This window comes from Fringilla coelebs, assembly GCF_963513975.1.
Source record: "Fringilla coelebs genome assembly, chromosome: 6".
Lineage (NCBI taxonomy): Eukaryota > Metazoa > Chordata > Aves > Passeriformes > Fringillidae > Fringilla > Fringilla coelebs.
The window spans coordinates 34,523,135-34,645,494 of record NC_140034.1 but is presented as its reverse complement, the minus strand read 5'-3'; the positions used below and the strand labels follow the sequence as shown (position 1 = coordinate 34,645,494).

General features: G+C 41.2%; 2 protein-coding genes across 2 annotated transcripts; both read left to right on the top strand.

Moving 5' to 3' along the window:
• Positions 1-17,574: 17,574 nt before the first annotated feature.
• On the top strand, positions 17,575-67,716 carry LOC311155123 (deubiquitinase DESI2-like; the record flags this gene model as incomplete). The annotated part of the gene is made up of 5 exons (XM_084208042.1): positions 17,575-17,613; positions 48,710-48,782; positions 50,123-50,216; positions 51,183-51,324; positions 67,474-67,716. The coding sequence occupies 5 exons, from the start codon at positions 17,575-17,577 to the stop codon at positions 67,714-67,716; spliced, it is 591 nt and encodes a 196-aa protein (XP_084064168.1).
• Positions 67,717-72,413: 4,697 nt separating this feature from the next.
• COX16 (cytochrome c oxidase assembly factor COX16) lies at positions 72,414-117,417 on the top strand. The gene is made up of 4 exons (XM_084208044.1): positions 72,414-72,515; positions 84,852-84,929; positions 102,326-102,388; positions 116,927-117,417. The coding sequence occupies exons 1-4, from the start codon at positions 72,456-72,458 to the stop codon at positions 117,041-117,043; spliced, it is 318 nt and encodes a 105-aa protein (XP_084064170.1). The 5' UTR covers positions 72,414-72,455; the 3' UTR covers positions 117,044-117,417.
• The last annotated feature ends 4,943 nt before the right edge of the window (positions 117,418-122,360 follow it).

Below are 122,360 nucleotides of genomic sequence, written 5' to 3'. Positions count from 1 at the left end.
TGGGGGAACCCTGGCCAGCCCCGAGACAGTGAACAGCGGGGGGCGGGCACTCTCCCGTGCCCCGGGGGTACGGAAGGCAGCCAGGCTGATCTGCTGCTGCAGAGGAGATGCTGGAACAACGGCGAAGATGAAGGGGCCGGCTCTTAGCAGAAGTTAATCCAAGGTTTATTTCAGGAGCTATGGGGAGCCCCTACCCCTCAGGGGGCCTGCTGCTGAGAGCCCCAGGAGAGGTGCCAAGGTTACATTTAAATGGAGGTGGAAACCAAAAGTAGATAACAGTTTACTAACCAATAAGTGAACTTAAGGTATGGGTACTGGGGAATGGACATTTAGGATAGTGTATGGGGTAACACTCGGGTGGTTGACCCCCAGCCTCTGGCTAATCACTCGACGTCCTGGACTGAAAGTTCTAGATGGAGGGGATGGGATGCCAAGTGACTGACAGAGAGCCAGGGTGGGGATTTGGGGATGATCTCAGCAAAGGAAAGGTGTTGTGCAGGTAGAGGGAGGGGATACAATCTGGGGTAAACCATTTGGGGTAAAAAAGGGGGATACAAAGGCAAAACCATTATAAAACATAAAAACATACTACAACAGAGTAGAGCTACACAAATTCGATGATCTGAGTTCCTCTTCAGACTACTATTGTCTATTTGGAGATAGAACCACTACTAGTGCAGGTTTTTCACAGCACCACCATTGTGAAAGCCATTTTATCCTGTCATTTTTAATGAAAGTTAAACCAGGAGTGATAGTATTTGAAGGCTGTCACTTCTGGCTGACAACTACTTCACCTCCATTTTCATGCACTCAGCTTTGTGTCTAAGCATCCCCTGCAAAGGTACGTCTTAAATATCCGAACTTCTGCATGCCTGTATTATGTATGAACTACCTACAAAATCCATTTGTTTGAGAGCTATTCAGAAGTCAACATTTAGACATGTAAGGTATGAGAATGTGTCTCTGGTGACAGACTTTGGATTTCATCCAGGCTGCAGCTATAAACACAACTGCTGTAAGCAGCAGTGGGTATGGCCAGCTCAGCATGTGTCAAGCTGTATGGTGGCAATTATCAATAGAACAGCTTTTCTAGAGTCACTACTACTTTTAGTGCTGGGGCATCCCAGAATACTGCAGCCGCTGCCTCTTTCACTGAGATGCTAAAAGCCTTACTTTGGCCCCTGCTAGCTTCTACTCCCAGCCATTTAGAAGCAGAGCAGAAGGAATTGGAGCCATTACAGCACGTTGGGGTTGGGAGGGTGGAGGAATCAGGGTCTGGGCTGCCTGAAACCTTGTGGCAGTGAAAAAGTACTGAATAAATTTTCTGTGGTGCTCAGGGCAAACTGTGCCCCAGCTTTTCAGGAATGAAAAGGAGTTATAGTCTTTACAAACTCCCCTAAAAAGTGTAGTAGTGCTGCTTACATAGAGCCCATGAGTCAAAGCCTCCTGGGAAGCATGTTTGCAGTGTGGGGATCAGTAGAGGCAGTGACAGGGATCTCCTCTATGGAGCAGCATGTGTGCTGTGATGCAGCCCTGGCTATGTGACACAGGGGCTGCTGGCCAGGGCCTACTCTGTCCTGCCCCCCTGGAATCATGGTCACATCCAGACTCTGCTACTGTCTATAAAAACAACATGGTGAGTTCAGATAGAATAAGTGGGCATCAACCAGTGGCATATATTGAAAACTGTAAGGAGGCCCAGCAGCAGGGAGAGTAGGGATATTCTTTCTTTTTGTTGTGGGAGGAATCACCAGCAATTTCTTTTTAAAAGCATTATAGGAACATTTAGGCTTTAGTGAACAGAGCCTTGGCACCACAAGTTCTCATCACTGTGAGAAGCCCTCAGCACTTTGCAGAATTGGGCTTCACCTCATTACCCAGGTTTGACTGCCACATGATCTTTCCTTTTCCTACACCTTGCCGTGCTCTCCAGGCATGGTTAGGACCCTTCCTCTTTCCCCCATGCCACAATTCCCAAACCTGTGAAATTGCTCTTGTTTCCTAGCACTGAAATATGTTCTACTCCCTATGTATTTTGGGTCTGATTTTGCTTCTGAGTGCAGTGAGGCTTCTGTCCATAGTTTCAATATATTGGGAGAAGGATGTTGCTTTTAAAAAGCAAAGCAACCAACATGAATTCTGAGCAGGAAATCCCTTTCAAAGTGTAATACATTTTAAGGTAAAGGGCTTTAAAAACAAAGAAAAATCCTAAAAAAGGAATCCTTTAACTACACAAAGCAAAATTAATTTGGCATGTTGAATAACATGTTAATAAGCATCTTTAAGATAGATTATGGTTTTGATGTGATTTATTTTCCAGTCCTGTGGAGACAGCTGATGAATTATATATATATGGTTCTGGCACTTATGAATTGTAAGTCTCCTCACGACTGAAGGCAAATGTCAAAGGCACCATGTGTTAGAAAAAGACATTTTGTTTGGCAGGTATGGCTTATTCAGGAAGCAGGCTTCTGTTTTATACATACTCTGCATTGCTCAGTTGGGTGTATCCATTTTTTGAGCACCCATCCTGTAGCTGTCTCGTGTGGCTGAATGCCTCCTCCTCATTGAGGTAAACAGCATTGTCTTTGATAGTGGAGAAGGAAGAAGGTATGATCAGTGAATCCTTTTTCTTTGGCACTCTTCTAGTAGGTGGTAAGCAGAATGTGTCTGTCACCTCTGAAATTTGGAGGTGCAACATGAGCTGGGTTAGAACTGAGTTGCTGTAAGGAAAAATGTTTGTGGCCATGTTGTCTCCTCTTGCTGACTTTGTCTTCCTGCCTGAGTGGGAGCAGGTTTCTCCTGCCAGTGCTCAGAGCTCTGGCCTGGCCTTTTTCCAGCAAATATTCAGGCTGAGCAAAGCTGAGCTGAGCTAAGCTTATTTCTCCTGATCTTCCAGGGCTTCTCTGAGAGAGGCAAAAGCTTTCCTAGAAGACCTGGCTCTGAAACAGTTCCCTGTCGAGTTTTCGTCTGATCTCTTTTAACCTCACTTCTGTCAGTGCAGAGAGCTTATTCTGGGGGTAAATCTAACAACCTTGGTGCTTACTTTTGAGAGCAGAGTGAAGTGTCTCTCCCCCCACCCCCACTTCTGAGCAGCAACAGCTGCGGTCTGCAGACTTTGCTCAAAAATGGGTGCTGTGCTTGCCAGGCAGTGTCTGTGTATGTGAGCTGAAGAAAAGGGAAATGGGAAGATGATTGAAAACAGCATCATGTTTGCAGCACTGATAATGGAGCACCTTCCAGAAAACGTCTTGTATCCACCAGGAACCCAAACCAGAATGTTTCCTGCTGAGTCTGTGCATGTTCTCTCTTCACCTGAGAAACTAGTGTAACTCAGGGAGATGGGGAGACTCCAGGTAAAAGGACCAGCGTAACTTTAAGACCTGTGTATTTTAGTGTTTTACTGACTCTGCAGGAAGAAACAAAGTATGGTTTGGGCCAGCATGCTGGAAGAATGAAGGTGGTGTGAATGAAAGCAAAGATATTCATTCCCTTATAGATTGACCTGAGCAAGTCAAACAGTGGATAGGGTATGACCCTTTTTGAGTAAATCTAAAGATGAGATTACCAAAGAATTTTGACTCTGTAACTGTTCCAGCAGAACACACATCAAGGAAAAGTAGAGCTGCAAGGTGTGGCAAGCACCTGTACAAATATTGTCCCTAACAGTCCTGAGTGGTTGGAGATGCCATTGTGCACATGTGAAACGTACCTCTGATAGCTGCATTCCCATAGCTCTGTGTTGTCTCTTTTCCCTCAATTCTCATTTCTTGCCTACCTGCTCTACTTACACTCATTGACTGCCATTTCTGTGCTCTTATGGTCCTTAGCCAGTCTCTGTAAACTCGGGGACTCTACTGGATGGTGGCTTTGAAATATTTCTACTTTCTGGTTTTAACTATTTCCTACTTGCTTCTTTCTGGATGCTGCCTCCCTCACAGATTCTAGAGCTGTGATGAGGCAATGCAGGGCAGTTTACAGGGAGCTCTTCAGATTACATTCTGTTGTGATTCTTCTGTTCCTACAGAAATGATTGATTCCCTCTTGCATTGTAGTCCCAGGAAGGCAGGCTCATGTTTCACCAGAAATGAGTGGTGGAGTAAAGTAAGTACAAGGGAGATGGGTATGTAGCCCTGATGAAAATGCTGTTGGAATGGAAAGTAAGGTTACTTCTCTGCTGTTACACACCCTGTGGATATCTGAAAGACCTCACATGTGAGAGTTTCTGCTAGCAGTGGGTTTTGTAGATGGATAGTTCAGGTGTTCTGAGTTGATACAGGAGTATCTTGGCAGTAACTTACTGCACTGGAGCAAAAGATATTGGATATTGTTTACTGTCCCTCAGCTTCTGGGGTCAGGATGCATTTCTGGGTCGGATAAGTTTAACTGAGTGGCAGGGACAGGAGATGCCACTAAGTAGATTTTAAGAAAGTTCATTCAAACCAACAATTTTTAGAATCTAGCATCTGAATTTCTCTTCTCATACCAGGTACAAGGGATATGATTAACACAGAGATTTCAGAAGCAATGCACTTCAGTATAATGGAAAACACTGACCTGTATCTGATTCCATTTGAGATCTTGGTAACATTTCAAATGTGGCCAAGCTGAATTCCATCTGTGTAGCAAGATTTCAAGAGTCCCTCTGGAGTATGCCCCGAATATAAAACACAGCCAACACCCCTGCATTTTAGCATGATGTGTCTCTGAGTGGGTGATGTGGGTGTGTGTGACTTGGTAGCTAAAGGGGAGTTGCGCTGCTTGAATTTCTGAGGATTAATTCGTTGAGGCCTTAATGCTTGGTGAGGTTGGGATGCTTTTAAGCTGGGAAGGAGAAAGGTTGATCTCCTGCTGGAATTCCATTTTTCAAGGAGTTCCTTTCTTTATATTGACAAGAGTTGTTCTACTGCTATGTGTTTTTCATCCAAAAGGCTAGTTGTTTGGGATCCTTTGCTTGTTTGTTCTCCTTTTCCTGGAGGCATTCTTTTCCCATGCAGTCTCAGTAGGATTTACCAAAAGAAGCAAATTCCCCTCTCCCCGAGGAAGAGACTCGGGGCAGTGAGCAAAGGAATTCTAGCAAAGTGTTATGCAGAAAATAACAGTGCACTGAACTCCAGTCAAAAGTTTGTTATATGTATGTGATTCTATATGTAGATGTGGATATACACCTATTTGTATATATATTTCATGAAAGATAAGCACCTTTGTGGAAAAATGTCCTTGCCAATATTTTTAGTTTCATTAGACTTTCCTTTTCTGCTCTAATAATCCATGTTCCTTTGGGTATAATCAAAATCTGTACCTGTAACTTTACCCTTCAGTTAGTTTCAGTCTCTAAGTTGTATTAAACCCTTTCATTGTCTGACTGCCCTCTCCCTCATTCTCTGGTGTGTAGCCTATAATCTCTGAATCCTTGTGTACTGAAATTGGTACAGTCTCTGCCATCCCAGAGGTGTCTCCAGAGCATTTCAGATGGTAATTTCAGGGCAGGATGGGGGAGGCCTGATGAATCTTAATTACGTTTCTCCTTCATTACCCTATATCCACTCATTTCAGCATATCTTCACATTGTGTCTTTTGAAATTGTTTTCATTTTCTTTTGTTGAGGCCATTCCCTTGGCTTAGTCACTCCATAGTTCTTGCTATGTCAGAAGCATGCCCTTGTGTTATAGCAGAGCTTAGCATAACTTAGTTCTCCCAGTGCCAAAGCAGCAGAACTGTCTTGTCTTTTTCATTCAGATAGTAAAGTTTCCCTTTGGTATAAATAGATTAATTGCAGTCTTTGTTGGTTCCCACTTAGAACTGTGTCCTGGGCATGAGCAGGCTGGTGTGTCTGCCAGCCAGGGTGCTCTGATGGTAGTGCCAGTGTGGTGTAGTTCTTATTTGCTCCCTTGGCACATCTAAGCCGAAACAGGGTTTGTGCTGGGCTTCTGCTTCCTGCCAGCCATTTTCATCTTTCTTACTTAATGGTGAGCAGAAAATGTATAGGACACACCATTTGGGTCTGTTTCACAAAGAACACAGGTGGTGCTGCTGCAGTGCTATGACTGAGCCTTGTAGCTGTTGAAGAGTCCAGAAGCAGTTGCTTCTGCCATTTCCATGGCTGCTTTGACATATTTCATTTCTAGATCAACAAGGACTGGCCATTAAACTCAATTGATTTACAACCTAGTTGATTTATTTTCCCACCAATTTTTTTATCACTTCTAAAAAGAGAAAAATTCTGCCAGCAGCCCAGTTAGTTCCCTACCCTTCATCAAATAATAGATAGTGAGGACTAAGCAGAGTTCATAGTGCAAATCAAAACACAGACTGGGAATAGATAGGAAGTTGAGCCTGCTGTGAATGGGTTCAAGAAGGTTCAGTCTTCAGCTGCTGCCTCTGCCTTTTTCCCTCTCCTTCCCCTTTTCCCATCAGCTTCTCTGTACATCGTCTCCCTCTTCTGGCTGCTTCAGGTTTACAGAAGAAGAGGGGCTGCCCTCTGGCCTTGCAGAGGGGATGTTGAAATCATTGCATCAGCATGAGCTCTTTGGCCAGCATTTCCTCTTGGACTCAAAGATGTCTTCTGTGGTAAGAGGAAACTGGGAGGCAGTTAGATAAGACTAGAAAACAGAAGTTATTTTCTTATCCTGTGGGTGAGAAGGGACGGTGGTGCTGGTTTAGGGGTAGGGGTGATATGTAGAGGCTATTTCTTCTTGCATACTTTTTAATCCTTCTGCCATTCCCCACCTCTGGTGGGTGACATTAGGAGTTAAAAAGGAAGAGAGGTTCTGGTCTGGGAATTCACAGCCCTCTGACAAGAGAAAGGGAGAGGGCTGCGGAGGAGGTTAGTACCCTTCTGCTCCAGTAAGACTCATGTCCAGAAGGACATGAGTGCAGTCTGGATATAACTGGTATCTTTGGAACTTTAGCTTAAGGACAACCATTTTGTCTCTAAGTGCAGTGATGCTAAGTTTTTGCTAAATATTCAAGTATCACTGCAACAACAGTGCATATGAAATCAAGGTAGCAGGTGTGATGTGCTTTGAGGATCACAGCATTATCCTGTTGGAGCAGATGAAAGAGCAGGTGGCATAATTGAAATTCCCATGTTCTTTAGACAAGGTCTACTGGAGACTGAAAGATACAATCCTCATGTGATTTTAAGGCATGTTATAACATTTGATTTAACATGTGACAACCAAAATAGTAGTCATAAAGCAGGAAAGAAAAATTACACTATAGAAGTAGGTGAAGAATCTGAGTAGCTGGAAGATTTTTTTTTTTTCTGTCTCAAGCCCTTATTGGCCTCCAGTGCTGTGACTTGTCTGTGTTAGAATACTGCTAAGACTGTTTTGGGCTTTTGAGTAAGGAGTCATTTTCCAAGTAATAATCATGTAGGAGCTTCTTCTGGAAACACCTGTCATTTAAACGAAGATCTTCACCCTAATTTAGAGTTGCAGATTCTTCCTTGCTGTTATTTGTTGCTATAGAAGGTGAATGTGATTACTGATATGCTAAGATGCCAGTAAGCAAGGCAGACACTTTTTGTTTTTCCAGATGCAGAAAAATAAATGAAATATCTTTGTGGAAAAAATAATGAGTCAGGGGGTGGAATCAACAGGCAGTAGATTCTAGGAAGGGGCTTGAACAAGGCTGAAGTGTTTGGTCTGGGGAAGTCTGAAAATGCAGAGAACTGAAGATGCACATGTGTGTATATGGAGCAGGTGAGACAGAGAGAAGGTGTTGGAAGTAATGCTGACAGAGCAAAGCACAGGGAGGAACAAGCCTGCTATGGGGTTTTTGCTTTGTTGGTGGAAATAGACTCTTGTGTATATTTTTTGAGCCAGAAGGATGATATGTGCATAACACCTTTACTGATAAAATAACTTTCTCTTAATAGGAACATAGATAGTCCTCTGATACTGGCATACTGCATAGGCAACATAGGAAGAAAAATCCTCCATTATTTTATTTTAAACTTTATTTAATTTTTTATTAAGGTATCTTTTAACCAGAAAGAAGCAAGTATCACTCTCTTTGTTAGGTTATGGCTGTTGGTGGGAGCATGTGTTCTTTAGTGTTCATGATCCTTATATGAGGAACTCACAGAACAGGCAAACTCTGATATATGTCTGAAGCAATGTTGACTAAAGTAATATTTTTATGTCCTTATTCCATTACATCAAGCAAAGTTATGAGACTGAGCAGTGGGTTCTCTCCCACTGGCTGTTCATTCCAGCACTGACCTTAAGAAATCATGTGCTTAGGCCCATTGCCTTTGATTTCTTCCGTGATTGAGGATTGAAGGAATCCATGTTAGCTATGGGGCTTGTTGAGAAGATCACCAAACTCAATTAATTCCAATAATAATAAGCTAGTCCATTAGTCTGCAGTGCCACCTAGCCTCCTCATCCTCTGGGGAGCAGGTAGTACAGCAGGAATATTTAGGAAGATAAAAAACTACTTGGAAAACATTCATGTAATGATCTTCCCCCACATCATTTAAAGATAACTTCTCATGAGAAGATTTTATTCAGCAGTCTGAAAATTGTTGCCCTGATATTAGCCAGTGGCAGAAAAATTAGGGAGAACTAGAGATTATTTTTCTTCAAAATGTTAGTTCCTTGTTCAATGCAAGTATTACTCATAATTTGTAAGGAAGCAGAAAGCTGGTGCATGACTATTAAATTTTTGAACAGCCTGATTCATCTCAAAATGATTCAGAGACTATTGATAGTAGTCCTGTCAGGAGTTGCCATCTCTGTGGTGAAGCTGGAGTGGTTAGTGATATACCACTAGTGCTTTGTGGCATTTCAGAGCATTCATGAGTTAGAAATATGAAAGGTAATGAAGGCAGCAAATGTAGTTTTGCTGGAATGGTGATATTCTCATCTCTGCCACCTGCAGAAATTATGTAGATTTGGCATCTGTCCTTGGGTGGGTCACAGGGCAGATTGCTGGGAGCAAAATGGCCCTGGGAAAGGGGAACCAAGACTCTGATGCCTACCCTGTCCATGCATGCCTTCAGGAGCCAGGACTGCTTTTTTCCCATTCCTCCTTCCCTGATTATTTACTGGGTGAAAGGAAGTTGGTGTGCTTGGGTTTGGAGAGCGGCTACTGCAGCATAGCCATTTGGCTGTGTTTCATGGAAAGCCATGGCCCTGGAACTGCAGGAACAGACTGAGACATTAGCAAGGATGCAGGGTAGCAGCAGCATCCCAAAATCTGTCAGAATTAGTTAGATTAGTGAGGGGTAAGAAACACGTCCTTGAATCCATGAACTCCACCAACTTTGCAAGAGGCCTTTGTGCTTCTCCCAGCCTCTCTGCCCTGGCTCTAGTTGAACCTTCTTCATCACTGTTGCAAGACAGAATTGTTTCTCCTCACCTTTTGAGTGGCTGGGTTCACATTTTTTTGCTGTTCAGATGATAATCTGATTTGTGTTACAGGATTGCTGATAAATGTAAGATGGGGAAGATCTAATAAAATAATCCATTTCTGACCAATACATACCCATGACATCTGTGATAGCTTCTGTCCTCCTAAATAACAAATGTATTTAATCTGAAGCTTTGGATTTCAGCGGCTCTGTAGAAACAAACACAGCTTTTGCTTTGGCACAGTTAAACAGAATCTCCCTTCATTTACACTTGTGGGAGATTAGCAGATAGGTCCTTTGTGAAAATCTGCAAATGGTGACTGAGCATGGGGCCACTCTCACGATGCCAACAAGAATAGGCAGAAAATGGAAAACATGCACTGCCACAGGCTGCCTTTGTGCAGTGGGCTCATTTGCCATTGCCAAGATGATGGACTAAGCTCAATGGGTGTTAGTGGGATGGGACACCATTACTGGTTGTCTTTGGTATGAATTTCAGCTTACATTATAACAGTGCTCAAAACCACTGGTACCTAGAATGTGTACCACAGTAGGCTTATATGATAATTTGAGGGTGGGAGTAATGAGAGGAAAAATATCTACTGAGTTTCATCTCCAAATCCTGCTAGATTTTCTTCTTTATCAGCACACTTTCCTTCACTGTTTTATGATGATTTTGTATATGAGTTTTGTTTGAGAAGGCACTGCAGTGGCTTGACCAAGTCATTTGAGAAGTGCACATGTCTAATGGTTAGGCACAGCCTATTTCCTCACATGGATTTCATGAAGGGGCCTGTTAGAGTGCTCTGGGTACATGTGGCAGAATTTATTGGGTTAAACAAAACCCATCCCTAAGCCTTGTAAAGCTGTAAAAAGCTATCCAAATTCAGAGATCAAATGAATCAACTTAAAGGTCGAACTCTAAAGCCATACCTTCTTGCTTTTCTGAGGGAATGAGCTGCCCAGTCTCTGTATCTATCAAACAAGAGATGAAGTACTCCTTGGGAGTTAGAGAGCTACCATTTTTTCCTTAGGCATAGATTGACTGCTCACTCTTTAAAAATAACAGAGGTTTTAAAGTGAGGGGTTAAAACTGGTAAAAAAGATCAACCAGCTAAAGCTGGTCATGGTAGTATGGTGGTAATAGTAGTATTGAAACTATCAAAAGGCTCTTGTGGGTGCACCTGCTGTTGGCTGTGGTGTTTGTTTTATTCTACAAGCTAAAAGGTTCCTTGTATTGTTGGAATGCTATAAGAGCCCCAGAGAATCACAGCATTCTATTGTATGTGCTGGCTAATCATCCAACATGAGAGGCAAGGAAAATAAGGAAAGGGAATTACATTGTAGTATTCTGAAAAAAACCCAGCAACCAACTACAGTGATTTTAAAGGGAATTCATGCAATCAAAGAAGACAGTGGAGCACCTGTAATTACTAACCACTATTAACAAGCTGTAAAGACTAGCTCTTGCAAGTTGCATTTTACCCTACTTTGAACATACAATTTAGAAAAGTAATAGGAAAGTTAAAAATTAAGACCAATTTTGAAACATCTTTCAGTACTTTTTATTTCTTTACTTCCTTTATAAAAGTTCAGGTTCTATGAAAGGACTGCAAAGAGAATTTTAGATGTAAAAAAAGGAATACCTAAATTCTGTGAATAATATTGTGATGAGTATATGTATCTCTGAATATCCTGTACCACTAGGTTTGATCACTTTTCTACAGAATATGATAGCTTGACTGAGAAAGAGACCCTGGACACTAATCCATAGACATCTTGAGAGTGCTGGAACAGTGTCATTTTGTAGCTGGGGAATATGTCTGGGAACAAATGCTGGAGCTTCTGTCTCCTTTTCTGTTAGTTTTCTTCACCCAGTGTTAAATGCATAAAACGCTTTGGGAACGGAGCCCAGGCCTCTTGAATCCTTTGTTGTGTGCTGAGCAAGAAGGATGTGAGGTGTTGTGAGAATGTAAGGCTAGGCTTCCAGTTCCTCCTAATCTAACTAACAGGTGATTATACAAAAGGCATTCAGTGCCCCCAACAGGGTGTTTTTGAAGGAGTGTGGCCTTTTTTTCAAGGTTCTGTGTTCAACACAGTAGGATGCGTTGGAGCACATCAGGCAGATTGAGTGATCTTGGGGTATTACATGCCACCATGCTGATTCCTGGGCCTCTGTCAGACTCAGCGGGAGTGAAGAAGCACAGTGCCTCAGCTGGGGTAGCTCTGGGCAGGCTCAGCAGCAGTACAAATATTGTCCTGGTCCAAGAGGGAGGCTGCTTAGACACATTCAGGGTTAAGCAGACTGTGGGGTTTTGGGTTGCATCTTATGACATACATTCCTATCTTCTTTACAAGTGTGGCATTGCACCTCCCTTCAGTTCTCTTTGGTCCTGACTACACAGCAGATTATGCTGTTTGGCTGAAGTCTGATCACTTTGCTTCTGCATGCCTCTGTGCCATGGGGTTAATGATGTATCTTTTCTCTTGCCATTTGCCTGTCACATCCCTTTAATTACCACTTTTCATTGAGTAGGTGCACTCTTCTCCTCTGTATTCATCTAGTATCCAGTGCATGGGTCCCTGTCCCCTGCCACAGCTTCCAAACCTTATTATAACATAATGCAAATAAATAATATGAAGATGTTGCTGTGGAAAAACCTTCTGAAACTAAGCCTGCTTTGCTTCCCAGAAATACAGCACAAATTACAGTGTACTGTCCCTTTAACTGCATCTGTTGGCTGCTTCTGACCCGTGATAGTTTGTACTGTGATTTTTTAATAGCAGTAATAAGAACAACTACTTCCCTAATCCTTAGCGTAGGAATGTTTGGAATTTTCATCCCGGTGTCCAGGTTGAAAGTCTCTGTGTACATTGTTTGGCTCTCACTTGACAGTGTTGCTTTATGTAAACAGAGGAGATAGTCCTGTGCCCCGCTGGGGCCTCTCCATGGCACAGGAGCACCATTTTTGCCCAGCCTGGGGCCATTAGTCCCTGCCCGTGTGACATAGATGGGATCCTGGTCTCCAGCTCTGCTGTGCTGGACCCAAGCCATGAGCTGATGTCCTGGCTTGACCTTAGACATGCCTTATTCTTATAAACTTGCCTGATGATCTGGACTTGTGGCTGAATGTGGTGACTGTCTGCAGGCCTGCCCTGCACACCTTGCTCATGGCCTGTAGGACGGAGACCTGGAGAGAGTAGAGACCCTGCTGTGTCAGTCATTTTAGGAGCTGTCAGCCTTCATTGCTCCCTAACAAGAAACTTTTTATATTAAAAAGTTGTGAATGAGAAGGGAAATGAAATGTAAAATCAGGATTGACTCAATGAGGAATTAAATGCAAATATTAACTTTTTCTCCCTTCTACTAATGTACACCTAGCTTTGAGCTACAAATCCCCACAGTCTTGGATGAAATCTTTTGAAGTATTGAAGTAATCCAATTTGAGTGTTGTTCCTTTCCTTTGTGGTGCAATAAGAAGTTATATATTTCTCATGCTACCTTACAGAAGGAAAAAGCACATTGCTGGCATCCTGTGCTGATTTTCTCTCCCCATTTTTTCTGATAGCCCATACTCCAGTCTGACCAGAATCAGTCAGATCCTTGGTATATGCAAGTGCCTCGGTTAGGAGTGAAATTAAACTCCTTAATCAAAATACCTCTTCTCATACACCCAGAATAAGGTTACAAAGCTCCAGCACCTGTCCTGGTGATGATTTATTGCTGTAGATGGAAGCTAGGAATTGCAGCTCCCTTTTCATTCTTGCGTACCTTCCACCATTCTCAAGCATCTGAGAAAATACTGTCTCTAGTTTTGCAACGGCCTCTTAATATTTTCTTTAAGGAGGATAGGCTTGCTAATGTACTCAGAATGGGATAATAATGACAACTTGACATGCGTAGAAGCACTTTATACAATTCAAAATTACAAGTTGTCAAAAAATATAATGGACAGCTGGGGTGGTGTACCTGATGTCAAGAGAAGACCATTAAGTATCTTGAAGTTTAAACTGGGCAGCCCTGCTGTGAAACATACTTGAAAGCCCCATTGTCTGCTGGGTTGCTTTTGAGCCTTTGAAAGTGCGTTAAGGAAAAGTGTTAATTTAAACTAGAATTCCTGAATAGCAACACAAGCAGACAAACTTGCAGATAGACCATCGCCTCTAATGCAGCCATTATTTCTCTGTTGCACTGCTGTTCTTTTGTTCTTGCCCCCAGCGGAATGTCTCAGCTCTGTTTACAGTGCCCAGCAATGCCACTTTTGTGACTGTGACCTGGAGGAGGTGGCTGAAGTTCTCAGCTACTGACTGCCTTGCTTAATGTACCAGGTAATTCCTTAAGGTTGTACCTGGTTCTTGTTTTTTTAGTCCATGCTGGGTAGCATCAGTAATTTCCTTTTAACCCTTTTCACCTCTTTCTTAATCAAAGAATACACATAAGACCCCATTGTCTTCTCTAGACATTGGTCCTTGAGGATGCACTCGTACCATAATAGTAAGTAGGGATGATCTCAGATAAACTCAGATATGTGAGTCCCTTTATAAGGAGCGCTAAGAATGTGGAGAATCTGAGAAAGTTTGGGCTTGCAACAGGCTGCTTAAATGTGAATGAAGGTGCAGTCTAGCTTTAGGTGTATGTATGGAAAAAATGTGTCTGCTTTGTCCTAAACCCAGCATAAGTGCTTAAAAGAAGAATTGAAAACACAACCCAAAGCTCTAATTCCAGCTACTCTAACAAGTAGTAAGAAGAATCAACCTTTCCTCTGTATTTGCAATTCATTTATATTGTAATGTTTTTACAAGACATCATATGGGCTTTGGTGCCTATAGGCAGCAAGGCTATCTGTGGGATTGTACTCATGCTCCTTAAATAGAGCAGTTCACTTTCTCAACTGGCATCAGCCTGAGCTGTTGATGAAATATTTCAACACAGCACAAAGCAAACCAAGCCTTGTGAAGAGTTTATGTGACTGTAAAACAACTCATATTAATGAGATTTTTGAATTCTGACTGTTTGCTTCTATCTGGAGCTGGAATAAGTTGTCTAGAGTAGAATGGAATAAAAAAGGAATTTTCAAAGGATCACTGAAACACTGATGAGGCTAAGTCACAATGTGGAACAACTTCTTTCTGTAAAGGGGCAGAAAAGGGGGCCTGAAGCAATGACATTTGTAATGTAGTTCTCACTGTTGTTTCAAGTTAGAGGGAGAGCATCCATATCTTAATGTGCAAGTGGCATTTACTGTCTGTCCTACAGCAGAAGTTCTTTAAATAACAAACGCACATTTAGACTGGCTTTGATCTTTTGAAGCAATATGATTAGTTTAAAGACATGTTTTGGTTTTAATTCCCCCCTTCTTCTATCTCTAAAGTTTAGAAGTGGAATTCTAGTAATCTTTTTTTTTTTCCCCTATGTGATTAATTTTGAAATATTTACAGGACAAAACATTGACACTTGTGGCTGCCTGTCACCTTTCCCAAATCCTAAGTATTTGTAGATGCCTGTCTCTGGAATGTGTATCTGATTTAAGTCTCTAATTGATTTTAGTGAACTCTGAGCATAGTAGTCATTGGAGTTAATTTAGCAAATAAGCATGTGGGTAAGTGTGGGAAGACCTTTTAGTGCTGCTTTTCTTTTCTAGTTACATCAGTCTAATATCTGCTCTTCCCCCTCCTTTCAAGTCTCCTTAAAACATCACCATCTCTAGAGCAGGACACACATCCAAAAGTGACAGTCTCAGAGTATCTGTGACAGTTTAGCAGGAGCTTCTTGGTTTCAGTAGGCACCTTGTCTCACAAGTTAGGGCATGAACCATGCAGCTTAGCCTTTTGCAGAGGAAGATCTCCATTGCTCCATAGCCTTTAAAATGACAGTGAGGGCTCAGTCTATTCTCTGAGGAGTATCTAGACTCCACCTGCACAAGCTGCTCCTTCAGAAGCAGGCTGCTGAGATGGATGGTTAATGGTACAGTTTGAATTGGTGGGTTGGAGAGCTAGGGATGGGGGGAAGTCAGGGTGCTGATCAAGTCCCTGTACCATGTGTGTGAAGTTTTCCAGCCCACCCGTGGAATGACTAGTCCAGATGAAATTACTGTGCTGGGGTCCCTGCCATGTTGCATATCATGATGCCTAAGCCTGAGCTGTGGCTTTGCACTTTCAAAATGCATACTGGGCAAAGCAGTTATGGATCTCCTTTGGCAACATCTGGAGAAAAAAAAAATTATGTCTGGCTTTGTTGGATTGGCACTTAGCTATGCGGGAAATGGACTCACTTCCTTTTCCTACTGCCTGTCTTCACTAGAAATTCTCCTGCACACTGTTTAATAAGTCTTTTACAAGCTTGTAGCTCTGGGTCTTGTCTTTCTGCTCCTGACAAAGGGAGGTGAACCCTTCTCTGGACGGGATGGTTCCTATGTGGCTGAAGACAGGGCTGAGGCATGCTGGGCTTTGCTGATGTAACAGGCTCCCTGCAATTTTCATTCAGATCTGGTTGGCTGTGAGCTGGCGGAGAGCCTCAGCCTCAGATACGCCTCCACCTCAGATGAGGTCATCCCTGCCTTTTTTTTTTTTTCCCTCCCGCTTCAGAAATCTGTTGTATATGAACGTTTAAGGTCAGAGTGCTAATTTCCACACCACTGCAAATCTCTGGGAGCTGGAATTCCCTTGTCTCTCTCCCAGCTGCACTCTTTCCCAGCATCATCACAGACTCTGCTCTCCCTTTAAAGAGAGAGGAGGAGCAAAAGGAAGATGAATTTACCGCAGTGCATTTTATAATTGATTCTTGCATCCAGGTCAGAGCGGAGTGTTTGCTGGCAAGACATTGCAGAGCTCCACGGTCCTAACACGAGTGTAAAGTAGCTCCAGGAAGAAACTCCAGACCCTGCTGCTGCCAGAAGTGAAACTACTCGCCCTGCCCAGTCGCTTGGTCCCTTCTCCGCCCTCCCACCGTGTGCCATGCAGCGATGCATCCAGCCAGCAGGGGACGGGGTAGGTTCCCTCGGCTGTCAGTCAGTAGGAGCTGCCCGATTCGGGACGAGCTGATCGCGAAATAAGGACTGGCCCTGCGGAGAGCAGAGCACAGAGAGCTGGAGTGTCCAGCCCTGGTCCCGTACCCTGCCTGGAAGCATCGTCTGCTCGGCATCTTCCTCCCTCCAGCCCCAGTCCGGTTAATCCCGCCTCATCTCCCGCGAAGAACTGCCTTCTAACTTCGGTGCCGACGCTAGGTCTGCCTGCACGTCGTGGGCAGGATGGGGGTTGCGGCATCCCCTCTCTGCCCCGGGGGCAGCCAGCCCCCTCCTCCTCTTCCTCCCACCGCCGAGCCCCGCGCTGGAATCCCTTTGGCACAGCCTCTTCACCATGTCCTGCCAGCGGCGGAGAGCCCTCAACCGAGCGCCTGAGCGGGACCGGCCCCAGCACCGCGGACAGATCATCCCGGCTCCGGGCGGACCGGCCCCAGCACCGCGGACAGATCATCCCGGCTCCGGGCGGACCGGCCCCAGCACCGCGGACAGATCATCCCGGCTCCGGGCGGACCGGCCCCAGCACCGCGGACAGATCATCCCGGCTCCGGGCGGACCGGCCCCAGCACCGCGGACAGATCCCGGCTCCGGGCGGACCGGCCCCAGCACCGCGGACAGAGCCCGGGGTGTCTCCGGGCTCCGCCGGCGGGAGGGAGGGAGAAAGCTCGGGGTCCGCTCCAACCCCGCTCCGTGCCTTGGTGCCCCGGGTTCCTGCGTACTGCTGGCAACCCGCCGCGGTGGCGGCACTCAGCTCTGCCGAGAAATCTCCCCGCACGCACTACCACCCACCTTGCTCACGGCGCCAGAAGAGGGCTTGTATTTGGGCTCAGAATCTGTCTTCTGTGGATCGGGATTTAAGAGCTCGGACGATGCCTGGTTACAGTGGTGTATCAGTCTACAGACCCCGAGGTGCACTACAGAGTTAAAAAGAAACCTTAGATCTGTCACGGCGTGGAGGGCTAAAATAAACCCTATACAACCAGCAAACCCAATCCAGGCCTTCCTGCCTCCCTGCAACCAACTTTACACACACACACCCAGCCGTGAGAATTCCCTCCTTTCCTCCTTCCTTCTGCGACTGTAGGATGAGGCATTTTTTTCTATTTGGCTCAGGGTAAAAGCATACCCTGGGGGCATCAACACACATCTGGCAGGGACTGAAAGGTTTTAATCCAGCTTCCACTGCAATCAACGATGGCAAATGAACCGGTGATTCTGAATGTTTATGACATGGTGAGTCTGAAATGCTACTGACTGGGGGGCAGTGGGGCTGGGTGGGAGTTCATGCTTGGAGAGCAGGCACTGTACAAAGAGGAGCCAAGCACAGATCCCCAAGAGACTGATTCCTTCCCCCTCCCTCTCTTCCCTGGCCCAAACTCCTCATCCAAGCCTATCATCCTCTCATGTCAGAGATGATGCTGACCCTGCCTTTTTTTTTTTCTTTTTTGTGTTTAGCATATTTGTCCAGTTTACAGGTATTGTGCCAGATTTTCTACAGTATTTTTCAGGAGCAGCGCTGGGTGTGAGGAGAGGACTTTTTAATTTCCAGTGCCTTAAGGAAGAAAATGTGATCACCTCTATATGTGTTAGAGATAATTTTCCTTTAATTTTAAGTGAACAAGCATTACCAGGCTGTGGAGTTGGGGTCAAGGTTTCATCTAAGGAGGAAAAACAGCTGTAGAGTTGCAAGTAAGAACATAATTTCTGATAATCTGGATCAATTCCTCATATGCATAAGATCGTAGTTCTCTGAAGGTTAGTTGCAGTAACAAGAGTCAGAAATTGTCTGGTGAAGTTTCAGCACAGAAAGGGGCATGCTGCTCAGCAATATTTCCTGAAAGTTCACAGGGTAGCAAGTGGTTTTCCTTGACCTCTTCTTGCAAGGGGGAATATGAGTGGGTGTTTTCTGTGCTAGCAAATCAGAAGGTCCAAATCTTGGCACAAATCCCCAAAGAGAAGGCGGCTTGGCATAGCCTATTTGCTTGCTAGTCTGACAGAAGCTTGGGAGAATCATGTTCACATGAGGATGATTATGTATTTTTATGATTTTATGATTATGATTATGTATTTTACCTTTGTTTTTTGATTACCAGCTAATGATTTTTAAAAAGTAGTTTTCAGGTCTTCCACAAATTTATTAAACTTTCTGGGGAAAATATGGCCTTACGAGTCCCAGGTGCTGACTGAGCTCTAAATATCCAGCTCCAGACCTTTAAGATTACAGCATACATTTGCCAGGCAGTGACAACTTTTACCAGGAAGCCCACAGAACAGTGTGGGTTTTTCTGCTGGGGAAATCCAGAGAACAGACACCAAAGAGATTAGGAGTGGGTTGCTGTAAAAGTCAAATGTCTTTTTATCACAAGAATCAAGGGATCTTTTGTGAACTAAAGCAGGTGGGTTGTTTTCTGAGGGAAGAGTGAGTGGTAAAAGGTTATTTAGGTAGGACTGCATCTGCATTGGTGAGCAGTCCAAAAAGCACAAGTACGGTGGACTGAAACTGCCCCTTCCAGAACTATTATTGGTCAAATTGAGCAAGTTGGTGTAAAATCCTTCCCAAGACTTTAGTCTTGAGTGTTTATTGGTCAGTTGTTTAGCAATCAGAACTGTGAACTCGCTGAAGAAGTTCTTCAACCAACAGGTTTGGTAACCCAAATAGGTGGTACTAGTGCCTGATAACAGGGGACTCACGTTGCAAATGCACATGCAAGAGTTTATCATTAATCCTTTGAGGAAAATAAAGGAGTTGTGTTGTCCTTTTATAATATCCACTGACTTCCTTGCAATTTTTTCAGTTTGTTCTGCAGCAGACTATGGCCTAAGCTTTCCTCTCTCAGCCCCTGTTGATCCATCCCAAACCAGTGAATGTTTCACCATTGAGCTGAAGAGATCTAAATACTGGATGGATATGGTCTTTACCTTTTTATGTTTGATTGATTGACACCAAAGATGAAGCCTTAAGTAACTAAGGCAGAAGGAGCTTGCTGTTCATGGTCACTGTGTTCTGAGATGGACACCCAGACACAGTGAACAGAATTGAGGTCACCAATTTACTTCAGACTGAGTAATTTTTGCTGCTTAGCAAACCATGGAAATCTTCATGTGTAAGTACTAACTCCATGGGTTAACCAGTCTGTACACAGAAACCAATCTATTTTCATACAGCATCTGACTACCACTGAGCCACCTGTAGTTCAAGTCCTACCTTATGACTATTGCAGCTACATGCTTTTTCCATTGCTGCTATGATTTGAACACCATGAAGTCTGGAATGTAGCCATGCAAAATCTGCACTTTGTTACACTGTGGTGGGGAATTGCGGGGGAACTGGGAAATGAGCACATTTGCTTGAATGACTGTTGGAAAACTAGCCTCAGTGGAAAAAACCCAACAACAACAAGACAGCTGGGAACAACAATTAACTGGATTTGAGGTTCTGCTTTCCTGACAAAGAATATGACCCCTGTATGGCAACTGGAAGCACTTACACTGCAGGAAAACTTATCCCTGGGGCAGAAGTTCAATTATGGGCTTTGTGCAGCTATGAATATCCACTCTGTGTAGTCTTGTGTATTCAAAGATTATAGCCATTTATCCTTTAACCCATTGGATATGAAGCAGGCTTCTTTAGGAAAAAAAGTGCTGCTATTTAATGAGGTGTTTTGCACAAATTGCTGAAGCAGGTAGATCTATTTGTAGGCTTATTTTCTTCAGCATGAAGTAATGGAGCAAAAATCACTGGGTATTCCCAGTGTTCTGAATATTGTAATCAAAAGCAACCTTTCTTCACCCTCAGCACACAGGGTGGTTATACCCTATCTCATGCCAAAGAGCTTGTACCTGGACACTTGCAAAACAGACAGGGCAGGTTGACTTTCCTGCCAATTAGGACAATTTAAAGAGTAGATGTGCAGGATACTGAACTCTGATTTAATGTGTAAGTGTGAACACAGAATAACAACATGGATCATGGGTTTGGTCACTGATGAATCTCTTTGCCAGTCTGAATTCAGCTCTTGCATGGCCTTAATCTAAGCCATCTGCTGGTTGGAGACCTGCAAGAAATAACTAGGTCTATAAAATCTGTGACAGAGTTTGCTCAGATTAGTCAGTTACCACTTTGCCTTCAGAGGGACAAATCAAATTTCCTTTCATAACTTGCAGCTCTCTTCCCTCCAGTCTGCCTCAATAAGCTGTTTATCATGGAACAGATCTTACTTAGACCACAGACACAGGGTTGACTTTTTTTAGTCAGAATATTAGCCTGTTCCCTCATCACTTTAAGTTTTTGTGGCTTAAATTGGAATAGTTTATTCAGTTACTGTACATTAATAAATGTTGCCTACTTCAATCAGGCAGAAGAGTAACTGCAATCATTTCCTGGGTTTAAATCTTTAACAAGCTAAACATATTTGACTAAAAATAGTTTACTTGGAAGAGATTCAAGTTTGGGGGCTCTCGTATTTTCAGCTTATTGCATAGCACGTTCATGCTATTATATTAGAGGCGAAGATATTCATATCACTATTGTTTCTCTTTTATTACAGCTGAGGTTGTCCTGAATTTCCCCTGTCTTTGCAGTTGATAACATACAAAACTATTTTGATCTACTGGCATTTTTGCTTACTCCTTCTGCTGGGGAAAACGAGTCCCTGAGAAGTGCTGCAGAGGAGAATGAAGGCCCTGGTCAGCAGGGAGCAGTGTTGTAGGGTGTCTGTTTGAATGAGAGGGGGGCTCTCTTACTCAGACTTGTCCCACAGTTTTTCCATTGATTCCACTGACAATACTTGTCATTCTCTTTGGAGAGGGAAATACCATTCAGGTCACTGTAGATGGACTGAAGAAAGTAAGATGCTTTGTGCCTTTGTCTTCAGTACATAAGGAGTCTTTGAGTCTATAATAGAAACAGTAACAGGATTGCAAGCAAAGGATTTCATGCTGTGAAGTGATTGTTTTGAAGCACTGACTAGATCATGGAGCATATTATCTCTCTGGAGGAGAGAATAAGTCTAGTTACTCAAAAATGTGAACAGTTTTTGCTTACTGTAGGTGAAAGTCTCAGATGCTCTTAGCTCAGTTAGAGTGAAAAATCCTAGTGCAGGTGGTGGCCCCATCTCTGCACTTGTTGTTAGTTGTTTGTGAGCTGCTGTGTGTGGAGAAGCACAGCATCACCTGACTCTATTTGGTATTCCAGGAAGCCACATGGAGAGTAAGGGGAATTTTTTGTCAAGTAAGTTGATAGAGCAATCATTCTGTTCATTACACAAGAAATTTCACAGCTAAGTCAATAGTAGAATCTGTGGTCTTGAAAGATTAAGTATTGGACAGTCACTAGGATTTTTTTTCGCTCCTTCATATATTGACCACACATTTATTTTTTGTATTTAACAAATAGAGAACAAAAAGCAAAATATTGCCTTCGGGAGATTTTAATTAAATTTTGGCAACTCCTAATATGTATAAAAGTATAATTAAAAGCTTTGATTTTTCTTCAGATATTTGCGAGTCATTTTTGGTCAAAATTATTAGTCAAATCTGAATCATTTCAGTTCTCCAAAACACACTGTTCACTCAAAGGTTTGCCATGTTCTTGGAAGGGCATGGCAGGTGTACCCTATTCTTATTTGTTCTGTGACCAGTCACAAAACTTGTAAGAATACCCTCTTCTATGAATAAGAAATGCCTAGGAAAAATCTGGGGTGTTTTCATCTTCTTCACAGGCTTGTTGTGGAGGTAAGCGTAAAGCTAAACACAAAAGCGTAAAGATTTTGTGTTTAGCATTTTACTCTATCACTTCATTATCACTCTTCATTTACTCAGTTTTTTATGAATTCTTCTGTCTTCAAATCACATCAAGCATAGGGTCCTGGATAACAAAGCAGAATGGTGAGCTAACAGGGGCCTGGAAATGGGTTCCCCACAGTGCTACAGCATATCCCACAGGAGTGCAAAATGCTCTTTTCTTCTAGTAGCCAGACATAGTGCTGCTCAAAGGTGGTAGTGTGAGGGATCAGGCAGCCCTCAGGTGCTTGTTTTATGCACCTTCCTGGAACTTCGAGTTGGCCTTCTGTGCTGGTTTTTTGTTTGGTTTGGTTGGGTTTGTTTGGTAGGACTGTGTTTAGATTATTCAACTATGCATATGCTGCATAATAGGTTCAGGGTTCATAATCACTCTTGTCATACTATGATACTTTGTTATAGGCCCAAAAACTCTGGGAAGGCTCTTGGTTAAAGGTCAGAGACCTAAATAGACCACTGCTGAGAATGAGGGAGGAGAGCAGAAAAAGCTGCTCTCTCACTGGATAGCAGCAGAGTCCTAAGCCCAAGATCTAAGAGCTGTGTCCAGACTGCTTCAGTTTTCTTGGATAAAACAACTCCCAGTGCAAATGCTCTTGACTTTGAAAAAAAAAATAATTTTTTTTTTTAAAAAAGGTGTTATGGCAAATTTGATGGCAGTACATTAGGGGTTTCAAATAAATCAGGCTGAGCAGCCTGGCAGTCTGTGCAGATGAGGAAAACTAGGATTTGTTTCTGCTTCTCTTTTCCTCCTAGACTGCATCAATTTAATTTGAGTGACAACAGGCTGACCTCAGGCAGGGTAGTAGAGTGGGATTGCTCCCTTGCCCTGCTTGAATGCAGGAGCAGAGGGACAAGAAAAGCAGCTTGGTGATGCTGAGCACTGGGTTGTAGTCAGTGCTTGCTTCAAGCCTGTGAGAAGATGACAAAATGTTAATAGACATCTCTCCCCTCTTGTGTCTTTGGAGAGAGGAAATCAATTGAAGGAAGAAAAGATTAAAAAAACTATTACACTGAGCTGCAGCTGAGTTCTTTCCTTCAAAAAGAAGGAATCCAAATATGTCATCTGATTTAAATAAATAAAGGAGAAAAAAAGGAAGTGGCATGGCCCAAGTTAATAAGTCCAGCAATGAAGTGTGCCCATTTATGTATAATAAGTGAATTTTTGTTGTCTTAGCAACAGCCTGGAGATGTGCTATCCATCAGGGGAGCAGTGTGTTTGGATGTTGTCAGGGTGACAAGCTGGCTACCTGTCCGTGTTACTGCAGATCTTCTCCAGCACTGCAGCCCTGTCACTGGCTACTGTATGCTTATGCATGAGGTGCCTAAAGAGCTGTCTCTTGACTGCATACAGGGCATTGCTCTCTCCAGCCCCAGCATTTATCCCATCAGCAAACTCACTGAGCCAGTGCTCTGCTGCCCAGTGGACTGACTTGAACTGACTCATCCAGGGCAACATGGGAATTGTCACTTCTGCTAGCCCTGCTTGCCTTAGGAAAACTGCTCCACAACATACTGCCCTTTACATCAGCAAATGTAAGAAACCTAAGGAGAACCTGGGAAAGGGTAAAAACAGTGTCAAATAAGGTGTGAACTCTGTTTCTGGAGCAAATGCCTCATGGATCCAGTCATTAGCCCACAGTTCCCACATCAGTGCTCTTGAGTTGTTTCCTGCAGGTGACAGTCTGACTTGGTGTCTCTAAAGCATTTCAAGGCAGCCTGAACTCTTGTGGGGCCAGGAGACTCCTGTGCAGGATTTCACGTGTAAGCCCAGGGGCTTAAAGTAAGGTCAGCTCTAGGTAGGGAAGATCCAGAGTTAACTTTTGCTGTTACTGTTAAAGCTGTTCTTTAACCCCGTCTACAGGAAAAGTCCCACTCCCCTGGCCTGGCTCTGAGCAGCTCTGAGAGAAATGATTGTTTCCTCTTAATACCATATGGAAGTTGGTTTCCAGTGATTTTTCTCTGGTGCTTTTTGGGCTTTCCCCTTACAGAAAGGCAGATTCCTTTTAGAATGTGACACTCTGTCAGCAAGATTTAGCTTCTGGCTCACTAGGCTGCCAAGGTTCCTAATTTTACTTGGCTATTATTCCTTAAAACAAACAAAGAAGCCCCCAAACCAAACAAACCCTTCCTACTATTGATGAAAGCTGATGTGTTGACAGTACTGGAGACTGTCATTCTCCTAACTAATAATTTTATGCTAGCAGTAGGAAAGGAAACCCTTCTGGCTCTTGTACCTCATCCCTAGTGTATAGGTTGAGCTGCTCTGGTGTCATGGCTCAGCTGGTCATCCAGCTTCCTACTCAGGCAGCCCACAGGGACTAAGTCATACATGCAGTGGGAGCTTCTGCAGGGGAGAGCTGAGCATTAGTGAGCTACTAAGTTGGAACAGCTGTCAGATCCATTTCCAAGTGTGGTGATCAGCAGGTATATGGTTGTGCATTAGTGCAATGAACTGAATTTAAATGGGTGTCTTAGGGTTGAAAGCTATGTTAGTGACCTGAGCTGCCCTTATTCTAAATCTCTGTTTGTTTCAGTCCCTCTTGTTCCTGCCAAGATGACGTAGCTGGAGCTTGGGGGGTGGGGGGGGGGGGGGCAGAGACCAATCAATAGGAAAAAAAAAATCTATATTTGTGCTGGGGAAGAAAAAAAAACCAAAATTCTCAAGTCTAATGACTCTTTCTCTAAAAAGTGAACTCAAACTGTTAGGAAAGAAAAAAAAATTGCTACTGTTCTAGGCAAACAGTGGATATTTTTTGAGTATGAAACATTCAGAGCAGAGAAAGCTCCTCATTCAGAGCTTTATCTGTCAGCATGTGAATCTGTGAGGCTTCTTACCTCAGAGGAAAATATGAGGCTGCATCCTAAGATTGGAAAATTATTTTAATTGGTAACTTAATTTTTAAACAATTAATCTTTAAATGTCTGGAAAAGCAATGATAAGGGAAGAAGAAAATCTGAGAGAAATAAATGATCTCTGATAGGTGGGAATGCTGATCTCCAGAAGCAAGTGTCTGGTGCTAGAAATGCTGAAAGTATTTCAGCCTGTTTAGTGCCTTCATCGTGCATGTCAACATATGAGTTGAATGCCGTGTGATTCCTGATAGATCCACATCTCTGGGAAAGGGAGGACCAGGCACAATGTAAGCTCTGTTGATTGCATGGTTTGCTGAACCGTCAACCTTAGATCTGTTACTTTGCTTTCCATATGGTCATACTTAAACCCATAAGGGACTATCAACCCCTTTGTTGTTCTCTTCAATATCTGCTAGTGAGTGACTTATACTGGATCCTGATGCAAGAAAATAAGCTTCCTAGATGCTGATTGCTGCCTTGAGGTTTGGAGTGTATGAGGAGCCCAATGTAGCCTTCCAGAGTGAATTACAGGCTTTGCCATAGGTTAGCTTTCCCTAGGTACACAATGTTCTCCTAGACATCTGTTCTTGCCTCATCTGTGTGTCTTGCTCTGTTTGGGATTACTTGGAGTGGATGAATTTATAATTGCCCTGTATTTGTCATCTTCCCCAGCTCTGGACTAGCCTGGTGAATATGAGAAGTGACAGAAAGAGAGGAGCAAGAGGTTAACCATGGGATTAATCTGATAAATCATTACCTCTGTCATTAATCTCTACTTTTGGCAGCACCTGGGTCAAGAGCCTCAGCTATCTGCTCTAGTTCCATAAGAAGGGGCCTAGGTTGTGGGTATTTTCAGGCAGGGCTTTGTTTCTTTCTTATCTAGAAAACAAAAGGCTCTACCTAGCGAAGCGTTGCTATAAAAGGATATTTTAGGATATTTGGCTGACCTCTGGATTTCTCTCAGGAAAGGTTGAGGTATTTTCCCTCATTGATCCTCTTTCATAGCTATCAACTTTGAAGAGATGTCTTGACTATTTCAGGGCATTTGAGATGGCATGACACGCCCTGAGGTTTCGTTATGAGTGCTGCTTATGTGCTGGGGCAGTAACAGTACTAGTTCTGCATTTGGCTTCTACCATTAGTGTGCTGATATATTTTGGGTGACAGAGACCAGGTTAAAATCCCTGGGGGTCTCAAATACAACTGCCTCTTCACACAGGTCTGCCAGAGGAGCAGACAACAGGAAACTCTGGATTTGCTTGTTCTGTGTCTCTTGTGTGAAAATATTTCTGTATTGTTTGAAATGCTTACATAGCAAAAGAATGCATATTTTCACTGAATCCTAGCTGTTCTGGGAGGTTGTCCAGGCTGGAGCCAAGCTATTGGGCTACTCACACTTGTTCTATGGCCCACTGAGCATGTATTTTATATGAAAGGAATTTACTCCCTACTTTATAAGGTTCTAAAACTGTTTCACTGCAAAGGAATGAGAAAGCTGGACTCCAGATATGCTATGATAGATCAGCCAGGCTGCTTCTCTCTGAGGCAGGTGGAGAGTCAAATTCCTTCTGCCAGGCTGAGGTTGTTAGAAAGTTGTTTTGTACCCTCCTGGACAAATGTGTGGGCTCCTGGTTACTAGGTACAAGCAGAAAGCACTTGCTCCTCCTGAGAATTAAGAGGTTAACCTTGCTTTTCCCTCATTCTACTGGTTTGTTTTCAATCAGGGCATTTTTAGACAGATGTTGGGCTTTGTTGTGCTGAGAGGATCTTTTCTGCCCTTTCTTCTTTATCTATCTGCCTAGCCTGCAGATTCAGTTACTTGTGGAGCTTTTTTTCTGAGTCTGTCCCAGCACTAAGAATTCAAGGGCTAGTACACCTTTAGAGCAACCCTTTGATGGAGACATTGTGGAAAGGGGGAAGACAGTGCTGAAGGTTTCCAAATCTGTGGAGGCCAAAGCTAAAAACTTATGTCCCAAGCTGAAATCCGCCCACCATCTGTCTCCAGCTCTAACATTCATTGTTCTTGATTGCAGTACCATTTGCTGTACTTTTATTCACTCTAATTTTTATGGCTGCTTGTTATCCAAGACAGCTGGCTATCTTCTCTTTGGCAATTCTTTGGACCCATTTTCTATTGCTGGAGCACTGTGCCTTGTGTGCTGGCTATTGCAAGAATACTGGGGAACAGGGCATTGAGGAATTGTAGTGAATTGAAACAGAATGGATGAATTGCAGTGTAAGCCAAGGAGAAACAGGAGCAAATTAAATGGGTCCAGTTCAAGCTCAGGTGTTCTTGAGACCAGAAGAAAGGAAATACTATAAAGTCTTTTTTTTCTCTTATGTGTCTCATAAACAAGAGCTGTGACTTGTGCAGAGCAAAAGCCTCTGGAAGGTTGAAAAAAAATGCAAACCATATGGATCCGTAAAAATTTCAATTGTTTTTATTGTCTGGGTCAAATTCTGTCTCCTCCCCTGGGCAGAGTGCTGCTGACAGGGAGATGCTCTACATCATGGTAGCCAGAGGCCTTGGCAAACAGGCAGGACACCCCTGGGGGCAAGGGAGGACAGACAGGAGCTCATCCCACCACTGTGTTAATTAGATTGGTTATACATCCCCCTGACTGCTGAGCATGTACTCTTCTGTCCCTTTTATTCAGGCAGAGCTCATAGGAAGGAACATGTCACCAGGGAGCTGAATTTGGAGGTAAAAAAGAATGGGCATGGGGAGGAATAGATTGTTTTGTACACATCTGTTTTTCAGTTTTTAACTGCATGGGATCAACTAAAACTTTTTCAATACTCTTTGAAGCACCCTCTACTCTTGAGAGAAAGGCAAGGAAGCAGGAAGCAAGCTGGAGTAAAGGTGACATTCTACAGCTCACACGTCCATCTGTGGCTTTTCAAATGCTGTTTGTAATATGGCATGTTATTGAAATGCTTCAAGGATTCCCTTTGTAACGTGTAATTACTCTGGGATGCACAGTTCGGTGCCTATTGCAGCTGCTCTTCTGACTAATTTTAATGCGGTTAAAGCCATTTGTGGATCAAAGAAATTTATGCAGATGAAATTCTAAAGCTAGTGTGAAGAACAATTTAATAGTCTCTAACACATCAGGTACTTAAAAATCCTGTACTTGGTACCTCTGAACTTGGATTTTACCTCTCATACCCAGAGGACTTTGAAGCATATTTCTAACTGTCTGTTACCTCTCCTGAGATTTCAGAGGTGTCTCATTAAAGCTGGTGTTCAAGCCTATTAAATACATGAATGCAGCTTCTAATGATGCATCTCATTTAGGTGAGCTGACAGCAGGAACTGGCAGGGATCATTGCTGCCCTGGTCCCCTGGTGTCTGGGAGAGTGAAAGCCGTCTGGAGAAGTGCAGGATAGTACCTTCTTCTGTGTTGGAAGATACTAGCAAAGTATCTTGAAAAGGCTGCTGTCTTCCAGGGGCACACCAACCTTGTCACCCTACCAGCTCCCCTCCCTCCCTCCTGAAAAGTGCAGCCTCAGCTCCAGGATATTGCAGATGGGAAGCATCTGTCCTTGAGCTCTCAGTCTCTCCAGCCAGTTAATTATTAATCATCACGATATCCCTCGTGTCAAGCATCTGAACTGCCCATGAAGCATGGAGAGCTGTTTGATCAGTTGTCAGAAAGTTTTAGTGTTCTGCTACTCATTATTGTGAAGCTGTTGTTCTGTCAAAGAACTTGAGCACCCAGAAGTGATAGTTGTCTCATCTGAGCCCACACCAGATGACCTGGTACTAGGTCATTTGCAGCAAATGTGCGAACTGGGAAAACGCAAGAGCAAGCAAGTTAAGCTTCTTTCATGGGTCTGGCAACAGAACTGGTGCTGTACCATTGCATGGGATGGGAACTGTAAGGCTACTGCAGCTATAGGTATATTGCCCATTATGAACACATACCTACTAGGAACATACCTCAATATTTAGCTCTCTGAAAGATACCTGCTGGTAAATTCTGGGTGGCACAACTAATTTTCTGTGACTGTTGGCTGGCTGTTGTGCCTCTCTGTGGTATACTGCTGCTTGCCATTGCTTAAAATCAGAGAGACACTTGAGGTTGTATGGAGCTCTAGGACTTAGCTGTGCTCTGATTCAGCTTCTGTGCTATTCTAAAAGAGAGACTAAGAAGAGACAGACAAAAGAACAGGTATGAAAGAAGAAAATCACTGAACTCGTCTCAAGGCACTTCTTACTATTGGGAATATTCAGACATGAGAACCTGACACCCAACTCCTTCTAGCTGGGACAATTCTAGTGGAAATGGAATGGCACCAGCTCTTCATTTCTGGTTGAGGCAATATTCCACTTTCCTGCTACCATTTAAAATCCTACTGTGGGAAGCCTCGGATGTTGCAGGTAAGTGAACCCATTAAGACAGGAGGATACACCTAGCTTAAATTGTGCCCTTTAGGATCCCTAGGATATCATTAGCTCCTCAGGTATCTCTGTGTCCTCCTCTGCCCTTCCTTCTATCCCAGGATGCCTTCATGCAGAGTGAAAGAAATTTTAGTGGATCTGATAGCTTTTTTGTCTGAGTAAATTGGTGATAGAGTATCAATAGTCAGCACAGCAAGGGTCAAACTCACTCTTCATTCTTTTCTAAGATACTATGTAGAAGACCGACTCTTATTTACATGTAATAATAGATGGTGATTTTTTTTCCTCCTTTCAATTCCAACATAACATTGTGTTCAATGACACCACAATGTTTTGTGGAAAGTACAAGCGCTTTGAACATGTGGGAATCAAAAAGCTCTAAACAGATTGTTTCATGCTGGCAACAAAGCATGTCCTTGGACTCTGGCCGAGAACAACCAAACCTTCATTTTGAGTAAAGCACTGGATGTTGAGAAAGAGAAATACCCCAACTTTAGTCCTAGTTCCCATCTCAACTGCATTTCTAGCAAGCCACTTCAATCTCTTTGTCTTGAGTCATCTCACCTCTAAGATACCCTATTAATGGGATGCTCAGGTGTTTGAAACTCTGATTGCTTTTTGGCACCTGGGATGTAGCTGCCTGGGTGGGAATGATTCCCATAGGGATGGGAGGCAGCAGCAGGATTTCTGGGTGGTGAGCTGAGGGCAGCAGCCCTGCATCCTGCTGGCTCCCTGACCTGTGTCTGGGTGAGCATATGCCCTCCTGCTCCATCCCTCCTGCCCGCCCTGGCAACCGTTCCTGGCCTTCCTGTCAATCAGGGGTGGTGGTCCCAATCCCTTCTTACCAGAGCCTGCCTGGTGAGGATGGGGGATTTTCTGAAGCACTCACCCACCACAACTGCTGCTGGTCTTGGCCTTTACTGCCCTCTGACCACAGACAGCAGATGAAGTATTTAGAGACAGCTGCTATTCCTGTCATTAGCATCCAGACTTCCTGGGAGAAAACTGCTGAAATCTGTGACAGCTGAAATCTGAGTCAGAGGAAGCTTCTTACTTCAGCATGTACAAAAGCAATGGGAAAGTGGGGGAGGGAAAAACAGAGCTCAATTTGCTATTCATTTAGTTCTGTCAGGAAAGCCCAGGCAAATCAAGATGATGGTGTGCGAATTGCAATCACGCAGGTTGCTGCGTGGTGGATGTTGTTCAAGGGATGGAGGATGCAGAAGAGGTGGGTAAGAAAACAATGCAGCATGAGAGGGCTGTGTGCTGTGCTTTGTGACAGGATACATTAGCTCCTCCTGAGCAGTTCTATGCTCTGGACCTTGCTGATGGTACTTGACAATTTAAAGTAAATGTATGCCCCTGCTGTGTTGCTGTTGCAGTGGGTGGAACAGGATACCCAAGGGATCTGCTTAGGCTTTTCCACTCCAGGGCATGATCCTTTCTTAGTCTTCTCCAGGGTACTTTCCATTATTTCCCTGGAGAAGGAAAAGGCTGTTATTCCCAATCTCCAGCTGAGGCACTAACTTGCAGAGAGGCTGGCTTGTCTGATGATAGGACATGAGGAAGGGAATGAAGTAATGAAGTTGTGTCAGGGGAAGTTCAGACTGGACATTAGGACAAAGTTTTTCACTGAGAGGGTGATTGGCCATTGGAAGAGGCTCCTCAGGGAAGTGGTCACAACACCAGTCTTGCATGGTTCAAGGAGCATCTGGACAACATTTTCAGTCACTGTAGTTCAGTTTTAAATAGTCCTGAGAGAAGCAAGGAGTTGAACTTCATGATCCTTATGGGTTCCCTCCAGTTCGAGATATTCTGTGACTCTGTGATTAGGCAACTTGTTGTGCAGTCCCTTGGATTTTGATGTGAAGTTAGATTGTGAGACTAATCTTATTCTTCTCCAGATGTAGCTGCTGAAAATGGTCTGATTTCTTTTTAAGGACTGTGATAGATATTTCAAAGCAAAGTGTTTTACTGCAGCTTCCCAGTTTACCTGTGCTCTGCTTTGATGGACTTCAGATAGCTTCCTGCACTGAAGGGAACTGTGGGTCAGAAGCACTCTTCAAGCACTCAGTCTTTTCAAAATGAAAGTGTGGGCCTGTTGTTATTGTTATTTCCCATTTAAATCCTGGGAGTTTTCTTTCAATGTTGTGCTGTGATGCTAACAGGATCAGAGATAGTTCTTTCCAAACCGATTAATTTACCGAGCATCTCTGGTAATACAATTCAAGAAGCTCTCTGAAAAGGTGCCACTTGGTAAACAGGGGTAAATGAGCCAGAGCATGAACAATTAGTGCTCCCCTTTCCCCCTGTGGCTCTGTATAAGCTTTGGACTGAGATAGGAGGAGGTAAGGGAGAAACAGTCACTCCCAGTTCTGCCCAATGACTTGACAACAGGATTACATACATGTTAATCCATCAAAATTTGTCCTCGGCTTTAGAAATAAAAACAATTGCTCTAGACCAGCCTGAAGTCTTTATGCTGACCTGTTTACGCAGGGTATAATTCAATTTGACGGCTAATAGATTTGAAAATATTCTTGTTGGGCTTGGTACTGGACAAAATAAAATGCTACCTAGGATTTTGGGGGGATAAGAACACAGGGGTTACAGGAGGTGATATGGTTAAGCACTGCATGCACATATGTGCTCTGGGGACAGCTTGACAGGCTGCAGGCTTTTGGAAAGAACTAGTCTAGTAAAGGAGCAGGGGGGGAGAAAGCATCTGCCAGTAAATAGATGGATAAAGATGTTTCATGCTGCTTTTAAGGAGCACCAATCATCTTTATAACTTTGACAGGTGGCAGTGGGGCAGGAGGGGAGGAAGCGATTCAGAGAATTGTGTGGGTGGTGAAGAAATTAATCCTAATGAATTGGAAGAGCAAATCCACAGTGGGCAGAAAGCTTTGGATTTCTGCCCTGCTGGATATGATTAAATAGAAGAGAATCCCTTTTGCACGCAAGAGCTAATTGGGCAATTACAGTGTAATCTCAAAACTTTGCTTAAATTGTATTCTGACTACCAAAATGTGAGGCAGATTCTCTCCCACAGGTTCACAAGCCTTGCCCAGTCTTTCAGACAGGTGAAAGCCCATCTTTGAAACACTTCCCCTCCTTGTATTTTCAAGATTTCCTTTCCATATTTTTATTGTTATTCACAGAAAAGAGCACACAAACATAAGAATGGCCAGACTGTTTCAGACCAAGGATCCATCTAATGCAATTTCATTATCCTTCCCTCAATGCCTGCTTGTGGCCACAATTGGGAGATGGAGCAGCACAAGCATATATGACACCTCCTTCTAACACATTCACACAATTTTAGCTCTGGGGCTTCTCTGAGCTTGACCTCTGCTTCTTTACCAAGCCTCCACAGCTCTTTCTTCCATTCACTTTTCCTGAGTAAATGTAACCTTTTATATCAACAGCCCTTGCTGGTAGCTTGCAGGTGTATTACTTCGCGGTGAAAAGCTAAGTCCTCTTCTGATTTCCTCCTCCTACTTCCTCTGGGAAATAAAAGTGGGAGGTTCCTGCATGGGAATCTCACCAGTTTTCTTTTGGTTGAAATAAGAAAACTCTGATGGAAAGATTGAATTAATTTTTTCTGGAGCCGTGGGTGTCAGGTTTGAGGTCTCCTTTTACAGCTTTGCTATCACTTGGCCCTAAAGACTCCTCTTCTGACCTTCTGAGGAAGGATTGAAGAAATAAATGTTACTGGAGAGGCCATCCTTCTATTTTTTAGGTCTGTCTAGAAGCTAAAAGTGAAAATGTTTTCATCTACTCCTGAAAGGACAGGGTCCTGTGTCAATTTGAGTGAGGAATGATCAGTAAGAGTGCTGCATGCAGCGCTCTCTGCTGGACACTCAGGTTCTCCCATCCCTAAGCTGTGTGTTCATGACGTCTAAATCTTTATCGTGACTGCACTTGACTGAGATTTGAGTGCCACAATACCAAGCAGTTCCACATGCCGAAGAAACAGAGCATCTGAATGCTTCCAAAATCTTGGCTATTCTTAAGGCTTTAAAACTCAAGACTGATTACTTGAAGCATCTTCCAAAGGCTCACTTGCGACATGAATCACGTTATTCTCCATCCCATCTCTCTGCTGAATCTAGCTGGCATTCTTTCTCTCATGAGTGTTTTTCTTTAGGACTGGCACCAGCGTAGCAATTCAGCACCAGGCTGGTCTTGCTCACATCCATTCTGTAGTGCCATCTGATCAAACAGATGAGGAGCATGTGCCTTGCTAGGACTGAGCTGGAAGGGAAAGCAAAGAAGGTATTTGCAAACATGGGTGCACAAACCCCATGGTATTAGTGTTCAAGTGAGGGAGAAACCACGGCTACACAATTACACAAAGGAGAAATGAAGCTCGTGTCAGAGTAGGTGGTCTTTTTTTACAAAGAGAGAGGAAAAAACATGCATTGCTGGCTATTTTCCTCTGTCCAGCATTGTTCTCATACTTGGTTACCTGGACATTGCTGCTGCAGGGTAGCAAACCAAGCTGAGTGTTTACTCTTGTTGTTTACCACTTACAAACGCACTTTGGAGGATAAAGTAAGTTGAGAGTTAAAAAATTTGCATCTTCTGTAGTTTACATGCTAAAGGGGGCTGTCTTCTGAGTGGACTGATTATTGCCACAGAAAGCAAAGGCATTCCTAGGGATTCAGCAGTGCACTTGTTTCAGTCACCATGTTCTGGAAGAGGAGGATTAGGAGAAAATTGTTCCTATAAGGAATTTTGCCAAGGACCAATCTGCAGTGCTGCACCTTTGGTGCAATACTGGGCTTGTTTCTAGGCTTGATTACTAAAATAGCATATGTGAAATTGTTGGATTTGTGCACAGTCTTGGACGTGTTTGCATATTGCTAGCCAGCCACCTGATGAAAAGCAGAGGGTTAAAACACTGCTGTTCTCTAAGGCTTTGTTGTGCGCATACAGAGTGTATTTACGTTTGCAGATGTGGTGCATGAGCAAATATGTCCTGTTTGCTTGTGAAGTTTTCTCCATGTTCTCCTGTGGAAGGAGGTAATACTCTCCTGCTTACAATATGCTGGTGTTTGCCTGGTCCTGCTGTTGATGATTCATTTGTGATACCAACAATTAGTCTCAGCCATGAACTGGGATTCCATCCTATTTCACAAAGACACTTTGTAAATAGGAGCCAGAGAAAGAGTTCTGGCTCCAAAAAGATTATGAGCTACTTCTCCTCTAGATCTGATAGGAATCATGCAAAGAGAGATTGGTTTATGAACTTCATCTGGTGACACTAGCCCCTCCTGAGATCTCCCAGTCATGCAAGCAGTCTTTTGGTCACGATGCCCAGTTTTATATTATCTTGGGGATTTTATCCCTTTGTGGTCTCTTCCAGTAAGAAGCTAAACAAGATTATTGTGGTGTTCAAGGGAATCCCAGTAAAATTAATGACAAAAATGCTACTGAACTAGTACTTCATAGAGCAAATGGAACTTTCACATAAGATGAAATATATCAGGCTGGGCTTCTGATCTTATTTGTTTGATGAATCTGTTTACCTCTTGCATGCATCCATCTAACTCAGGAGAAGGCAAATATATGGAGTGGGAACTGAATGGTCTCAGACCTATCCATTCATCACCTGCATGACTTTCATTGCTAGAGTATCCAGATCATTTCCCTGCTAGATAGGAATAGAAATCTTTTTTTTTTTCTCTTGGATTAACTGGATAATTAGCTTAATTTATGGCTTTATGACCATTTGTATTCCTTAGCTTGCATGAGTGAGCTTATAGAAAAGCAGCTCAGGGGAAGTCCACATGTGCTGTATAATACCCTTAATCACTTGTGCAAGTTGTGTCTGTATCAAAGGTGAGACCATTTGAATGGGGTTTTGCCCTTGTTCTGCACTATGGATCACTCTGGAAAGAGGGTGATGACTTTTTTAGGTCTCTGGTTCTCTGAGAAGAATTTCTGGGTCAGTATGGAATAAGAATTGTGTATAGTGTCCTATTATGAGCATGTGCTCTTCTTTTAGATAGTAATCAAAATGGGGGTGTGCTTGGAGTGTGCTTCTTCGCCTCCAGATATAAGTTGCAATCTGCTATTGAGAAAGTTGACAATGGTCGACCTCCCAAGGCCAAATAAGACTTTGTTTTTCTACAATAGCTATCTAGGCATCTAGAAGGGTCCAGATATCTTAGAATACTTTCTTCTTAGAAGGGCCAGTTTATTGAGGCAGCTTAATCTGAGGGCAGAGGTCTTATATATTAGAGGATGTTGTGAGCTAGGTGAGGCATCACAGTGCTTGCATCTTTCTCCTACATCAGCCTGGCCACAGTTAGATGTCCACTCTGCATGCGGGAGAAACATTTGGCAGCTCTCCAAGGGATCTGGCAGACAACACCATTTGCACTCCAGGGTACAAATATACAACCCTTTCTCTTTTCTCTGAAGCAAACAGGAGCCAAGATGTAGTTGCAGTATCTAATGGATTTTTATAGAAATAAATACTAATGGGGGTGGTGAGGAGGAGACAGAGGGAGGAATATTCCCAGAGAAACTTGTTACATAAGGCAAATTCTCCTCTTTGGTATTATTGAAGTATTTCCTTATCTTGCCTTTTCTCCTTCAATTCCTGATCTTACTGGGTACATTTCAGATGTGGAGATACTGTAAGATGCAAGTCTGTGAAAGAAGCAGTTGTTTGAATCTCTTGGGTCATTTCAGATCTGTTTCTAGATGTATGCGACATATAGCAGACTAGCACAGAAGATTTGCTTTAATACAAGTGTAAAATCGCTATTGTGCCCAGAAGAAAGGAAATATTTAGGGCAGCCTGAATACTAGTCCAACACATGCTGTGCTGTTTATGAGGTGGGGGTAAGGAGGAGAAAGAAAGGACAACCAATTGTTTTCCAAAGAAGCTTCGCTGTCAGGTTTGTGCCTCTCCCTGTGCAATGGTGTGTGTGACCCTTGGGAGAAGCAAGCACAGAGGCTGTCCCTTTGAAGGGACCAACACCTGCATTTTAACCTGAAGTGGTTTGCACACAAAACAGTATCTTCATAGTGCCAAATGCTGTTGCCTCATTGCCACACAGCGCTGCTAACAGCCATTTCTGTCTTTCAGCAAGGGATGGCTTTTAAATGGATGGCATTTGGAGCTGCACTTCCAGGGCTGCTCATTAAATAAAGACAGAGGGAATTCTTGGGTGGGGGAAAAAAAAACCAACAAAAACCAAATCTCCTGTAGCCCCCACCCAAACCAAAGCAGAGTACATTACATCCAAGTTATTAAGACACTCCCACAGCTTTTTAATTTGTTCCCAGCCACAGTGGCATGCTGCACATATTAATCATTCTGTTGCATCCTCATATGGGGGGAGCAAAAGTATCCCTAAAACACTTTGTCAGCACCCAATAGGTAAATGCCAACAATAAGAAATTTCCTCATTTCCTAAGCTATTTGTGTTTACTATCTTTGGTAATTTTAAATAGTGTTGCAATCACTCAGCATCGAAGCCCTTGGGTCATGGGTTATATATTAGTTCAGACAATTTTCTGTCTGAACTTCCCTGATTGGTGTTTCTGTATCAATTTTGTGCCTTGCAGACAATAATTATTCCAACAACCTATTTTGGCATTGAGCTAGATTATACAGTTACCCCTTCTTGAGACAGTTCCCTTCTCAATTAAATGTTCCTTGCTTTACTGTTTTATTTTTTTTCCTTCTTCAGACCAGCAGAAGTGGGTTTTGAGGGAAGATGTGTTTGAATCTCCATGGCACAGCAGCATTTTATCATTGCAATCAGGTTCCTTGTTTTCTGTTTTATCTCTTAAATTCTTATCTGGAGATATCACTGCAATGCGATTCCTCAGTAGCTGTGCTGGAAGAGCAGAGAGAGAGTATACAATTATGGCAAAAATGCACACGTATCCATTTACCTGTATGAAGTGCAGAGAGATGAGACACTGTATGACATTGGCACTGTATTTGAGGAGTTGTATCCAAGACAGGACAAACACTGTAGGGTAAAAGGACAGGTTGTTAGCTGCAGGAATCTGTATTTCCCGTATTTTTCTAAGCTAAGCTGGTTAGGCACCCTGCCAGCCAGGCAAGGGCCCTGGAACCTCTCCAGGAAAAAGCTCAGTTCACATTGTGAAAGGGTTTCCCCTATCTATGCTGCAGAATAGATTCTCTTCTCAGAAGCTTGGAGACAAATATTGATTTTTTTTTTTCTTTTGCAATAGCAAACTATTGTTAGTGGCATGCAGTCAATTTCTCTCATGGACACTATGAGGTATTTTGAATGTGTGCCACCAAAGCCAGCATGGAGTATGGATTGCTTAGTGCAAGCAGGCCCTACCCTGCTCTTTTCTGATCTGCTCTTGGCTCACAGGACTGGCACAACTGGTTTTGGCCAGTGATTGGGAACGAGACTGAGTGAGAATTTACATGCCTATACAACATATAATTTTTGATTCTACACAATCCTTGCACAAAGAGAAAATCTGGGGAATCTTACATTCTTTTTTTCACTTCCTTCTAAGGATTCAGATTCACCTGTGGGTAGGTTTAACTCCTGGCTGTGAGGTGCTAATGCTGCCATTAGCAATCCCCAGGGTGAGTCCTACTTTGTGGATCTTCATCCTTATTGGAGATTCTCTTTGCCTGAGTGTGGAGCTCACACTGTAGTGGAATGGGAAGGTCTTCCATTTAGATTGCTGATAATGATGGTGTTAAACACCTCAGGGTAAATGGGAATTGGAAGAAGAATTTGGAGGATCACAGTTTTGAATGTGAATGTAGTATCATGCTGATGAAATTTCAGTTTTGACCTGGTCCGGAGTAAATCTGTGGAATGTCCATAACAGAGCAGGGAATCCCTTTCAAATTCTTGTTTGGCATCCTAGCTATGGAAACAGCATGGTGAAGGGTGTTTGAAACTATATTGTAGCTTGAAAGAGGTTAGTGTTTTGCATGTTCTCGTTAGAAACCAAGAAGAGATCACAAGAAATCTGCCTCAGGTGGTCAGGCATGGACTATTGATGTGCCTGGGTTAACCAAAAGGTAAGTATTTGTGTTTGCCCAGGCAGGGACATTCCAAAGGAGGAGAAGTTAGTAAGGAAGAATCAGTGTCATATTAGCATTTTGCTATCATGGAAGAGAAATTCAGGAACCCGAGCAGAGATCCAGAGAAGCCTTTGGAAGAAAAGCCTTAGCTGCTGGTTTATTTGGTGGCATGAGTCTCTCACTCTGTTCTGCTGGGCAGTTTACATGTGCATGCATCACTTTGATGGAGAAGCTATGGCTGGTGATTAGGGTGTTCATCTTGGATTTGAAAGACTGAAGTTCAAATTTCTGCTAATAATCTGTCAGAGCAGATATGAGCTGTGCTTTGCAGGACAGTTTTTCAGGGATATGCTACAGCTGCTTGTCAATCAGCTCTTCTGTGGGGGACCCGGGGTGCAGGGTGCCTGCAGCCCAATACTCTGAACAAAGCAGGTGCTTTGGCCTGGGCAGGACTGATGAGTCAACTGGAGTGCATTTGCAAAGGATGCACTGAATGTCTGTTTGCTCTCTGTAATGCTGGATATCAGGATGGGGTTAGCTTCTTCTTTGGAGACAAACACTGCTACAAGTCCACAGAAGACAGCAAAGGATCCTTACCAACAAGGAAAAGGAGATGTTAATGTTTCTTGGTCTGAGCAAGGCCACAGCATTACTCTACGTCTGAAAAACCATTTAACAGCCCTCTTTGTTATTGCAGTTCTCAGTTACAACCTTTCTGCAAGAGGAAGGACAGAGAGCCCTAAGGCCATACCTACCAGATATGTCAGGGTCAGTCCAGTTCCAGAGCCAAAGCATCTGCACTGTGCTTCAGACAGCTCCTGATGAGCTCCTGTCCAAGCTGTTGGGTATTTATCTCTCTTGCATTTTTTTTCAGCTCATCTGAATCCTCTTTGATGGGAAGCCTACTTATTGACAGTCTGGGCTGAGGGCTCACAATGCAGATAGGTGTGTAGTGTCTGAAATACACTCAGCCAAGAATGTTAGCAGCCTCCTTGACATTAGCAGAGCAAAATAGTTCAGACCATTCAATACTCTGTTGTGCACAGACACACTAAGTCTTTCTCAATATCTGGTTTTGAGTCATACAAATGTTTTCTTGTTCTTTTTTTGCTGCCAGGAATCTTCTAAGCACTTAGTCAAAGTCTCTCTTTTTTTAAAAACTAAGTATGTTGCTCCTACTTGAATCTTTTGTATCATTCTTAAGAAGTATTCTCCCACAATTCATGTCAGCCTTTCAAATGTTTGAAGATTTGTCATTTGCAGTCATTGCTTCGCCAAGCTATTAGTGCTTCTAAATTAATTCTTATATGTCAGTCTTGCCACTTCCCTGATCATTTGGCTGCTGTTCTTTTCCAATACCTCTCAATTTGTCATTGTGAATGCATTTAGGACAAAGGTATTATTACTTCCTTAAGTTTCTAACACATGTGAGTTTCTCAGGCACATTCCATGAGTGAATATATTTCAGTGTAATCCTGCCAATGGATGTGCTTTTTTTCTGGCTTCATATGCTTGAGATGAAGGCTTTCATAAAAGTTGTCCAAGCTAAGGGGATACAGCGTGTAAAGGGGTGTGCAATAGCATGGATAATCCTTCTTCAGGGCTGTTATAAGATTACTGTGAGGGAAAGGCTCTTGGAACTGGCACGTGCTCCAGCAACCCCCCCTCAGTGACTTCTGCTTGATGTCCCCTAGCTCACTGAGCTGACTCCTTGAGGCACAGTCAGTAATGAAGTTTAGGGAAACAGGTGGAGGTTGGAAAAACGGCATCTTGCTTCTTGTATGCTGTAAATAGGCTGCTGCAAATACCATGTTTGGTACACAGACAGCCGAGATGGGCCATTAGTGTGACTGGTGTGACAAGCTCTTGGCCTGGTGGGCTAGCTTTGTGTGAACCTACAAACAGAAGAGACAGGGATGGTCATTCTGCAGGGACAAAAACCAGCTGTTTATTTTAGCCAGCAAATTGCCCTATGTCTCTGTTCATGAGGCAGGTTCTCACTCAAGCACTGAAGCAAGAGCTGGATGAGTGCTGGCTCTCCTCAACAAGAGAACTGTATTTAATGCAGAGCACACCGGGTGAGCTGCCTTCGAATAGCAGCTTCAGATGTGCATGCCTTGAGGCCAAGGATACACAGCAGCCAACTTGTAAACACCTCACAGATGTAGCTGCAGGAAGGAAGCTCTGCTCAGGACAACACCTGCCAGCAGCATAACAGGGTAGAAAGTCTAAACAGTAATGGAGAAAGCAGAAAATTGTAAGAGACTTCAAGTAATACCAGTATACTGAGCTAGAACTGTGCCCACCATTTATAGGATGAGGCTGTAAGTGGAAATGCTGGAGGTATCCCATTGTGACAGCTAAATCTCGCTTGTGACTTTTAATGAAAATATTCTGAATACACGCAAAAGTTAACTTGTGAAATGCTTACTGTTTCATTTCCACAGCATGATTAATATTTTCTTCTGTCCTCATATTCTTCCACTAAAATCGCATTGCGTCACAACATTGAAGCATAAGTAGATTTCCAGTCTCTCAGCAGCAGCAGCATCAGTTTTTAATCCACACACAGCATTTTAGAAGCCTCTGAAATAAGCTCTTTATGCTTCTTGATTGTAAAGGTTTTATTGTTGGCTCATGCATCAGGCAATTCAGATGCATATTATAATAACGTCTGAAAAGCCACAGTAAATGCTGAAGAAATTCTTCCTGAGGAGACAGCCAAGGAATGTATTTAGCCCAACCTGAGAAGAAAAGTTCCTTTGCAGAGCAGAACTTGGCTGAAATAGAAGGCCTGCTGAGACAGAGCTGGCTGCTGCAGTCCCACAGAGGCTTGTCCTCCTATTCCTCTCAAGGCTGCAGATGAGCATCCTGCCTTGGGTCTCCTCCTCTCGTATCTGTGGGTTTGCATGAGGGAATATGTTTAGCAGTATCAGGTTTAAGTATCAGGTTGTTGTTACCCAGGAAATTCCTGTTCTATTAGAGTGTATTAACCTGAAGGGTGGAGAAGTATCTTTAGCAGAAGCTTCTTTCATTCCAAATGCAGCAGAGCAGAGGCAGTTGCATGCTAAAGGATGCCTTGTCTTTTTCTTCTTTCTGTGACTCTGCTCCTCAGATGTCTGTTCTTCAGCCAATCCAAGTATGAAGTCGGGGTCTTGAGTGGGGTCCTTGTGTATCCCTGCCTCATCAGATCTACATCAAGCTCTCTTGTGCACTGAAGCTGCAGAGTTCTCAGTATTTGAGAATGCTCTCCTGGAAGAAAACCTGTAGTTCCTAAGCTTTAATCAGTTCTGCCAGTCGGGTTATTTGCAAGCAGGCCAGTGACTATACCCTGGGAATTGCTTTTTGTGATACTTGAAAGTTATTGCCTACTGCAACTGGAGGCTGTGCCTGTTTGTAAACACAGACCTCACTGCAGCATTTTGTTTGTTTAACACTGTCTGGAATTGTAGCTGAAAGTTAACATACCTGACTAAAGCAGGTGCTTTTGGCTGATTTGATTTGGAATGATCTGATGGGCTTTCACACCCATGTCCATGACGTGCAGATTGATAGCTTTTGCCTACAGTGAAGAGGACCTGACACTGGAGATGATCTTCCAGCTGGAAGAGCCATGTTCTGTGTGTGCTGGAGGGAGGACCCACCCAGGTAGCTTTTCCCAGGTGCGAAGTAGCAAAGACAGGTCTGTGTGATCACTCCTGAATATTCTGTTAAGCTCTATTTAGTTGTTGTTCTTCCCACATGTATTTAAACCCTTTCCCACTTAATCTGTATTCACAGTAGTATTAGGAAAATAGCATTTTAGACTTGATGAATACACCAGCCTTGGACTCCTGGAGAATGGAATGTAAGAGACATGGGTCACACTGAAATGACCTTGAGTCTCACCCAATTGCAAAAGAAAACTTGCTAATAGTAGCCATGCTGTAAAATTTGATGTCATCCCACATGATAGTGAGTTTTTATCACTAGAGCTCCAGGGCAGAAGGGGTGAACAGCAGAAAGACTGGGACATATTGCAGGACTGTGTGTGTGCCTGGGGCTGTGGAAGAGAAGTGAGCACTTCTGCAGTATGACTGAAGAACCCTGGATCTGCAGGAAGCCCCCTGTTCTGTATGTCTGCATGTATGCCTCCTGTCTGTAGTTGAAGTAAAGTTTCTTTCACCCTGCAAACATTACTTGGGGAATAATCTGATCTTTTATGGACCCTTTCCTTCCACCTCTGTGGGCCCAAGATTCTCGATCTTGATTTAGAGAGATGTATTAAGGAAACAAATTCTTCTGAAGCTGCTGGCTGGATGCTGTAAACAGCTGGGATTTTACTGGCTGGTTTCCTGAAATGCTGTTCTCTAGCTTTCCCCTCCAGTTTTCTCTTTTGTGCTCTCAAATTTCTGGATCAATGCATCTCAGGACATAATGCTGAGGTATTACTTTGATGTTCCCTAGCTGGTCTCCTGCATCAATCTGATGTTGCTTTTAAAAGACTGCCTTTTGTGCTGAGATTTAACATTGCAGAGCATTCTCTTGGTGTTTGAGATACAGCTGAGCAGTGTATTTGTTAGTGCAGTCCTTTGCATGTCTTCATGAGGCTGCTTAGGTAACTTGACTGCAGGAGCAAGCACTGCCCTGGGTGTTCTCCATTTGGATTTGCTGAGCCAAGGGTCTCTCCAGCAAGCCAGATCCCCCATCCTATAAGAAGGAGACGTCCCTGTAAAGGGCCAAGTACAGTGTGTGAGTTGGCCCTCAAGAAGGAAAGGATTAAAATCAAGCTTAGGTGGTAGGGCTGACAGTCTTTTATGGGACCTGTGTTGACACGAGTCCCTTAATAAACTCCTTGCTCCCTAGCAATGTCTAAATATGATTTTTAACTGTTTTTTTTTCTTTTCTCCTAGAAGCAAAGCTCTGCCAGTGAACTCACAGGGAAAAGGAAGTAATCCTTCTGAATTATATGCAGATGGTGCTTTGAGAAGAGATAGGGACAAGTTAGTTACTGTTTCATCATCTGCACCCATCCCTGGTAAAGGTGTCTCAGTCACAGTAGTGTGTGCTCCTACCTGGACATCAGAGCACCAGATGAGGTCAGAGGCAAGCTCTCTCTAGCCTGGTATGCTGGCTCAGACATTGCTTGTGTGTGACAGCTGGTGAAGAGTAGAGCTCTCAGCAGGGATCTATGACACCGGGTACTCTGAGTTTGCAGCTATTTATTGAAATCAGATCTAATTAACTACTGGTGGATTTCTTTCCTATATGTTCATACAGATCATAATGAAGGAAGGCTTAGCATCTGTTCAGTAGTGGATGGATGTGGTGGAGTGGAATATCCAGTCAATACTGTGGTGATAAATGGAATACTGTTTAGTGTGTTGACTGCTCAGAGAAAGTATCAAGTGCTCAGAATATCTGTGATACTCATGGAAGAGGTCTTGTCTCCAGCATCTGGGGAGCTGTTTAGGTAAATTGCTGAGCACATTGATGCAGGAAAGATTTTGGTGACAGACCATGGAAAGTAATGAAGTAGGTCTGAAGTAGGGAAGAAAGAGTTTGTGACAGAAACTTCAATGTTATAGTACAGTATTAGTTGATGGTGGAAGTCAGTGGTTACATGGATGGGCCCCTTCTATCTGGACACTCATGTTTCTGGCACGAGTTCCTAGGAACTCCTGCTCTGAAAACCCCCAGGATGGTATAATCTGCCAGTATCACATCATCTTCTTCTCTATTCTAGACCTAAAAGATGCATGTCAATATAATGAAGCTTTTTAGTTTCTTTATTTTCTGGAAAGTTAGGGCATGGTTCACTGTTCTGGTAACACTTTTACTTCTACCTCTGTGAGATGGATAAATGAAGGGAATAACACAAGAACTGACTCAGAGTGTCCCCCAAAATCTAAACTATCTCACTTGTTATTATTGACCTCTGAACCAAACCTACAGAAAATCAGGGAAAACCTGAATAAAACCTAAAATTTTTCAAATTCTACTTCATCAGGGACCTTCATTAAAAGCTATTGACTGATACACTACAAACTAAATGCAGAGGTTCCTCTCTGGGTTTGAATTTTGAGTTTTGGGCTATCTGCTGCTATTATGAAGTGATTATAGCCTGGTTAGCCTTCCTCCCTGCCTCTCTTATCATCTGAGCTGTTCTCTGTTGAAGATGGAAATGAGACAGAATGCTCTAAGTCCCTCTGTGTATGGTTTAGGGCACAATTTCCAGGCAGTGTGCAATGCAAGTATGAATCACAGCTTCCTTTAAGATACTGCTGTACTCAGTTCCCTGGCTCTTCATCTGACTGACCAGGCTGCTGATTTTTTGTTTTTTAATCTAAGAAATAGCCAATTTACTGCAGAGATGAGTATTTGCTGACTGTTGCTGCTGTTATTATGCTCAGAATTGCAAACCCCTTGGAAAACAAGGCCAGCTCGTGCATGTGTGTACTAACCTGGTTTCAAATCTGCTTTGGATTCTCTTTTCCAGCTCAGCAAGTGACTGACATGTTCACTTTAGCATAGCTTCCTCCCAAGACAAGCCGGGGGCTGTGCCAAAGTGCTGTGAGGCATTCACTGTGAGTTCAGTCACACACTGGAGGCAGATTCTACAGCACCCTGGAGACAGGGGTGAGATGAGGACAGTACAGCTGTGATTCTGAGCTGCCTTGCACTTTGGTCGTGCTAGTAGGTCATATCAGTATTGTATCAATTGAACCAAGATGCAAATCTGACCCCGCTTCAATAACACCCTTGTGTGATTGAACTTCTTTGAAAGGAAGTACTGAATGAGGATAGCTTCTGTTCAAATTCAGGTATGGTTGAGGTTGTTGCACTTCAGTCCATAATAGCTCATTTAAAGGAATTAAGACTGAAAAATACACCATTTAAGTACAGAAATGTCCGTGTGATGGTCATAATCTTGCAACACCTGGCATCAGCCAGAGAAACACTTTTGCTCCTCTCTTCTTTATATCTGGAGAAGCTTTCAGAGCTGTCCTGAGGCCTGTCTGCTCCTGGAGTTGGGCAGGATGTGTTGCAGGGGCTGAAATTCTGTACTGTGAAGAAGAGTGCTTGGGACACAGGGCAGGCTTGTGATCTGAGAGTGCTCTGTATGTATGAGGTGGTCAAGATGCAGAATATTACTCTAACAAGTAGTCAAGGAGTGGTTTTTTTGTTTGCTTGCTGTTTGGATTCAACATAACCTTTAATATGGAAGAAGAAAAAGCTATAGCTGCAAGTGGCTTTCGGTGTAACTTCCTTGTTTGAAATACAAAGCCTGACGCAGATGAGGCTCTGCAGATAGCCCTGATTTTGATAACTGGCAAAAGTATTTCTGTTTTTAAAAGTCTCCCTTCTCTTCCTATTAGTTACTTCTAAGCAAAGCAGCTGGTGTGACCTGGGCATGTTTTGGTTCTATTGTTGCCATAAGACAATAGCTCAGCCTGAGGGAAGAAGACAACCTACTTCCCATGTCATGTGGGACTTGTTTCAGTAGGACTTGAGAAACCAGTTTCTCTGAAGCTCACTGAGACTTCCTGGGACTATCTGAGGAGTTAACCCATGAGTGCCCCTTCAGTCAGTTTGCAGACAAGGCCAAGTTGGACAGGAATGTTGATCTGCTTGAGGTAGGAAGGCTCTGCAGAGGGATCTAGACAGGCTGGATCAATGAGCTGTGGCAAATCACATGAAGGGCAGTAAGGTGAAATGCCAGGTCCTGCACTTGAGTCACAACAAACCCAGGCAGTGCTTTAGGCTGGGAGATGAGTGACTGGAAAGCTGCCTGGAAGAAAAGGACCTGAGAAAGCTGGTCTGCAGCAGCTGAACATGAGCCAGCAGTGCCCAGGTGGCCAAGAAGGCCGATGGCTTCCTGGTCTGTATCAGCAATAGGTTGGCCAGCAGGACCAGGGCAGTGATTGTGCCTCTGTACTTGGCACTGGTGAAGCCCTTTGAATCTTGTATCCAGTTTTGGGCCCCTCACTACAAGAAAGGCATTGAGGTATTGGAGCAGGTCCAGAGAAAGGCAACAGAGCTGGTGAAGGATCTGGAGCACAAGTCTGAGGAGCAGCTGAGGGAGCTGAGAGTGTTTAACCTGGAGGAAGTGAGGCTCAAGGGAGACCTGATGGCTCTTTACAACCACGTGGCAGGAGGCTGTAGTGAAGTGAGGGTTGGTCTCTTCTCCCAGGCAACAAGTGACAGGATGGAAATGATCTCAAGTTATGTAAAGGGAGGTTCAGAATAGATATTAGAAAAAATATCCTCACAGAAAGGGTTGTCAAAGGAACAGGCTCTATAAGGAAGTGGTAGAATCACCATCCTTGGGAGTATTGAAAACATGAGGGGATATGGCACTGAGGACATGGTTTAGTGGTGAACATAGTGGTGGTGCTAGGTTGATGGCTGGATTTGATGATCTTAGAGGTATTGTCCAACCTTAAAGATTCCATGATTCTCTGAGGTGTGGGATATTCAGGGACTGAACGGAGGGTTTTGTGTCCAGGGGAGACAGACTTTTGTCCCATGGAGTCATACGTGGCTTCCAACTCTATCTTCTTCCCCAGTCAGAGTAGGGAGGCAACAGAGAACTGTGGAGAAGGGCAGCAGAAGGCAAAGGCACCTAAATACCAAGCATGGTGTTCAACCAAGGGTTCTCTGCTAATGTGCTGTCCCAACTAGTAGAGGCTGAGAGCTACTTGACCATAAAAACAAGAGTTTGCATAATTCAAGTGAAGAAGTAAATGGAGGTTACACAAGGTCTGTAGAGAGCAGTGGGCAGAAGTCTACCTGGGGTTAGGCAGTTTGCTGCCCTCCTGCAACAATACATCATTTGTGATTAAAAAGACTACAGAGAACAAGAAGCATTGCAGCCTTTTCTGGAGGGAAATGGAACTGCTATATTCCCAGAGGCAAGCATTTTTGGGGACATGATTTAAGATATCAAGATTAGCCATACATTAAGTCAGGCTTGGGTCTATGGCTTTTATACCAAAGCTACTGTGTTTTTTTCACAGTAGTAGTGGTTTTGCAGAAAGCATTTTCAGGTGATTTACAGAGCTACTGTAGTCATCATAAATACGTAAGCAAATAGTGCAAGCCCAGTAGTTGGAGTATGCCAGACCTCTGGCTGCCTGACAGCAGAGGGGCTCTTACTCATACCATGGCAGCTCAGTGACACCAGACACAGGGAAGGTGCACACAAGAAGCTGCTACCAGACCCAGAAGAGAATTTTAGTTTAATGAACCTGTCATGTCCTTGTACAGGAACAAGTGAGCAGCACTCATTTTCCTCACAGTGGTAGATTAAAACCAGAATTTAGTTGCTCTGAGTTACTAGAAAATGTATCCTCATTGCACAGCAGCTGTAAGTGAACTGCAAATGTACCAGGCATGGGCAGTTTCCTCAGCGCCTGAAAACATCATTTCTGTAGCAGTGCAGCTCTGCAGCTGACCTAATAAACACTGACGCTGAGCAGGGCTAATTATCTCCAATGCAGCATTGCCCTGGCATGGCTGTACAGCTTCTTGCTCTGGAATTAGCTTAGCTGGGACTTGTTTGGGTGTCTGCACTGTCCTTCACGGTGTGGTGGAAACAGGCCCTGCGCAGCGCTTGGCGGAGGAGCGTCACACGCATGCACTGGACTGCAGCGCTTCTCTGCTCTAAATGTAACAGGGAATGCTGCACTCCAGACAAAGGAGTCACTTAACAGCTCCTCTCAAAAATTTCTCTGACCTTTTGGGGCAACAAACCTCCATCTCTATGATCTCTTTGCCTAAAAACAAACTAATAATGAGTAGGGGTGCTGGGAGGTGATGTTACAAGGTATGCGAAAAATAATTGGGGATTCTCTTACTGAAGATTTTGAAGGTTAAATAAGGCAAGTGAATTGCTAACACTGACTCAGTGTCAGGTATCAGGTGAGAAGATAAATAAGTAATCACACATCCTGTAGCAGCTGGGTTTATGCAGGTTCAGGTCCAGTTGTATCTTAATACAGGTTAGTATCTTAAGTGGAAAGGGTTGGATGAGCAATTTTTGAGAGTTAATCCAGTCCAGCTGAATAAACACAGTGCCCACTTCTGTTGGTCTGTAAGAGTCTCAATTTGTTTGTCTCAAGATAATTTCAAAATCTCTCTTCTCCTTAAGAGGAGCTGGGGAGATGGGGATATACCCTAGATCAAGATCATGTGTTTCTTTTTCACTAATGCTTCCCAATGTGGCTTTTCTCCTACTGTAGTACTGGATAAACGAATACACCTCCACCTTGGGGATTGGTGTCTTCCACTCTGGCATCGAGATCTACGGCAGAGGTATGAAGTATTTCCCTTTTACTGCCTGCAGAACATGGGGACAGCTGTATGGCTAGTCTGACATGGAAAAGCACCCCAAACTTACAGCTTTTGGCAAGGAATGTTTTGAGGGATAAAAGCTGAAAAACTCAGCCAATTCTCTTTTCAGAGTCCATTGTGGAGTCTAGGAGGAACTCATGCATTTCTCTTATGACCCATGTAGTCCTCCTTATTCAGCCTCTAACTGTAGCCTGTATAGCTTGTGCAGGTGTGTAGCAGGATGGCAGATGGGAGAAGCAATGCTGGAAAGCCATTCTGTAGTGAAGGAGGGGGATAGAGAATGGGAGAAATGAGGGAGGGGGAAGAGAGGTGGATCAGGGGTTGTCTTAAGGCCTGGAGATGTGTTTGTGCTAATTCCCTGTCAGGAAAAATCTTTTCTTCAGTTATTCTTTATGAATGTGGTGTGGAATGTGGTCTAGAAATCTTGGAATCTGGGTTTCCAGATACTGGAAACTGTTGATTTGAAACAGTAGAGTTACAAAGAAAGGAAAATGTAATGTAAGACTTTTGAAATTGTCTGGATGGGGTACAAGCTGATTAGAGCCACCCATTTAAAAAGTCAAGGGATCTGGAAAACAGCTGTAGTATGGGGAAGGATGAACTAGAATCGCTAGGACTTTGTTTCCTTTTTCAGCATTAAAGGGGAATGACTTGGCTACTCGCTCATGGTATTTTCATGCAGTGCCTTGCAGTAGCCAGAGCCCCTGTTGGTGCTGTCTTGAGCACACAGGCTTTCACAGGCCCCGTGAGACGGCCTGTGTGGCACCACGAGGATCACAGGCTGTGTTTCACAGGCCCTGCAAGGTGGCCTGTATGACATGGAGGGACTCCCTGGCTTGACCTGTGTGCTGAGGCAGCAGAGTACAATCAGCCTGGTTTTCTGCAAAGACTTCCCACTCACTGCCTGTAAATCCCTCTGGAAGATTTGATTTCTCCCTGCTCTAGAAATGGCTTCTTTCAGCTCTGTAGCACCACTGGAAGCCTCTCATAGTTTAGCCAGATTCCTTCAATGCAGGACTTTCCACTGAGAGAAAGCCACCTGGATGAGGACAGACAGACTCAGAGAGTGTTTTCCTGGTGCTGTGGGAAAGCAGTAGTGCTACATGGAGGGAGGCTGTGAGGGCATCCTCAGTCCAAAAGGTAACCAGGCAGTGAAAACAGCTTTCAGAGTCTGGCTGAAGCAGATTTTGGCAACAGCCCAGCCCCTGGTGCTGATGTTGAGCCATGCAGACAGCTGCTATAGACTTTTTCCCGACATGGCGTTCATTCAATTACTCACAGTCTGTTTCTTTTCTTGTCAGAGTTTGCCTATGGAGGGCATCCCTACCCTTTCAGTGGGATTTTCGAGATCACACCCGGCAGTGCGGTAGAACTTGGCGAGACCTTTAAATTCAAGTAAGGGCCCTTTTCTACATCTTGCCTTCTGCCCCTGGTAGCCATCAGTGTAGGGGGAGCAGGGAAGTCCTGTCCTCTGGATCCTCCTTTCACTCTCCTCATAAGCGCCCTCACTGCCATCCTTTCCATGATCCTGATTCAAAGGCAACCCTGCAGGGATTTTGGAGGTGGATAAAAGAGCACGTACAAGGAAAGCGATGAACTGTGTTTGTCAGGGATTAAAAACACACTTATGAATGAGTGCAGTTCTCTTTTCCCATTTTATTCATCTTCTGTGCTCCCAGTTTTGCCTGTTACACAGAGCAAATGTGCAGGGGGAAAAAAAATAAGACTTCTCCTTTAATGGGTACCCCCTATCTGTGGATACTGCACAGAGTACCTGAGTCATCACGTGTGTTTTTTGCTGCTCTGTTACAAGGGGACAGACTGGCTGTTAGAGGAGCCTGAGAGGATGCTGCATTCTTGTGTTGTTTGAGATGCTCAGACTGTGGGGCAAGGAAATGTCCATGGCAGGGGAGCTTGACCTTGCCACACTGCCAGTTTGTGTTGAGGGCCATTTTAGAGCAAGTGCTACTGAGTGAATATTGGGAGAAGCAATAGGTTTCTGCATAAAGTTTTCAGTCTGCTCCTTCCTGGCCCAGGGGACCTTCTCAATTGTGGAAAAAACATCTCGTCTCTTGTAATACAAATTTCTCTTCTGGGATGATGGGCAGAGTAGGAGCAGATGCCCAGAGCTGAGACTTCCCTGATGGTGAGCAAGATTTCAGGACTGTTGCCTGTGTGATAACTTGCTTTGTAGATATTACTGTGCCATTCTGTTAGTCAGAGTCTCTGATAGCCTCAGGTATGCATGTCCATAGCATTTTAAGCCTATCCTTCTTACCAATATCTGATCATTTCCTTCTCCTTTGGTATGTATCACACTTTTCACTGTATCTTCCTGTTGTATGTTTTAATTTTAACTAGAGAATCCATTGCCTTGGGCACTACAGACTTTACAGAAGAGGATGTGGATAAGATTATGGAAGAGCTGGGCAAGGAATACAAAGGAAACGCGTACCACTTGATGCACAAGAACTGTAATCACTTTTCTTCTGCTCTGGCTGAGGTGGGCACAAACGGGGTTTATTTATTCATTTTTTACTGCTTCAGATCTGTAGTAATGTTCACAGAAAGGGACCTGGGGTCAGCACACCCTGCCAGGTCAGAGCCCATAGCCAAATAGTCTCTCTTTGCCCTTAATATTTTTGGAAGCCCTTTGCTGTTGAAAGGGATGGGATCAGGAGGTAGAGATGGGGAAGGTTTATCACATGTTTGATCCAAACTGCGTGGGAAAATAGGAGTGCTTGTAATTTGGTTCACTGAACAGGTGCTGAGCAGGAATTGAAAGGACAGACCTGGTCAGCATGTGAATGTGCATCATTGTTATAACAAACATAAACAACAGTGTATGATCTGTAAAGGCATAAAAATGGTTTATCAGTGTTCTGGAAACAAAAATTTGCAGTATTCAGAGAGTGGGTGTTCTTTTTCTTTATTTAATACGCACCGTCCAAATCCAAAAAAAAAAATTAATTTTCTTATGAACATCTTTGGTGCTTACTCTATGTTCTCAAAACCACTGTGAGTTTTGAGAAATTATTATAACAGAGATGTTATTTCTATTCAGAGACGACTGAAGCTTAGAGACACACAAATTTTATTCCATCTATCTGCTGATTTTGGGGTATCTGATTTTTGATTCCCAAAGATGTGATTATTTTGGGGGGAAGTTGCCTTCCTCCTCAACTCCCAGATGAGCTGGTAAAGTATGTTTCAATTAAGGTGTGAATATTCAATGATTATGTAAATCTGATTTCCAGATTAACCCAGTGTCAGAAAAAGATGGGAAAAGCACAGAATGGAAGTGACTTTCCATAAAAACTCTTTCTGTGCTTTCCATATTTGCTTTATGGCAAACTCAAGGAGAGACTATAATTTGTCATGATAGGGTAGGATTGCTTTAACAGTGAAACTTTAATTTCTCCCTGTGGAATCTGAATTTCTTCATCATATGGGTCACGGGTCCTATGCCAATAATCTCTTTTGCCACAAGTGTTCATTCATCCCCAAACAAGCCCAGTACAGATCCCAAGTGAGATGTGTGGAAAAACTACTGTATGATTTTGTAAGAAAATACTAGTGAATCTGAGGACCAGCAATTTATTTACAAGGGACCTGCTTAGGCTCTTAGGAAGACCAATCCTCTATTGGTTCCATCCTTATTAATTATATATAGAGTCCTTTCTGCAAATGTTAGCAAATTAAAACAACCAGGAAGGAATTTAATTGGTGGAAACAGAAAATGAAGTTCCAAGCAATACAGTGAGCAAATCAATGTTAGCTACACTAGTAATTTGGAATCAAATATCAAATTACTAAAACAGAAAATTGGAGCTTTAAAAATTATGAAGGAGACTCAGGAGAAAGCTGTGGGATTATTAGGAAAAGATAAACAAAATCCTTTAGCTGCAGCAGTGAAATAAAGTCACTGCTTACTATGTACTTTGAAAGGTAAAATATCTGTCTCGTCTCTAAGCTATGATCTCAAAGCCATTCTTCCTTGATTCTACTGCTACACATCAGTGTATCCTCACTGCCCCTCCCTTGTCCAGCCTTCCTAACACAAATCAAGTAAAAGATCTTCAAGAAAAACTAGTAGTGTATTTTGAGTTTTGTTTTCAATATGCTTTCAGTGGGCATCTTTATAGGAGTGGAGTTTAGGGTTAAGTTTTCCTGCAAGAGCTTTCTTGGTGGATTTAGAGCACTCATTCATCGCCCCATAGCCTGTCTAGATTGTAAAGCAAAGGCCTGAATGGCTGGTTCTGACACTTCTGCTCCCAGGAGCAGAATTTTCTTGAGATTTATGTCAGTTTAAATAAGCCCTTTATAGGCAAGCAGGACTTTTTGTTGCTGTTGCTCTTCACATATGCCTGTGTTTATCAACCCTCTCTAATGCATTACAAATGCAAACCCAGAGGACCTGGACAATAGGCCCAGGAGCAGAATGTCCTGGATGGTCTCTAGCACAGGAATACAGAAAATGGGAGCTGAAGTTCTTATAAAAATAGCTGGTGGTATGACACTAAGCAAAAGTCTCAGCCATTCAATAAGCCTCAGTCAGCAACATGAGAAATATGTGTGGCTGCCTTACAAGAGGTATCCCCATCCATTCTGGTAAGAACAGTCATTTTGCAATTTGGAGCTGGGTGAGAAGTAAAGTAGCTTATCTTGGGATACTTCTGATATTTTGGAACAAGTCTGCTTGAAATCTATTGAGACAGAACTGAAAGTTTCTACTCTCAACATCTGAATGCTTTCTTTACTTCCCAGTCTATGTGATTTTTTTTTCTTCTTCCTATAGTTCCCATTAAAACTAAACAAACCAAAAATCACCCCATTGGGAAGTTCCAGTCCCTTCCACACAGAGCTACAAGACGCATCCTCACAGTGCATAGAACATGCTGACTACATGATGACTGGCTCACAAGCCTGTGTCATCATATAGGCCAGAAAACAAAAATTATATTTGCACCCAAAAATCAATTCTGAGATGTCTCTTCAGTGTTTGTATTGCTCTTTTCTTCAGACTCATCATCTGCAAAGGAGTAATCATAACAACAACAGCAAAACTATTAGCACCTATTATAGCATATTCATGTTATGTGACAGTTAAAGACTGTAAACTGGAAAAATTATTCAAAGAATTAAAAGAAATGATGTAGAAATTTTGCTCAACATAATGAAGCACTGGAACTGGGGTTTCATTCCACCCACAAAAATAAAGATGCCAAGGATTTTGTGTGCAAATTCTTGACCCCTCTGTGGGCTGTAGCCCATCTGAAAGGTGATGCTATAGGTACCACAATGTCCTTTCACCCCAGAGAGGGCTTGGGGTGGAGGATGCTTTTTAGCATGAAAGAGGGAATGCCCAGCTCTGCTCCCAACAGCCCTTTAGGCTTTTCTGCTTACAGGCATGAACCACTGTGTGCACAGTTAAGGAGATGGTTGTTCTGAGCCTCCTGGGTAATGCCAGGCAGGTCACATCCCTCTGCTTGCCAAAGTGTCCCCCTCCTTGCATACTGGGTTATTTGCTTTCTTAAAAAGGGGCCCTGAAATCTTTTGATGACAGCTTTCTCATCTGCCAGTGTTAGTTACCTGGCTTTTGGCTTATATTGTTCTGTTTCAGCATGCAAAACCAGAGACAGAGCTTTATAGCTGGGTGGTGATGTCTGAGTTAGAGTGTTTACACAGACCTGGCTGGCAGGCCTTGAGGGATGTAGGCCCTGTGCTAGGGAGCTGTGTTCAGGCACCCCAATTTCCTCAGCTGGCTGTCGGATTGCTAATTAGTATCCATACACAGGTTGTCCCTGTGGCAGGGCCCTGGGCTAGGAGGATAATGCAATCTGGTTTTATAAACTGAGGGTAAATGTAGCCATGTGTGCTGCTGGCTGGGATCACAATTCTGCAGAGAGAAAGGAAAGGAGGTGTAAGATTTGCCCTCCTTCCTGGATCAGCTTCCTTAGAATCATATTGTGAGAAAACAGTCACATATCCAATTGCCAGGACTTGTAGGACAGGTTCCACATGCTGAGAAGGACTGCTGAAACCACACTTTCTTTTCAGATATTTTTGGTTTCTTTTCCTTTACCTGTGTTTTTTCAACAAAGAGAACATCCATTCAGAAATCTACATCTATTTAGGAAACTTTTTTTTCTGTCAAATTTGCATTTAATATGATGATGTCTTGGGTCTCCCCATGATAATGTGTAATAGCCTTTAAGAGCTACATGCAGGCTGACTGCTGATGGTTAGGGACATGTCTGGACCTGTGACTGCCACTCTGCCATTTGGCCATGCACCTTGAAAAATCCCTGGACTACAGAAGTCCAGCACAGGCAGCTAAACTGTACTTAACCACTGGGCATGCCTTTGATCTACTATCTACCTCTGAAAAAACTCACTTTGCAGTGCAATTGCAGCCTCATTGTGTGCTGCTGTGGCATTAAGCCTCTCCCTGAATCCAAACATCTCTTCTGAGTCTTCTGAACTTCCTGCCCACATCACTTGTAAGCTTCAAGGGGCTTTCTTTGTTACTCTCTCATTGCCACTTAGCTCTGAAGTTTCCTTACTCCCTACTGCACACTGTTGAGCATATTTAACTTGCTCAAGAATTAGTTTGCTCCCTGCTTTGCCAGTTCCCTATGGACTTTTAACAAGCAGCTATTGGAACAAAGAGGCATGGCTTGGTCTACTCACAAAGCAGCTTCTCTGGAAACAAAAAATGCTGCAGTTTTAGCTGCAGTAGTTCAGACTTCATTGTCTCCAATGCCATTTGATGGCAGCCTTCTCAGTAAGTGGACATGCTGCATGATCAGGAGTCTCTTCCTGTGGACTCGTCTTCACCGGGAACTTTGGGTTATTCAAGAAGGGAAGAGCTACCAGAAAGCATAAGTGTCTACACAGGATGTTAATTAGTTTTGAAGGAAGTTCTGATGTAAAGCAGAGCATAATTTCCTGATGGATAATCATAAGAAAGAAATCTGATGCACTCCCTGTGCATCTGCCCAGCTCCAATTTACAGTCACTCTATACACACCACTTCATACCCCTTTGCAGCCTCCCTTTACCCTCACCATCTATGTCAGTGTGAAAATGTGAGAGGCCCTTGAGTCAAGCAGTCAAAATCTAGTCAAGGTGGCCTCAGCCACTTGATTCCTGCAACATGATGTCATGATACCTGCATTTATAAGGCTCTCAAGCAAATAGTTTGTGGGTTAAAATGAAGAGGTCCATCAACTGGGATTCGCAACTTGCCTGCAAGAAGCTTACTACTTTCACATTGCTTATGCTGACAGTCCCTAAAATCAAGTAGTATCATACTCTCTGAAGAAACTGTCCAAGAGGATGGGAATCCTTTTGGAGGACTTATGCTTACAATTTATGCAAAGAAAAATCAGTGAAGCCGTCATCATCAGATCTCAAACTTCACATCCTGTTCTGAGTTTATGTACTATTCTGTGCTTTAGTATTCCAGTGGGGTTTCATTCTGATTAAGTTATGCATGTGTGGGGAATTCAGTTAGGACTATGTCAAGATTGGAAAAAACCCTTCTGTTTGATCATCTGTTTTAAGTTACTTTGTTCCTAACAATCCCCTGCAATCCTCCCCAATGTATACCTACAGCAATACGTTCAAAGGGCCCTTCAAGTAATTACAAAATATTTATGTTCTTTATGAGTTGTCCTGGCTGCTGAAAAAGACTGTTTGAATTCTGCCAGATGGTAAAAAATACTGGCTTTTGAACATTAGAAAAACATTTTAAAACAAAAAGAGAAGGCTAAAATAATTAGTTCTTTCCATAATGTGAACTGTTGAATTTCCTGATTCTTTTAGAACATGGAGATGTGAGAGAGAAAAATGACAGAAGTCACAAATTGCTCTAAAGAAGACATAAAGGCAGAGAAAAGCCAAACTCAAATTCCTGTACTGTAAGTTCCCTTGCAAGGATCTGAAGGTCTTAGGTCCTATCCTTGCCACTGCTTTGCAGAAGCACTGGTCAGTGCAGCAGCGGGCCACAAGAAGCTATGATGTGACATGCCAAAGACTCAGTTATACACTTTGTCACCGAGTCTGTTCCTCGGGTATGAGTTAGGGTAGGAGCATGCAGACACAGGGAATTGGGAAATTGCTATCAGAAGGCTCTTTTTAGTGCAAGGCCATGGCTCATGGTTTCCCTGCCAGCCTACAACAGAATTTGGACTTGTGGAAGGCAGCTCCTGGGTGAGGCACGGCTTGTACTTCCAAACATGCGTAAAGATGGAAGGTTGATGGACAGGGTTCGAGTTTGGATATATAAGAATCTGAGCCCTTTGGATGGGTGGGCATATGCTGAGTGTACAGTGCCTGAGGACAGCTTCTGCCCAGGAGATAGCAGCAACTAGAGGGTCAGAGGGAGGTTGAAGGTTTACTGCTTTGAAGTTTTTCTCCAGTCTGGTGATATTCCTCAGTGCTGAGTGTAAGGATCACACATGTCACAGGATTTTAGACTCTGAAAAAGCTTTTGCTTCTTAGCCCATTCACAAACAGGAGACAACTCATTTGACTTCTCACCAGCAATTTTCTATGCTTCTGCAGTTTTCTAAATAAGCTGTGGAGCTGTGTTCTTACTAGACTGACGACAGTTGCTAAAACACGTCTCAGAAAAGGACAAACCGCCATGGGAAGAAAGAAAAACACCTCTGAATCAACACCATAACTGGAAGATAAGTGAAATGACTCAAGGAAACCACTCCTTCTCCTTTCATTAATGTGATTACTGCCAAGCAACTATCCCTATTTAAGGAAACCCTCCAGCACATCATTATCAAAGAAGTGTGGCTTCTGAGCATCAGGAAAGGCAGCCCCTTTTAGTCCCCAAAAGCCTTACTAGTGGTGGGAAAGCAATGAAGTCTGTGGGTCTTATGGGGCCTTTTGATAACATATGAAGTTGATGCTCATTATAATGAGGAAATTAATTGAGAGGCAGGGGTTTGGCTCAGAAATTGCTGATGCTGGAGCTTTACCTGAGGATGGCAGTGGCAAAAGATTTTATTCTTGTATGACATCTTTCCCTCATCATCTTGAAAGAGGAATGATCTCTTTTTGATTTGTGTGCGTAATTTATCTTAAGTACTGCAAAAGATCAAAACCCTCCGTATACCTTGAGAAACACCTGAATGGTCTGGTATGAATTACCTCTGAGTTTATGAAAGCAGAATCTCACTACATCACTGAGGGGTGATGTAGCACTGTCAAAAATCCCTATTTTTTTCCCAAATTACCCTGTCTTTCTCTTAAACCCAGAGAAACCTATTTAAAAATATCAGACCCAGCTGTGAAGTTAGTGCCCACATTTGATCATTCTTCAGAAGGCCTTTTAAGGTCATTTGGATTTCAGGAATTTAAAACTCTTTGGGAAAACATATTGTTATCTCATTATCCAGCTTCCTTTTGCACCTACTGAAACTTTTCACCCCTTTACAGCTTTAAATAGTAAATGTTTCTTTATTGCTCAGCATTGCTTGATCCAAATAATTTGATTTGAGCCCTAAAGGACTGGGCTCAAAGATGCCATCTGGACAAATGGTTAAAATTTGAACTCATTATTAGAGTTGAACTAGGATTTTTGGAGTAAACCAGGTATTCAGAAGCACAGCCTTTTAGAAGGATCTGATAGTTTTAATAAAACTATTGCTAGGATGTTTTGTGGGTTCAAACAGAACTTCTAGCTGATGAGACATACTCATTCACAAGTAACTGAAAGAAAGAAGATTGCTGAGGTGCAGGAGAGCAAGCTGGAGTAAGGATTTATTTTCCTTTTATCCTACATTTCAGAAAAAGTTCTCCTGAATATCAGCCACAAGACGTTCGGAAGTAGGAAATCCCTCAGCCTCTCCTGTAGGAACTGTCCTACCTTAATTATTTACATAAACAGGGAGATAACACATTTCAGAAGGAGAAGAGAGAGGTCAAATTGGAATTTTTGTCCTTGTTGTTTTAGAAGCTCATTTTGAAGTTGTAGAATTTTCAGAAGTTTCTATAAAGAGATTATTTTTGAGAAATGGTGATCTTGTCCTTGAGCTGAAGTGGCCTTGGAAAATACATCTGGAGGTTAACAAAGTGAGCTGGGGCTATTTGTTGACAAAGGAGAGAAAGAGAGTCTTCTAAGCATTTGAGGTGGCTGAGATCAGCCTTGGAAAATTCTTTAGCATCCTAGATGAGGCTGGATCCTAGAAGACAGGGATTATGAACCCTATCCCAATCAAATAGTTTGCAGCTAGAGCTGCAGCACTACAATGCTCAGCCTGGAAAGTAAACAGGTTCCAGTCTCCTGAAGTCACCAGAACTCTCTCAAATCAGCCTAAAAGGATGGTCTCCAACAGGAAATACCCTGAAGATTAACAGATGGAGTCTGCACAGTGGATCCTGGTGGTTTCTGGGGACTGCAGCAGGCATCTAGCATACCCATGGTTGATGTCAGCACCACAGGGATATTATTAAACCTGCATGTCAGGTGGAAATGCTTGGTAAAGCCACACCCCTGAATATCCTTGAGAGGCAGGGGATGTCCTGGTCTAATCAAGTTTGCTTGCAGGCAGATCACTGGGTCTAGGATGTGTGCTAGGGCATCTTTACCCCTGCCTTTGTATTATTGGTAGAGATCTGTTCTATTGATAATAGCAGAGGGAGGCATTGTCATTGCATGCCAGTGTGATAGCAGGAAACATGCATCTCTTGTAACTGCAGTGCAGCAGAAGACATCTCTGTGATTGGCTGTACAGCTGTGTCTGGTGTATACTTCCCTGAGTGTACGGCTGTCCCAATGTCCTCTGTCAATCTGGCTGGAGTTTTGGTAGAACAGAGGGATTGTATTTTACTTGTGGAGAGTGTGGAGCTGTGCTGAAGTGACAGGAGATGGTAGTCAGTACTTATCATTTTCTCTTTGAATATTCTCCCATCCTTTTTCAGCCACAGCAAAACTGTGACAGCACATAACAAACCTACATCAGAATCCTGCTTTCTTCAGAGAAGCTTGACTTTCAGCAAATTCTCTGAAATAAAGCAGGTTTGCTGAATCAAGAATCAAATGAGAGCAGTTTTTTAATCATCTGTGAATAATTCAAGACTAAAGCTTTTCAGGTCCATCCCCAGGCACATGTGACTTCTTATCATAAAGTTATTCAACTCTAGGAAGCTCTCCTTAGCCTGAAAGCTATCACAGAGAAAGGATTAAACACCAGAGAAAGGGAGGTTCGGGTGGCAGTTGAGTCACAGTCAAATGCAGCAAAAGCTTTTATAAACCAATCTTTAGCAAATCCTAAGTAGACAAATAATGCTGATGTCTTAGTCAACAACTGCTTTTCAGTTGCCTCTGTTGCAGAGGAGGTAGGTGTTTTGTTGAGTGAAAATCTATGTGCAATTCTGTTAATGGCAGGGGAGACAGTGCTCCAAACAGACAAAAAAGGCAGAAGAAAATGAAGAAACAAACAAACATGAAAGAACATTAGGAAAGCTTTATTTCCTGGTGCCTGAGCCAGTCCTCAGTGAAGCTGATGGAAAGGCTTGCTTCATTGCAGCAGACTTTGCATGTTGTTAGCTCTGTGGAGAACAGGCTGTGTTTGTTTTCTGGTTTTCAGCTGCCACATATGTTTAAAAGAAGCTTATTTATAAAGATGCCCTGCACCCATAAATTTATACTCATGGTTTCAGATGGATGTGATTTTTCATCTTGCTTCTGCCTGTATGCATGGCACATTTCTGACTGCGTGCAGTTAATAAATTGCTGTATTGCATTCCTGATGTGTCTCTGCAAGCAGTTAAACAACATTTCTAGGTGTAGGTTGTGTATAAGTTGAAATTTATGAAGTCTTTGGGAATTCCTTAGAATGAAGGTTTCTATAAAAATATTTCCCCCCCACTGTTAACCTCTATAGCCTTGCTATCCTGAATAGCCCAACAAAAATTACTACTGTGATAACTTTTTATATGCACTTTTCAGCCCTCAGTCTATCTTCTTTCCCCATTTATCTATTTGTGCAGGAGAAAAATATGAGTTGGCAGGTAATTTGAAACTGAAATCAACCCCCCCCCCCCAAATGGCAAGAATTTAGTACATAATTTCAATTTTTGAAAAAGGTCTGATTTTGTTACAATATATACCTCTGCAGCAGATTTTGGTTTTCCCTATAATGTGATTCATAAAAGCAAAGATATTTTAAGAGGAAATTTAACAGAAGAAAAATATCTGTCTGGGGCTGGTGTAAATGTGGTGGGTTTATCCACCTATTTTATCTGCTTTTTGCATCGGTCTTACCAAATGGAAACCCCTGCTTCCTTATCTGTTATAAATGAGCATAATACCTTGAGGCTAAGTTAGTTCACACTGTCTGGGGAGTTCATTCCTAGTCACACCCTCATGGAGACTTTCAGTCTGTGTGTTTGCAAATGCCTGAGAACAGTGCCTCCTTTCCACAAATGAAGATGGCAAAAAATACCCCTGTCCTTTTGACCACTGCCCGATGATAAATGAAAAATGTGAGGAGTGTAATGAACTGTTTGAATATGTTAAAGGGCTTTTGAGACTGGAACCTTCTGCTTAGGAGTCCTGCCAACAGTCACACTGAAGAAGTTTCTCCATTTCTCCGAGGTCCTGTATTCTCCCTCCTCATTGTATCTCCATCTGCAGCAACCTGCTTCTCACTAATGTTAGGAAACAAGGCTTGAGACTGAAACACAAGATTTTTCTGGTTAGCTATGCAGGAAAAATAGACACTCTTAATGTCTGTCCCTCTATGCATATGGGTTGGACTGGTCATGCTCAGCATGTCCACAACTCTTGAAAGGATGACCTTGTTAAGCAACAGCTGTTCTCTGCCAGTTGTCTTGAAACAGCATCTGCTAGGAGAAGGCAATTCCTCTTCATGCCATCATGATCATAGCAATGAATTGCAGTTGTTCATTCATTTGGTGGGAGATTCTTTATTTTAAATGCCATTAACAAGCCCAGATCCAATTATACTCAGTTTTCCCCAAATAGTCATCTGTTATAAGGCCACTTGCTACCTACCCTATCACCCTGCAGCTGTTGGCTGTACTTACAAGTGCTCGTTACAAAGACCGTCACACTCAAGAGGGCACTGCCATGCTCCAGTGTTGGTACATGACTAATCAGTGATGCCACTCAGAAATCAGCTCTGAATGTGGTTCAACAAGATGTCACAATTGCAGCCACTGTTTCTCTCCACTGGTGGCCTGGCCAGTGAAACAATGCTGTAAGTGCTGAGGTGCTATGAGCCAGCTGTCTCATTTGACCCAGAGCCACCTACCCCATCATCTGTGCGTGCACACTGCTGCAGAAAGGTGACTCTGCTCTTCTTCCACGTGTCCACTGAGGTGATTGACATGCTTCCAACTAGCTTCACAAGGGGAGCAAGGCTGTGGGTAATAGTCCCTCCTTTCAATGCTTTCTTTTTTTCTTCACTCCTGGCTAGTCTCAGATAGATGTTGCAGATGCTACCTCTACTTTACAACACCCACGGTCCTGGAGAAGATCTGTAGGAGTTGCAGAACAAAAAAGGATTGCATAGGAGAATGGGGGCATTTCAGGCAGTTGCTTAAAATAATTTAAAATTCCTTTGACTTGGCTGCTATCTTCCTGACTTTGACTCAGGTCGCTACCTCCCAGAACACAGCTTCATTACTGGGCTCATTTATCCTCATCCACAGTTTCTCAGCTATAGCCTTTCCTCTGTAAGTCACAGGCCATTCCTGGCTCTACTGAACATGTGCTGCAGGCAGCTTTACAGCCCAGTGGCACTTCATCTTTTCTGCTGATTCCCAAAGGCCACTTAAATTCCCCAGAGTAGAAACTGTAGTTTTTACAGAGTAAGTATACTATTCATCTGTTTCAAGCAATCAATCCTAGCATGCAAAGTCCACCAAGGTGAGTCTGTACCTTCAGGTGTGTTGTGAAGATGGTTTTGTCTGTTCTCGCTCAGAAATTTTATTTTCAGTGTATACACTATGTGCAGCAGCTGACTGGGGTGCAGAGCTATAGGTATGGTCCTTGTTGATACACTCAAAATCCCTCAGCTCTGCCAGCACCGGTAAGTTATGCTGCCAGGTTAGTTTTTGTGAGGTGACAAAAAAGATGTCCCTGTGCATTGGGTTACTGGTTTATTCTGGATGTGTCAAAGAACTACATGGATTGAATTGCCATTTTCTCTTTCTATATATGTGCTTTGGCTGCTCTAGCATAGCCTTGCCTAGGCAGATATGCTGGTTTGTAGCTAATGCCCTTATTCTGAAATTCTGATGAGGATAACCTATGCTGTATTGTGCAGTCCTTGTAGGAGCTATATTATGCAAATCCTGTAATGATTCCCCTGGAGTTCTACAGCTTTTGCTCTTAAATTGCTCTGAGGTGTGTGTTAGACTCCTCAGGTGCTAATAAAACCCCTCTGTATTCTTTAAGAGACACCAAGGGGAATTCTGTAGAGTAGCTCAAATGGATACAGGCCCCATGTGGACTCCACCTCATCTTTAGCAAGGCTGCTAAGTGAAAGAGGCAGTGGGTGGTTCAACAGATGTTCAGCACTGAACTCTCCAAGCCTAGTTTGAAGACAAGAATTGAAGTAGTTAGTGTGTATTGTTTGAGGAATGTTATGTTGCCTCTGTTCATCTTGATTTTCATGGATTGGAACACTACATGGTGCCCCTAATATTCTCAGTGCCTTGAGTTACACTTCTATGCATGGTTTGAATCACCCCAGTTGCATCATCCAGCACAGCACAGAACCTACTACATTTGAGAGCTTTCTCTTAGGATCATCTGATCAGCTCTTGTCTATATTTTGAAAGGCTCTCATCCTGTTAGACTATCTTGGATAATGTCTAGCATATGCCCATAGAGCCAAAGCCCTCTCAAAATGCAGCACATTGATAACATTGTCTTCTAAAAGGCAGGAGGCTCAGGAAATCTTCCACTGCTGGATGGCATTTCAGCCCGTGTTGCCCAGCTGCAAGGCTGTTGCCCTGCCACCTGCAAAGCTTTACAGCAAAGTGTTAAAGCCTTCAGCAGGGACAGGTAGCTCCTAGGACACTCAGGGGAGGGGAGAGGGTGCAGAGCAGTTTGCACATTTTAACCAGTTTGTACATTTGACTGTTTAGTGCAAAATGATACGGCTTAAGATATTTGGAGGATATTTCCATATCCCAAATTAGTTGTTTCTTGATGAGTTGAAATCCTGGTGTGGATTTGACAGTTGTTTAGAAAAAAGCACCCAAACTGTCAGGTCCCATTTCTCCTGCCCATTTGGCTTCAGCCATGGATGGCTGAATGGCTGTTTCCACTTGACTCTGCAGGTGCCAGCTGGGTCACTCACAGTTCTTACACAGAGTCCCCAGAAGAAGCTGCAGCTATGGGAGACTTGGCTTTCTGTCAGCAGGTGCTGCTCAAGTGGAAGCTGCAAGTACATGAAGCCTTCACCCAGGTGCCTGAAGCGAGAACTGGTCTGCAATCAGAAGTTGTGCTTGCTGCAATTTCTGACCTGAAACAGTTTATTATTTATTTACATCTCCTGTCAGAGTTAGTACGTGACATAGCACAGAAAAGTTCATCCCCTTCAACAGAGAAAACCCCACTTCTTTGACAAAAAAACCCCATGTGAAACCTTCAACTCTAAAAACATCTGAAAAAGGGTTCTGCTGATGGCAACAATGGGTAGCAACAGCATTCAGTGAATTTATTGTTCCAGTGAGTGGTTTTCAGAGCAGAATTTCTCAGAAGAGCTGCAGTAGGTAGATTTTTCTGTGACTTCATATGCAGTTGGGAAACGCCCACTTCATCTTGCTTGTGCTGTTTTATTTAAACTCAATTGGCTTAATCCCACGGCAGCCAGGTTCATTCGATATTTCTCCATTAGCTAAGCACTGCTGGATGCTCCAGCACAATATGCTTTACATCAAGGAGTGAAAAACACAGGAGCAGATTGTAGCGTTGGTAGCATTCCCTGCCATTGCCCTTTTGTTCCTATTGAACAATGTGTTCTGCCATGGAATAGTAATGAGGCTGACACGAGGTGACATGACAAGCGAGACTGAGGTAAGGGAAACCACTTTGCATCATTATCCTTGAGCTCCACAAACTGCCCTTTGTTGGTTGGTGGCTCAATGCCCACACATCTTCATTCTTTTTCTGGCTCTTCCTTGCCTTATTGATTCATTCTGGGTGAAGAAGCTCCTATAAAAAAAAAGGCAAACACCTCATCATTGCTTCTACATTGGGAAGTGCTATTTCAGTTGCTAGGGGATGTGCCTAGAAAATAAACCCAACTCTTAAAAACAGTATTTCCATTTCAGGCCATCTTACTTTATGCTGTTCTGTTCTTTCAGCTAATTTTCCAAAGAATCATACCTTGGTTTAGTTGTTCCATCTATTAATATCTGCAAGGAAGTCTTAATTAAGACTTTAAACTGCTTGAGAACTAAACTCACATGCATGCATATATCACAAGGAGCCTAAACTGAGTTACTTTCTATGCAATATGTTGCCTCAGTTCCTGAAGAGGAAGAAAGAGGAATGCTACAAAATCTGAGGGAAATTGTAGTGCAGCTTGTGATTGGCTCAGGTCAAAGTAGTGTAGTGTAGGTAAAAACGTTCAAGTAGAACACATCAAATACAGTCTTAAACTTCAACAGTATTCTTATGAAAATTGTCTGATATGTCTGGTAAGAAAATCAAATGGGTCAGCAAATTTTCTATGAAGGAGCCTCAAGCATATGTGGAGAGGTTATCCACCTATAGGTTCAGGCAATAGCTCTAGCAATGGAAATCAGGGAATCTAGATGGAGATAAAAAATTGTTAATTAAATAAGTGTCCCCAGATTAAAAATTTCAAAAATACAGATTCATATAGATGCATCTAAGGTTAAGTGGAATGCAGCATTGGTAAGAACTGAAATAGAAGTCCTTGGAGTGCATTAGGTAAAGAACAGTCTATGCTTGCAAGTAATTATAGCAGCTAAATGGCTCTGCTCATTCTCTGATACCTAATGATAATGTCTCCAATTTCACACATTGATTTTTAAACAATGCGTGTCAAAATAAAGTGAGTTCTGTAGTCAAATTAGCACAGTCACAGGTCTGCTGCCTTCTCCACACCTCACTGGAAACACCACACTGTTAGAGCAAGCTCATTCCCTTATGCTCAAGGTCACTGCTGGAGTGGGCATTGGCGCATTCTGCCCAGGCCATGTGCAGGAAGGACCAGCTGCTCGTCAGCCGTAACAGCTGTAACACAGCACAGCCCATCCTCTAGAAAATGTTCCATTCTCCCTGAAAACTTCTTGAAACCTCTAAGCTCTACATTGCCTTGCGAATAAGAGAGTTCTCACCAAATCTTCTTCTTAGTGGACTCCAGACAAACACCCTTGGAGTTTTTGCAGTACTTGGTATTAAATTAAATGTGGTTTTAGTCAGAAAGTGGGTGTGAGGAAGAGCAGAGGAATTTAGTATTGGCAAAAGGTACAGTATGGACAATCCTGGAACAACTAATTAATGTAAATTTTAGGACAAGGTCTGTGGGGTGGAGTTTCCTCTCTGTCTCTCTTGCTCCATGGGAAACAGCAGGAGGGAGAATTCAGGTATTATGACTCTTGAACCTGCTACGGATTTTAGGCTCTAATATGCTGGTATAGGGCCCTACAGACAGGCAGTAAATTTACTAAAGACAGACTCTTGAGGCATGCCTGCTGATCAGTTCCTTGTGTCTCTTCTGTGCCTGCTAAGGGATATAGTAAAATGTAAAGGGAAACATATTTTATGTGGTCTAAGCCAGATACAGCTATTAAAACATGGCACCTGTATGTCTGCACGGCTAAATGCTACAGAAGAAAGGGTCTGCAGTGTGAAGCAAGTTGTTTCATTGTACTGAATTTGATATGACCTTGGAAAACAGTATGTGTGCTAGCAGTGTAATCCAAGTCAATGCCAGGACCATCTAGGATGCAACAGAGATACTTACAACCTAGGCTGGGGATTTTTTTTTGTTGCTTTCCCCCCCATATTAGGGAGAAAATACCTCATTCTACTCATCCCATATGAGGAGAAATTAGAGGGTGGTATGATAGAATAGGAAAAGGACCCCCAGATACTTGGGGGTACCAATTACCCCCAGGTAATTGGACTGAACCACTGTGTCAGTGCAAGGAAGAAAAGGGAGGAACAAGAACAGCTCCTCAGGCATCTTCATCTACCTAGTCATACTCAGCTTCTGGGCTCCTCAAGGTCTCACCAGCAACAGCTTAAATATTTTTCCCAGACTTTTTGAGCTACTTGCTAAAGGAATGTCAGTGTCTTGGTTGAGAAGCCCCAGCAGGCCTGTTCTTTTACCCATGGACTGCCTGGAGAACAGAGTCACCAAAGCCATTGAGGGCCATGAACTGTTTTTCCTGGTTTCTGTTATGATGCTGACAAGACCTACAGATGGCAGGGATCCCTGTGCATGTCAGCGTGGAAGTTGGCAGTTACTGCTGTTTCTGACTGCAGGAGATGCTCCTTTCTGTTCTGAGCAACAGGGAATTCACCCTGTTGAGGTGGTGGTGTGGATGGGGATGACATTACCTCTACACTTGCTTTGGTGCTATTAACCATGCTCTTTTTTGGTTTACTCCACAGATATTATGTGGGAAAGAGATCCCCCGCTGGGTGAACCGCCTGGCCTACTTCAGCTCCTGCATCCCCTTCCTCCAGAGCTGCCTCCCCAAGGAATGGCTGACCCCAGCGGCCCTGCAGAGCCACATCAGCCTTGGTCTCCACAAGGAGGAACAAGGGGACACAACGGATGAGGAGTCCCCCTCCACCTCTGCAGCCCCCTCAGCCTCAGGCACATCACGAACCTGTAGACATACACGGGTCTAAACTGCCCAGTTTGCCCCCAAATAACATCCCTGCTCTCTTGTTCTATTTATTCCTGACACCCTTTCACACACATTGGCTTCTCTCTTCAACAGACAACACAGGAGAGGGAAGATGCTTTCTGCTTCAGTCCCTTTTCCAAGGACTGCCACTACAGTTGCTTGGCAAAATGACTGTGAACCCCAATACAGAACTGAGGATTGTGGTGACTAAATTGTATTCTCCTCCAGGGGCCTCCATGATCCTTGATCTACAGAGAACTGCTTACTCTCTCAGGCATGAGAGCATGTGTATGGGCAGAGTGCACATACTGTGATGTTCCTTCTCTGGAACTGTTTTATCTTTTTATCTCTCCCTCTACCCATTTAAGACCAGCAGTCTCTTCTCTATTTTGGCTGGGCTTTCCCATCCCCAATGACAAATCACCTGCCCACACCCAGTGAAGGAACCAGAGCCAGAACTCAACCTTCTCATCTCAGACCAGCAACAAACTCCACTCAGATCCATACCTTTTGTAATTATCAGGTTTCTAACTCATATGAAGGACAAATGAAAGGTGCTCCTGTTCTACAACCACCTGTTTTCAGTACTCAAATTTAAGAGCTTAAATGATTGTCCTGCTCTTGAAAATAATAACAAAGAACCTAGAAAATGAGTGTGTTACTGTGGCTTTTCTTTGGGGTCATAAAGAGCATGGGGCTGTGTTGATTAGAGGCAGCTACTAAGTAGATGCAGAGATGACTTGACCATATTGGTGCTTTTTGGCACAGAACCCTCTCAGTTTTCCTAATCCTAGGCAGTGTTCCCAGTTTCCTTCCCCCCCACCCCAATTCCCTGGGGAATCTCTCTCCTAGCTGACATTTGTTGGCCGTATTTAGGGAAATGGCTGTCCTGTGCACAAGGAAGAGGAGAGTGAATCTGTTTGGAAGGTCAGTATCTCCCTCAGTTTTTCCTCCTGCACTCACAGACATAAAACATGGCTTCAGAGCCATCCTTCCCTGGCCTATTTTCGAGCCAACCTGAGAAGGTAAAAAACAAATGGTGAGCCCAAAGAATGTCAACCTGCTCCTTTCTCCTCTCATTTTGGAGATGGAGGGGAAAACTTAGGGCCACATCTGGAAAGCACAAATGACCCTTCCAATGCATGGGCCACCATGGTGCCTTCCGCTGTGTGCACTATTTCAGTGGAATGAAAAATGGGCAGAGCTGGCTCACTGGCCTCTCCAAGCTGGCTCCTGACAAGAATCTGGTCCTTGGATCTATTGATGCTAATTCTGACAGGTGATGAGAAACCACAAAATGAGGACAGGACAAGTACACAAACTCTTCCACTCAATTACTTCACTAGGAATTCTAGTCAGAAGGTGTAGGAAAAAATGAAAGGGGAAATCTGTCCCCTCCCTCACTTGCAACTTCTCTTGGCTACACAAAGGAGGAAGAAAAAGGAACAGGCAGTCTGTTGAGAGGGAGTTCCCATTTTAGAAATGGTGTTCTTAATAGCTACTACCAAGTCAGGACATCCATCCTGGACCCAGAGAGAGCTACAAGCCCTGAAAATGTTGGTTGTTTCCTTTTTTTGGTCACAAATGCATACTAAATCCAACCAGCTGCTTCTTTAGCTCAGGTATACAGGAGTGTGTGCTTTCAGGGCTGAAGGTCTCAGCTATGATGTACATCATGTCTGCACAAACAACATTTAATGGTTTGTTATATGTGCATGCCCTTAGTGAAGCAGGAGGCTCTGGAGAGATCTACTGGATGGAAATGTAACTCACAGGATGGCCTCGCTCCATTGCTTCCTGAAGTGATGCACGTTTAGGCAACAAAACCTTTACAACATGCCTCATTTCCATCCTCTGTGCAAACTGCTGCAAGTTCTGTACTGAACTAAAGTGATGTTCCTTATTAACCTTGGCTACGCACAGCCAATGCTGCATTCTGAGTGATTCTGCAGCTCCTGGTAACCAGTCCAATACCAATCTTGTTTAGTATGGCTTGTCCAGGGATGTTTAATATGATTTCCATCATGATCTCCATGCCACTGCCCAGAAACCGTATTGCACAATGTACTGTTTCACTCTGTATTCCCCTGCAGTCGTGGTCATTGCAGCCTAAACCATTGCAGCACTGCAAGCTTCATTTGTCTGAAGTTCCCAGGGTTTCTGCCAACAGCCAGCAGCACATTGTGTGCAATGAATTTTAAAGGTCCTTCTCAGGGGGAAAGTGAGAAGAGGCTTTCCCAGACCATTTGTCTAGGCCAGGGCAGTCAGAAACACCTCGTTCCCTTTGCTGTGACAAAAGCCAGCCAGCCATCGCCCTTGTGTTTCTGCTCTGCACCTTCAGATGAAGCTTCATGCATACATCTAGGAGATGGGCTCCAGAGGCACATTTCACACAGAAAACCCTCTCACAGTACTTCACAAAGTAAAAAATGCTTAACTGGATGAAAACCTAGACAAGAAAACCACATTTAGCCTACTTGGGAACATAAATATCTGCTTGAAATATTGGGAACAACATCCGGGGCAAGCTGTGAATGTCATAAAACCCCCAGAGGTTTACCCACTTTTATGTTTGTCTGTTTATGACAGTATGGGTCACATCAAGGAAGCATCAAACCTCTGCTGTAAATCAAACCCAGAATATATTGCAGTCTTCAAAACTGTTTCTCCCTATCCTTCTCTGTTCAAGGTGACTGATCAACCAATAATGAAAAGAACAAAGTGACACTGTGGAAATAAAATATATATTGATGACAGCTTTACCTCTGTAATTTAACAGCATTTTAGATTATTAAACATTAAGACATTTTAAAATCCTAATTTGCTGTTCATCTCTGGCACAGCGTGCTTGTCTTAGGCATTTTTATTATCCTTCCAATTATTACAAAATTGTTGTTATTACATAATTATATCATATTTGCATTTAGTTACACATTTCTCTTGCTGCTTTCTCTCTATAACACCATGTAGAAAATTTTAAATACCAACAGCAGTTATCAATGAAAACAAAAGAACACCGTATAAATCTTAACAAGAACACCTCATAGCAGTGGAACAAACTCCTAACCCCTCTTCTTACAGCCAGGACTTTTGGTGTCCTTTTAAAAGCTGGGATGAGAGGGCACCAATTCTGCACATGGGCATCAGCAGCTGTGGGTTACGTCTCCAGCAGTGACCTAATAGTATTCAGGTGGGACACAAAGACTGGAGGTGAGGGTAGCCTAACACTGGAATATTAAAGGTACAAAACAAACTGTTGCTAGGGAAGGCATAAAAGGAGGGAAGCAAGTAATAACCTCTTTTCTCAGCATGTCTTTATCTATAGTAGCAACTTCCTTAATTTCATGACATTATTCTTTCTGACTTCTTTCTGGTCAGTTGCCTTCCTCTTCACAAGTCTGTGATTTGAGGCCTATTTTTCTCAAACTATTTAGAAGGGACACTTGTGCTTTCAGAGGCCCTGGTGTGCTTGTTTCCCAGCGCTGAGCCTGTGCTCTGTGATGAGTTTATCCCAGGCTCAGCACAGCATGGGGATGGACACTGACAGATCTGTTCTCTTGCTCTCACTGCTCCCAGCTGAGAGTTTGCATCTTGCATCTCGAATTCAGACCCATGTTGCCTTTGTGCTACTGAGGTACTCAAGAAATAGTAATTTCCCGCTATGTTGTTTTTTATTCTTCAGTTCTGTTTCTCTCTAGACTGGTAGGGCTTTCAGAACAAGTTAGTGGATATTGGATTGCAATAATATTAGCTTATCTTACTATATGTGTTTGATTTTATTCTTATTTTAGTTTGTATCTATGTGCTATCTAATTAACATAGTCAGAAAACTTTTTAAAGTACCTCCACCACTTCCTTGATTAATGGAGAAAACCAAAGAAAGGGATCATCAATGTTCTATCTTCAAATGTTTTTAAATTACTCTTTGAGTTGATGCAGCAGGTGCCTTGTTCCACTTCATCCCTGCCCTGCATGCCATCAGCAATGATTTGGAATGTAATTGCTGTGTATGAAAAGGCTGTGTAGTGATTCAGAAGTATGTAAAAGAGGACCTGACAGTCTCCTATTTCCGTCTGGTGATAGCCACAGGCTACCAGGACAGGGCAGAACCTCTGGCTACAATAATATGTAAAAACACTGCAGTCTGTGCCTGGGGAATGGGTGCTCATGTCTGTAACAGGTCAGCACTTGAACACCGTGTGTGTGGCTGTAGCCGAGACGCGTTGGGGTGGATGGCACAGCACATTTAATTCCTAGCACATATCAAGGACTATTGGCTCTAAATAACAGCGTAAGGCTGTTCGCTAGCAGTGTTGCTGCCAACCTCGTTTTGAAAAGGTTTTTTTGGTTCATTTTGGTTGGGACAACGGATAGCAATGCAGAAAAACAGATGATCATGGCCGTCAATCTCCTTTGCTTAGGAAAGCAGTCTACAGAATGAAAAGACACAGCTCCTGACTAGGCCTGCTCAACTGCGCTCATCAACGCGCTGTGACGGAAAGCGTGAGGGGGGCCGTGGGCGATGTGAGCGTCGGGGCCATCTGCGGAGGGCAGGGGGCTGAGCCGAGCCGCGGCCGATGCCCAGCGAGCCCGCGGGCGCTCCCCCGCCGCCCGGGCCGCAGCGGAACCGGCGTGCCGGGGCGCGGCGCTGCTCCGGCGGAGGGGCCCGGGCCGCCGGAAGCGCCGGGGCCGGCCCGGAGGCGGGAGGGAGGCGCCGGGCCCGTGGGGCGGGAGCGGGGGATGGAGAAGCTGCGGCGGCTGTGGAGGGGCCGGACGATGACCTTCGGGGTGCCCCTGCTGGTGAGCGGCGCGGTGGGGGCGGCACAGCGCGGGGAGGCGCTGCCGGGGCGGGCGGAGCTGCGGGGCGGAGGCGGCTGCGGGTGGGCGCTCGGCTGTGCCCTCCTGGGCTGTGCCCTCGTCGGCTGCGGCCCTGCGGGGCGGAGAGGGGGCGGCGGGAGCCGTGTGCTGCCCGGAGCTCAGGGACACGGTTATAAAACATACTCCTAAAGATATTCCTGACTGGGAGCTGGGGAAAACGCATTTTGTAGGTGGTTTGGTTTTGGTGGGTTTTTTTCCTGTCAAACACCACTTGTGTTTCTTGTTATACTTTTTTTAGCTTTCCGTTGGGTTTTAAACTTCAGCGGCACTGTTGGTGTGATAATTTGTATATCTAAATATGTGGACAGATTTTGAGTGAAGTGAGTTGAGGTTATAGGTGGGAGCTGTGCTCAAGGTGCTGAGTGAGGCGTAACTTTTTATAGTTGACCTTAGGAGAGATCAGTAATGTCGAAGGATTAAAACAAAATTATAAGACTCTCTTACACACACTACCTCTGTAGATAGTACACATTAGGTTGCACTTCTCTGTCCTAAGTACCTGTGTTCATTAGGGGGAAAATGAAAAAACACAGAGGCACTTATGGATAAAAACTCAGGAAGGAAGATAAAAGCAGCACCAAGGCCACTGTGGTTTCTGTTTGTGCAATTCAGGTCTCCTTATCCATGCATACAATTGGTTTGCAAAAAGTAAGCAAATTTCAAGGTGGATAAAGAATAAGGCAAAGGATAATTCTAATACTTTTATAAAGCCACTAGAGAAATCAGTGTCATCTTCCTCAAATATTTAGCAGCATGCCTTGGGAAAATGGAATGGACCAAAGAAGGACATTGACACTAGAGTTAATAGTTAAGGCCATTATTTTAAAGAGATATTACTGATATTCTATTGTAAGGACATTCATTAAAGTTATTAATGAAGTATCTTTTCTCGAAATATTGAAGGCATTTGTAAGAAATGGAAACCAAACAGACCAACAAAACAGTGTGATAATACCACAGCCACGTGAAATCATTTGCATCAGCAGCTCCACTCTTTGCTGTTGCTCACAAACTTTGCCTACAGCATCTTTCTTGAAGTGATCATGCAGAGCTCATCAGGTATCCTGCTTGCATGCCTGTGTACCTGAGAGGCTGTCCAGACCCGTGCTGCTTTCATGCTTAGACCAAATTTATTTTGGTTTCAGATTTTTTATGTACGAATGCTCTGACAATATTCTTCAGTTTAATAACACCTTGCTTAGATGTTAAAGGTTGGATATAGTTTTAGCTTATGGTGCTTTTGTTTTTGTAATTATTTGAAGCTTGACATTTTTCTTCCAGAATCAGGGAAGATCAAGCAGTTTAGTATTCTCCGGTGCAATTTTAACTCTCTGGAAGGCCTGGGGAAAATACTATGTGATTGAATAATAGATGCTTAGAGGTGGTGACCTAGTGGAGGAAAAAACAATCACACCTGCTTTTTCATAAGTGTATCAGATTAACTGGTGTGCAAGATTCTGATTTTGAGAAAACTTTCTACATTATCTTCCCTGTGAGGATTGCATTTCAAAGAAGTAGGGCAAAGATATGTTTCTTTACTTTTTAGTTCTCAAAAGGATTAAAAAGATACTATAAAATGTAGTTACCACACTCTTGCCAAATTAAAAGGTTATCTTTGGAGGTAAGGTAGGTCCTGTAGAAATAATGTGGGCTGTATTATTGTGAAAAAACAGAAATGTCATTACAAGATGGAGGAACTTGTCAAAAGTGGAGCAAAACATGAAACAGGATTCATCCTGTGTACTCAGTCCTCAGCTGGAGTAACTTTTTAGCTCTGTGGTGCCATTCTGCCACGGTGCCATGTGGAGGTGATGAAGATGAACTGTAAAGTCTAGAGGAAAGCAACATAAAAGGTAAAGCTGACATTCCACCTTTAAGGAATGCTTGAAGGAATTGACTTAGTTTAGTTTAGAAGAGTCTGCAAAGTTCTGTACATTGAGAGTGATGATTGCCTTTCGTCACTTGGGAGAGTACCCCCAAAACAGATGATCATGTGTTAGGAAAATGCTGCTGGTTTTTAGCAAAGAACACTGATACGGAATGAGGGCTTTTAAGATGGGCTTGAACATCCAACTGCCAGCAATGGCATAGATTGTCCCAGTTCTGCTTCAGTGCTGGAACCAGGACTTCAACATCCCAGGCCAGGCCTGTGGTTGTACTTTTGGCCATCCCCAGTGTTTTTGCAAGATTTTCCATAGTCATAGCAGGAATTTTTAAGACTGGTTTCTTTGACTTTGAACTGCTTAATTTCATTCTGTTCCTGTTGCGACAGAGCTCTTTCCTCCAGACACAATATTATATAGAGAAATAATCTATTATATTTCTTTCCAAGGTTTCATGTCTCCCTGCCTTAAAATTATTCTCCCTTGTGAGAGATACTTCAGAATGTTTCTGACTTGCTGCCCAAAGGCTTCCCAGGGAGTAAGAAAAAGGAAAATTCATGCAATTGTCAGTTACCCAGCTGTCTATGGAGCTCTGAAGGCACCTCTGAAGCTGAACAGAATTGTGCTAAAAGATCAATTACAGCAAAAATGACAGTGAATCTAGGCAAAGAATCAGAAGGAGCATGCCTTTGCAATCCTCTTAATTCTGCTGAATTTGTTAATAATACTGAAACCAAAGGTTTCTGTTAGATTATTACATTCTGTACATAATTTTTTTCTCTCTTGACTTCTGCAGGACTATTCTTTAGTACTGCTGAAGTTTTCATAGTACTATGTTTACTTTTTTGGCAGGAAAAAATCAAATTGCTTTCATATCTTACCATTTTATACTATATATTTGAATGAAAAATCCCTGTGCCAAAATCGCTGAGGCTCCAAAGTCAAAGAAATCCTAATTCAAAGAAAATGGATGCCTCATTACACCCCCCACCCCCGAAATATATCTGTAAAAGATTTCTTACTTTTTAATGTAAACTATTCTGATAGTTTTTTATTTGTTCATTTGGTCTTGGGGCTGCTCGAATATTTCAGTGGAGAAGGAATTTTTGTGGTTGATCTTTAAACCTCATACTGGCAACAGGTCTCAGAGTAAGATGTGTAAAGCACAGTTTTCAGTGTCACTTTCTCAGTAGCTGAAAAAAGTGTTTCTTTGTGAGCAACAATGGAACTGCAGGAGCTAGGACTTAAATTTGCAGGAAACCTTGTGTTGTGAATTTTTCTGTAACTTTGTACACTTTACAGACAGTATCTCTGTGTGGCATAAACAGTAAGCACGGAGGAGATAGTGATGTAACCTGGTATGGAACATCTCATTGGCTTGAATGGGATCAAGTGAGTCGTCCCAAAGCATTTCTGGCTATGGTATCAACATCTGCGTAGATGTTGGGATGAACTCCAGCAACCTTACAGGTGTATCTGAAATTTGCTGTTTCAGTAGAGGGCTGTGCTACCTCTGTGGTAACTTAAGCATCTTTGTCACCTATATTGACGTCTCTGTTTGCTGTTTTGGTTACAGGAACTCTTTCCTTATCACATAAAGCTTAACTTACAAGTCTTCAGCATTCATGGCTCTATTATAAAAGGAGCTTCAGTTTTTGCTGCTTTATATTCCACAAACAACTCTACCTGAGCAAAAGGGATGTGTCTGTCAATGTCATATTGCTGCTGTGATGCTTCTGTAAGATCCTGAGAGAGCAAGGCTCCTTGGTTTGCTGCTGGTGCATCCAGCATCAGAGCTTCCTTATGGGGCACCAAACATGTAAGGTCACTTCTCTGGTACACTTGGAATATTTGAAGTCTGCTGGAAGTTATTTTTTCCAACAGGTTTAAATGATGGCTTTATATCATTAAGGAAACGCGTTTGGATTTCAAAATTGCAAAGTAGTTACAAATGTAAAACACATGTTAAACCCCCCCCTATTGTTTCATATGCTCACAGCACTTCCCAAGACTTGCCTTTGTGGTTGTGTCTCCACCTGATTCTAGGCAAGGATTTTTCAGACTCTCCAAGCTGCAAAATGAATATGTAGATGCAGTTCCAATTCTGTCAGTATGTTACAAGAAAAAAAATATGTTCTGAGTATCTGAAGTGACATTCTAGCAGAAAGAAAATATAGTCTGTGGTTCATTTGATGATTTTTATTGCACACCTAAAATAATATCACACTGTGTGTATAGTAATGCAGATTTTCAGATTTGTACTATGTTGCAATGTTCTCCGTACCTATTGCTGCAGATTTTGACTTCCTTTCATTTTTCTGGGGTTTTGTGGGGTTTTTCCCCTCATCCTGTAATGACTGCTTTTACAAGTACTCTGCTTCTCCTTCTGGATCTTGTCTTTGGTGTTTTGCATGTCATGCCTAGTCTTGCCAAAGGAGAAGGTACAGGTAGCTTGGGGCAGTGAAAGATTTCACTATGAATAAATATGATTCTAAAATCTATTTCCACTAGTGATTATTAGCACAGACTGTACTACAATGCCATCTACGCTGCTGCCTTGGACAGTGCAAGTTTACTTTGATAAACACTTTGTCAAGGGATGCCAAGAATGCATGTCATGTACAGGATTAGGAAAAAAGGTCAGGTTAGAACAAGTCCCTAAAAATGCTGCAGCAATGTGGTCCGTGCTTCTAGGCACCATTAGAGAAGGTCAGTGGCATCTCAGACTCTCATTAATGAGCCAATTGTTTTGACAAACAAAAGCAAAACAACTTTTCCAGACATCAGGACGTGAAATTACACATCCATGGATTAGTTTTGTTCACTGGTGTGAAGTCAGGGTCATCTGGGAGCAAGGACTGATGCCCAGAAATGTTTTGCAGATATATGAAATTATATTTTGCTGTCCTGTGAGTTACTTAAAGTGAAAGTTTGCAGGCTTAATGGGTTAAATTTTCATAGATTTCTTTCAATTCAACATTTCTGGTTAATTTCATTAAAAATGGCTCTATTTGGAGTCCTGGGATGTGCTAAATACAAGGCACACTTTTCCCCATAGATTCTGGAGGATCTGCCTGTAAAAAGATTATATGAACACTGGAAATACAGACAATTTTTTTTGAGAGTAATTATGATTCTGAGATCTTACTGTTCCTATCAGTGTTTATGAGTAGAAACTGTATTACATTATCTTCTGATATTGTTTAAAGAAGGATTACTGCAATCAGTATTTTTCACTTTTAGATATGTCAGTGTTATTGCTAACATCTTTCACATTATTGCCTTGAACAATTCATAATACTGCGTTGCAGGACTTTTATTAATATCTATTACTACGTGTATCTTCACAATAAATTTTGACATATGTGCAACAGTTGATTTAAATGTTAATACATTTTTGAGAGATGAATGGAAATTAACATTCAGCCATGAAAAGATAATTCTGACTTCTAGTATTTGTAGATAAATTGTGATTGCCTGTAAAAGTCACAAGTATTACATTTGCAGCCTAGAAGAGCAATAAATACAAAACTGTTTTTAGAATTTAAAAGTTGTTGCTCTCAATCAGTGAATAACTGAGTGTTGCTTTGATGCTTCAGTGACTGGTATTATACATGTTGGGTCTCTAGGCCTATGATGAGATGTGTCTTTGACTTTGGCTGTGCTTCTGCTTTGCATCTCCTGTTCATTTGTGTGTGTTTGAATCCACAGTGTGGAGCTGTTCCAGACAAAACCAGCCCTGCAACTGTTAGTGCTCCTGTGGAAGCCAGTGTTCAGGCTGAATGGGCTGCTGTGGAGTCCAGTTTGTGCAGTTTAAATTACCTGACTTCCATCTTTCAGTTGCCTGTTAGGTCTTAAAACTTCTGAGTTTTCTTATTGAATCAATGCCTAAAATTTTTCATTTTCAATCTTTTAGAACAGTTTTCCAGATATATGTGGCAAACAAATAGGCACTCTTTAGTACTTCAGAGTTTCCCTCTGTTTCATTTCAAAACATAAAGGGTGCATTTGCATCGTTTAATGCTGTTAGAGTGGACTAATCTGGCACTCAGGGGGGTCTGAGGCTCTCTGTTGGGCCTCAGAACAGACAAGTGTGTGTTTAGTCCTGCCCTAGGTCTCCCACTTCTTCAAGGGGTTGTGATGGTAAAAGTGTAAGAGTCATGTTTATTCTACAGAATGCTTAATCTTCATTCCTTGTTCAGGATTAGCAATAGGGAAATAATACTTAGTGTGCTTTCTTTTTATGTTCTTTCATGCAGGTTTCAGTTTATTGCAGTTTTGATCAGGGCCTACCTAACGCATCGCAAGAATACCAGCTTGCCACAATATGTGAACACTTTCTCACTGCAGTTTACCTTGGCTAAATTTGGACCTGTGAGTTGTGGAAATGATAATTTTAATAAGGAATTTAAATTTTGTTTTTTAGAAGCTTATGGAGAAAATGAAGGTGGTGTTCAGAAACTGCAGCTCAACCACCAGGACAGACTTGGATTTCAAACAGCTGGAGCTGCAGAGTGAAATTCCTTTGCTGTCTGACCAGCCCAAGCAACGTGTGTAATGCAAAATGACAATGCTGTGGCTGAAAATGCCCTTTTTTGCTCATGTTCACATTGAGGAACATATGGGTTTCTATCTCTTCTGCATTATTCTTAGATTGGTTTCTATTACATGCATTTTCTTTTGTTTAAAACCTATTATGAGTTGGACATTTCACACAAAATTGTGAATAATAACATAAGAAAACAGAATAACAAAAGTTTTGTTTTCTCATAAGACATTGAATAATAAGATCAAAAGGTTATGCATAGGGTTTTTTTTTTTTTTGTTCTCTGGCCTGTAGCCATTCATATTTGCAATCTTTAAAATCATGGCTTTGAACATTCTCTCACTGAGCCAATTAACCTGATACCTTGGGCCAAGTTTAATATTCTGCACATGTTCTACATGCTGTGCAAACTGCACTCTGCTTTATCAGTCCATAACACTTGGCTTCAGTTTATACCAGCAGCTGTGTCCTGAAGGCCAGCATGGTGTCCATGTGGTCCTCTACTGCTGCATTTCACCCCTTTTCAGTGCAGTTCAGCCCTTCTACAGTGTGTGATTCTAGCATATGCATTAAGTCAGAGTATTCACTTACTTGATGTACCTTTGAATGAAATAACTCCTGATGATGCATGGATTTGGTTTCTGTTTTTCCCCAAAGGAGACCTCTGGTGTGAACGTAAAGCTATTTCCATTTTTTGTAGACAAGAAGTAAAGGTAGACCCTCTTTTTCTTCCATTGAGTGTGAGGAGAGGATTTAGTAAGTTTCTTAGAGGACTTTGCACTGTTTTTCTCTCTTCTTCGCAGTTTCAGTGTTAGAGCCAGGCGCAGGAATGGCTGTGGGAAATAAACTTTTGAGAGTAAGAGCTGGCAGAGGAGGGCGCTTCAGGTTAAGATGACTTGCCTGGTCTTTTCTGGGACTGGCGATTTGCCCTGCTACTTTATTTAGGGAAAAGTAAAGAGACTTCAGTCTTCTGGACTGCCAAATTGCCATCTTTCACTGGTCTTGCGCTACACATCTGACAGTTCTTTAAAAAGGAACCCCCAAGACTCTCTTTGCTGTGATCACTACAAACTAAGCTAAAATAATTCACTACTGCTCTAGTTTTGAAGATCTTGATGAATAGCTAGAGAGTTCTGTAGCAGTAATCTTGAAGAAGAAGTTAGAAAATTACCATGTTCCTTCTTTGTATACATATCATAACATTTTCTAGCACCGCATGATTTGCGTTGGCAGCACTAAACATTGTGATTTGGTTAATTTAGGGATTTATGACTTGTAATTATCTTTCATGACTGGTACTGTAGTAGGAATGACTTTCTCTAACAAGAGGGATGCCTGTTACATGGCATTTTGCTGGTACTCCCAGAGAAGCAGTTTCTTATTATTTTGTTTAACCCAATGAGGTGAAGTTGGTTGCTTTAGATTATGCAGGAATCTAAAAAAGGGATCTGTTGTAAGTCCTAGGTTCTGCTGTTATGAGCCCTCAATGACCACCCACTGTAGTTGGTGACAAATACAAGTATTTCCCATCCTAAGATGTGGTTCAGGGGATCAGTCTGATGCCATCTATAACTGATTGCATAACATACTTCCCAATGGAGACATGAACAAATAGAATTTTTAAAAGAATGTTATTAAAGAGAATTTTATGTCATTTTTTTACATAAAATGTTTATTGAGGTTGCTGAGTGTATGTGACAGATGGTGCTCTTATGTCACATCCTATCTTTCATTTTGTTTTGGAACATGCAAGTCTTCCATGCATGCATAATTGCATTACAACATTGTAGGGGTTTTTTGTGTACTCACTGAAACATAAAGGAATAATCCAATGTGGGATCTTTAATGGGGGTTGTGCTAGCAGTGCTATTAAGCTGTTTGCTTTGGTGTTAAGTGCTGGCTAAATAGTATGGTTAATGATCTTTGCCTCCCTAAGTTAAACTTCAGGTGTAAAGGAAAAATGAGAAGTTACTATCATTTCATCAATCTGCCGAGAGCATTCAAGTAACGAGATAGATGATGTTCACTACATAATGTTTTTCTCTCTGCATTGTGAAGCAAATAAAATTAATAGTTGCCTCACAATAAAAGAATGCAGTTATATATGAACTTTGCAGCTTGAGTATCCTTCAGATGCCAGTGCCTTAATATTTTATAATGTACATTAAGTATCTGTATGATTCTAAAATTGTAATGAAAAAAATTAATTTTTATTATATGTGACATTACTTTTCTCTCTTCAGTTAACAGGAGAGTGAACTTGATCCTGACTTCATTAGAATGGTGCCAACCTAACTTATATTTATATTGCATCCTGAATAGCTTCTACTGTCTTTTTATGCCTGGACTAGTGGACGGAACATACTGGACTTCACTGTTGCTTTTGGGTTACATTGAGCAAATTTGTACATTGTAGTGTTTTTTTAACTGAAGAGTGTTTTGCAAAGAATGTCGAGATTATCTCTGTTTTACAGTTTGGGGAATTAGAAAAGTATGTGAGACATACAGAATATGCAAAGCCAACAAGCCAATAATGGTGCTGGAAATTTTGAGTCTTATACTGCTTCTAGTTATTTTGACTGGTGATTCTTGCTGGTTCACTGTTGTCGGTAAATACAGCCAAGTGAAATCAAGATAGTGAAGGCATCTTCCCTCACAGTGCAGCAAAAGAGAAAGGAAACAGTTAAAGCCAAGACTAGTAGTTCTACTCCATGCATTGTCAGTCACCGAGTCCTTTGCTACCTTTAATAGTATTACAGTTGCATAAATTCATTTATACCTTCTTTTATTGGCTTTTGAACACAGTTTTCAAAAAGATAATTGACTGAATAGCTGTCCATTGCTGCTCTGGCTTGTGTAGATGAATGCAATTCATGCTCAGGGCTGTCAGCTGACTGTATTGACGTGCTGTTGGTTGATTAAATAAGTGCTGAATACGGCTGATTCTGGCCTGGTCTTGAAGTAAAGTCAGACATCATCTTTGGTTCTTTAGAACATTGGTCAAGTGGGCTCGTAAACATTATTTATGTTCTTTGTGTGTATCCTGTATTTTGCAAAACTGTTTCATCTTAGTCCTAATCTTCCAGCATTACGCTGTGTAATATTCCAGCAGCATTTGTACTTTCTTACAGCATCAATGTGCTTTGTCTCTGATGGTCCTTAACTGATGTTTCATGGTAAGATAAATCAGCCATTGCAGTACTGGAAGTGTAAAGGCATCTGTACTGGTAATTCCTGATAAGCTAAATGTGCCAACTTGTTATGCTGTTTCTACTGTGTGAAGAGCGAAGGTACATCACAAACCAAGTGGGTTTTTTCCTCTTAGTAGTACCAAGGTGTTGTGAGTAAAACTGCACCATCAGGCCAAAACCTGAATTCCAAATCAGGAAGCAAGAGGTGTGTGTATCAACTTCTCTACTGTGTGTAGCTGCAGTATAAAATGCACTGTGTCATGGATGGTTGCTGTCAAACAAGCGATAGGATGTGATGAGACAAAGTGAGTAGCATGTGACTTACTTTATACAACAACCTTGCAAAAACTTGATTTTTCGTAGTTGCAGTGTACATTACAGAGGTTTCAAGCTAAAGAATGTAATATTTCCTCTTTAGCTTGTAGCATGGCTTTGTAAGCCAAAGTCTTCCAGTTGTTCATATTGCATCTCATAACAGGAGAGTTTATTGTTGGGCAGATTAATTTTTAATTGATGTCGCATGTGATTGCTGCTTTTTGCCTGGTTTTAATAACTGAACCATTTCTAGTGCAGTTGCTTTTGCCTTGCCATAGACATTGTTTGACAACATGCTAATATGAAAAAAAGGCAATAAGCTCTGGTTTGTAACAGCCATAAACTTGTCTATAGCATTTCAGATTTGTGTTTATTAGGACAAAGTTTATTAACACAGTGGCTGTAAATTAACATAATACTTGTTAGGAATTAAAGAAGATCAGCTAATGAAAATTTATGCAGCAGCATCAGCCATGTTAAAATCCAATTACAGTCTGATCCTTGAGATTTTTAGCATTATGTGCTACCATATCTTCATCTGACAAATCTTCTGGTTTGATTGAATAAATCTCAAATAATGTCCAAGTTCTTTTTAACCGTTTTCTGTTTTTTTTTTCTTTACCAAAATACTGACACAAGGAAGACTTTTCTTTCTTCCTTTTTTTTTTTTTTCTCCTACTGAGTATTTTGATAATTCAGTATCTGCAAGATCATCATTAATCCCTTGAAACACTTATGGCACAAGTATGATGCCATCCAGTTTTTGGTCATTCATATTTCTAGTTGCTGGATTCGCAACTATGACGATTTTCTGATTGGCTTTCTGATACTAGTGGTCTGTGGCCTAGCAACTGGGTGTTCATATTACAAAATTTATGTCTATTTGTTTTTGTTATCAGCTAGATTTTAAGGCTTTTTGAAAGGGCCAGAAAGAGGCTCTGGAGGCTTTAACTCCTGGCTGTTGATGAAGGGTTTCTTCTTTGTTGGTTAGAGTACATCAGTTCTGGGGTACCAGTCTGTGCCTTACCAGCATGGAAGTGTGTGCATGGAGAGAGTGTTCATGTGGTTATGAGTAATTTTACCTGCTTGATGGGAAGTAATACAGTCCTGCAACTTTGAGAATGAATGAGTGTAGAAGGCTGGTTTTTGTTTCTAATTTCTAATTTTTTGTGGCCACAGTGACATGAACTTCCACTTTCTGGAACAACCATGCACTTTGACTACCTGCACAGCATAATTATAACAATTCTTGGACACGGGCCATTGCTGCAAACCTAATATGTAGTAAGAAATCAGCCAGCAGAAAACAGCAGTTCAGCTACAGCCTGTAATGAAGGACTGTAACAGCAAAGTTGCATGATGAAAGAGGGTGGTGGTGGTGGGTTTAGTTTGGATTTTTTTCCTACCTTCTCTCAGGTCCTTAGAGCTGCCTCATGCTTCCACCTTCCTTAGACATGTGTCTCTAGATGTGAAGCTTTTTGGCCTCCTATGCATCTGCATTAACAGAGAACTGCAGACACTGTGAGGTCAGAGCAGTAGCAAGGGACCTGACTCTTACACAAAGTAGCTATATTTCTAAGCTAATTTTCAAGTCTCTTCTGTTTTCAAACAATCCCCGATCTTTGGATGGTCTGTCCATTTCTAATGGTAAAAATACATACACAGTTTTGTGATAGCACTCTCTCAGAAGAAAGAATAATATAATGATTTCTTATGTGGATATGAAGTCCTCCCCTTTCTCCCTTTATTATTCTTAAGCTTTGCAGGCGTGGAGGAAATTGCAGGATAACTAAGGAGTAATAAGAGGATAGGTGTGCTGGATGTGATTTCTTAGCCTGGGTGATAATATGTTATTGAACTATAGCTACAGTCATGGTCTGTTCAGAAGCTTAATTAGATCTGTTACCCACAGACATCAGAGTAAGTCAGCGTGGCATTGTTACTTCCCCACAGAGTTTGAAAATTTAGGAGAATAAAACCTGTGGCAGTGAGGTAAAGGTTCCTTTGCTGACATTATGTCAGGAAACCACATGGGGAGGGAAAAGAAGGGGTAAGAGGAGAGGAAGTCCCTGGAAAGTCTGAGTCATGTAGCAGCTGTCTTTCTATGAAGGAGGAAATGTGTGAAATCCAGGCTCAGAGAGTGGAAGAAGGCACCAGTACTTATTTTCTAAAGTAATATTTTTTCAGCTCCTGTTATTTCTGTTGGAAAAATAGTAGAGTCCCTTGGTAAATGAATTGGGTCAGTATGCACAGTAATTTTTTGTAGGTGTGCAAAGCATTCTTTTCTGTAACAGTCCTAACATGTCTTTCATTCTGTTTTCAGCTCTATCTCATTGGAGGATCTTTTGGACTCCGTGAATTTGCTCAGATAAGATACGATGTTCACAAACTACATGGCAAGGTAATTTAAATTATTTTCTTTGCTTTTCATTTCCTTAGGCCTACATGCTGCTTTCTAAAGAATTGATAGGACAAGCAAACTTGGTGTAGGGGATTTGCCTTTCACTGCTTGGCCCTGAGCTACAGCTGAGTGTCACAGGCAGTAGGTAGAGTAGGTGACAATAAAGGGGCCGACATAATGATTAATCCTTTGCCATCCATGAAAAAATCAACATAAATGATAGAAACATTTTGTTCATTTGGTTGATTGCAAGTGGCAGTTCTGAATCCTGAGAAGGAAGTGCAGCATGTCTAGAAGGAGGTTATTGCAAGGGCACTGTATCCAATTTAGACTAAGAAATCTGGTATTTTAAAAGGTTCGGTTTTCTAACAATTCTTGGCAGTGAGCATATAATACTAGATGGTCTCCAGGGCTTGGCTGTGCATTGACTGAGACAAGCAGATACTTTGACATTGTGCTTCATAGTCTCCACCCTTTGTGTCAGAATACCCTGAATATAAGAAGTCTTTTTTTAAATGAACCTGAAACTTTTCTGAGGGATATAGCGTGTTTACTAGTGCTACTTACCCCTCCAAGTGTAACACTAGCTCCAAATTGCATATGAAATGATCTGAAAGGAGTGTGTCAGTTAAGCAAAAAGTAATATTGGCTTGCTTTCCTTAGTTTGGTAATATGCAGGTCTGCTATTGCAATGCAGAGAGACTTTCTGGTCTCTCTTTCTGGTTTCTCAGAGGTGCTGACTTGCAGGTTGCACAACGCTGCTTTAAAGACTCTATGCAACTTTATAGGAAAAAAGCTGTGCAGGACTCTGAGTACTGTAGCTTTCTACTGTGGTGAAGTCTTTGAGATCCTGAGCTGTTGAGAGTCAGGAGGAAAAAACCCTTTGTTTTGTCTTAGACACTTGTGGACTATGTCAGTTACTTTAATAATTTCTCATGGTTCTCTGTGTTGCATACCTGGCTATGGCCTTGCATGCACCATGTGGCCCACTCCTGCTCAGAACTGTATATGACAGAACCTGTACATCAGGGAGAGTAATCTTGCAAATCTTTTCTCTAGTGCTGTCTTCTGACACTAGAGAAAAGTGCTTTTTTCTGTCATTTCTAGCCTTTTCGGACCAGTTGTAGCCTTTTAAGTTTTTCTCCAACCATGAGAATCACAATGGGGCAAGAATTTGCCTGTTGTGTTTCTGTTAGTTTTTGGGTCAGATTCATACTCAGTGTATTGCATTTGAGCCCCATGATCTGCACTGTGATAGCAACTCAGGGAAAAACACTGTTAATGTTTGTGCTTATTCACTCTTTCTCAGCATTTATAATCAAGGGAAGCATTACTGCATTAGTCAGTTGTACATGAAAGCTCTGAGTGGAAGCTACTTCACCCTGGAGTTCTTAAACTCCAAAAAGCTAAAAGAGGCCATCTGGTTTATGCTCTAACCAGTATTACTTAAGCCTGCAGCATATCTTTTGTGTTTTCTTTTTCTTTTCCTTGCAGTTTTATTCAGAAGTCAATGACATTGAATTAAAAATCAGTGCAGTATTGGCTCAGAACTAGCAACACCAACTTTGGGCTTGTTTGTAGATGGACAAATCAAAGCAATGTGTTTCACTCATTTCTGTTTCTATGTCCATAAAAACAGAGTTGAAAGCCATTCTAATTCACTAAATAAGACAGCCAATGAGACTTGCATGTATTTAATGGATAAAAAAATCTAGTTTAAAATGTACGTGGAACTGAGGAAAAGAACATTAATATGAGTAATTTAAAAGTGCTGTTAAAATCCTGATGCTTTTCTCTTATAACACAGTTGGAGTATTGTAAATCCTTATCAGAAGGGGACAGATGCACTAGTGCTCTTATTGGGGGGTTGGACAGTTACATGCAAAATGCAATAAACAATAAAAGAAAGAAGTTTTTTTTTTTGTTACAGTTTCTCCTTTAAAATAATAAAATAATTTAATTAAATAGCAGTTTTAATGCAAGGAGCTCTGAAGACTTTCACAGAATTTAAATGAATTAAGCTTGATTGTTCTGCTGTCAGAAAAGGCAGGGTTATTATTTACAATTTACTGCTAAAAAAATGGAGGTTGCACAAATGTTAAAGCAGGCTAGGATTCATAACACCCAAGTGCCTGTCTTTTTTGATTATATTTTAAGGATGTACAAACTCCAGTATGTCACCTTTTGTAAGCATGATTCCTGAATGTTTTCTTGCTAAATCAACTGCTAAAAATGCAAAAATTAAACAATCCTTTTGTGGTAAATCTCTAATACGTTTCAGATACCAATCTATGATCCTTTGCCTTCAAAAGCACCTGTTCTTTTCCTTTTTCACTCTTAACTTCACACTGTGCTTAGAGGGAAACCACATTAGTTAGCAACTTCTCAGTCAACAGTGATACTCAAAGGCAGCAGTGCAGTGGAACTGCTGCTATGTAGTCTGTGTTTCAGTGACTGGGGGGCTAGCTTCCACTTTGGATTCCTGTGCCTTAATGAAAAAAGCTGCATTAGTAATAAAGACTATGTTATTAATGTCAAACTGACTTTGAAGAACATTCCCTGAAAAAGGTATTAAAATTCAAGAGAAAATGGTGGTTTGGACCTTTGAAGGGAGTATGATTTGGTTGTGATGCATTGGGCTGGGGTAGCATGGAGGGAGAAAGTGCTGTAGGTGGAGTGGGGCTGAAGAGGGGCTGCAAAAAGAATTCTGTCTTCTTGGTCATTTGGGCTGTGTTTTGGAATCTTGGACTGCAGCTCAGCCAGTGCAGAGGATAGAGAGACAGAGCCTAGAGCTGCAGTTGAAGAGGGGCTGTTGGAATCTAAAGAGTAGATAGTTCATCCATTTAGTTCATCTTTGAATATCAGGACCTCCGATATGGCCATCTCTTGCAAAAGCACAAATCCCCTTTTATCTTCTCAGGATACCTAGATCAGTCCTATTCCCTCAGCACAGTGAATGTCCTGCATTTAAAAGAAGCTTGCTGAGGCTCTTACTGATGTAATGCTTGTTTATGCTTCTCAGAATTCTCCTGAAACTAATCGGGGGTTTCTCCATTATATGTTGTTGCCAAAATGTCCATTAATGAAGAAATCATTAGGTTAGGTAATTGTTCACTTTCTGGGAAGAATTTATGCAAATCAAAATTGGTTACAGAAAACCAGGTATGCTTATGGGAAAACCACATGGAATTAACAGAGAAGAAATTAGTAGGTTTGTACAGGCATTGTTCCAGATGCCTTTATTCATAAGTGGAAGACCAGGCTCTTTCTTTGTCTTTGTTCTTGTGTATGTAATTGAAGATGTTTATTTATTTATTTATTTATTTATTTATTTTTACTGAAAATGTAATTTATATTAAATATACAGAAAGTGTTTTTTTCAACTATATAACGATCAATTATTTTTATGTAGTGTGCACCCATGGTTGTCATTCCAGGTGTTGTATAGACTTGGTGATTCAGATTTAGTTTTGGATATAAGAATCTTGGAACACAGGGTGTGGTCTAATAACTGCTGGCTAATAGCTACTTTAGAGAATTGAAGGGAAGTGATATATCAACTATCTGGAAAGTTTATGCTTTCCTCCCATCAGCAAACCTTTTAGAATAAGAGAGTTTTTAAGCTCCAAATTGACTCTGTTGAAGAAGTATCATTGCAAGGCTGATTCTCAGACTTTTGGGATAGGATAGGACTGAATGAGTTCCTCCAGGGTAATGTGCAGCAGAAGCACTTCTAAGAAAGCTGAAATCTCTATACCATTTTGTTAGAAAACAAAACATCAATTAGCTTTTGAAGTCTGCAAATGTTTCCTACTGTGGGTTATGTACAATAGTATTTCATACTTATCTCTTTACAAGCTATGAAGATGCTTTTCACTTTTTCTTTGTCCTGTACAAAGTGAGTGCACCCCAAAAGTAGAATGCTAAGAAATAATTCTAATGTTTTTCTGTCTTAGTGAGGTAGAAAGTAGAGGCAGTAAAGAGTCAAAATGATAGAATTTCAATTTCTCCTCCATGAGTTTTACCCTCAAATTGATTATTGTGCATTTAAATATGCATGACTGTTGCATTGTGTTCCAGGAGTTAAACTCCAGATGAAAATGAAGGTTCCTGACCTGTTCTTTCACCATTCTCTATGAGCAATAAGCCTGTAAACCCAGAAAGGGCAATAAAAGAATGGTGGTGGTGGTCGGGAGCATACTCAGTGAGGCCACTAGGAGTGTAAAGCCTGCTCATGCAGACTGAAGATTGCCTTCAAAATTTCTTGGCTGGTGTTTTTGACCAATTGACTGGCATGTAGCTATCCGTGAGGTGTTGCTTATTGACACCTGCAGAGTGTTAGTGTTGCCATTGTGAATCTTCACTTATTGTATACTTGCTTTGTCTTAAGGTACTAGTTCAAGAAATTATGTAACTGTGAGGATCTCAGCTTTCATTTTACAGTCCTGGACTTGAATTGAGGAAAAGAGCACATGTGGTGTGTAGAAGATTATTTGTTTACAGCAGGTGGCATAGTAGGGCTTGATAGTGGTGGAAGCGTGTTGACTGGCTGGTTGGTTATACTCAATATTACAGGTTTAGAATATTGCTAGTTGGTCCCTAGGGCTGTTCTTTAACGTTGTGTCTTTAATCTCATGAGTGAGTGTCGGGAGACCCACAGCAGCATGTGATTGAAATAACACCCACTGATCTCACTGGAAATTTTATATCCATCTTGTTCAGGTTCTCTCTTTAGTTACCTCCTGCACCACAGAGCTCCTCTCTACCTATCTCATTTTCTTAGTCTGTGGAATATAGGTAATTAATGCTGCTCCACTTTACACAGGAAATAGGAAAATTAATTAATTCAAGTAAAAGGAATTATTTAAATTCATATGGATATTAAAAAATTTCCTCATGTGAGATCCATTACTTCAAGTGTTCTGGGTCAGGGTAAAATAGCTAGGAAGAAACAGGAGCAGAGAGCTGACGGGTTTCCATGAGACTTTATGTCAAGCAAGAACGTATCAGTCATTTGCCTCAGAAAAGTGTTGGAAGTCAGTCCAGCATTTTCTCATTGTTATAAGTGTATAGTTAACAGGTGGTATCTGCCTATTAGAATGTTTTCATGTTGCTGTCAAAACATTGCTCTGTTCATACATGTACCGCAATGAGTTTCACACTGTTGAGTCCAGATGGGTGCAACTGCAGCAGCACAGTGCTTAAATGAGGTTCAGCATCCACCCAAGAGGGAGTACATCTGCAGGTGACTGGACAAGGCTGTGCCTTGTTGCTGGCTGGCACATTCCTATTGCTATCCTTATGTAAACTGCCTCAGGTATGTCTATGGGAGTTGCACATATGGGCATGTCCTGGAGTAGTGTGGTAGAAATTGTCTGTTGGTTATTGCTTTACTTGCCTATAAAGTCCATCTGGACAGGATGTCTGTGCCCCAGGAAAAGTTTGGTTTGTTTCTTCAGTTTGTTTCAGAAAAAAAGAAGCCTTACAGAATAAAATGTAATTTCAATGTTTAGTGTAATGTTAGTATGGTTCATGAATAACGTTGTGTTTCTGTATGTCGCATCATTTTTTCCTTTAAATAGTATGTTTCATATGAGGTGAAAATTCTAAAACAAAATCACTTAAACCTCCGAATATGTCTATAGTGTTTAAAATTCCATTTATTTATTATTTAAATCAAATTATTTATTTTTACTTAGATTTCTGGAATATCAGTGGATTGTCTCCATCACAACACATACTGCTAGCTACTGCATGAATCTGGTTTACTGCAAGCTGACTTGTTTATCTTGTTTGAGGACCTGCTTCTGTCTTAAAAACCAGTATTTGCTCTGTTTGAAAGACTACCAAAGATGCTGAGAATTTAACTGAAATGGGTAGCAAGATGAAAAAGTGTGTGTTTAATTTTCTTCCACAAACTTTTCTATTGACTGAAAACTGCAAAATCTATTTACTGCAATTCTTAGTGGATAAGCATCCGTGTTTGAAATCCTGTTACACCTTGGTGTTCCCCAAGATCCTCAGTCTTACCAAAACTTGATGGACTTCACCATTTCAAAGAGTAATGTGGATGGGACAAGTCACTGTGATTGGACTGGACTGGCAAAGTCCACAGTGTTTAATAACAATTAATGGACTTTACTGCTACCTGCCCAGATTGTCCCAAGCACTCAATTATGTGTTCTGCAGACTTTCTGCTTTATTTTATTCCTAATGGACTTAGATGGATTAAGACTCATGTCTAGGCTTCCTGGTGTGCAAACACCCCCTACCAATGTTAAGGTCAATTGACATTAGCCCTGTTAATACTCAAAATACTCTAAATGGGTTCTTTGTATTATTAAAGATAAGGAAGTAAAATTTCAGTGCCTGCTCACTAAATCTAAATGTATGTTTGTGGTGCTATGCATTATTTCAGGGTTTCATCTTGCTCATTTTTCTGTTGTCTTAAGTGAAATGCCTAGTTTGAGATAGCTATCCAGGTAGTCCAGAAAGGAGGTTTGTGAGGAAATGTCCCAACATAGGTTACATTCAGTTTTAAAGGAGATAGTTGAAAAATATGTTGTCCTCTTTTGATGGATTGAAAAATAGAGATTTAACTTGGGATTTTATTGTTACCCCATTGCAGTGAGACAATTACCTTCCTTAGTGTATGAATATGGTTATATTTTATTTGTGAACAAGTATAGATGAATAAAATTAGGTGAGATGAAGCCTGCCCTAGATACTCATTTGCTGGAGCTTCGTTGGCAAGCTAGCAGATGTCTTGAAGGTAGAGGAACTCTTATTTAATCAGTTGTTTGTGCCTGAGGCATTCCTGTAGTCTGGAGAATCTGATTCCATGGGAGTTTGTCTTTAAAACATCCTGCTTCATTTAAGTGTGAACAAAATCAGAATATCTTCAGTTGGTGTTTGGTGGAATATTTTGGATGGGAAAGGTATCCTTTCTTAACCTGTCAGCCAAGGAATGTGGGATCATTTTAGCATCTGTCACTGAACTTGGCAGAATAATCAAGTCTTCTCATCTAGCATTTTAGCATTTATTTATTTATAATTACATCTTCCTGTGTTTAATTGATTTCAGTAAGTTAATTACACAAGCGCAGCATGGCAAGGAATTGATGTTGGTGATTATTGTTTTCTTCTTTTTCGTTTCCTTAAGCAGATCAGGTTGGCCTGGGTCTCGAGTCTAATGATAAACTGGCTAATTTCCTGGTGTAAGTAGATTTATTTGATTTTTGAAGACTAAATGCATTGCTGAGCTTGGCCCTAGGTCATCCAAAAATTAAGAAAATAATACACTGAAATGTTTGGTGCTGTAGAGAATGTGAGAGACATACATTTAGGATTGCATATAGGTGAGAAAAAAAAAGTCTTTGTCAGTCAGTTACCTTTATATCATGAAGCATATTTTACTAAATTAAAGCAGACCTTGCTTTCAGGCATGGCCTGCCTAGTGGGAGGGGTTTGGAATTGTATATTTAGTCAGGCAGATTGGCTCCTTGTTGATGGCTAAACAGGTACCCTTACAATGACTTTGTTTCTATTTGAACCTTGTTACATTTTTTGATCATGGTTCAGAACTATCCAAGGTAGTAATTTCTGTCCTGCCATGTGGCACAAAATGAACGGGGTAGCAAGAGCTTTTTATACCCACTCTTGTGGTGGTAGCAGATGTTCAGATGTTTTCTCTCTCAGTTCAGTTCAGTCCAGAAGGATTGTATGAAAATGAGCTCTTTATCCATGTTATTCTTGAAGATTTTGAGGTTCAGCTGCTAGTGTTCGGTTCATGTTTTTGTATTGATTTCAGCAAAAGCTAATCCATTTTACTCGAGCTCAGATGACTTCTCTACATTGTCTGTGAAGGGCTGTCTGCTGAATTTGCTATGATACCAGACAGAGATGTATGTTTCATTTTTTCAGGGATCCTTTCAGTTTAGCATATAAACCACCATTTTTCTGTAAAAGGCAAAAACAGAGTCAGCTCTGGGATTCAGTAAGATTTTTGTTGCCACATTCTGAGGCTGACTCTGTGTGTATATTCTTGAATGGTTTCCAGTGATTGGATCTGGCTAGACAAGGTGCTTATTGCCACCAAAGACAGCTTACAGAACTGTAGGATGACTTTGAGTTCGGATATTACCTCACATTATTGAGCTCTCTGTGATGAAATACAATATACACTGCAAGTACTAAGAGTTCTTTGTTTTAAACAGAAGCAATTTTTCCATTTTTTACTTGATGGTGCTTCTGTTGTCAAATTTAGATTCAGATGAAGAGAAGGTTATTAACTGGAGAAACTCATTCTGATGCCACTGCAAGTAGAACTGATTTCAATACATAGAATGTTGATAGCTTTTAGATATTTACATTTTTTATACTACCAAGAATTCTGTTTGGTTTATTTAAATCCTGTCACATTGCCAAAATTAATTACTGGTATTTTTGCCTTGCAATTGAAGTGATTACAAGTGTGTAACTTAGCTTCAGGCAGTTTTTAGCCAAAACATAATTTAATATCCAGCTGTTTTTCCCAACACCTCCCTCAAGCACCAGAAAATATCTAGCTTTCCAGACTCATCTTGAGAAGCCAGTAGCCATGATGTCAGCAGATCCCAGTCCCTAGGATTTTCTGGAGCTCTAGATTTTTACAAAGGAAATGTTGAGAACCTTTTGCCCAGGCAAATGTCCATTTTAAGTGCAATTTCTGTCTAAATGGACCTTCCCTTTCTTCTCCTTTGTGTTTTGAGGCTTGAAGCCAAATGGTGCTGTTGCAAACTTCAGCTATGTGGCAATCGAAACAAGCAGAGCTCAAACTCCATTACGGAGAGGATGTAGGACCACAGGCTTTTTGGATACTGCTTAGAGAAGAGAGATGACTTGTCTTATTAATATCTAAAATGTAGGAATTAAAATATTTTGCATTCATAATTCCTGCTGATTTTAGTAGAATTGTTTTGTAATGTTGTATGTTAAGCTCTTAAAAGGAATTCATGTTTTAAACTTTATTACACCAGATTTTATTGTTCTAGCTTTCTCTAAAATACCCATCAGAATGTCTGATCCTTTGACAGGTAAACATGTTATTTATTAAAAATAGTGGCAAAATATCTTTCAAAAGAAAATAGTGCATGATGTAGAAGCATTTTGCAAAGACTAGTTATTTAAAGTATAATGATTTGGGAAATTAAAAGCTTTTTGTAAGTACAAAGTATTAGAATGTGATTTTTCTTCTTACTATAAAACTTCACTAGATGTCAGTGTAGAAAGTATTTTCCCTTAAATGCAATGGGAACTGTAGAATAAGAAGTGTTAATTTCTTCAACACATGCAGATTTTAAGATGACAGTTATTAGAACTTGGTGGTAATTTATTTGTAGAAATGCATTTTCAGACCACTGAAAACAATTTTGATGAGTTCACACTGGATCCTAAAAATTGTTTCTGTTCAAAAAGACATTAAGAAGTCAAAATTTGTTTCATTACTCAATAAATTTCTGTAAAAAACCAGATGTGTACTGTAAGTGAAAATGATGTTTTAAAACATAATTCAAACCATTTTTAGGGTTAAAAATGGCAGATTTTTTGGGGTTTTTTTATATTCCTGTATATTTTCAGTGAGAAAAAAATGTTAATGTATATTTTCTTGCTGTTGGTTTCTGGGAACTGGAGTTTTTTGTATGGGGGTAGCAAGCATATTTTCACATAGCTCAAGATAGGGCTTAGGCACTAACTTACACAGAGAAGAAAAAAAGTGCTTATATATTCTTAGTTGTTTAACTCTGATTAGGGAAAGCATTCCAAATCTGTTAGTGTGCTTGTGCATTATTTGAACTGTGTTATGTTTTTATATTATATTTGAGGGATCAGACTATCTCTGTTCCTACATGAGAAGGCTGATTCTTTGGACTTCTTTGGGAGCTGGTTTTTTTTGAACATTTTTGGTGTTATTTTATTGAAGCTTCAGTGCTTTTATTGAAGGTTTAGTCTCCTGTGAGATAGACTTTTCCCTTTAAATTAATTCCTTTGTGTTTCTGAGCTGACACACCAAGTGAAAAATAGTGGTTTGGCTCTTGTATGGTGCCTTTGGTTTCACTTTGGTTGAAGGGAGCTGCTGCCAGGAACAGTTTACAGGTGAGCCTAATTGAACAGCCAGTGAGCACCTGGACACAGGTATTCCTGCTGATGTACAGAACTAACGAGGACACCCTCTCCAATCCCCTTCTGTCTGGTAGAACAGCACTGGAAAGATTCAGAGGAGATGAGCACAGACTGCTTCCATGCTGCCTTCAGCTGCCAACTCACGATTTCTCTCTTGAAGTTGCTTGCTTTGAACAGAAACTTAAGTGACCTTCGTGTTTTTCAGAGCTACCACAAAGAGATTGATTCTGTGCAAAGTTAGGATATGACTAAGGAAGCCATAAGGGAAAAAACCCCCTATAAACTATACTTACACTAGTTTTCCAGCCTGAACTTGCATAGTCAGTACGTAACCATTAAAAAGGAATCTTCAAAAAATATGACCAAAAAAAATTGACTCTGCTGGAGTTTTGCATCCAAAGTTGCATTTTGGATTGTTTCTAGCTGTTAAGTATATTCTATTTAGAGGCAAAAGGGTGGGGTTTTTTTCCTAAATACTGGCATCACAAATTTACACTTTTTTTTTTGATACCAAAAGGAACAGTTTTTGTACTGAATTTTGCTGTGAAATTAAATTTATGCTAGCATACTCAGAGCCAAGACTTACAGCACTAATTTGGTATAAATCATATGAATAAATGTGCAACTGAAAATCAAACTGGATGTGAAAGCATACCAAAATTAATTAAATGATGAGTACTTCCTGCTCAGAATTGAAAATTCTAGAGTCCTTGTCAGTTTTATTGACCTTATATGGGAGAAATCTAGATATGCTTAAATGTTTGTTGAAGTATGGGATAGTTTGGCCATCATATTAGGTTTTTATTGCATTTCCCATGACATTATCACATAAAAAGTCTGCTCTGGAGTTTGGGATTGTAGGTCTTTTTTTGATCAATCTGGAAGCAAGTACAAGGTTTGGATTTTGAGAGATCACTGGTGCACCATGTACTGTAAGTCTGGGAACTGCTGCTGTAACAACAATTTATATTGCTCGTTTGGAAATGTCTGCATTAATTTCTGACAGAGGTTAGATGAATTTTTTTTTTTTGTTTAGCTGTCTGTATTCTGTGCAGATTATAGGAAAAAGTCAAAGGACACAAAGCTAGAGTTTACATCCAGTGTCAGCTGTCTCCTCACTGTAAGTGTTCCCATCCAGTCAATATTCTTGGATTGTATCCTAGGCAGTATAGAATCACAGAGTCATGGAGTTGTTTGGGTTGTAAGGGACCTTAAAGATCACCTAGTTTCAGCCCCCTGCCATGGGCAGGGACACCTTCCTCCAGACCAGATTACTCAAAGCTCCATCCAACCTGGCTTCAGGCAATTACAGGGATGGGGCATCCACAGCTTCTCTGGGCAACCTGTTCCAGTGCCTCACCAACCTCACAGGGAAAAAGGTAGCCTTCTGTAAGTATTTTTTGTGTATTAAATATTTAAGTAATGTAGCTAAAGGATTGTTGTGAATGAAGTTGCACAAAAATGGTATGTTTTGCCTTGCCCTTCTCTGTTACCTAAGACTGTATGCCAAAGAGCTTGGCATAAGTACAACCCTTGTTGTACCTTACAACCTCTACAAGCTTTGTTTCTTTAATTTCTTAAGTAGAACAGCACTCAGCTTGGCTGTAGTTTACACTGCATTTCCCGAGTCCTGGGATTTATCCTCTCCCGTCTACTGCTTCTCACTCTGCTCATAAACCACAACTTAGAATATTTATGACACAGATTTCTGTAGCAATTTATGGGAGTCTTCTCAAGAAAGATTAAAGTTGACTGATCCACTCAAGATTGCTGATTTTCCATTTAGCGGAGTTAGGCATATGATAAATGTTTTCAAAGAAGATACACTGTGGGAGAGCTAGAATTGGTGATTATGGTTTACTCTTAAATTTAAGAAATGGGTGGGGAGAACAAATTGAAAAAATTCATATAAACAGTAATTTTGTGGACTCTCTGTATTGTGGATACTGCAGGAAAATTGTGTCCCATCTATTCATGCTGGGAAGGGCAGATGGAAAAATGAAAATCTCAATCCTAATTCATGTTCATTAAATTCAGGCCACTGTCTTCTCCCATTTCCAAAGCTGAAATCTTTTTCAGTGGGATATTATTTTGTGGAGGACAGGGTCGGAACAGAAACTCATGTTTTAGTAAAAACAACTAGTTTTAGTGTAGAAATATCTTTTACTGGTTTTCTGGAAATGCTTGCTAAAGGGAAAGCTCTGTAAAACTTTGGCATACAAATATTTGGTCAGTACATGCCAAGACACAAGTATACAGTTTACTGACTGACTGATGTGAGAGGAGTCTGTTAAAAGCACAATCCTCTTCTCATGATGTGGTTGTCTCCTGACAGTTTCCTTGTGTAGTAACTGAACCCATCATTTTAGAAGATGTAATATATTCAAGTCTTGGTTTGCTCTAAAGCCCATGGCCACAAATAGTACATGGACAAATAAACAGTAATGTTTATAGCATAGAAAGACTGCTTGTGAAGATGGGCTGTTTGAGTTTTGGATCCAGGCATAAGTGTTCTGTGGACAGTTGGGATGTTACCCTGAAAATGAGAATGTGAGTCAACTTGGTGGTCCTCTCTGAATGCTCAACAGGAGTGACGCTGCTATTCTGCTTTGTATTCCTGTACTTAACAGAACCATATAATAATTTGCGTTGGAAGAAACTTTCAAAAGTCTCTTAGTCCAACAGTCCTGCAAGGAGCAGGGAGATTTTCAAGTAGGTCAGATTGCTCAGAGCCTCATCCAGGCTGACCTTGAATGTTCCCAAGGATGGGGCATTCACCACCTCTCTGGGCAACCTGGGCCAGTGTCTCACCACGCTCATTATAAAAAGCTTATTTCTTATACCTGGTCTAATTCTACTCTCTTTTATTTTAAAACTGTCAGCCCTTGTCCTGTTGCTACACACTTTTTAGTAAAGTTTGTCTGTCTTTCTTGTTAGCCCCCCTTACTGGAAGGCCTTCTCTTCTCCAGAATGAGCAAACCAAGTGTTCTTAGCCTGTCCCCATATGGAGAGGCGTTCCACTCCTCTAAACTTCAAAATGGGTGATGGTAGTGTTCTTTGGGTTCCCTTGTGGAAGATTATCCTTTCCTTATCCTGGAGCTAAAGTTAGTTACATTCACAAATTTCTCAGTTCCTCTCTACCAGTATTATTTGTTTCTGAGCCAAAATGAACTGTGGTCAATAAGTATCAATACTAAATTGTTAGCAGGGGAATTTTTTTAGTAGCAGCACTTTTAGGTTTATAACTGTATCAAAAATACTTGTGTCACAAACAAAAAAATCCTCTTTAACGAGATGAATGTATGTTATTCACAGGGCACTACAGGAATCCCTGCTTTGGCAGGGGCTGCAAGCACCAGTTATTCCTGCTTTGCTGTGTAATGATGCCTCTTGTCTGCACCCCAAGGTGCACAGTTTTTAACACGTAGAAATGATGTCCAGGTTGTAATTGAAAAACTGAAATGTCAGCCTTAAAATGAGAAGCGTCAGCCTCATTTCAAAAGTTTCTATTACAGTCTCAAGTAGCTGCCTACTAAGATTTCTAAGAATGTTTCTGTGCTTAACCTCTATTACTTTTAGCTGTTAAGAATCTTTTTAAAGTCTGTTTCTTTGGGAACCTTTTGAAGTTAAGGAAGGGTAAATCTGAAGGAATGGTGGGAGTATGAAATGGGACAAAATTCTAATTTAAAACCTGGATTCTTAAACCTTCTCTGAGATTTTTCTATATTGCACTTGCCCTTGCCCTTTCAGTTGATGTAATATGAGATAAGCCTGTATAATGCAAAATATGGAGAATGTTTTATTCATTTTTGCTGCAAGTGCTAAAAAGGAAAAAAAAACACCCCAGAAAAAGAAAATAAGTAAAGCCTTTAAAAATTGTATTTATAGTATTGATTTCAAAGCCTTGCAGACAGCATCTCATGAAGGTTGTCTAAATACTTGCATCAAGTATTTCAGTAGTCTTTCAGTAAGAATTTAATGTGAAGTTATGCTGTAATTATACATGCACACACCTTTGAATTCTACATTTAGAGATAAACTCTGAATTTAAATGCATCTTAGAGGAGCAGCTGAGATTTTGCTGAAGAAGAAGAGTCCTCTAGTGTAAAGAAATATCTTTTCCATTCCTTCCTGCCTCCTAAATAGTGGTGGAGAGGACACTGTCAGGCTGTTACAGCATTTGGGCTTCATCTGCTGCCATCGTCATATTTGCTAATACAAATTTGTATCCATAATTTAGCCGAAGATCTATTTGCCAGTGCATAGCTGAATACTTCTGGCTCATTTGGCAGTATGTGTTGGCATAGCAGTCATCATGGAAGCAAAATGTATGTTTGTATTTGGATCTTGTGGCAGATGTGTAATACAACGGAGCTACTGCTTTGGCATTAGCACTTTCCTGGCTCTACCCCTATTTGAAGTGTTCCCTGGTTATGATCTGTGATTGTGGCTCATATTGATGTTTATCTGCCTTTTCAGAATGAAAATAGCATCATACTCTTTTCCTTTTTTTTTTTTTTTTTTTGTTGTTGTTGTGATGTTTTAAAGATAGCGCAGCATTATACAAACACAGTGGAAACAAAACTTTTTAAGACACTTTTTCTCAACTTCTATATGGCTTCCTAAAACAATTTGTAACCCACCTATCTCATTTGGTAGCTGAAAAGCCGGGGTTTGCAGTCAAGGCATTAAAAAGTGCAGGTGACTGAATTACTGTGCAGACTCAAGTATGTTTAAATTATTCTGTGTGAGTAAGTATGTATGTAGGGGACAAAAAAGATAAAGAGAAGAGGAAATACATACTTGCTCCTCTTTTTTACTTTTTTTTTCGTGGAACTTGGGGCAAAAGAATGAGTTTTGTGGAGTGAGCTTAAGGTGTGTAGGAAGTTTGCCCTCAAAACAGGGTTTAACTTACCTTTTTGGTTAACTTAATTTTCCCAAGTAATATTTCTGCTTCTGAAGAAGCAGCACGCTGTTCATTTTGCATTTACAGGGTATTTTTTAAAAAGAAATTTCAACTAGGTTCCCTAATTTCTGCCTTTTTACTAATATTAAAGTTACAGCATCAGATTACCATGCTGTGTCTCAGTTTTAGCTGTCTTTGTGAAGGCAGAGCAGAATGAAGACAGGAGAAAGTCTGAAGACAGAAAGGGCTGGAAGGAAGGAGAAGCAGCAGTAGCTTAACTAATTGTTTGCCTTTGCCTTACACAAATGTGGCCATGCAAACACCACACATTAAACAAACACACTAAAAATTGATAAAATAAAACTCGATAATGGTATATTGAACTGTCTTTGTAAGTTAAATTCTGGCTGTATTTAATTAAGTGAAAAAGATGTTTCAACCATGATACTTTGCCTTATTATTAAATGAAGGGAAAATGTAGGATAAAATAAAACTGTTGCTGCCTTACTTAGTGGATTTTTTATTTCCCCTTGCCCATATGTGTATTGTGAGAACACAAGCATAACAAATAATGTTTGCACTTAGTTCCAAATACAGTGAGGTCCACAATCACTCTTCTCTCTGTGAAAGCAAGCTTCAAAGCCTGTCTGGCTGCCCAAAGACTTTGCATTTCTGCACGTGTGATGGATGGGTTCGTTGTTCTAATAAAGCATGGCTGTTGTTGGAGGTCATGGTCACGGGAGAAATGCAATCCATCTTTAATGAGGGGCAGTTCTACAGAGGCCTTGGATGCCAAGACAGAGATGGAGCATTTCATTTTTTATTTGATGTAGAGGGCCAGTGCAGAGACACTATCTTGTTTTACAGTCTTTTTTTTTTTAATTACTAAGAAGGTGGGAGCTGTATCCGGTACAAACATTAACCATTTGAGATATTTTGGCTTAGGTCCCAAGTGTAATGAATCTGGAGGTTGCAAATGTGTGTATTTCTATGGCCGGATCGCTGATGAGGTAGGGAAATCAAACCTCTGGCCATGCACAGATGGTGTTAGACTTGCCTGTCTGAGCATCCATCCTTGGGTACTGAGGTCTCACAGACTGCATGCTAACTAGCAGACGGTGCCTGTAATCAAGGGGAACATTATGGCCTAGGGAAATTCTTCAGAGCAATTCCCATTGATTCACATAGTAGATATGTATTTTAAGTACCTCTGATAAGTAGGAACTTGTGTTAGAAGAGAATCTGAAGGTGGATCTTCTCACTGGCCAGGCAAATTCTGTTATGTGTATGCCCTCCTTTTGTTTTCTAGACTAGTTGTAGATGTTGGATGTTGGTTGTGATGAGGGTTACTGGGCCCTTTTCATTCCGATCAAGAAAAAGCAAATTAAGAGTAACAACTTTTCTTGACTGGATTAGTTGTAGTTGGACTAGCGTATGAGGGATGTAGAATTACACACATTACCAATATCCTTACACATTTATTTTGGTTTTTAAGCTCTAAAAATGAGATTGTTCTCTCATGGTGAATTTATTTGGTATTTTAATTATATTGCCTAAAGACTATGTCTGAGTACTGTGTACGTGGCTATTTGAGAAGAAGGTAAAACGCTTTCTCTAAGCATGAAGAATGCTAATTATCTTTTTCCTCTTAGCTTCTGCTCTTAGACCTGTGGGAGACAGATGTTATTTAGCAAAGGGAGGGATGAACATCACTTCTTCCAGGCTCAGTAGAAGTTAAAACGTGAAAAGTGTCTGCTGTGGTTCATTGACATGTCTGCTCTTAGATTTGTTCTTTCAATAAGCATCTCTGAAAGGTGACAGGAAACACCAACACTGTCAGTACAGAATCAAAACTGGGAAAGAGCTGTGTGTTCACCAGAAAATTGGAAATTCAACTCATGCTTAGACATTGAAAACCAGGAAATACTGTATACCTATTCCCTGAACTCAACATTCAGGATTATAATATATTCTACGATCGTAATTTTATCTTTCTTGTGCTTGTTTCATTTATTCAAGCATTGTTTCGTTTAACAGTTTTAAACTGAACAGGTACGGGTTTAAGTATCTAAGGTAAGGCAAGTGTAGGGCTATAGTTAAAAATGTGTTTTCCTTTGGAATTTAATAATTTGGCAGTTGACCTGTTTCTTTTCAGCCCAACTCTTGTGCTGTGTTCATCATCCTAGTATTGGAACAAATGGCACATAAACTCTTTTAGAGGAGAGGAAGGTTTGCATGTACCAATATTCAGTTCATTTGAGGTTAAGATTTCTTGAAAAATATATTCTTAATAGCAAATATTTTTGCTGTATTTTTATTTGTCTTTCAGGTTGATCCAGCTTTGAAAGAAAAATTAAAACAGAACCCTGTGACACTGGAATCTGAATATGAGGTAAAATAAATTTGTTGCCTGGGGCCCATAACCTTGGCTACCCTTGATTACCCTGGCTGCTGGTGGGTCGTATCTGTCCCTAACTAAAATTAGATCAGCCATCTGCCTTTGACTCACTGATGTCCAGTAAAAACAAGGTTTTATGTAAAGGAAGGTTTTTGAACACGTAGTGCTGCTTTCTGAACACAGCTTTACTTTGATTTCCAGGCATCAAGTACAGTGGTACAAATAAATTCACTATTTCTGTGGTTAACCTAGTTGGCCTTGGAGTGTATGTGAATGTAAGTCAGCACTTCTACTGCTTGAGTTTGGATGATCTTTAGACCAAGTTACAGAACACTGTGCATGATGTGCTTTATCTTATTTCTTGCTTCTGGATTTACGTGTATCTTTGAAACTATTATCATTCCTTCTGTATGATTTCAGAAGATTTTATAGAACAATAGTTCACTCTTCCCTCAACATTGCATTTTCTTCAAATATTACTGAGTTCTAAAATGTCTGCTTTGACCAGTTCAGTATCCAGAGTCTCATAAATTTTCAGGCCTACAAAAAGCCATGTTAGAAAAACTGGAAAAGCCTCCCTGTGACCAGAAACAAAGGATAAAGCTATTTAGATTATTCTTAGTGTTTTAAAATTAATTGAATCAAATGTTCAACTAACACTTCATCTATCTCTGTGGCCTTTATGCTGAACACAGATTTTTATTTTCTTCCCATATCACGTTTCTGTCACAAGCCTTTGAAGATCTTGATTGTGCCCATTGCTCTCATACTTAGGTGTCCAAATGGCAGGACCTGATCTTGATAATAAAACTTTACTATATTGTTACTTTTATGTCATTTGTCTGAAATAAAAATAAAACTCACTTTTTGTACTTTCACAGGCCTAATTTCACAAAATATTTACTAGTTTTTACCATTATTGCAAATAGTTTTGGGCTCCCCCCAGCTATAAAGAATTGTGATTTCTGGTGCAGGGAATAACAAGATGGAAAGTTCCAATGGAGACTCAAAACTTACAAATCCATTAAGTTCTGATTGCTTCTGGGATTACTGTCTCTCAGTTTCCATTCAATATATTGTAAGGCTGCTCTGATTTATTTATGTGGAAGAAAAAATAAAAAGAACCACAAGCAGTAAAAAGAACCACATTTCAAACTCAATATCTAACCTCAAAATCAACAGATCTGTATTCAGATATACCATACTCTTTCTTCAGAAGATGAGTAAATAGGTTAGGGATAATATTTAAATAGCCATAATTCCATTATCTTTATGGATAAATCAATGCTAATAAAATACATCTGGCATAACAATAGGTTACAAGCCTTCTTAGGTAATGAGACTCTTTTCTGATGGACAGAAATGACAGAAGCAATCTTATTTTTTCTTAATCTAAACTGTAGAGGGTTCTCAGACTGAAATTCTTCCAGAGTAGTGCTTGGGTGTTACAGGGGGCAGATCAGTTCAACAAAACAAATGGATTTGCATAATGAAAATAGATTTGGATTATTGTTTTGAAATCTAATATCAATATATACTTTATTATGGGCACCAACTTGGAAGCACACTTTAATTTCTTGCTTCAGTGAAACTTGTGAAACTACCAGCAGTCATGCACATAGTTTGCAGGCTCCACACTAAGCGTGTGACAATATTAAGTCACTGTTACCTCTGTATTCTGGGGGATAAAATCTAACCAATCACCCAGTAACAGCTGACGTTTAGGAGAGTAGTTTTCTGTGGACCCCATCTTTTCCAGACTAGAGGGGTTTGGGTGGATGTTTTTCTCCTTTCTTTATTTTTGACTTGTCCAAAATACAGCTCTTAGGAACACCTTCTAATTCAATATATAGGTCACATTGAAGGATTACACTGGTGGCTGTTACTAAATATGGTGTGATAAGAGATCAAGGACAGTAAAAAAAAAGTTTCTGTTTTGATATCTAAAGCATTATTTTACAATATTACTAGCATTATATCTGCAGCTGTTACTGAGGATACCATGCCAGCTCTTTTGAAGCGTGGTTGCCTGATAAATGCAAATGTCCTTTGGCCCTCCCCAAGACTTTTAAAAATATCTTACTGTCCTTACAAAAGTATACATATTGAATTCATACTGAATTCTTCTAGAATGTTGTCATTTCTTCTATAAGCATACATATATGCCCTTATGAGCATATTGCAAGAAATAAAGACATTTCCAATATTTCAAACATGTTGAAGTCTGCATTTTGTCTCTGATGTGATGGTCGTGGTGATGTAAAAAGATATAATCACAGACCTAATTTATTGTGAGGAAATTAACATGAAGACATTTTCTTACCTTCTCATTTACTAAATGATATCTTCGTAAACTATAAAAGGTTTATTTCATACAGGAAAGTTTCTGGTCAAGATACTATTTTGAGGAAGGAAGAATTTACAAGTGTAATTCATACTGCATTTCTTGTATCTCAGATCTGTTAATAATGGCACTTATCTTGTCTCTTGGGACATGCTAGAGGAGCAAGCTATCTCTGCGTACACTCTCCATTGTTTATGCATTCCTCTCACACATTTTTGTGTCCTCATATGACCAATTAGTCCCTGCTGTTCCCCTTTGCCTAATAAATCAGAGCTCTGTCCACTAGTGATGCTGGTACTAATGTGAGTGTAGTTCTGCTGCTGAGCTGGGCCCTGTAGAACACACTGTAAAAAATGTTGAGTGTTTGACCTGTGACAAAAGCCTGAGTATTTTATTTGAAACGACAAAAATTTGTTTGGAAAAGGGAGGTAAAAAACCTTATTAATATGATGAGTGAAAACCATTCTTGTGGTTGTTTAACAGTCATAGTACATTCCTCTTCATGTGTTTAATGCAGTCTCAAAATAGCATTCCTTATTCTAGCACTTGGTTTCTGTACTTCTGTGAAATTAATGGTCTAATAAACACTAAAAAATCTGGCCTCAGTTACATCAGACCCCAAAATACGGAATTATTGTTGAGGGTTTTTCTAGCAAATAAAAGCTTCCTTAAGAATTTACTAACATTTTGCTGCAGAAAACATCATTTAAGTTTGAATCAAATACGTGATATTCAGTGGGAATCAAGAGGAATTGAAAGTAGAGGAAAAAATATTCCAATAAAAATGTGAAGGATTGCTACGGAAACAGTAAATGAGTTAGTCATAAAGCAGGGAAGACTGATAAAAGATGCTGTGGGCATCAGAGCTGTCTGATAAATAATCTGACAAGGATAGGGGTAAGAGGATGGTGTTGCAGCAAACCAAGAATAAAATAATGAGAATGTAAAATAATGAGTAACCATGTTGGCAAAGTAGCAACATTCAAAAACATTTATATTTTTTAAGAGAAAAAAGTTCTTTGTATTAGAATCAGATGTGCTTCTAAATCCCTTAATAATCAAACAAGATGTTAAATATCTACTAGACTCTAATGGTTTATAGCTATGTTCTAAGAATGGGCTTGGAAGACTTCAGTGGCTGCTGAAAATTTCAGTCTGGGAATGATGGTTCTCTGGGAATCATCACTAGGCAGGAAGGTGATACTGTTAAAAGAATTCTGGGAAATTTGGGACATACAGGCACTACTGGGTACTTTTTTCAGTGATGTGAAAGAAATGGTGAAATCACTAATGTGCAAGTGATACAAAAATATTACAATAGTAAAACTATGGCAAGGCAGGGAGAGAGAGTTCATATTACTTCCTAACATAGGCCCATTAAAAATGCTAAGTACCTTTTAGAGTAGCTGAAATTATTTATTTTAAAAACTGAAAATGCAGGTCAGAGTGGACTGCATTCTGAAAAGCAGCAACTCTGAAAAAGATTTAGGAGTCAGTGTATAAATAATTCGGCTCAATCTTCTAGTGTGATCTTGTGGCACAAAAGCTAATTCAATGTATGAATATGAACAGGAATGGTACATGTAGGAACAGGTGATTTTAATTCTGAGTGTGGACCTCATTGGGCTGGGACTGAAAATCTGGTTCTCCTTTTGGTATCTGGGTTTTGAACAGAGCTTTAAGAACAGATTGCAGAACAGGTTGACTGTACTAACTTAGGGCTCTAAAAATTCCTTAAAAGAAAGATAAAGGTTTAAATAATATTAAAGGTACTGAGAAGAATGGTGTTTTCATATACATACTTCCGTAGGAAGAAGGTGATAGGAATTGAACATTTTTTACTGCAGAAAATAAATTAAAATTAAGATCTGTTCTTAATAGCTGGGAAGTTCATTTGAACACAACAGCAAGAAAAATGAGTCTTCTGTGTTTCATTGTCACTATAGGACACGAAAGAACACAAGCACACACAGCTGTTCTCAAGGTGAAGAGAAAAAGGGAAGTTTATTTTCTGACTCCAACATTGATAGTTTTCTAAAAGTGACAGTGGATGGGAGGGTGACAGTGGCTCCTCTCCAATGACACTGGACAAACCAACAGTCTATCAAATTTCTCCTCCTCCATAAAAGAATGCAAAACAATGAGTTATTTACAGAAAGTGTGTGAGAAAGTTTGCTACAATAATGTCAACATCAGAAGACTTAGAAAATCTTAAAAATTCAGGGTGACATCTCAGAATATCAAAACTGTAAAACTTTACAAAGTTTTCCTTCAAATTGCAAGGATGCATAATGGACATAATGGTCAAACTAGAGAATGCTGCTTTCTTGACTTAGAGTATGAATGTTGAGAAGGTTTCACTCCTAATAATTTGATAAATCACAAAAAGTCAGCAATAACTCTGGACAGAAGTTTTTTTTTTTTTTTGTCCTGAGAATTACAGTAAAAGTCTTGTAATTGCAGTATTAAAATGTATATTGAGGACATTTCAAAAATTAAAAGTAGGTATATGGAGAGATGTTTTGGGAATATAACCTACCTATATAATTACTGTCTTAAAAGAAGAATTTGTATAAGCTCTTCTGAAAAAGACTGAGGCCACTTATTACTCATTTGAGTAATAAGGAATTGTGGTGCCAGCAGAATGGATGAAACTTTTTTTCAGGGAGTGACAGTGTAGGAACACAGTAATTGCATCCAAGTGTGTGGACAACAGGAGTGCTCTAGAAAGAAATTCCTGGATGCCAGTCATTGACATCTGCAAGTGTCTTGTAGCTGTCATTATCAGTACCAGAGGATTACAGATTTTGTTGCTGTTCAAGAATTAACAGATTAGTGTACTGAATTGATTTGCTTCAATGTCTGTGAAGATATTGGTAGCTAAATGCCTTGAGCTGTTTGAGAGCTGACAGAGATGTTGGGAAAATATCCCTCTTTAGTGACTGTCATGACAATAAATAGGTTTAGATAAATGAAGAGGTTGAGATACTTTTCTTCTTCCTTTAATCACTCTGTTCCTTCCATGCACTCTTCTTTCTTGGTGCATTGTCCAGCCTAGCCATTAGATTCCAGCTGCACTCCAGGTTGTGTCTGGGACAAGCTGAATTTCTTGCATTTCAGTTTATTCACGTGTGATGTGTTCTTTTATGTTTTTATTTCATGGGGAGTCTTCAACACAGTGTTTTGTAGAGAAGTACAAAGTTCTGTTATTTTATCATCAATAGAAACTGCCTTGGGAAAGGATTTTAATTCAAATAGTTTGTGTTAGGCATTTTATTCTGAGTGGATGTACAATCCATAGCCAACCTACAGTTTTTGACCTTTTCTTCTTGACATCTCAGTAGTTTCCTGTACCATAGTTCAATGTGTTCAAACTATAAACTATGTTCATTGTTTTTTATTGAGAAACACAAGAAGGTGGAATTTGAGGATGGGTATGGCAAAGGAAGAATTCTGGTGGAAAAGTCTCTTGCAGGAAGAAAGGCAGCCTCCCGAGTAAAGTTCATAGGGTGTCACTTCTTAGTGGTGTTATTTCTGGAATGTGCCTCTATTTAATAGTCCTGTAAGTTCTTTCATGGTCATCTCTTAGCAGATGATTTTTCCTAACTGAGAGCTGTTTCTTTCATATATGTTTCATTTGCACCTTTCTTATCCAGTGAGAAGACACTGATGTCTAAGAGATGGAAAACAAGGTGAGTGATTATCAGTCAGACAGCAAATGTGGTTGGGACTGTTACAAATGATCTCTTCTCATCACCCTTTCTCTTCTCTCCAAAATAGAATCCTTAGTATCATCTTGCATTCCATGTGTGTGTTTTCTTGGTTTTTAATGCCACATGAATTGACCATCTCTTACCATGTGGTAGGGCCAACACTGTGTGTTATCTCAGTCACAAAAAAGCCCAAAAGTTTGAGTAGGGCAAGTTGTATGCACACATTATGGCTGAATTCTTTCATTTATTGTGTTAAGGAATGCTGCTAGCTTCTGCCAGGCAGCCAGTATAGGGAACTTGTGCAGCTGGCTAGGTGAAAATGTTAAGCACTTCTGCCTTGTTAATGGGCCTCCAGTGGGGAATTGTTGGATCTTTGGTATGAAATATCTCTGAAGTAACTTTAGTGTAGTGTGTGGGAATTCAGCCACACAGCTGAGGCCATGTATGTTTCTCTCATTGTCTCCTTCTGAAGACGATACAGCAGAACAGATAATTTTCAAGGAAGTTCTTGTCTCAGCAACCAGGCAAAGTGGCTTTTTGAAGAATATCTTCCTGTTTGTTTTTCTTAGATTTTTTTCCTCTGTTTTTGGCCAATTTCAAAAACACTATCTGGAGTATTTTGTAATTGCCAGCATACTTCCAGATGATGTCCACATGCACAATCAAGTCTAACTGTGAAATGCTTAAAAAAATTATTATACAATTCTTGCATGCTTTTTGCTTCTCAAATTATTGTTCCCCATCATAATTTAGTGTTCAAAGTATACTGTAAAAATGTACTCTGCTTTAGCAAGTTTCTGTCAGAGAATGGGTTACTGCTTGTTCTAACAGCTTACTGATCAAGCAGAAAAATTATATGCAAGATTCTGGTGGAAGCTGAGAATGGAGTTTGCACACTTCTTAGGTAAATAATCAAGTTTCTAAAAATTGAATGAAGAAGTTCCCAAGTTTAACCCCTGACTTCATCGTGTGTCTGATAAAACTTGGTATTTGCCCAGGGATAGTTGGGAGGCATCACTGAGAAGTTCACAGGCTGAGGGAAATGGTGTTGGGAAGTCAATATGTAATAATCCATCTTGGTGGTAGCATCTTCCCCTCAAGTCATTGGAGAGCCAGTGTCCCCCTGGGCCATCTTACAGCTCTAACATGAAGAGTCTTTAAGCACAATGTGCTTCAAAACCAAAATACCTTCCAGCTCTAGAAAGACCCCAGATGTTACCTTCTAAAACTTCATGCTTGTAAAAATTTAAAAAGATGCCTTGATCTTTCTAAGACAGAAATCTTTCTGATTTGATTTGAAGACCTGTTGGTTCTAATGGAATGACAGGTAGAGTTATTCACGTATTATTTGTGAACTGTACATTCAGCAGTTTTGCTGAGAAGTAGCTTTACTGTTACTGGCAGTACAGTATGGGAATAATGCTCCTATTACTGTCCTCATCAATTAGAAAGAGAATGTTAGCTGCAGAGAAGAAATAGATTTTTTTTTACTGTATGAGAAATTGCCCAACAGCACAAATCAAACAGTAGCCATTGAAGTTACTGAAAAATTATTTATGGCTGAAAGATTTGAGATTGCCCTGTTCATGTTTAGCCCGAATCATAGTTTCTCAACAGGAAAAAGGGAAAAAGCCTTCTGCTTCAGTATATAAATTGATAAGCAAATTCTGGAAGAGAGGTGAGTGGAAAATCAGCAGGGAAGTGTAGATGAGAAGCAGAAGTCCTAAACTACACTAACTGTGTGAATGTTACCTGAACCAGCTAAGACCAGGACCAGGGTACGGGGGAGCATGTGAGAGGGAGGAGATTGTGCCCACCAATTCAGAAGGGGCAACTCCTTGGTAAGGTTGACAGCTGATTTGAAGGAGTGTGGTTACTTTAAAGTAGTTTCTTAATGGCCTGGATTTAAGTTTAATTTGACACTGTTGTTGTAAACCTTCTCTAGTTTCTTTTCTTATGCCCACACACTTCTGTTAGTTGTTTCATGGTGGTAACTGATCATTTCTTGTTGTGGTAATCTCTTAGCCCTTTGCTGTGGTGCTCATTGCAGCTTTTCCCTCTCACATAAGAGGGAGAGGGAAAGAGCTGTTTTTCATATCTCTTCAGAAGGAAAAACACCATGTGTGACTCATGGGTCTCATATTTTTTTATCCTGGTACACCTCATCCTTTTTTTATTAGAATATCTTTTTATCTTTATTAGAAGGACAGACTGTGCCAGATTTTATATACAGAAGGTAAAAAAAATGTCCACACTTCCAAGTATTCATAGTCTTAGGAAGTTGTTTGAAATAAACCATTTCATGGGTGTCAGGAGGGCTTTCTGGGCTCCAGATAGGGATATGCTCTAGAAATCTGTATGGTCTTCTTAGCAGAAAAAGAAATGTCATTTTTTACTCTTACTGGTCTCCTGCACTGTTAAAGATCACACATCCCCTTCAGTCAAGTTCACCTTTATTTAGTTGAAAAAGATGCTGCAAACATCCCAAAAGTCTGTCCCTGGCTGCTTCTATTTTAGAGACTTGTGCTGCAGTAACTAGGACATCCCTTTCAAAGTTTAGTATGATATAAACTTAGCAAGAACAAGGAGTCAGATTTGGGAAATTCCTTGGTGTTGACTTGGCTAGGTCTCCCAAGTAGTGAATTTAGGGATAAATATTAGTAAGCAGCATCTCTCTTTCTGGGGCAGAATAACCATAGCTTGATAAAAACTTTTCTATATGAGAGAAATTAAAACTATCCTAAATGTATTTAATTCCTTAATTAAAAGTGAAATTTGCTGAATTTGGGATGTCTGATCTTGAAGTTGTACTATTGCAATCATGCTATTATTTATGTTGGACCTTTCTGAGTTTCATTTCTGCTTAGGAGAAGAAGGTACACTGAAAGTAAATGACACATGCACGCATTCTTTTGACTTTTTCATAAAGCTTGTGAATCTTTTGGACTGAGAAGTCCATCTTGGATGATCTGCAGCTGTAATGCATAAATAGCACTGGATTATCCTCTGAGATTTATTGTGGTTTTTAAGAGATTCTGAATTTTAAGAAGGAAAACTGCTTGTAAATTAGGATGAAATCATGCCAAGGCCTAATTCCAGATGGAAGTTTGTCTCATGTTATTTTCTCTTATGTTAAAAATTCAAGGTTGTATAATCATGTAGTTTTAACTGCGTGATATAATTGTTTAGTTTACTGAGCACTTTGTATCACTATAACACCTTCACATAATGCTATGAGAGTACTCTGTGAACATTAATTAAACTCTGTGACACCTCTGAGGGGGAGGCAAGTCCTGTTTGCATGCTTTACATAGGGAAAAGTTGCAGAGACAAACTGATGGTGCAGTTCCTCAGTACACATCTTCTGTGACATAGTCACTCAAAGATGTTTATCTTCTCTCTTCATCCATTGTTTCTTTCGGCCAGTTCAAGTGTTTCCATAGTCCTATGCTTCTATAGGATTTGTTCATAAGCAGTACGGATTTATTTTCCTAAACTATTTTGTTGTTTCTGGTTGGAGCACAGTCCCACATCATTGAATTGGCATAATTAAAGGGAAAATAATGCATGGGGAAAGAGTCTCTTAAACCAGTTCACCATAGATTAATTAATTGTGCCATAGATGAATGCTATTGGATCCCAGTGAATTAGGCAAGAAAGCCTCTATTGGTTTTTGCCAGTCTTCAGTAAAGCCAAAAAGAGAAGCAGCTCTCTGGACACTTTCATTCCAGTCCCCCCTCACCCCCTGAAATTCTTCCCTTAATGAACAAAAACCAATTTTATTCTGGCCATATTTTGCTGCTTACTAATTTGCTTGTTTTCTAATATCATAAAAACTAAACATTCTGTAATTGGGAAAAAAACCCTTCTTTTTAAACTGAGGATTCAATCACTAATCATGGGCTATTAAATCCAGATTATTAAATCTCTAATTGCAGATATTAAATTATGTCACTTCCTAGGCAAAGTAACACCCAGTTTATATTAAGAAAATGAGATGTCAAAAAGATGGCTCTGTGAAAGAGTTATATAAAAAACCCCACTAAAGCCTTATCAGTGCGATGATGAAGTTAAGATTTTCAGTTATACACAAGACAGCAGATTCAGTGTTAGCTGTAATTCTGTACCTCTTCCTCTATATATCATTATAGAGCTCCTCAATATACCTTTTGTTTCTTCAAGCTGTTTTGACACCTTTAAAAAACATACTGTTCAATTGGTTTAATTCTTTCACTGCCTTTTACAGCCATGAGGATATTTTTCTCTGGCTCATCTTTTGTCTGCAAATGGGTTTGCTTACTATAATGATGGGAAATAATTTGCTCTCTGTATCAGAGCTATTTCTTTCTGTGGTGTTCATCACAGAATTTATTTCATCAGGCTGTAAAGTAAACAGGATTCTCTTATCCCTCCTTTCACATGTGAGAAACTGAGACTAAAGCCAAGCATTTTTACAAGTGGCCACCTTGAATTTACTCAGCCTGAACACTAATAGCTCTAAATGAATTTCTGTAGACTTCAGTTTGTGTACTGTGGCATGAAGACTATCCTGCAAGAGTGGCATTCAAACTCTTTTTAAAATTTTATCTTCTTTTAAGGCTGTCAGAGGCTTATAACTTGTACTTAAGCCAGGCATTTGAACGAGCAATTAAGAAGTGAAGGTCTTTTTATGTCCTTTTTGGTACCTTTGCACCAGTCAAGCTGTTTAGTAAGTCTTAAAAGTCAAGTGTGGCAAACAGTTGAGCATATTTTTCTTTTTCACTGTGCCTGTCTGAATAACTGCATTTTTTCCCTTGAATTTACAGCTTCTGTCAGTCCTGTACTCTTAAGAGGCAGTTTAGCTGATTTAGGGAGTGAATCAGTAGATTTAATGGACTATACTGATCTTACTTTAAACAGCTAATTTTCAATATCCTTTGGGCTATTTGAGGCAAGCAGGAAAAGTGCTGCTGATCTGATCTGATTACATTTCATTGTAGTCTCCAATGATTGAGTGTTTAGTACATTTGAATTGGGAGAAGAAGTATTTCAGGTTTTAGCCTTCCAGTTCATATGAATTTCAGTTTAGTAAAAGCTGGAAGTAGTTTAACATGTGAAGTGATGTCTTCATAAAGTTAGGTATGCAGAGTCCAGGTGGCTCAAATGAAAAAAAGAAATAAGAAATTAAGAAGACCAAGCCAGATAAAATGAAAGATATTGACTTCAGCTTCATCTGAGACCAGAAGTAGCTGCTTGCCTGAATTCTCACTCGGGCAATCTGAAGGAGATGTATAACTTTGCAGCTTGTGCTGCACCTAATTAAGAGGACTGTCAATCTGGTCTTACTCTCATCACTAAGATGAATTTAAAGTGTAGAATGTCTTAGCCTACATCTAATGTAGCTATTTATTCTGGGATGATTGTGTTGTAAGAATTTTCATGTCAGTGACCAAGCAAAAAGGGTAGGGTTTTACTCAGTTGTATGTGAGGTACGGTCTTGGTAACCTCAGCAGCCAAGCCCCACGCAGCTGCTCATGCACTCTCCATGATGGGATGGGGGAGAGATTTAGAAGGCTAAAAGTGAGGAAACTCATAGATTGAGATAAAGACAGGTTAATAGCTAAAGAATAACGTGCTGGTGTAAGCAAAGCAAAACAAGGAATTCATTTACCAATTCCCATGAGCAGCAGGTGTTCAGCCATTCCCAGGAAAGCAGGGCTCCATCACATCTAAAGGTTGCTTTGAAAGACAGGCTCCATCTTTCTGAATGTCCCCCTGTTCCTCCTTCCCCCAGCTTTACATGCTGAGCACGGTGCCATGCAGCGTGGGATATCCCTGTGGTCAGTTGGGGTCACCTGCCCCAGCTGTGTCCCCTCCTGTGCACCCTCAGCTCACTGGCAGGTGGGGTGGAGTGAGAAGCAGAGACAGCCTTGGCACTGTGTGAGCTGCTCAGCCGTAATGAAAACGTCCCTGTGTTACCAACATTGCTTTCAACACAAATCCAAAACATATCCCTATACTTGCTACTATAAAAAAAATTTAACTCTACCCCATCCAGAGCCAGCACAGAGATATATGAAAATAGCTATTCAATAGGAAAGCATTGCCGAACAGATTCTCACATCCCCTTTCAGTAGTGATTGTCCTTCTTATGCTTATCCACATGCAACAGTTGTGCTCTTTTATTCCAAAATTGGATAGCATCAGTTCAGAAAGTTGGAATGTCAAATCATTCTGCCTTCTGATGACTGATAACTATCCCATAAACTAAATTTTTGCAGATACTGCCCCATGGCAGTAAGGAAGGTGCTTTCTTCTTGAATTGCAGTAAGATACTACAAAGTCTTTATACATGACACGAAATGTTAATGATAATATAAATACAATGATAATAAAAAATATTCTCTTCCTATATAAGCAGTAGAACCTCTGTTTCTTAATTGATTAATAGATCTTGTTTGTCATCTCAGGCAGTGGCATTCATTGTGCTGCACATTGTAACCCTTGGTTGTTTTATTCTGTCAGTGTATCCCAGTGTGTTTTCGAGGTACCTTTATGATTTCTATTGGAAACTGCCAAGATACTTTCTGGTACAGATTTGTTTGGATACTATAGTTTTGAAATGCTTCCTGTTTTTGACAAACCTGCTTTCTAAAAAGCCTCTGTGAAGTTTCAGGGACAAATGAATATGAACTTTTTGGTAAAGATCTTCAGTACGCATATCTGTTTTTGATAGACTTCTTTATGTAGCCTATCTTTAGGTACCACAAGTTTTGTTGTACTTATTTTAAAAGTTGATTAATGTTCAGGCTTTGGGAGACAAACAACTTTGGAATAGTTGAGATCCTCACAGGTGTGTGATACCTTTGTGTTGAATTAAATCAGCATGCATCCCTTCAGTTAAAGCACAAGGTTATTTTAAGTGTAGTTTCCTTGAAGCTTCCATTAGAATCAGATGTTAAATTCCGAATTTGCAATCAGAGGAGATAGTCACTGATGGATGATGTGTACCTTTCCTCCTTCTCTCTCCTTTCATGTCAGTTCATATCCCTTCTGGGGAAATGAAGTACCAGCTAAGCATAAAATGTATAAAGCAGTAAAGACAATTCTTCAGAAAGACCTATGCCAACTTTACAAAAAGTTCAGTTGCTCTTACCTTGTGAAAGTCTGCTATGTTTGTGCCTGTGTTCTCATATATCTTCTGTAGAGTGTTGCCTAATTTCTTTTGATATCTGACTAACCTCATTGCCATTTCCTCAATTGTAGAAGTGTCAGGAAACTTTTCACGTAACATGAACTAAGCAGTAGGTCTATTCTGTTATAGCTGTTGAATTTTTCTGCAACTATTATTCAAGTCCCTGGGTGTTTGCCATTTATTTGAATGATTGATGGTAGACAAATTAGGCCACAGGCTCAGGGCAGGGTGAAGTATTTTCTGGTGTATTTTTACAGCATTTGCTGAGATGAGGCCTTGATCACAGGTCAGGTTTGAGTCCCACTGCAGTTAAGTATCATTCATTACTGGAATGCATTGTTGCCCTGTTTAGTAGCACCCAGGACAGCGCTGATTTTGGCAGTGGTGCAGACCCTCTCCTCAGTCTCCCAACCATGTCCAATGTGCTGTTCCACAGCTGGCATGTGAGACTTGAGGTCTGTGTCCTGGGAAGGGACAGCTAAGCCCACAATGGGACTGTGGAGATGCAATACATGCTTGTGTTCTTTGACTGCAGCACATGGTAGGTGAGGTCAGAAGGGCACCTGTTCCTCATTTATTTTGTCTCTAAGTCATTGGTAGTTCTATGGGGGGATGATAGGAGTAGGCAAAAAAAAAGGTAATTAAATCTAGTTTTTCAATATCTGACAGTTCAGTCAGGTAGCATATCTCATGTTTGACTTAGTAAGAGGCCTGTCTGGTGGCTGGGTGCCATGGGAAACTAGTCAGCAGAAAGCATTGCGTACCTCTCTCAAGTTAAAACCACATGGATTGAAGGGGTTTGCACCATTGCTGTCTCTCTTTGTGCTAGATAATGAATCTTTTCCAGCATGTTTTGTATTTTTGCTGACAGGATACTTCAGCTCACTAATTACTAATCCTTCTGTTTGAGCTATACCAATACTTGTCACTCCTACTGCTTCAGTGTTTGGCAGACTTGCAGTTGAAGAACAGATCTGGAAAACAAGGTGAGAGGAGAAAAAGGGAATACAGGATATCTTCAGTCTTGCTCAGATGCTGCAATGCTTCCTGTCCTTAAATGTTACTTACCCCACTGACAAGCAGATGCAGTAATGCCTATCTTTGTCATTTATGTAGCTATATGGATGACTACTAGGTTTTTCTTTCTTGTTAAACTTCTCATGCAGAGTAGATGAAAGTTCATCAACCCAATGGTGATACTGAGTTTCTTGTGAAAAAAAAATCAATTTGGTTGGAATCATCTGTACTTTAAATCATGGATCCATCAAGGTGACCCTGTTATTTTTGCTGTTTGTCTGCAGAAGCTGGAAAAATCTAACTTGGATAACTGGGAGAACATCAGAGGACCCAGTCCGTGGGAAGATTCCAGGACGGTTCAGAAACAACGGCGGGAGGCTCTCCGTCTCAAGACAGAGTGACTGAGAAAGCTGCCTTTGGTGCCTCTGGGAAAAAAAGTCTCAGGCTGGACTGTCTTAATTTTTAATCCAGTGTCAGGAACAGACATGGGAGCATTTGCACTGAACAATTCAGTTGGTGTATATATAAGTAACTGTGAGATCAATCCAAAAAGCATTGTATTATATGAAGCTCTTTGTTTGCATCCATTTGTGCAGAGTACCATAGGCTGTATATGTGAATTTTCAATTAAAAAAAGCTGATTATTCTACTGAGACTATCCCATTGTTTTTCAGTCTCTAACATTCAAAACTGCTTCAGCAAGGAATAACATTTCAAGAGTCACTTGTCAGTACCAGAAGTTGTCATCCTAATGAGAACAACAGTGCTGTCATCTAGATGTGTGTGACCAGATAAGTGCTGCTTCAGGGAGCCCCTGTATGACTTCAGGCTCTTTAGCTTGGAAGGGACTCTACAGGCATATGAGCTGTTCAGAACAGTGAGTCCAGTTTGGGCTAAATAATACTCTTGTGTTTCATTTCCAAGGACTGCATAAAGGCATATACTGAGTGTCAGCTGATAATTGGTCAAATAACATTTGTTTAGCTGTGGTTAAATTTCTGTGATTAGTTTATCAATACCTTCCTGCAGGCTGGACCTCTGCTCTGGAACCTCTCAGTTTAAATTAGAAGAACTCTTCCTTGGAAAGAGTTGTGCTGCTTCTCTGTGAGTAAATATTGTAGCAGAATCTTCCTGAACCCTACATAGTGGCAAAGCTCATCTTACATGCCTATTTGTGCACGTGCATAGAAATTTTTTATGTTCCAATCAATTCTTCTGAAATGCTTGTCTTTTTATATTTGTCTTTGTGTGCTGAATATTTAATGTTAGAGGATGTTGTGTTAACATTCAGGACCCTTCTGCTGAGAGAGCTCAATGAAGAAGCACCTACTCAAGTTTTCAAACAAAATGAAACTTTTGATAAGGTGTTGAAACAGACTTGTGAAGCTCCTCATCAGAGGAATGGAGCAGTAGAACACATTAACAGGAGAGTCTCATTTCAAAACTCTCAGTGACACCTATTTGTAAATCCTTTTGGAACTGCCTTTGGAAAAGGTGTGGCCTTACTCCCCTCTGCAGAATGTGTCAACTGTAATCTGAATGTCCTTTTGGACACTTTTTTTAGGGTAGCCTCCTCATGTAGATCTTCTCTCGGCACTTCATTTTCTTCAGACTGTCAGTGGTGAGGCCCAGTCTTTCAGTCAGAAGGAAGAATTAACGTTGATTTGTAGGGAGTTATAAAGGAATTCATAAAGCATCACATTAAATATCTTAGGCATGTTTTGTGCATGTTTTCTTCTGATAGAGTTGTGAAAACCATCAAAAAGTGGTGGATGAAATCTGGAACAAAGTTGGAGCTGTGTGTTTGTGTATTTCCCTTTTCAATATCATAGATATCTCTACTTCTAAGTCAAAGTATGAACAAATTAAAGACTCAGGAGAGGAATAAGAGAAACAATGCAAGAGGTAATAACAAATGCTATAGGGAAGCCAGTGAAAAGCTAGAATACAGGGGCATTAAGCTGTGCTAGACCTAGACAGGGAGGAAATTGGTTTGTTTTGTCATTAGGCAAATAAAATATAAATATGACAAATAAGGAGTAATTAATACTGCATAACTTGTTAAGAACTTTTTCAACACTTACAGTCAAGTTCAGGTGCAGTTCCACTGACTGTAAGATTGATCATTCGAAGGACATCAGAGCTTTGGTTATACTGGAAGTGTTCTCTCAGTTAGGATTCTTGCTGCATCACTGCTACTGTTACAGTGAGAGCTAGACCATTGGAAATGTATCTTTACATTCCCCATTGGTGTGGACTCTGCAAATTCGCTGCCTTTTTGAGAGAGATGCACATCTTCCTTTTCCCTGCTTTGACTGAAGGAGATGGGAAGCTGCCATTGCTTTGCATATGGAGAGGCGTGCTCAGCTCCCAGGCTCGCATGGTGGCTCATAATATGGACCAGCACTGCTCCTGAAATAAACACATGGCTTTCTAAGAACAGCATGTGGAGGAGAAGCAGCCCCTTTCTCCACAGGAAGAAGCAAAGATATTGCTCTTACATGAAGGAAGCCCTTATCCATTTTCTTGATGCACAGAACACTCACTGAAATATCCTGTGTATTTTTAGTAATTTGGTATTCTGCAAAGACTGTTTTGGGAATGAAATTCCTACATTCAGCAGGTTTGGAATGTAGTTGTAAATAATTACTTACATGGAGCAATTTCTTATGTCCCAACTTAGGACCCAGTCTTAGTTGATTGTTTGCTGGTTGTGGGGTTCCCCTGCCTTTCCTTTTTCTTAGGCACTAAATGCTTCTGAGGGTATATGTGTAACTACTTTTGAAGTGACCTCTCTGGAAAGCAATGGATTTATCTTAGCATCTCTGAGAAAAAATGATATGCAGTTGGAAAACTTTCCAACTTGCCCTTCTCTTCAACTTACATTTTTAGAAGACAGCCTATGTCTACTGATTGTTCACTAAAATAAAAACCCACCATGTTTTTTAATGATGACTTATTTTAATAATTTTTTAATGTTGACTCATTTATGACTTTTAAAAAATGCCGAACCAACAATAGCTGGTACAGAAGCTGTACTTTTCATAAAAAGGGAAGGGCTATTCCAGCAATTCATCTTTATTGCCATGCACTTGAACAATGGCTTGATGTTTTATGCTGTGCTTTTCTTACCCATTGAATTGGAAATAATACTTTTGAAAGGCATGTTGAGAGCCAATTAAGTCTCTTAAGTTGTCATGCAACTTAGAGTAGAAGGCACTCCAGAAATGTGGAGAATTATAGTTCATAACAGTAGCAGGAGAGGCGAACTTCAATTAGTTCTGAACTCATGCTCAGTTTGGCTGCTTATTTAAACTCTCCTTTTGAAAGCCAGTTAGAGCACTTCTAGTTATCTTTAAGGCTCCTGAAGACAACTTTGTTCAGCTACTGAATCATAATTCTAAACGTCTGTGAATGGAGGGGGTCAGAGATAACTAAGTACAATTGTCAGTCTGAAACACTGATTGACATTTTTGCATCTTCTTTGGTAGCTGGCATCCACAGGTCTGAGGAGAATGAAAACAAGGCTTTAGTCAGAGGTGTTCGGTATTACCAGGGTAAAAGAGAGGACTGAAGAAGCCGGATCTTCTAATCAGTGTTGCTGAAATTAGAAATAAAAGAAGCCAGCCTGGCTAGGTGTCTGTGTGGATGTGGGCTGAAAATTCAGTTTCAAAATCCCTGTTCTGACAGTAAAGGAGAAGGTGTTTATCTCTCATAAAAACTGTAGCAAGGTTGGTCTTTGGGATCTTCCATAACAAGAAAAGCAGCAGGACTTAGAATTGGAAGAAATCTGAGGCACCTGTCTCCAGGGTCAGGGAGAGGTCAGCATAGCACCACAGATATGTAGGTATCTGCCTGGTTGGTTCCTGGTGGCAGCTGTCTGCAGCTCAAAATGCTGCCCAAACCTCTGTGTGAGATCTGCCCTGTGGATCCTGCTTATTGAGGGTTGTTTTCCTACTGTACTTGGAACGTGCAGATGCGTGGGTAACCCTAAATGCTCAATATCTCAGTTCAGCTGTAACAGATGAAGGAGAGCCTTAGTAAAAGCTGTAGCTGCTGTGGTGCAAAAAAGCTTTCAAAACTACTGAATAGAATGGAAGTTGAATTTTGAAGTTCCTAGATACATCTGGAGGAGCAGTTGGATGTTAAAAACTTACAGAATCGGAATGCAGAGAGCAATCTTGCTCATAGTGCTCTTCCAAGGTCTTGAAAAAGGGTCCAGTACCCAAAAAAGATAGGTCATGGTGTAATAAGACATGAGTGACGGGTGTTTTAGATGAGAATATAGAATGCAGAAACTTCTGAAAAGCAACTTAAGTCTATCCCATCATCAGCTGGGGACCAGTCCCAAAAAGCAGAGGAAGAAATCCATTTCTTCACAGAGAAGCAGGAATTTAGAGAAATTTGAAAGTGAGTGTTCATTGGATGTTTTATATGGACCCTTCGTGTTTCACCGTGCTTGCCTGTGTATGGGTGAAACTCAAAACAGTTGTTTTCATCCTGTGAAATACCTACACAGACCCTTGTACTTCTTGATGATCTTGCATTTGCTCTGACTTGCTATGTTTGCATTTCCAGTTTGAATCCAGGGCGAGTTTCATTTTATATTCTGTATTTTCCAGAGGTACTTATTTCTGCAAGAAATGAGAAAGCCTAATATTATCCTTTGCTACAAACTATGTCCACTTGGAAAAAAAAAAAAAGGCATAACTATTTTTACATTAAGATGGTCAAAGAATTTTCCTTAAAGCTTTTGTGGTTAGAAGGGCTGCTTTTTGCCAGTGTTTTCAGTAGAAAACCACCTTTCATCCTTCAGTGGAGTAAGGTTCACAAAAAAATTTCCACTCTTATTTTAGACTAGCTGAGTAGAAGCCTTTAATTCAAGGAAGGTAATTGCTTAGTGTTAGGCCTTCATTTCTTACAAGGGCTTACAACCAGACTCAGCCAACACACAAATAGTCTCTAGACTTAAAAACAAAACCTCCATACAGATGTTTTTCTTAAAATTTGTACTCTTCCCCAGGAGCCAAAAGCAGTCTTTCACACCACTGGAATCGGACTGACCATAGTTTCTTGTTAAGCATGTGTTTAACTACACATGTAACTGTCTTGCTTAACACAGGCAAACAAAGTTTCACCCTCACTGTTTCCATGCTGCTTGGGATGTGTTAAAATCAAATGCAACCAAAGCAACAGGGGGTAGTGCTGCAGAAAGAACATATGAAATATGTTTATACATTGCAAATGTGAATAGTATATGTGTCATAGTCACAGGTTCCTTGATGAGATCCTTGATGTTCAATACCAACTCCATTATGTGTGTTCAGTGTCAAATCCATTGTGGTATCAACCTCAAGGAGGCCTAGTGGCTCCCAGGATGATCCCGTGAGGACCAGGAGCAAACCCATCTCTCTGCCTTACACATCCATTCTCCCTCCTCTCTCTGTCCTGTCTTCCAGTGTTTCTCCCAAAAGGTAACAATTCATTCAGTGAGCTGTTCTTTTCTAATGGAACTGGCTGTAAAATGTCACCTTCTATTTTTAAAGTTCATGGTCTACCATGAATTGAAGAATAGCTGTTTCTAAATTAATTTGAATTTAAAGCTCAATGTAAGCTCAGAACAGAGACCAGTATTACATCTCTGTAAGGATGGCATCCAGCATACACTGGGATCTCTTTTTATCTTCAGATACACAATGCTGTGCTCTCTATTTTATG

What these genes read in the sequence shown, in the direction of transcription:
- COX16 (XM_084208044.1), top strand. Translation starts at nt 72,456, where the DNA reads ATGGAGAAGCTGCGGCGGCTGTGGAGGGGCCGGACGATGACCTTCGGG. An exon ending in CCTTCGGGGTGCCCCTGCTG is followed by an intron (nt 72,516 to 84,851) that starts GTGAGCGGCGCG and finishes TTCTGTTTTCAG; the next exon opens with CTCTATCTCATTGGAGGATC. An exon ending in CACTGGAATCTGAATATGAG is followed by an intron (nt 102,389 to 116,926) that starts GTAAAATAAATT and finishes GTTTGTCTGCAG; the next exon opens with AAGCTGGAAAAATCTAACTT.